General features: G+C 41.2%; 1 protein-coding gene across 1 annotated transcript; it reads right to left on the reverse strand.

The window, feature by feature from the left end:
• Nucleotides 1-11468: 11468 nt before the first annotated feature.
• LOC132888570 (NACHT and WD repeat domain-containing protein 2) lies at nucleotides 11469-113642 on the reverse strand. The gene is made up of 8 exons (XM_060924618.1): nucleotides 113628-113642; nucleotides 112911-113082; nucleotides 80873-80961; nucleotides 46971-47087; nucleotides 30538-30741; nucleotides 26677-26827; nucleotides 24154-24743; nucleotides 11469-15556 (listed from the first exon to the last, which is right to left on the reverse strand). Exons 1-8 carry the CDS (start codon nucleotides 113640-113642, stop codon nucleotides 11651-11653), a joined length of 5244 nt encoding a protein of 1747 aa, XP_060780601.1. The 3' UTR covers nucleotides 11469-11650.
• Between the last annotated feature and the right edge of the window lie 30537 nt (nucleotides 113643-144179).

Consider the following 144179-nt stretch of genomic DNA (forward strand, 5'->3'; position numbering starts at 1 on the left):
ATCTACATACAGGGGCAGCACGGTGGTGTAGTGGTTAGCACTGTTGCCTCATAGCAAGAAGGTTCTGGGTTCGAGCCCAGCGGCTGGCAAGGGCCTTTCTGTGTGGAGTTTGCATGTTCTCCCTGTGTCTGCGTGGGTTTCCTCCGGGTGCTCTGGTTTCCCCCAAAGACATGCAGACATTTCTCACTCTATATATAACTACATGTTTCCTATTAGTTTTACATGAGTTACTGAATAATTCATTGTTAACTGGTTAACTGGTGGCTCTAAATTGACTGTAGGTGTGAATGTGAGTGTGAATGGTTGTTTGTCTCTGTGTCAGCCCTGCGATAACCTGGCGACTTGTCCAGGGTGTACCCCACCTCTCGCCCATAGTCAGCTGGGATAGGCTCCAGCTTGCTTGTGGCCCTGTAGAACAGGATAAGCAGCTACAGAAAATGGATGGATGGATGGATGGATGGATCATCTACATACACTAGACAGCCAAATGTTTGTGGCCACACCTGACCCAAACTGTGTCCATAAAGAAGCACACAACTGTCTAGAATGTCTTTGTATGCTGTAACATGAATATTTTCTCTTTACTTGAGCTAAGGGCCCCAAACAAGTTCCATCAAGCCATATAGAGTACAATGATATGCTATATGATACTCTATATGAGTACAGCTAGATACAGCTCTTTGTAAGTGTACAATAACTACTGACTGTGGCCCATCTCTCTTTACTCTGAAAAGAAAAACAAAGATACTGTGCTTATTACAGTACATGCCACACATAATACTATGACACTAATGTGTCAGTGTCACTGCTGTGCTGAGATCAGTGTGGTATGTGTTCATTCATTCATTCATTCATTCATTCATTTTCTGTTCTGCTTATCCATTGTGGGTCATAGGTGGGCTAGAGCCAATCCCAGCTGACATTGGATGCAAGGTTGGATACACCCTGGACAGGTTTCCAGTCTATGGCAGGGCTAATACAGAGAAACAGACAGACACTCATATCTATGGGCAATTTATAGTCGCTAGTGGACCTCATCCACGTTTTTGGACTGTGGGAGGAAACTGAGCACCCAGCGGAAACCTGTGGAGGCACAGTGAAAATGTGTAAGCTCCAAACAGAAAGGCCCCAGTTGACCGGCAGGTTCAAACCCAGAACCTACTTGCTGTGAGGCAACAGTACTAACCACTGTACCGCCCCGTAGGTGTACATGTACCTGATAAAAAGCCTAATAAATTTAGTTATAACCTAAGTGTACCAATAAACTGGCAGGTGAGCGTATATGGGTCCATTATGTAGGTCCATATTGTCCTGAGCCAACCTCAAGGCAGTGATATATTAATATAAATACTTCTCTTGACAGGAAATATTCAATTATTCTGAGTATTCAGTTGAATTATTCAAGGTATTCTTTTGTCTAAAAACAAAAAGCAAACTAGCTAATAATTCACTAGGTCACAGTAATCAAATGTGAATAGCCATAGTAAGTATTCTGGATTTTTGGAAAATTAGAAAGATATCAGGAATAGGGTATCGTAATGAATTAACAATTAAAACAAATAACCCCACTATGTTGAGTTTAAAAAGGTCAAGTTTGAAATGAAAGTTTTTAATGGGTAATGAATAATTCAAGTGATATATAGTGTATGAGGTCTCTTCTTAGTGTACATGACTGCATGTTTTTGAAATATGACAATATATTTAAAAATGTAGCCATAATAAAAGTGAGCAATGATTTAAAAAGTTGCACATATAAGGATACTTAACTTGGGAAAAGTGAGAGCCACCTCCAAAGATATGTTTAAAAAAATACTGTGCAGTGTTCATATTTAGCTTCCTTGTCTATTACAGGCCCCTTTAAGCCAGGGCCCAGGGCAGAACCAACATTTTATTATTTTTGTCCTCTCAACCTGACCCTTGTTCATAGCTACATTTCTCACTCTATATATAACTACATGTTTCCTATTAGTTTTACATGAGTTACTGAATAATTCACTGTAGTTACTGAATAATAATATTTAAGATGCAAAGCTGAATCATAAGCTGTGACTTAACTAAATGGGTCAAAAAGGGGGACCACTTCTAAACAAGTGGAAATATTCAGGTGTTAATAAGTTAAAACTAAACTTGCCAGTTAGCTGTTGAGTCTACCAGGCGCAGCGCCTTAACAAATGGGGTTAGTTATATGTAAAACGTATATTTTAGCATAAAAATTCTTTATGTTCTGTCCCTTCTTTGTTTGTTTTTGTTCATCATGGCTTTTGTGTGTGTGTGTGTGTGTGTGTGTGTGTGTGTGTGTCCCAGTGTCAATTCAGTGTGAATCACTGGATGATGTATTGGAAAAGGATATTTGCATTCTTCTTAAGTATGCCAGCCTTAGTGGCCTTAGGCTAGCGTCATAGCAAAGTATCATACTTTATAAAAGGATTACAAAATGTTCACTCAGTACATGGCTTACAGGGCTGATTGTATATTATACCACAGTGCTAGCAAATTGTCAAATCTGATTAGTCACAAGATATTGATTAATTTTCAATAACAGTGATGCTCTGAGTGTAGTGTGACTGCAAGAGAACTCAGAGGTTTACATCAATGTGCTAATATGATCTACTGTACAGCTTTGTTTCAGGCCTCTGTTTCAGGCCTGCAACACATTCCAAAACAAGTTGGGACAAGGGAAATTTAGGGCTAGTAACAGTGGCGGCTGGTAGCCTTTCAAACAGGGGAGGCTGGTCAGTTACGATATTTCCAGATTTTAAAAGAAAAAAGAAAAAAACACATCAATTTTGCCCATACTCTTGCCTCTGATCTGGCTGATTGTTGGCAGGGTCACAAACTGTGAAATAACAGGTTCTTTTGGCCCATTAGCCTACTGTCCAATATACATGATGGTGGTGTTGGGGGGGAGGGGTATATGTTAACATTTTATATTTTAAAATTGTGGCATGTTGATCATTATTGAAAGCAGCTCTTTGTCAGGAACCTCAGCAGTAACAGCAGAGTGTTCTGGAATAGGCACAAGCACTGACCTTGGGGAGCCAAACATAGAGCTGAGTGCCACACATTTCATTCAGTGACAATTTCCCTATATTTTACTTATTTTGACTGAGAAATGTTTTATTGACAATTTTGATAACCCTTCACTTTTAATCCAGGTCTGTAGTGTGAAATGTTCTCGGCTGTGTTTTTGTTTAAAAATGTTTTCCAAATTGTAGCTGTGTTTAATTCATACCCAGAAAAATATATATTCCAATATAATATACTCAGCATAAACATTTTAAATAGATTCTATATTTTTGGTCCATCCATGACATATTACTAAAGTAGCCTATTTACTGTTGTTGATGTGGGTCACTTGCTGTTAGCCAATTCACTTTCTCGTACCAGGAGAGCTGAAAGGAACGAGTATTATTCCCTACCTTTTTCACCAAGTCAATTTGAGGCGTTGGTCTACCCTGCTCTTTAATTTTAATTTTTTCCTCGAAAGGAAGACTGGCAAATGGCTTCGCCAAAATTAAATCAGCAATGCTTGGCATCCGTACGCAGCTTTCTTGCTAGCTGACTAGCCCCCTCAAGTTCAAGTTCAGTCACTCAAATAAACGAAATTTCTGGAACTAAGATAGCAAACTTGACAACACTATATTTACACTTTATTTACAATGAAAATATATACAAACTAAAAAAGCTGGTAGAAACCATATGTAATGAATGAAATCGAAATGTAAGCTGATCTCTTACAATACACCACAGCACTTGCGAATCCGCATGGGACTGAACTGAAATTCACTGCTGCCTGTCTATATTTGAAACGAGCTGTCAATCAAAGAAAATATCCAGCTGCTTTCACCAATCACCAGTCTCCTCGTGGAAACTGCCATGTCCCTCCCACTGTGAGGCTGGGAGTCCGTGGGCGGGCATTTTCGCAGTATTTGTCCAATAACCGTCTTGCATTTTGATATTGAAAAGCGCATAGCTCCCAAATGCCATTGAAGTCCACTGAGGCTGGGCTGCATTGCGTTGTCATGAGGGGAAAAACTCACGCACACATTAGGCGAACTGGGGAAAGTTATAATGGAATGATTTCGCACTGTAGTTGGGTTGAGCACATATATTTCTATGATTCTGGATCTGAAATAGCAATGTTATAAGGTCAGCTATAACATAAGCCTAGCGCAATTCATCCTATACGATGTTCGTCATTTTTAGAGGAGGCTGAGCCTCCCTCGTTGTCTTAGAGCAATCGTCCATGGCTAGTAATGAGGTACAACCCCGATTCCAAAAAAGTTGGGACAAAGTCTCATCTCATCATCTCTAGCCGCTTTATCCTTCTACAGGGTCGCAGGCAAGCTGGAGCCTATCCCAGCTGACTACGGGCGAAAGGCGGGGTACACCCTGGACAAGTCGCCAGGTCATCACAGGGCTGACACATAGACACAGACAACCATTCACACTCACATTCACACCTACGGTCAATTTAGAGTCACCAGTTAACCTAACCTGCATGTCTTTGGACTGTGGGGGAAACCGGAGCACCCGGAGGAAACCCACGCGGACACGGGGAGAACATGCAAACTCCACACAGAAAGGCCCTCGCCGGCCCCGGGGCTCGAACCCAGGACCTTCTTGCTGTGAGGCGACAGCGCTAACCACTACACCACCGTGCCACCCTTGGGACAAAGTACAAATTGTAAATAAAAACGGAATGCAATGATGTGGAAGTTTCAAAATTCCATATTTTATTCAGAATAGAACATAGATGACATATCAAATGTTTAAACTGAGAAAATGTATCATTTAAAGAGAAAAATTAGGTGATTTTAAATTTCATGACAACAACACATCTCAAAAAAGTTGGGACAAGGCCATGTTTACCACTGTGAGACATCCCCTTTTCTCTTTACAACAGTCTGTAAACATCTGGGGGCTGAGGAGACAAGTTGCTCAAGTTTAGGGATAGGAATGTTAACCCATTCTTGTCTAATGTAGGATTCTAGTTGCTCAACTGTCTTAGGTCTTTTTTGTCGTATCTTCCGTTATGATGCGCCAAATGTTTTCTATGGGTGAAAGATATGGACTGCAGGCTGGCCAGTTCAGTACCCGGACCCTTCTTCTACGCAGCCATGATGCTGTAATTGATGCAGTATGTGGTTTGGCATTGTCATGTTGGAAAATGCAAGGTCTTCCCTGAAAGAGACGTCGTCTGGATGGGAGCATACAGTATGTTGCTCTAGAACCTGGATATACCTTTCAGCATTGATGGTGTCTTTCCAGATGTGTAAACTGCCCATGCCACATGCACTAATGCAACCCCATACCATCAGAGATGCAGGCTTCTGAACTGAGCGCTGATAACAACTTGGGTCATCCTTCTCCTCTTTAGTCCGAATGACACGGCGTCCCTGATTTCCATAAAGAACTTCAAATTTTGATTTGTCTGACCACAGAACAGTTTTCCACTTTGCCACAGTCCATTTTAAATGAGCCTTGGCCCAGAGAAGGCATCTGCGCTTCTGGATCATGTTTAGATATGGCTTCTTCTTTGAACTATAGAGTTTTAGTTGGCAACGGTGGATGGCATGGTGAATTGTGTTCACGGATAATGTTCTCTGGAAATATTCCTGAGCCCATTTTGTGATTTCCAATACAGAAGCATGCCTGTATGTGATGCAGTGCCGTCTAAGGGCCCGAAGATCACGGGCACCCAGTATGGTTTTCCGGCCTTGACCCTTACGCACAGAGATTCTTCCAGATTCTCTGAATCTTTTGATGATATTATGCACTGTAGATGATGATATGTTCAAACTCTTTGCAATTTTACACTGTCAAACTCCTTTCTGATATTGCTCCACTATTTGTCGGTGCAGAATTAGGGGGATTGGTGATCCTCTTCCCATCTTTACTTCTGAGAGCCGCTGCCACTCCAAGATGCTCTTTTTATACCCAGTCATGTTAATGACCTATTGCCAATTGACCTAATGAGTTGCAATTTGGTCCTCCAGCTGTTCCTTTTTTGTACCTTAACTTTTCCAGCCTCTTATTGCCTCTGTCCCAACTTTTTTGAGATGTGTTGCTGTCATGAAATTTCAAATGAGCCAATATTTGGCATGAAATTTCAAAATGTCTCACTTTTGACATTTGATATGTTGTCTATGTTCTATTGCGAATACAATATCAGTTTTTGAGATTTGTAAATTATTGCATTCCGTTTTTATTTACAATTTGTACTTTGTCTCAACCTTTTTGGAATTGGGGTTATAAAACAATTAAATAATGATGTGATTTGAAACAGGTGGTCATAATTTTGTACCAAATTATGATTTGGTACAAAATTTGTATCCAGGAAAGGCCTAGTCTTTGAGGAACAAAGATGGACTGAGAAGCTGCAGTTTGTTAACAAATGCCTGAGAAAATTATTGAAATGTTTAAAAACAGTGTTCCTCAAAGAAAGATAGGAAGGGATTTGGATATTTCACCCTCTATGGTGTATAATATCATTCAACAATTCAAGGTATCTGGAGGAATTTTGGTGCATAAAGGGCAAGGGCGCAAGCCTAAGCTGAATACCTGTGATCTCTGATCCCTGAGACAGCACTGCATCAAGAACAGTTATTCATCTATAGCTGATATAACCACATGGGCACAATACAGAATTACAGCCACAAATACCAGTTAAAACTTAACTGTGAAAAAATGAAGTTTTATGTTAACTGATTTCTCTGAGCTCAAAGGCATCTGGGATGGACCATCACACAGTGGAAATGTGTATTGTGACCAGACGAATCAGTATTCCAGGTCTTTTTTTTTTTGGAAGAAATGGGCACCGTGTGCGCCGGACCAAAGACGAAAAGGACCACCCAGACTATTACCAGCAACAAGTCCAAAAGCCAGGGTCTGTCATGGTATGGGTTTGTGTCAGTGCCCTTGGCAAAGGTAACTTACACTTCTGTGATGGCAGCATTAATGCAGAAAAGCACATTGAGATTTTGAAGAAACATATGCTGCCCACAAGATGACATCTTTTCCAGGAATATTTTGACAAGACAATGCAAAATCACATTCTGCACACATTACAAAGGCATGGCTGAGGAAGAAGAAGGTGTCTGTCCCCTCTGCCCCAATAGAGAATATGTGGATAATTTTGAAACAAAAAAATATAACAACGATGACTGCGTACTGTTGCACACCTTAAGACCTGTTTGCAGGAAGAATGGAACAAAATAACACCTGAAATGCTGAATCACTTGCTGCCTTTAGTCCCTAAACATCTTTTAGGTGTTGTGAGAAGGAATGGCAACATTACAAAGTGGTAAATGCTTTACTGTCCCAACTTTTGTTGAAATGGGTTGCAAGAATCAAAATTGAAATGTTTTTATTTTGAAAAACAACAACAACAACAACAAACAAACAAAAATAAAATTCACGAGGTACAGCAATCATCAAATAATGTGCTGTTCTATTGTTTTGAGTGCAATACTGGTCAAAGATTATTTAATCATTGTCTTCATTTTTTATTTCAATTTCAACATACGGTACCGTCCCAACTTTTTCTGATTTAGGGTGATATTTACCTATCACAGGATGCCCGGTCATGTTCTATTTCTGATTTAAAATGGAAAAAATATTTTTGATTAAATGTACAGATTAAATTTCTGAGATGTGTGTTCTCCTGGTCAATTGTTCTACAAAGAAATCCCCTAAACATGATTCCTTTTTAGTGGGTACCCATGGGGCATTGGTGGCACTATGGTTGATACCTGATTTGCCTTTGAGGCATCTTGAACTTGTAATCTGAGATTATTTTTTTCTATTCTTTTCTACAGTAATATGATCCATGTGACACTAAAGGATGATGACCAAAGAGCTGGCACAAAGCCAAGAAACAAGATACCTTAACCTTAGACTTAGACTATGGTAAGTGTATGTCTGGCGAGATAAATAATTTTGAAATAAAGCTGCTTTTTTATTTGCCTTCTGCATACCGTATGCATGCTAGAAAGAATGACATTTTCCTACATATGTAGCTATTCGTCTTTAAATCTCTCAGATCAGTCAACACCATTAATCAGAATCGAAACTGGTTAGGTTGCACTGGCACCAAGAACTAAGTAATATTCCAAAGGACACAGTTCCAGAGCAGATTGTGGTGGGAAAAACATGCTTTATTATTAAAACCAACAAACGCCTTAAAATGTTTGCTGTGGTCCTTCTCAAACTTAGTTTAAAAAAGGCTGGCTTGGTAAAACGCCATAGGTAAACACACCACACCTAAACAAACCTCAGTGTTTTACGGTAACTGTAACTCTAATACTACTGTGTTTGATGGTGTCAGCTCTTTCACTGGACTTTAGTAGTCTAAATATTGTATTACTGAAAATAATTATTTGAATCTTAACAAAATACAAGTAAAATAACTATATATTATACTAATATATAGTTAATATATACTATACAGTGTATATAATGTAAAACAAGTCAAGTCAAATCAAGTCAAGTTTATTTGTATAGCGCTTTTAACGATAAACATTGTCGCAAAGCAGCTTTACAGAATTTGAACGACTTAAAACATGAGCTAATTTTATCCCTAATCTATCCCCAATGACATAAATATATTATATTATACTAAAATCTATGTTTTTTAAAGTAATGCATTTAACAACTTGGAAGTGTATCCTTTCATCTATGATGGGTGTCTTTTTTTATGAAAAAAAAGATTAAAATGAAGGCATAATGCCTCTAAAACCTAAGAGGATGTTTGTCCTTCTACTGGTTATACCTTTATTATTTAGTGTATGTTTAGTCTTACTGACATTATTACAACTCTCTCAACCTTTCACACAAGATTCTTTGCCTCATACTGCATGGCATTTTTGGTCTTTTCAGCTGCCAAATAATTATAGTAAATTTTAACATAGTGGCTGAATGTATAACACTGGAATCAAGGTTGACATTGCTACACTAATGGGTTTTTTTTGCACTTGAAAGGAGCTGTCAAAGGTATCATTTCTCTTAAAGATTTATGCTTGTAACCTAAAATTAGTCACAGGTTTGTGACTCAATTATCAACAACTGTGTAAATAAGGAAATAAATGATAAGCCCACAGTATGATTTAATTACAAACGTATATGCCTATTCAGTATATAATGCCTATTAGGCCTAAATATTTACTATCAGTGTCTCCATGGAGAGTAAGGAGTATGTGTGTCATTATGATGACTTTGTGGAAAAGCCTTTTCATATAGTTGAGACATGGTTCTTATCATAATAATAGGCAGTGCTTATTGGACCTCTCCTATTATGTTTGCTATTAGTAATAAAAGGCAGATATTGTTGGGCCTCTTGCATTATGGTTGCTATTAATAGTAATAGGTGGGTCTTCTTAAGCATCGTCCATTATAGTTGCTGTTTTTAATGGGCAGGTCTTGTTGGGCCACTCCCAGGTCTATATTGACTATGGGGACTATAGACTGTCAGCAAAATGCTTTACTCCAAGCCCAGGTCTTGTTTACTTCACTGTGCTTATGAATTAGTGTGTGCATTAGTGTGACTGTGATGTAGGCAGGGAATCCAGGTGCTTTGCATATAGTTGTAAAATTGACGAAATGTAGCGCCTGCTCAGTATTCTGAAAATATTAATATGTTTTTAGGCTACTCATTGCACTATCAAATCCTATTATATCACAAGATGATTTGACAGTTATAAAGAAATTGGAATTGATGTATGTATGTATGTAGAGTATAAAGTAACTTGTGTTATAGCAAGAACAAATGAACCGAATTAAGAGGCAAAAAGAGAACCATTTTATTACATTAAAATTTTTCATACAAACAAGGCATACACACTATTTATATTGCTTCAGACATAAGTTTTCATTTTTTTTAAACAACTTTGTAACAAAATGTCAGTACAACATTTATGAAAATATATAAATCTCTAAACAGGGATTTCAGTGCTGACTATACAAACAATACAATAAAGACATTCATTGCCAGTATGCCACCATGTTCTGCAAACATGTCTGTAATTAAATCATTCATGTCACATAACATAATATACCACGTTCTGCTCTCATAGTGACACATTCAGAAATACTCTGGGATTTCAGTACAGCATGGGCTTGTTGATGGCTGTTCGCAAAGGTAATACATTTTGTCTTTTACAGGTAATGTAAGTCACACTGGGTGGGACCACAGACCCATAAGAAATAGTGTTGAATTATGTCACAAAGCACAATTCATTTGTAAAGAAATAAAGTAATACAAGAAAAGAACAACTTTGGCACACACTATATATATGTTTTGAAAATTTGTACTTCGAGGGGTAAGATGTGTCAACCCTGAATAATGCTACAGGTTATTACTTGTAAATGGGCATATTTCTCAACAGTTTCAGAAGTAAACATACAATTTGTCGGAATAGCCCTTAAGGTTATGGAGGAGATTGATGGGGCATGGCTGATCATTTTTGAGCATGCCAGAATACACCCTTAACCAAGGTAAAATTAAAATCTTGATTCGCCATACTCAACTCAACCAGCAGTTTGTTGATGAATATTTGTGTCATTGTGTTCTTGATATACTGTATGTCAGCTGCGATAAACAACTGTCCCAAATAAAGTGCAACCCCTTAAAACTGGCTTGTCACAACCTTGTTTTTAAATACACATATCTATACATTTCTATGCAAGTCATCTATTATGTGAAAATACTAAATATTCTTTTTTTCTACTATCACACTTTCCCACAATGCCTTACTAGTGACATGAAAAACAGCAACAAACAAAACTTGGCATAACTTATGACACCACTTTTTAAGGCGTTTATACTCCTTGTCAGATGCTACACACAATGTTAAATACTCAGTAACAGTTTATTCCAACTAACAATATGAGTTTCAGCTAGTGATATTTTCCATTCCATCCTTCTATTCAGTTTGATACAATAAATACAGTAACAGAATATAAACAGCCTTAATAATATATAATTTTCCTGAAATCATTCTGTTGTGATGACTAGCAATTCTGAATGAATCAATTTTTATATTCATTGTTTGTTTATTGTAGCATATTTATTGTATTTATGAATATCTATATCAAGGTTTTATTTTAGAAATTCCCTGCATTTTTTGAATCATTAGTTTTTATAAGAATATTTCTTAAAATCCAGGCACTCTCTTTGATTGCATTAAGCACAACATAACTTTGTTAAGGAGTTGCACAAATTGCAGCAGCCAAAATAGATATGTACACACATACACAAGTTGAATCTTTGATACAGTTCCAGAGGACATTAAGAAACTGAGATGACTAAACATTTATAAAAAAGCAAATATGTGTTATGGCTACAAATATATAACATTTCTATTTTTCTGTATAAAGTAATATTATGGCTTGATTTGAATAAAATGATGTACTTGAAATTTATCAAAGATGTATGTAACACATTAGTATGACAAGTCACTAAATGAGGGACAAAAGGATGAAAGTGACCTGACTAAATAAAACTGCAGCGTGCTAGTAATTGGCCAGTATCAACTGTGTAGTACCCAGAGGACTGATTTGTGCAACTGAATCACAAGGTTGCTGTAAACAAGAATCAACTGCATCCAAATCTGGTCCCATTCATTCATACCACTAACTTCCTGAAGAATTCTCATTGCAGTAATTCAGTCTTTTTTGTTGGTGTTGTTGTTTCAGGTTCCCCACTGTCAGAGACATTGATGGGACTATCTCGAGAGAAAACTTCAGTTGACTCCCTCCACATGCAATCAGCAATGGTCTTGAAGGCATTGGTGCTGCACTTGGGTCGTATTTTCTGTGAGGCATTGTTAACAATCTGCCGGCTGTTGGAGGTGGCAATCTTGATTTTGAGGGCTGCATCCACACGATCCACAACTGTGTAGGTCCCAATACTACCATCCTCAAAGCCAATAATAATGTTGAGTGCTCGTTGAGATAGGCACAAGTAGGTTGGTGTCTTGTAGAGAGAACAGGTACCAATACTCTTTCCATCAGCAAGTCTCATGACAATTAAACTAGAAACCACACCTGCATCATCGTCCTCATCACAATTTCGGAAACAAATGTAGACCAAATACCGTCCATCTCTTGATAACTTTTGCCTCCATATTATGCCTGCAGCATGGACTAAGCGCAGTTTCCCACTGTGTAGATCTAGAACATTAATGTTATCATCTCCTTTAGATACAATTCCCAACTTTCCATTTGGTGAGATTTGGAAGTCTTCCAAGTTTTTCAAGAAGTTGCTTGGCAGTTGCACTCTTCTGCAGACGGACTCATCAGCAACACTCCATATGAAAACAGTCTCTGTGGATGTGATGAACACAACATAGTCTGGACTGTCTGGAATTAACTTAAAAGTTATGATTGTGATCCCGTCATCACAGACAAACTTCTTGGATACACTGCCAGACCACAAGCTGACAGCCAACAGCTTGTTTTTAGTTGTACCAACTAGGAAAGTGTTGGCTGTGGTGATGAGAGCATGCTGGAGGGTTACCAGGATGTTGCACACTTTGTGCCCAGTAGCAAGCCTCCAGACACGTGAGGCATTTTGTTCACAGAGAGAAACCACAAATTGGTCATTATGGGTAATAAGAAGTTGGGATATTTTTTGGCCATTGATCCGAAAGATATTTTCACCTGTGGCAGTCTGCCAGATGTATTGGCTACATTTGTCATCAGATGTCACCATAAGGTCACCAGATGTGGTAAGAACACAATTTTCCACAAGACCTTCATGCTTAAACACCATCTCAATGAAACCTGTGCTGAAATTCCATTTATGGATGGCTTCAGACCCATCCATTGTGTAGACAAAGTCTTCTCTGGCTGACAGTTGTACACTTTGGATCTGTTTCCCTGTTTTGTCAATGTTTGACATTGCTGTTATAATGTCAATGTCCCAAATTGAGAGAACCCCACTGCTGGCTACGGACAAAAGCAAGTTATGGTGTGTTGACTTGATCAACTTGACGATGGCTCCTGATATCTCTATTAAACTCGCCATGCATTGCCCACTGTCTCTTCTCCATACAAATATGGACGAAGTATTTTCCATCGATGCTACAATACTTTGGCCATTCTTTGACAGAACAGCAGCCACAAATCTCTCACTACGTTTGGCCTTAAACTTCTCTGCCATCTTCCAAAGCTTGGTGTCAAGCACCTCAATGCTTCTAGCTTTGCAAATAAGTACTGATTTCTGATCCTCAGATAATTCAATACCTACAACCTCACTATCATCCCCTCGACAGTCATAGTCCTCCATAAGCCTGGGATTTGTGATATCTTTGGTGTTCCAGACAGAAAGACTACCTTCATTGTCAATCATCACCATTTGATGGATTGTGTCTAGAACCAGGATGGACTTCACAAATCCACCAGAAAACTCAGAAGTCACTGTTGCAAGCCTATCACCACTTCCTAGGTGGAATATAGTGGTCGTGTTTAAATATTGTCCACAGAAAGCATACATCCCATCTGGGGAGCATTCAACACAGGTTACTTCATACCAGCAATGGAACTGGTATAAGGGCCAGCCATACTGCAGGTCAATCACACTGACATCTTTACTGGCCTCCAGCCAAGCTAAGGCATGGGGGCTGGATAAGGTAAATCCATTAATGAATGCCACCCCACCTGTGATGCCACAGTGCTTTGAGCCTTTAACTTCCACCTCTGACAGCAAACAGGATTTATGGTTGTCATAAATTAGTAGTGTGTTTTTTGTCGTGGCAACCACAAGGTACTTCTCATCTGTGGTCAGCCTAACACCAAGAACAACTGACTTTGCTGTGTCAATCTGTCTCAGCAACTGTCTGCTCTCTACATCCCATGTACTAACTGAGCCATCCTCAAGAGCTACAATTACAATGTTGGGAGCCAAGGTAGGTAGAATCTCAACAATCTGCATGTAACTAGAGCACAGTGGTAGTCTCTCAGGACTGTATGTAACATCCATGGAGGAGTGCAGTGGCACTATGGAGCAGTATTTGGGTCCATCCTTGTCACACTCTAGTAAGAGATGTCGGAGTTTGGGGAGGGATGTGACCACAGGAAGAAGTCTTTGCTGAAGCTCAGCTGACAGTGAGGCAGGGTTCTTGATTACTTTGACCTTTATACTTCGTAGTGTGCTAGCAAGGAACTTGAGCTCCTTTTCCTGTGAGTAGCTGTAGGCCAAGTCAATGTCTGACAAGACCTTCTCAAATTGTCCAATCTTTATCATCGTATATAGCCAACTGAAGTTCATGATGACACCATACATGAGGTCATCTGTCCGCCCACTCCTCGTCAAATGAAATAACAGTTCTGTCATTTTTCGGTGATTAACAAAGAAGATGTCTGGCTCAAGTAAGTTGCATTGGAACACCCAGGGTTGTTCTGGTGTCTGCCGGTCATAAGAATGCTTGTCAGCAGATGCTTTGTCATGGCCATGAAGGCTTTGTTGGTGATGAGGGTTCCGATGCTGAGAGATGTTTAATGAGGCAAAGTGATTGTTGTCACAGTGGAAAATCTTCTTTCTACCACCTGCCCATACTCCAAGAAAATACTCAGCTAAAAGGCTGTGCATTTGATGCACATCTTCTTCATTACTGAGGTACAGTTTTTGTGCAATGAGATGCAGATGCCTGTTTGCCCACACCATCAGGGTTACATTCCGAACCTGACGCTCCACCAAGTAACCCTCCAGCTCTTCTCTTAATTGAGCAATGAGATCATAGGAGATTCGCAGTGGACTCTTTAGATTTGAGCTAACCATGATGTCTCCAAGTACGCTGTTGTCCAAAGATAGTATATCCTCCAGTTCCACCTCTGTCAACCCTACACGTGCCATTGTAATGTATCCCAATGCACGAAAAACAAAGTGGGACCCCAACTTATTTTCAATGGAAATGAACAGATGTTCTATGCTCTCATGTACTGTTGAGCAAAGAGACTTTTCATCAACATCTTTGTGTGAGCGCCAGTGTACCACCTCATGATAGATAAGGTTGACAAACATGGGCAATGTGCATTTAGCCAATGCTTCATTTACATATATTTGTTGACCTGAGGTTACTTTTCGTTTGACACTCAGAAGTTGATGTTTGAGTGTCTGGCTACATGCTTTACGGTCTCTTTGTGTTAATTCTACATAGCAATCCTCATTGTGAATCAGGCAACGTAATTTCTGTAGTATCCCATGTTTGTTAGGCAAGGTAGATACCAGAATGCGGACTGTACAAGGAAGGTGGATAGGCAACCACCACAGCTTACGTGCCTCATCTGCTTCTGACAGCTGTTCTAAGGAATCTAGTATGATCACTAGGGGTCGATGGAAGGATGACTCCCCCAGAAGGTTAATCAATAATTCTCTCATCTCTTCGACCTTGTTTGGTAGGTAGTGGATTAAGCAGCGATAGTTTATGGCAATTTGCTCACAAATACTTTGGAGGAGGTTGCGGAGGTCCGTAGAGAGGTCTGAGGAACCAATGAAGCGAACAATGATGACAGGATCTGTTTCTGGCCCCATTTCTTTCTGAAGCCATGAGTATGCCTGGGAGAAACAAAACAAAACAGGGAAATTACTGATAGGTTATTCTGTTTCTTAAACACAGCGAAATTATTTATGTTAAATATGATACATCTAGGGCGGCACGGTGGTATAGTGGTTAGCGCTGTCGCCTCACAGCAAGAAGGTCCGGGTTCGAGCCCCGTGGCCGGCAAAGGCCTTTCTGTGCGGAGTTTGCATGTTCTCCCCGTGTCCGCGTGGGTTTCCTCCGGGTGCTCCGGTTTCCCCCACAGTCCAAAGACATGCAGGTTAGGTTAACTGGCGACTCTAAATTGACCGTAGGTGTGAGTGTGAATGGTTGTCTGTGTCTATGTGTCAGCCCTGTGATGACCTGGCGACTTGTCCAGGGTGTACCCCGCCTTTCGCCCGTAGTCAGCTGGGATAGGCTCCAGCTTGCCTGCGACCCTGCAGAACAGGATAAAGCGGCTACAGATAATGAGATGAGATGAGATGAGATGATACATCTAGATTTTAAAACAATCTTTAAACAGTTAAACACATTGACCCATATTTTGAGTTGGTGACTGAAGTTGGGGACTGAGATCCAAAAGATCAATATTTATGTGGGGAAAGTTATGTGTTTTCAGAGATGGATTACATACATGCTTAAGTTTATTTTCTGAGTGAGGAATTATGCAACTAACGTGTATAGTTCATGCCTCAAAGGTTGGATTTAATACGACTCCTTAGGTAAGAATAATGGGCTTAACTCCTGAAGGTCTGAATTCTGCATAACTGAGACACACTTCTTTTTTCAGCAAACTCCAACTCCATGAATAACTCATAACAAATAACAATGAATAGTGCTAATAGTGATCACCATCTGTGTTTACATCCCTCTGTGGGCAGATGCAGCCGCTGCATGTGAGAGGATTCACTCTGTCACAGCAAGGCTGCAGACACAGCACCCTGAGGCATTTATCATTATTTCTGGGGACTTTAATCATGCTACTTTGGACTCTACTTTGGCTGCTTTTTACCAGGCTGTGGATTGTCCAACAAGGAACAACAGGACAATTGACTTGCTGTATGCTAATGTGAGGGATGCATACAGAGTCACACCCCTCCCCCCACTAGGGAAGTCTGACCACAACCTATTTCTTCTACAGCTGAAGTACACCCCCCTGGTTCAAAGGCAGCCTGCAACAACTAGCTCCATCAGGAGGTGGTTCCCTGAAATGGAAGATGCCCTCAGGGACTGTTATGACATCACGGACTGGGATGTGCTGCTTAGCCCACACTGTGAGGACATAGAGGGGCTGACACACTGTCTGATGGATTACCTGAACTTCTGTGCAGACTTGGTCTCTCCCGCTAAGACTGTACGGTGTTACCCTAATAACAAGCCATGGGTAATACAGGAAGTCAAAGCTGTCCTCAACAGGAAGAAGGCCGCCTTCAGGAGCAGGGATAGGGAGGCAATGAAAGCAGCACAGCAGGAGGTAAAACGCTGCGTGAGGGAAGCTAAGGACAACTACAGGAGAAAGGTGGAGCAGAAGCGGAAGGAGAACAGCATGAGGGAGGTCTGGGAAGGTGTGAAAACCATCACAGGCCACAATACAAAGAGCAGAGTCATTGAGGGGACAGTGGAGAGAGTGAATGAGGCCCTGTCCACACGGCAACGGATTCAGGTGAATCTGAGAAAATTGTTTATTGTTTCGGCCTGGCGTCCACACGGCACCGGCGTTTTGGGTGCCCCAAAACGAAATCTTTTGAGAACAGGTTCCAGAGTGAAAAAATCTGGCAACGGCACCATTGTGAAGTCGTCTGGATGAGTAGAACAGATTTGTTTACGATGACGTCACAACCACATGACTAGAACAAGCAGCACTCTCGCGCGCATCATTCGTAACAACAGAAATTGAAATTGTTTACACATTAACCTGACTGACCTGCCAGACAGACAATTTACACCTGCTTTGATGAACAGAAAGTACAGCCTTCCACACAAAGCAACAGTTACCTGACTATAATGAAGGCAGAGGGGAAAAGGGTCAGAAGACCCTTCAACAGACTGTTTTGTATGAACCACTGCATTGCATTCACTTTTGTATACAGCTTTTCTTTTAAATAAACAAGTAACTGAACCATTTCTTGAATTTCTTTTTTATTGGATAAGACTGCTTTTCAAAATGTTCACACACAATAAGAAAATTAAGTTATATAAAACTATGCACACTAATAAAACTAATTTGTACACACAGAAGGCACGATTTCCTCGCGGAGTCGCAGCCATCTTCTTCTTGTTGTTGTGTGTTTGTTCCTGTGAGTGCTTCACGCCGGGTAGAAGAAGGGGTTTGTGTGTGTAACAGACATTGCGTTGTGTTGTTCACCAGTCTTTTTATTCTGAAGAAATGAGACACAAATACACTGCTGAGGACGGGCTGCAAACGTCCAGTGGCATTGGCACTTACATTTCCAAAACGAACTGAAAGAGGCCAGCGCCTCGTTCCCATAACTACCTGCGCTCTTAAAGGGCCAGCACAGAATTTCCCCACCACTACACACAATGGCAAGTGGAAAAAAATAAACCCGTTACATGCGCATGCATCCTACTTCTTCTTCTATTGTTCTGGTGTCTCCGATGGGACCGTCTTACAGCGCACGTAGAGGTGTGGCATGTGTATTGCATCGTTTTCAGCAAGCGTTGCGTTGGCATATGAACCTGATATTTTACTGATCCGTTGCCCATGTGGACATGATACTTAAAAAAAAAATCTCGTTGCCGTTGTCGTGTGGATGTAGTCTGAGTTGAATGACTTTTGCAATCGGTTCAACCAGCCCATGTCCCCCCCACCCTCTCCCTCACTGCAGCCATCTCTCCTTCTTCCCTCAACACACCTCCCCCCAGTCATCACAGCACCCCCCTCCTCCCCCTCCTCAACACAGACTCCTCCATGCATTACTGCAGACCAGGTCAGAGGTCAACTGAGGAAGCTTCACCCCAGGAAAGCAGCAGGCCCGGACAAGGTGTGTCCCCAACTACTGAAGACCTGTGCTGCGGAACTGGGTGAACCACTCCAACGCATCTTCAGCCTTAGCCTGCAGCTGGGGAGAGTGCCCACCCTCTGGAAGACATCATGTATCGTTCCAGTTCCCAAAAAGAATCGGCCCAGCGAGCTGAATGACTTCCGACCGGTGGCACTCACTTCACATCTGATGAAGACGTTGGAGCGGCTCTTCCTCAGCCTCCTCAGACCCCAGGTACAACATGCCCAGGACTGTCTGCAGTTTGCGTATCGGGCAGGTGTCGGTGTGGAAGACGCCATCCTCTACCTGCTACACCGAGACCACTCGCATCTGGATAAGGGAAATGGCACAGTGAGGATACTCTTCTTGGACTTCTCGAGTGCCTTCAACACCATCCAGCCCCTATTGCTTCAGGACAAACTGAACAGGATGCGAGTGGACCCCTGCCTGGTCACCTGGATCTCCAGCTACCTCACTGACAGGCCGCAGTACGTCAGGCTGAAGGACATCACGTCTGACACTGTGATTAGCAGCACCGGAGTACCCCAGGGCACGGTGCTGGCCCTTCTTCTCTTCACCCTGTACACCACGGACTTCTGCTACAACTCGAAGCTGTGTCACATTCAGAAGTTTGCCGATGACACAGCCATCGTTGGGTGTATCAGTGACGACAGAGAGGAGGAGTATAGGAGCCTGGTGAGGGACTTTGCTGTGTGGTGCAACAGGAACCACCTGCAGCTCAACACCTCGAAGACCAAGGAGCTGGTCATTGACTTTGGGAGGTCCAGACCAAGGTCACGACCAGTTCTGATCGAGGGAGTCGAGGTGGAGGCTGTGGATTCCTACAAGTACCTCGGGCTGTGGCTGGACAGCAATCTGGACTGGACTTGCAACACCAAATACTTCCTTAGAGCAGGCTATACTTCCTTAGGAGGCTGCGGTCCTTTAAAATCTGCAGGAAACTCCTGTGGATGTTCTATCAGTCTGTGGTCGTCAGTGTTCTGTTTTACACCGTGGTGTGCTGGAGGGCAGCACATCCAAGGAGGACACATCCAGGCTGGACAAACTGATCAGGCGGGCCGGCTCTGTGGTCGGCATGAAGCTGGACTCTCTGGTGACGGTGGCAGAGAAGACGTCTATGGACAAACTATTGAACATCATGGACGATGCCAGTCACCCTCTGCACACCGTCATCAGCAACCAGAGGAGCCTGTTCAGTGACAGAATGCTCCTTCCCAAGTGCAGGACGAACAGACTTAAAAACTCCTTTGTCCCTCATGCCATCAGACTATACAACTCCTCTCTGGGGGGGGGAGGAGGGGTAACAGGAGGACAGAGGATGGGAAGGAGCAGTAGCCTAGCCTAACAATAAGCAATACCGGACAATGTGCAATATAAAGTGCAATATCTCTCCTGCCACCCCCCCCTCTGAACACCTTCCCCCTCTCCCCATTCCTCTCTTCCCCATATCTTATTCTTTTTATATTTGTATATGTAAATAATTTATTTTAATTTATCTAGAAGTTTTCTTGATTTCTTTTCTCTGTTTATCTGTAATGATGCTGCTGGAATATCAGTTTCCCTGAGGGAACCCGCCCAAAGGGATCAATAAAGTTTTATCTAATCTAATCTAATCTAATCTAATCTAATCTAATCTAATCTAATCTAATCTAATCTAATCTAATCTAATCTAATCTGTAGTTACACCTGATGTTTAAATATTAATGAGTGCAATTCTGATGCAGCCTCACAACATGTGCACAACTCGACTCTCAATACAGCCCATTTGAATAAAATAATTACAAAATTAGAATTAACAGAAAATTAGATAAACTTTGGATTGTTATCTAATGTTGAACAGGATCTTGTGATACCTGGTTGACAGATTATCTACATTTCCCCCCCACCTTTCTATGTAGGGTTGATGTTGGCCTTGCCTGATGGCCAAACAGTGGCAGCCTGGTGGCACTGGGGTTGAAACCCATGACCTTCCAAGCGGCAATTCAGTGCCTTAAAAGTTGAGCCACTTCTGACTATGGTAGAGAAGTACTTTAAGAAATTTAATTGATAGAAAAATCCTTGTGAGTTGCTGCACATTTTAATTGGAGAAGCTGTAATTCTGTGCAGAAAATGTGGATGTGCAAAGGGAGTGGTTCAGGTTTTTGTGTTCTGTTGCCCAGCATATATCTGGCTAATTTCAGATTGCTTAGCAACAAAATGGGTGAGTTACTGCTGCTCAAAAACTACCTATAAAGACATTTTACTCTCTAATGGTCTTTGTTTCACCAAAATGCCCCTCAGTGTCACCATACAAGACAGTGCACTGTGTTTACTGGGATTTCACCTCCAAGAGTAGTTTGTAACACTTAGCTGTCCTCAGGGCAGTGGAATCTGTTTCTATATTAATGAAGGTTGGTACCAGTGTCACAGTGTAGAAGAAGTATTGTTGCTAATATCTGGAATCCTTCTTCATTAACTGCAAACCATTTTATTCACTGCAGATTTTCATTCAGTTATTTTCGTTGGAGTGTGTATTACACCTCAGGCTACCTATGTGAGTCTCTGTGCTAACTAGCTGAAGAGATAACCATGATAACTGTTGAGCAAAAAAATACCCAGACTCTGTTGTCATTATTTTTGTGGATTTGAACAGAGCACATCTCAGTCGTAAACAGTCAACAACAACAACAACAACAACAAAGAATTGCACCACTGCTACACTACCAAAGGATGTCTATCAATTTGTTCCCTGTGCTGGTTCAGTACGCCTTTTTCCGGCATACAGAGAAAACTACAGCACTACAAAAATTTTTACCAGGAAAAGTAAAAACAGACTAATGGCCTGTTTTGTCTGCACCAACTGGAGTGCTTTTGAACATACAACTAGTCTTAGTGAGTTCACCAACACGTCATATTATTTTTGAGGGCACTACACATTCTCACCATCTCTCAGGGAATGAAATTAGAAGCCAACATTCACTAAAATTGTCAAAAAGGCCAAGCAGAGGCTGTATTTCCTGCAGCAGCTGAGATAGTTCAACCTACCACAGGACGGTTCCCTCAAGGACCTATTCCCCTCCAGAACCTGGAAGAGAGTATTAAAAGATAACCGCTGACCCTTTGTGATGAGGTCACCATATTTTATCTCCTTCCCTCCATTGTGTGTTTCAGATCAATCTATGTATTTCCATATGTGAACAGACGAAAGAATATTCCTCAACAAACATTACATTCCTGGCATTTAGCAGACAGACACTCTTATCCAGAGCAACATACAACATACCCAGAGCAGCCTGGGGAGCAGGTGCCTTGCTCAAGGGTGCTTCAGCCATTTCTGCTGGCCAATTGAATTGAACTAATGACCCTTTGGTCCCAAAGCTGCTTCTCTAACCATTTAGCCATAGCTTCCCGGTAATATAGACCATACCATATCTATGTTACTGTCAGAAATACATTTTGTGGCTATTTTGCAAATTTTTTTTGTGTAATATTTATCTATGATTTTTGCTGGACCACCTAGAAGGCTGACCTAAGAGATGCATTTTAGTTCACTGACCAAACTGACTCCCATTTTGAAATGTGCATGTGTGAAGAGTCAAGCTAGCTGAATTTCAATCTAGCTACCCTTAGCTATCAAGCAGTGATTGATACCAGGGAGATTCTATGATACATTCATCTTCTGTGTTTTATAAACTAGTTCACATCCATGAACTGTGGCATGAATGTGTTTGTAGCTACACTCTGCCCATATTTATCTCAACCATTATGTTGTTTATTTACAGAAACGCATGTTCTGTGCTTAGCTAGCTAGCCATCCAGTGTTAGTCACATTTCAATATAGATATGTAACATTAGCTAGCAAGCAGTAAATGATTAGTACTGGTATGTATCTCCTGCGTTTGTTCCTAATTAGCCAAATTCCATGCCACTTACCAATCGTTGCTGAGGGTAGAGGTAGGTTAGGTAAATTTGTGTTGTTTCTTATGACTGTCTCACCTTCGTTGATGCCATTGACCCTTGTGTGACAAATGCTATGAAGCCAAAATGGTCTGGGAAAACTAGGCTTGACTTGTTTTGTTTTGCTTAGTGACAAATTTTTGTTGGTGTCTGTGGAGGCTGGGGCGTGGTCGAGTGTCTGTTTGTGAATGGAGAGCAAAGCCAGGGGATGTGAGTGGCAAAATCGATCACACCTGAGTTTGTGTTAGACTGATGAGTGGGTATGTCTGTTTGTCTTCTCTTTTTCAGTGACGACGGGAGGAGAAAGAGGGGGACGTGACGAGCAGAGCAGAGCAGTGTGTGTGCGTATGTGCATGTCAGTGTGTTTGTGTGAATAAGCCGAAAAGCACAATAAGGAAAATTAAACATCAACTAAAGTATCCTGCCTGTCCCAGTCTCTCAATGTCTCAGCTTATCTCAGTCAAGTTCCACAGTGTTCTTGTCATTGTTATTTACTTTAATATCTACAAGCCTAGTGAGAACTCAGTAATCAAGTTCCTTCCTTTGAGAACTCAGCAACCAAAATCCTTGTATATACAAATGTACTTGGCCACTGAAGCATGACTTTGAAATTGCACAACTTGTGTGACCTTTCTTTCTGTCTGCAGGGGTTGACCATTCAAAACCTCATAACCATATATAGTGTGTACTGAGGAGAAAAAAAAAGACAAACTATTTTCCTCTGCCATTTTCTGTGCCAAGATCATTGTTTTTTGATATCTTGCAAGTTATCTTGTTAATATCACAGCTACATGCCAGGGGTTGAAAAAAGGCAACTGGGACATTGTAAATGTTTTGCAATATGAATGATGTAACAATAGCAAAGTCACTGCCTTTTTATTATTTAGATAGTCTCTCACCCACAATGCCCCCAGTCCACAAAGCAGAGCTGAGGAGAGAGAGAGAGGATTTTCCTAGGGAGCAAAAGGCAAATGAATACATAGTGCTACTTTTTTGGTTGTCTGCTAAGCAATCTCTTGTTGTGTTTAGACTGGCCAGGACTTTGAATTGCTTAGACCTGATTATTGCATTATTTTGGTCAGTCGTTAGTGTTTGTATTTGGTCTCGATGCCAATTGTAAATAGCAATAAATCACTTGTACACTATTATTAGAAAATCTAAGTACGAAACCGCAATGCATGAATTGAGAAATGTTTCTGACATAATATCATGGCTTGGAGCATGTCCATGTGGCATCAGTATTGCTGGTATTTTTCACAGGCATTAACCTGGCACAGCGAGTTAGGGCTAGAATTAATCAAGAGGTGTGGTTAGATGTGATATCCAGTTTAATCAACTCACCTCTTTCCTTTCTGAGTGTGTTTCCATGGTGACATCTTTATAATGACATATGATTAGATTTTACTTGGTGGCAGAAAAAAAAAAAAAAACCTGGCTACCTGGCACAATGTTCACAGCCGAAGCGCCACTCCCGTGCACATCACCAAGTATAACCTCTGTGTGTGCGCTTACACTACAATAAAACATCAGCTAATTCATCAACTCTAAGAAGGCAATAAATTAATTGCATAATGTTCTCTGCATAACGATACAACTGAGGCATTTAGTTTATGATCTCTCTCCATCATTCTTGCATACATACACAATTTTCTCACCTGTTTAGCCACCTCAGCAAGCAACAGCGTCTTTCCCGAACACGGCCCTCCATAAACAACAAGGGGCAAGATCCTCCTTCCTTTGGATGGGTACAGGTATTCCTGCACCATATCCAGGGCCTCACTTTTATACACATAAAATGAGGAAAATGTCTTGCACAACGAAATATGTTGTATGATCTCGTCATACAATGGATCTGTTTCTGTGTCAAAGTTTTGTTGAACGGTAGCTTGAATAATGTCCACCATGTCCTCATAGAACTGTTTACAGAGACCCTCCACATAGTGACTCTCTACCTCTTGGGAGTAGCCCAGCTTCATGTCGCAGTGGGTGACAGAAGAGTAAACACGGAGGTTGGATGCTGCAACTATTGTGGGGATGAACTCATCTCTGACTTTAAGAAGCCGCTCATAGGCCTCCTGGTTCCTCATTACGCGATCCCCACTCATAACAATGTCCATGTAGCGGGCCATGTCTGGGATCTTGGCAAAGCGGTCGAAGTTGGAGATTTTGCGAATGTAACATACACACTTCTTCAGGAAGGCTGGGGTCTGTTTTCCTAAAGCAAAGTCCAGTTCATCTTCCAATGCTATGAAAAAGAAAGAAGAAATATTACTCCTTATTCATGTTTCTGAAATATTTGATATTTTAATCATTATAAACTATAATACTGTACACCCAAACTGATGTCTTGATGCCATGAGGTGCCTGTGTTTCTGGCAGTCTTTAGCATGTGATTAGCTGTGCTTCCTTAAGCTGCCTTTAAGGCAAAACATATTTGATATGATCTCTTAATCCACCACTGCAACATCTTATCAAAGTCCTCCAAAGAAAGAGTTCCACTAAGAGCTTGCCAACCCTGTCAGCTTAGTATCGCAAGCTCAAAGCTTGCTTTGTTAATGAAGGGATGAGAGGATGAATATGACTGGAAAGGCACCATTTTGGAAGCTGCAATCTCAAGTCCTATATGTTTTACTTGCTGTGCAGTATTAGTGGTCATTCGAGGAAAAAAAATGTTGAATAAGAATTATAATTGGCCTACTAGATTTCCCTTGTGCATAGAGGTTAGTAGAACAATGTGCTGAAATGTACTGCTGTTGTAATCTTTATCAAGTTGTTCCTGTAGTCACCAACAATTATAGGTTAAAAAACAAAACAAAACAAAAAAACCCTCAAGACACAGGTCAGCACAGGGGATAGGCTGTGTTTACATCATCAGTTTTTGAAGACTGCACACTAGTGGGCTATTGGGAACAAATTGAAAAATATCTGTTCTGTCTTTACAAGCTGTTAGTGTGGCCACAAACATAGATTGAATATCAACTCAATAAGACGCTTAATTGGAAGTTTACTAGAGTTTATTTGAGTCCTTAACAGAAGGAGTATACTTTAAAATGTCATAGAGTTTAGCTTTTCTACAGTTTAAAGGCCACTGGTGAATGGTTACTATAAGAGCTGGGATTTGAGCTCAGCCAAAACTTAGCCAGACACCAAAAAAGCAACAGGGCAAAGGATTTTGCAAGGGATTAGCAGCAGTCTGCCAGGTCACTCTGTTGTGTTGTTGATTTTAAAAGTAACTAAATAAATTACATAGGGAAATGAATACTTAAATATGAGTGAAAAATACTGTGGTGAGTGTGCATGGAAGAAGAGTCTGGAGATAGAAATCTTAGATTCTCGGTCGTTAGCCTGTGCTACTTGCTCTCGATAGCACTGGCTTGACTGCTTTATTAGCATTCGCTAACACGACTGATGAACAACTCGTGGTTAAGCTTGCGTTGGCCTTTGAGAAGGCTGAGGGTGATACATTTTTGGTCCCTCCCACTATAAATCAAAATCTGATTGGTTAATTCATCTGTGACTTCCTACATAAACATACACTGCCATGGCCTTCTGTCCCGGCAATGAAGTCCTAACCGATGAGTGAGCAGCTCTAAACTCTTCTCAGCCTAGAGACAACAAACACAAAAATCTCATTGGATAACTCGATTTTAATGTTTTCAGGACAGTAACCCTTTCATTTCTGAAGCAAATTTGACAGAAAATGAGGCCAAATTAGAAATAGAAGAGAATAATTATCATGAAATTATGAAAGAATGAAATAAATTAAATATAATATTTGAAATGCTGATATGTTTGGGCCTTCTCTGAAGGCCTAGAAGGCCCTGACGGTTCCCCTCTGCTAAAGGCATCTGATGAATACATCTCTCTTCTTTTAATTTAAAGTATATTTATTTTAAGAGTTAACACATCAATTTTATTTTTTGGTAGTTATCACATTTATAACATGGCCTTTGTTGGATTAACTTTATCCAAGACAATGACTAATGTTAAGTAAATGGTGGATGAGCCCTAGATGGATGTAACACAGAGGTGCTCTCATCTACATACACCTGATTCACTAATTCATCAACTATGGGAATTATAACAGGAAAAGCACTAAATTATTGGCATCCAATCTACAGTGCCGAATCCCTACAAACTGTCACAGATTTCCACAGCGGTAGAATTCTGCCACATACCCGAACAAAGAAATTTTTTGGCCTGTGCACTTTTCATGGTTCCTTTCTCTTGTAGTTGTAGAACTGCAGTTCTGAAAATTTTCTTGATCTCTTCAGAGACTGCTCTCCAAGCCTTGGCATTCTTGGCTTTTGCAACACTGCTCGACTCCATCTGTGAGAGAGGGAAAGAATCATGGTCAATGATCTGCCAGTGTTCAAAGAAAATAGTTAAGCTTCTCTGATCAAAATTTAGCTTTACACTATGTTGGTCTTTGAATGTTTAAAATAGAGATTCTTGGTTCCTTTCTCTGTTTAAGAATAAATAAAGCTTTGAAGAATAAATAAAGCTTAATCCATTCTCAGTATAAAGCCTCAGTCAGGTATCACTGTAGATGGTCAGTCAGGGTTTGTTTTTTTTTTGTCATACTCTGTGTTTTAAATTCAGAAAGCTATCGTGTATCTGATATGAGTCATCTGTTTTTGGAAAGCATATAAAATGAGAGAAAGGGAGAAGAGAGTGATAGAAAGAAAAGGAGGGGACAGGTTGCATTGGGCCAGATCAAGGTTTATTTATTTATTTGCTGAATACAGGCAGAAATTCAAACCCTGCTGTTTTTTTCTCATTTTAGTCCAGCAGAACCCCAGCAGAACCCTTCTTAACACTAATTACACAGTACGGTGTGTGTTCAAACCTGTTTGATACATATGCCATGATATGAGCCTAGCTATGTGTGTTTGCAACAGATCATATGAGTATGAAAGAAATACAAAAAAAAGAGGGATACATAGAGACTGCAATTAAGTGTAGGTGAATGCATATTTAGGACAGAGAGAGAGAGAGAGAGAGAGAGAGAGAGAGAAATCTGAACATCCGAAAAAAGCAATCAAGTGCTGAATCCTGTGCTCTTATGAAGGTTTAATGAAAGACAAACTGAATTTATGAGCCTAATAAACTCTCCTGCAGGCAAGCAGCTTGCTCTCTTGGGTCAGACAATTTCTGAGAGGTCCTCAGCCACTGGTTTAGCACATTGTGACATTTACAGGACACGTCTCAGAGGCTGGGTTCAAATTTGCCTATATGGCCTCCCGAGGGAACACTAAATGTATAATTCACAAGGTTTCCCTTTGAATTAAAGCAAGATGAAGTAGTGCAAGTAAAATGAAGTCGTGCATAATGGTTTTCAAATTGCTTGAGATTATGGCTCTACATTCATAAGGTTCACAAGAAAGGCATGTAGAAGAGGAAATATTTTTTGAACCATAAATGGACATGAAGTTTCAAAGACATACTGTATACTGCGGAACCAGTTAATTAGTTACATCCCAGCATTACACAGATTGTACACTCCAGTGATGTCATGTAATGTCTCATGTCATGTAACATACAGTGTGTGGTATTAATCAGGCAGACCGGAGAGCTAAAGAGGAAAATGAAAGACAACAATACAAATGCAAAGCATTAATGGAAAGAAATCATTAAGAAAAGACTTTGTTTCTATGCTATAGCAAACTGGGAAAGAAAGCACTTTAGGTCTTGTCTTGGATGAGACCCAGGTGATTTCCAAAAGATTGATTGAAAGAGGCAGCAATGGTGAGAAGAGCATTATATAATATTTACTGTGAGTTTAAATCCTCCCCTCATAAATGTAATTAATTGTAAGATTTTTCCCAAGTAAAGGTTTAAAAATGTCACAAAATACAGTAAGCATCTGCACACAGCTTGTTTATTGCCTATCGCTTCCTTTATGAAGTGCTAGACTCTAATTACATTTCATTCATATTACTGCTGATTTACAGCAGGTTAAACACAATGCACTCGCTGCACATGCCGTGTTTTAAATTGAAGCACTTAAAACTTATTTAGCTGCATGCTACCATTCCATGAAAATCCTGGATCTCAATTCTACTGAGACTACAATGGTCCAATTTTCAGCAACAGTGTGAAGCAATAATGTCTGCATGGAACAACGTACTGGCACAATGCATTCAGTATTGAAGAATCTTTACCGAGGTGAATGTTTGCTTTTAAGGAGGCTGTATGTGTACCTAATAAACAGGCAACTCAATGTACACTATATATTATTATTATACACACAGGACACTTTTTCGATGGAATAAAAACATTTATTTTTTTGCGGTCCAGTTTCCATCAAATCCTGGGCTCTGACTGGCTGGTGAGCGGGTCCGTATCCTACGATATGGACCTCAGTTACAGACCCCAGTTACGGACCTCTGGCGACTCGCTCGTTCACAACAACAACAAACATAGTAGCATTTTTTGTCAACATTTATCTTTTTTTAAATAAGGTTTATTTATAAGATTATCAAAAATCTTATAAATTTTTGCCAGCATTTCTCAGGAAAATAGCATTAATTTTACAGCATGGATAGCGATAACGACAGTGTTCACAGTGAAAGCGAGTTTTACTACCCTGAGGAAGAAGAAATAAAAGAAAACATTTCAGGAGAAAGCTAAAACCTGTACTTTTGCTAACGCCGAGCAAAAACATGGCTGAATCCTGAATGACTCAATTTTGTATAAATAGGGGACGACATAGGCGGCAAAATGTAGTTTTATTCCTGCCATGGAAGTGCACTTGTATACCGAGGAGGAAGCCATTTGTATTACAGCCGTGAATGAGGATTCAAAATGGCGGCTCGGCTCGGTTTTCCCTTTCGGGTGCTCTCGTTTTCTGTTAGAATTTGGTAAAGAAAAAAATAAATATATTATTTCCCAGCTTAAGGTCGGTCCGTATGGTGAAATACCGTGACCTCGGCCTTGAATACTGACCTCGGCCCAGAGGGCCTCACTCAGTACTTTCAAGACCTCGGTCACGGTATTTCACCATACGGACCTCCCAGCTGGTAAATAACATATGTATTTTATTCCCTTCTAGCAGGTTTCATTCATTTGGTTCGATAGCATGCAATATTGTTAGCATATCACTTATCCTATGTGCATTACGTCACTCTATCCAATGGAGAATGAGCGTTGAATATGGTTTATGATATTGCACGGTTGTCAAGACAACATGACGTCACACGTTGGAGACATAAAACTTACCGGCTAGCAAGTGACTGACAATTTGTAAATAAACATGGCCGCCAGGTTTGCTTTGTTAAATATGAAAGATTTTGAAAGAATTTTGAAAGCGAAAAACGCATTGAACACCAGAAAGGAATGTATAATAATAATAATAATAATAATAATAATAATAATAATAATAATGACTGGCTTTTTTCATGGTATATCAGATATATTCAAGTCAAGTCAAATTTATTTGTATTGCGCTTTTAACAACAGACATTGTCACAAAGGAGCTTTACAGAAAATTAAAGATTTTAAACATGAGCTAATTTTATCCCTAATTTAAATTTTAATTTATCCCTATCCCTAAATTAGGGAAATTATGGACTGGATATATTCCATTCAGCTAGCATGACACTGAACTCATCTTTGACTTGTTCAATATCATGCTAGCTGAATGGAATATATCTGATATACCACTCAATGCCAGCCAATATTATTTAAATGTAGTATAATCTAGAGTAGACTAGAGAAGTTGTCCACTGTCAAGGTCTAAACTTGGTCTCAGATAATTTTACGATATACGTTATATCAGCTCTCCGGTCTGCCTGATTAATACCACACACTACATGCTACATGAGACATTACATGACATTACTGGAGTGTATAATCTGTGGTGTAACTAATAAACTGGTTACGCAGTATATATATCTTTTAAACTTCATGTCCATTTGCGGTTCAAATTTTTTTTCCTCTTCTACATGTCTTTCTGGTGAACCTGATGAATGTAAAGCCATAATCCCAAGGAACTTCCTTCATTTTACCTGCACTCTTACATTGTCTATCATCCTTACCGAGTTCTGATAGTTTTTCAGCATCTCAGCTTTGGGTTTGAGGTAGTATGCCGGTGGTACTGAGTTTTCATCCCGGCAGTACCACTCCTCCAGGAGCCGTGTATCCAGACCTGCTTCAACTGCCGCATCTAGAATCATTTCAAACTCAGCCGATTCCACCTCTCCTGGAACACGAATGCTGCCATACTTCTCCCCCACCAACCCCTAGAAGAACAGAAAGACACACAGAGAGGAAGACTACACTAGTAAACATTTTCCATGATCAGAAAACACTTCATTAAAAGGCATATGACAACCAATGCCACATCATTTTACCTCAGCTTTATTACATAGCCGCCCAATATTTTGCATTAAATCGAACCTCATTATGATCTGCATAATTCTCCATTCACCTATCACTATATTTAGCAACACTAGGGACATGACTTTCACATTTAGTACTAACACTGAACAGCTTCAGGATGAGGGTTAAACCATTAGAAAAGACAGAATTATGACTTGGGGATTCTCCTCATAATTAGCATGTCGTGATTGAGGCTTGGTCTCTGTAACCTACCAGCCTTCTTTACTGGCAACAAAGCAAATCCTGTGCACTGATGTGTCTGTACAATCAACTCCAGAATTACTAACATCCTTCATAAGAATTACAGTAACAAAATAATTTGAATTTCCCACTTAATTGAAAAACCCCCTAACAACAACCAAAAACCACAAACAGTGACGTAGACATGCTATTGCCAGTGTTATTACATTATATACATTACATTACATTATTACTCATGCCTTTTGAAATTAATATTAATAATATAGAGCTTTGACAGCTAGACTGAAGAAACAAGCTTAAAACTTTGGGAAGCAAAATCTCTCCATACTTTACGCTTTTATTATTTATAAGAGTAGAAGAAGAAACCTTTATTTATCACATTCAAGACTTAAGCACACAGTGAAATTCCTCCTCTGCATTTACAGTGGTGCTTGAAAGTTTGTGAACCCTTTAGAATTTTCTATATTTCTGCATAAATATGACCTAAAACATCATCAGATTTTCACACAACTCCTAAAAGTAGATAAAGAGAACCCGGTTAAACAAATGAGACAAAAATACTATACTTGGTCATTTGTTTATTGAGGAAAATGATCCAGTATTACATATCTGTGTGTGGCAAAAGTATGTGAACCTTTGCTTTCAGTATCTGGTGTGACCCCCTTGTGCAGCAATAACTGCAACTAAATGTTTCCGGTAACTGTTGATCAGTCCTGCACACCGGCTTGGAGGAATTTTAGCCCATTCCTCCGTACAGAACAGCTTCAACTCTGGGATGTTGGTGGGTTTCCTCACATGAACTGCTCGCTTCAGGTCCTTCCACAACATTTCCATTGGATTAAGGTCAGGACTTTGACTTGGCCATTCCAAAACATTAACCTTACTCTTCTTTAACCATTCTTTGGTAGAGTGACTTGTGTGCTTAGGGTCGTTGTCTTGCTGCATGACCCACCTTCTCTTGAGTTTCAGTTCATGGGCAGATGTCCTGACATTTTCCTTTACAATTGGCTGGTATAATTCAGAATTCATTGGTCCATCAATGATGGTAAGCCGTCCTGGCCCAGATGCAGCAAAACAGGCCCAAACCATGATACTACCACCACCTTGTTTCACAGATGAGATCAGGTTCTTATGCTGGAATGCAGTGTTTTCCTTTCTCCAAACATAACGCTTCTCATTTAAACCAAAAAGTTCTATTTTGGTCGCATCCGTCCACAAAACATTTTTCCAATAACCATCTGGCTTGTCTACGTGATCTTTAGCAAACTGCAGACAAGCAGCAATGTTCTTTTTGGAGAGCAGTGGCTTTCTCCTTGCAACCCTGCCATGCACACCACTGTTGTTCAGTGTTCTCCTGATGGTGGACTCATGAACATTAACATTAGCCAATGTGAGAGAGGCCTTCAGTTGCTGAGAAGTTACCCTGGGGTCCTTTGTGACCTGGCCGACTATTACACGCCTTGCTCTTGGAGTGATCTTTGTTGGTCGACCACTCCTGGGGAGGGGAACAATGGTCTTGAATTTCCTCCATTTGTACACAATCTGTCTGACTGTGGATTGGTGGAGTCCAAACTCTTTAGACATGGTTTTGTAACCTTTTCCAGCCTGATAAGCATCAACAACACTTTTTCTGAGGTCCTCAGAAATCTCCTTTGTTCGTGCCATGATACACTTCCACAAACATGTGTTGTGAAGATCAGACTTTTATAGATCCCTGTTCTTTAACTAAAACAGGGTGCCCACTCACACCTGATTGTCATCCCATTGATTGAAAACACCTGACTCTAATTTCACCTTCAAATTAACTGCTAATCCTAGAGGTTCACATACTTTTGCCACTCACAGATATGTAATATTGAATAATTTTCCTCAATAAATAAATGACCAAGTATAATATTTTTGTCTCATTTGTTTAACTGGGTTCTCTTTATCTACTTTTAGGACTTGTGTGAAAATCTGATGATGTTTTAGGTCATATTTATGCAGAAATATAGAAAATTCTAAAGGGTTCACAAACTTTCAAGCACCACTGTAACCCATCTGAAGCAGTGAACACACACATGCACACACAAGTGAGCAATGAACACACACACATACCCGGAGCAGTGGACAGCTATGCCTCAGTACCTGGGGAGCAATTGGGGGTTAGGTGCCTTGCTCAAGGGCACTTCAGCCCAACCTTCAGGCCATGGCTGCCCCATGTTAACCTAACCTGCATGTCTTTGGTCTGTAGGGGAAACTGGCGCACCCGGAGGAAACCCACGCAGACATGGGGAGAACATGCAAACTCCACACAGAAAGGCCCCTGTCGGCCACTGGGCTCGAACCCAGAACCTTCTTGCTGTGAGGCGACAGTAGTACACCACCACTACACCACCGTGCCCCTCAGGCAAGTATAGGAACAACTAAAGTTTTAAAAAGAATATTGCTTTAGGTACTTATGTAGCAATGTATACTGTGTCGTATCTCATACTTTGAAAAGGAAAACCTTGTATTTAGAGGTATTCTTTTCATTTGTACACACAAGTGTAAAAAAATCAACAAAATTAAAAGGAAAAAATCCCAGAGATTAATATTTTATGTATTTTAGGAACTGGGTTACATCCTCATCTTGAGATTTATCCATTTCAAAAGTTATAGTGTCACGTCCAACATGTGAACTACTCAGTGACTCTGTGTCTAAGAGGCAAACGGAGACATAGATCTCTCTCTCTCTCCTCACTGTGTGTTCATATGTGTGTGTGCCCGTGCACATGCACAATGCAGTGCCACCTGCCTTCTGACAAGATCCAACAATAATCAATATTGTCTGTGGTCGCAGGTGTGTGTATGGATGTTTAAAGGACTCGTGGCAGATTGTTGGCCTGTTATTTCTACTTCCCCTATTCACCTGTATAAATGAATAAGTCTCGTTGCATAATCTATCAAAGATGTAAACTTTAGTACAGCTTTTTAATGGAGCTTTTGTGACAAGCCCTAGCCTCATCTTGTTTGGGATATGACTCGTGTATGTGTGTAAGGAGGAGGAGCTTTGTCTTTACCAGTGAATATATTCATCTGAGTCTTCATGCCTTATAAAAGATGGATGATCTTCTTTACTTTCTTCCTTTCTTTTCTCCCCTTCTTTTAATTTTGTCATTTATGCTTTCACATTCTCCACACTGATGCAACTGCTGTTACTGACTTCTACATGCTTGTTTTACTTTTTAGATTAAGCTAATTCATTTGGGCCCAATAAACTCTATAAAGTTTCTTTCATGTGTGAGTCCTTCTTTGTTGTTGCTTAAGCTAGGATTGCTACCAATTGGAGCTCAACCATTCATATTACATTTACTTTATTTGGGTTTTCCTTTGGTTTAACCTGATTTTCAATAAAGAGTTTGCCTGGTTATACACATCGTAACTGCTTATCCTGTGCAGGGTCGCGGGCAAGCTGGAGCTTGCTGACTATGGGCGAAAGGCGGGGTATACCCTGGACAAGTCGCTAGATCATCACAGGGCTGACACATAGACACAGACAACCATTCACACTCACATTCACGATCAATTTAGAGTCACCAGTTAACCTAACCTGCATGTCTTTGGACTGTGGGGGAAACCGAAGCACCCGGAGGAAACCCACGCAGACACGGGGAGAACATGCAAACTCCATACAGTAAGGCCCTCATCGGCCGCTGGGCTCGAACCCAGAACCTTCTTGCTGTAAGGCTACAGTGCTAACCACTACACCACCGTGCCACCCTGGTTATATACAGTACTGTGCAAAAGTCTTAGGCACATGTAAAGAAATGCTGTAGATGAAAAATGGCTTAAAAATAATGAAATTAAATGTTTCAACATAAAAAAATACTATAAACAGCAGTAAGCTATAATAAATGAAACCAAATCAATATTTGGTGTAAGACGACCCTTTACTTAAAAAAAAAAAATAGTAGTCTCAGGTACAATGAGTGCAGTTTTATAAGGAAATGAGCTGTAGGTTTTACTGAGCATCTTGCTACAGTTCTTCTGGACACTTTCTCACACTTGCTTCTTAATTTTGCACCAAAACTCAGTAGCCTTCATTATGTTTTCTTTTTTAGTCTGAAAAGTGCTCTCATGTCATATGCTGCTCAGATATAAACATGTTTTTTTTTCTGTAACATTTAATTTTGTGCTGGAAAACGAACATTTGGACTCAAAAATGTTCTTGTTCTGACTCGATAATGTAGAAGTCATAAAATAGAAATCTATAACAAAGTTTGTATCGAGAAAAATAGGGGGCCTAAAAATTTTGCACAGTACTGTACATTTGGTTAAATAACCAAAGCTGATTACCAATAAGTATCACAAATAAGTAAAGCAGTAATCAATGAATTAAAACAAACAAACAAACAAACAAACAAACAAACAAACAAACAAACAAACCCAAATAACATTGATAATCACAATTACACATATGGGAGCTTCGAACTGAAATGTAGGTAACGGGGTTTAGTGTTAACATGCAATTTGTAAATGTGAATCAGAATGAGCAGATGGATATTTATCAGCTCATTAGCCTTTCAGTTGAGTAGTAGGGGCATTTGCATACAAGAGGCACCTTGAAGAGCTGACCTGATATAAAGTACTGTATATATAAATTTCTTATCAGCACTAAAACACACTAGAAACAATTTGATGTATTTTGGTAGTCTGCTTTTCAGTATTTGATTAACTTCTCTCTGTGTTCTGCTTATATGAAAATGTGTTTATTTGATCAGTACATGGCTCACCTAGTGTATGTATAAATGAAGCTTTTATTAAACCTGACTTCAGTTAAATCTGAAACGGTCAAGTTCGAAAATGATTAAAAACTTAGCTATGAATAAAATCCACTTAACTACAGGTGAGGTTGGACAATGGTTGAGTTTTCTGCCTCACTGTCACCTTAAATAGCTTTAGTTTTAACAACAACAACAGCAAAACAGAGCAGATATTCATCGCTGTCTTTTTTATTTGGAGCAATCTCAGACTCAGTGAACATTTTTTTCCTGCTCTTCATACTGTTTGTACTTCTTTCCTCATTTAATTGTTCTCTTGGCAGCATGGCTGCCCACTGCTCTGGGTGTGTGTGCTCATTGCTCACGTGTGTGTGCATGTGTGTGTTCACTGCTTCAGATGGGTTAAATGCAGAGAGGAAATTTCATAAGTGTGTGATGAATAAAGTTGTGCTTTCTTTCTTTATTTCACTGGATCTTCCTTACTTCTTTGAATGTCTGCTGATTTTTTTTTTTTTTGCTTTACATGGCCCACTACTGCTACATCTATATGAATGAGGTTGAAATTCTAGATAAATTCTTGTAAATTAGACGTATATGAGGGTAAATCTGGTCATGTTCTATGCATACGGAATATAAATATATATGCCATACGTAAGGGCAGGAGCATGCATCCATGAGCATTTCATGAAACACTGCTCAAATCTGTGCTCATGTCTACACTTTTACAATTATTGTGAATGCAGTGTTGCAGCAGAAGTGAGTAATAACTATTGCCTTAGGGCACATGTCTTTTGCCCCGTTGAGCTCTTTTGCATACATAGCCTTCACTGATAGCCACATTAAGACTAGATCGTGTTAGATGAGACAGTGTTATTAAATAAATACAGTGTCATCCTGGCATAGCCAGAAATTAATTTTGGAGCAAATATAAACTATAAAATCACCAGAAGAACTCAACAATTATATTGATATGTCGGATACACTCGTATTTTGGGGTGGATGGTGGTGGATGTCCTTTTTGCACAGTAGTTTTAACTGGCATTTGTGGATGTAACTCTGTATTGTAGTGCTTGGCAAAGGTTTGTCAAAGTAATCCCAAGCCCATGTGGTTATATTAGCTATAAGTGAATGATGGTTCTTTATGCAGTGCCATCTGAGGGATCAGAGATCACAGGTGTTCAGCTTAGGCTTGGGCCCTTTGCCTTTTACACACCGAAATTCCTCCAGATTCCTTGAATAGTTTAATGATATGATGCACCATAGAGTGTGAAATATCCACTTCCCTTCTTATCTTTCTTTGAGGAACATTGTTTTTTAAACATTTCAATAATTTTTTTCACACATTTATTGACAAACTGGAGATCCTTGGCTGATCTTTGCTCCTTTCTTGGATACTGATTTTGTACCAAATCATGATTACGGTCACCTGTTGATATCACCTGTTTCAAATCACATCATTATTTAATTGTTTTACCTCATTACTAGCTCTAAATTGTCCCCGTCCTAATTTTTTTTGGAATGTGTTACAGGCCTGAAATGCAGGAATGGATGTATATTAACAAATGAAATGAAGTTGACCTGACAAAACATGAACTATCTTGGGTTCATACTGTCTGCAATGAAATACAAGTCAAAATAAATTTAGAAATCACTGCTTTCTTTTTTTATTTGCATTTTTACATACCGTCCCAACTTTTTCTGATTTGGGATTGTACAGTAGATTAAATTTGACACATGGTACACAATTGTTTGTAAAGTGTTGGAAAATAACTGCTAGGTTGCAACTTTGCAGAATTTTCAGGTCTTTTTGACATACTGGCGTGTCTGAGTCAACTGGATAATTTTTTTCTGTTGGATCATTTTCATATGTTTCATCCAAAATCTCTGTAGGATGAAGAGTTATCATACTTGATTATTATTATTCTTTTAAATGGCTGTTTAAAATTAGTTGTTTGATTAAAAATTCTAGAGCCCTTGAGAAATTTAGACAGCTCTCTTAGTCATTGGCTTCATACCAAGTGCTCTGAGCTCAATGCACCAATTAAAAATTGCCCTGTTGGATTCGTGGACAGACTAATGGGAACAAGAGACTGATATGGTTGATGCAACCAAATATCATCTTGGTCATTGTTTCTAAAATCAGACTCAATTAGTATTGAGTATGTCAGAGAATTGGAGAATTCTCACTAGTAAGAATCCTGTCACGAGTCCTGTCATGTACTGCTTGTATAAAAACCTTCAGTATAATTTTTTTTGCTGTCGTATGCTCGAGGTAGTTTTGCAGGAAGAAAATAGGAATATAATGGTGTGCTCAGCTGAGATACTTTATTACAGGGATCCTCAAAGGAGCCACTGATTCATAGGAATGGGTATAATAATTGGTTGTTTTGTCTTGGTTTTAGGGTGTGAGGAGACTTTACACACTAAAAAGCCATTTTGGCTGACACAACTTCACTTATTTTAAATTTATGTCATTTTCGCTGTATTCTCTAAAGAGTATCTTGTGGTAAACTACATTACAGTGGTGCTTGAAAGTTTGTGAACCCTTTAGAATTTTCTATATTTCTGCATAAATATGACCTAAAACATCATCAGATTTTCACACAAGTCCTAAAAGTAGATAAAGAGAACCCCGTTAAACAAATGAGACAAAAATATTATACTTGGTCATTTATTTATTGAGGGAAATGATCCAATATTACATATCTGTGTGTGGCAAAAGTATGTGAACCTTTGCTTTCAGTATCTGGTGTGACCCCCTTGTGCAGCAATAACTGCAACTAAATGTTTCTGGTACCTGTTGATCAGTCCTGCACACTGGCTTGGAGGAATTTTAGCCCATTCCTCCATACAGAACAGCTTCAACTCTGGGATGTTGGCGGGTTTCCTCACATGAACTGCTCACTTCAGGTCCTTCCACAACATTTCGATTGGATTAAGGTCAGGACTTTGACTTGGCCATTCCAAAACATTAACTTTATTCTTCTTTAACCATTCTTTGGTAGAACGACTTGTGTGCTTAGGTTCATTATCTTGCTACATGACCCACCTTCTCTTGAGATTCAGTTCATGGACAGATGTCCTGACATTTTCATTTAGAATTCGCTGGTATAATTCAGAATTCATGGTTCCATCAATGATGGCAAGCCGTCCTGGCCCAGATGCAGCAAAATAGGCCCAAACAATGATACTACCACCACCATGTTTCACAGATGGGATAAGGTTCTTATGCTGGAATGCAGTGTTTTCCTTTCTCCAAACATAACGCTTCTCATTTAAACCAAAAAAAATTCTATTTTGGTCTCATCCATCCACAAAATATTTTTCTGATAGCCTTCTGGCTTGTCCACGTGATCTTTAGCAAACTGCAGATGAGCAGCAATGTTCTTTTTGGAGAGCAGTGACTTTCTCCTTGCAACCCTGCCATGCACACCATTGTTGTTCAGTGTTCTCCTGATGGTTGACTCATGAACATTAACATTAGCCAATGTGAGAGAGGCCTTCAGTTGCTTAGAAGTTACCCCCTTTGTGACCTTGCCGACTATTACACGCCTTGCTCTTGGAGTGATCTTTGTTGGTCGACCACTCCTGGGGAGGGTAACAATGGTCTTGAAGTTCCTCCATTTGTACACAATCTGTCTGACTGTGGATTGGTGGAGTCCAAACTCTTTAGAGATGGTTTTGTAACCTTTTCCAGCCTGATGAGCTTCAACAACGCTTTTTCTGAGGTCCTCAGAAATCTCCTTTGTTTGTGCCATGATCCACTTCCACAAACATGTGTTGTGAAGATCAGACTTTGATAGATCCCTGTTCTTTAAATAAAACATGGTGCCCACTCACACCTGATTGTCATCCCATTGATTGACAACACCTGACTCTCATTTCACCTTCTAATTTTAACTGCTAATCCTAGAGGTTCACATACTTTTGCCACTCACAAATATGTAATATTGGATTATTTTCCTCAATAAATAAATGACCAAGTATAATATTTTTGTCTCGTTTGTTTAACTGGGTTCTCTTTATCTACTTTTAGGACTTGTGTGAAAATCTGATGATGTTTTAAGTCATATTTACCGTATGCAGAAATATAGAAAATTCTAAAGAGTTCACAAACTTTCAAGCACCACTGTATGTCTTTCGAAACATTTCTGTCATTTCCTGTGTAGTGATACACAATTGGATATCCTAGCAGTCCTTTGAAGTGGTTTGAGGAGTGTGTCTGAATTGTACTTTCTTTTTCTTTGTGCTTTCCTCAGTCTATTTTCTCCTTTTCCATGTCTTCCACCACCTCGTTGTGCCTGAGGCTCTGTGACTGTGTGTCAGCTGCACTTCTCCTCTAACAAGAGCTTTGATGTTTCTGTCTCTTAACTGAAAGAAACCTCCGAATTGCTGTTTTTTCTTAAAGAGGTGTCAGAGGCTTAGTGAGAATTTAAGAGCATTTGGGTCATGTTTCCATTTCTTTACCTGAAATAGTGACTCATATTGAGAGTTTGGAAATCATATTAATAATATGTGCTTGAAATAAAACTAAAAACAAAAATAGACGTATGAAGAGTGGCTCGTGTAGGGCTTCAACATCACAAACTGCTGATCATAGCTCTGAAGCTCTGACTCAGAGCTTCAGAGCTATGACATTTTCTTTTCATTTGAATGAACTCACTTCTCTCTCTCTCTCTCTCTCTCTCTCTCAGACAGATTAAACAGCTCCAATCTGCACAGGGTCTGTCTCTGGGGACTCAAACTGACACATGCAACCCAGAACTGTCAACTGCAACCCCCTACTCTTGTCTTTTCTCTTTCTCTGATCAAACACTGGGTTCCCAGTTTACAATAAACAGTCCTGAAACATACATAACTCCCAGGAACAGCACATCACAACAACAGTGAGGGCACTGACTGTCACTGTTTTCAGACACCTCACATATCAAAGGTCTAAAAGCACACACTGCTTTTAGTAGCAGGGAATTTATTTCGTGGAGTGCTAAGAAAACATCTCAGTGCTCAGCCAGTGTTTTACATAGCTTGCAAATAGGTCAGAATTTGCTTTTTGGATATCCAAAGCTTGTAAGTCTGTATGGGTTTTCCTCGAACCTTTTACCTGTTTTGCATCACTTCCTCTGGGATTCACGTTTTGGAGAATCCGAACATCTGAACTCTCTCCCTAGAGAAACAGCAAAGCACATCTCACAGCTCTGAGCTCTGACCTCATTCTCTTAGGGAATAATAAAGCATATTTTTGCAAGACCAGGCTAGCCAGGGTGTCTCTAAACTCTGAACTCAAACAGAATGACTCAGAAAGAAACTCTGCCCAAAGTGTATGGTATAAAGCAATTGAGGAAAAATTAACAGAGCCATGTCTGATTATTTTAACTGTTTAACAAAAAAAAGAAAGAAGAAAAAGATGGTTAATCTTCCATGTCCAACTTCTAAGGACAGTTTGCCATTATGTTAGAAAGACAGAAGATGCTTAAATACTGTCTTGCGCTTAATTTAATTCCGCCATGGTGGAAACCAGAGCAGTTTGAACAGAGAGAGAGAGATTACATATTTCATCGAGCTGAGAGGGGTAGCCTTAAAGAGGGCAAGAGGTACTTGGGATTTGCTGGAGGACAGGAAGGATATAGATGTGTGAGAATAGGAGGAATAGAGTAGGAGAGAGTGACAGGAAAAGAGATAGAGAGAGAGAGACAACGATCTATTAAATGAGGCATGAGAGTGGGAGAAAGACAGATGACTGAAAACACAGATAAGATAATGGAAAAGGAGAGAAAATGAGAAACCCAGATTAAATTAGAAAAGGGATGTTTGAGTACCAGAGAGAGTTATGAAGGGGAAGGTAGCAAAATGAGGGATAGCTATTGAAGTGTTGAAAGAGAGAGACAGAGGATCCTGTGTGCCCTGTAAATGTCTGACCGAGACACAGACAGTCAACAGACATAGACAATGTGCAGAGGGAGAGGGGTATCACAATGAGAAGGAGGACAGTAGGAGAATGGGGGACCAATGGAATTCCTGGCTCTCTTTCTCTTCATTCACTCTGCTCATCATTCTCTGACTCCAATTATCTTCCTACCCCTCACCCACATCACTCATTTACATTTTAATCATTTAACATCAATCTCACCCACACGTGTGCACTGATCTCTCATCTACACTCGACCTGCCAGTGATCAGTACTATACCCCCCCCACACACACCAGAAGAGAGTGATCGTTACAAAAACGTGCCCTATTTTTTTCAGCCACATTTTCTGATTACAGTTGTTTAGTGCTTGTCATTGCACTTGTCTAAAGTTCATTAAGGTTGTATGGCATGTGGGATTTGTCCAGATGTTCAGTGGGAACAACTGAGATTATTCAGCACACTCCTGCTGTCGATGAACAGTCTCATTTCTAAGTAGACGATGTTCATTACAAGGTAGCAGACGACTCAAACGATGTGTCAATTGCAGAGACAGATGTTGATTAGCATCCAATTAACTGCATATCGTTCATGCATTGCACATAGCATAGTGGCAAATAGAAAAAACTGAGCGTCTGTGTTCAGGTAGAGGTGTGAACACACATTATAAAGATAATGGGAAACGGGAAGCATTTTTTTGTTTTCTAGTGTAACATACTTCCAAATTTGGAATTTTGTTATATTCAGAATAGCCAGTGTTGTGGGAGGAATGGGGAAATGAAACATGACAATGTTCATCTCATCTCATCTCACCTCATCTCATTATCTCTAGCCACTTTATCCTTCTACAGGGTCGCAGGCAAGCTGGAGCCTATCCCAGCTGACTATGGGCGAAAGGCGGGGTACACCCTGGACAAGTCGCCAGGTCATCACAGCTGACACATAGACATAGACAACCATTCACACTCACACCTACGGTCAATTTAGAGTCACCAGTTAACCTAACCTGCATGTCTTTGGACTGTGGGGGAAACCGGAGCACCTGGAGGAAACCCACGCGGACACGGGGAGAACATGCAAACTCCACACAGAAAGGCCCTCGCCGGCCCCGGGGCTCGAACCCAGGACCTTCTTGCTGTGAGGCGACAGCGCTAACCACTACACCACTGTGCCGCCCTACATGACAATGTTATTGGATAATATTATTTTTCCCTGCCAAGTGCATGGTGATGTAGTCAAAAAAATAAGGAAACATTTAGTGATCATTAAATTTTGATGCTATAGAAAGATAAAGATAAAACATTTAATCCTGTCTTTTTAAAGGATTTTTAAAGGATTAAGGCAGATTTAAGGGATTAAGGAATTATGCACACAATGACCATGAATATAAATGAAGAAAGTAGACAATGGTCATTTTTAGATGCTTTAATACTTGTCACATGTAATTTCTCCCCTGTCTTCTAACACTCCACATCACCTGTCTTAAAACACTCTGTCTCACTAGTCTTCTAACACTCTACCTTGGTGATCTTACAACACTCTGCCTCACAGGCTTTACAACAAGCTGCCTCATCGGTCTTCCACTAATCTTCTGACATGTTGTCTCACCACTCTTTCAGCACTCTGCCTTGCCAGTCTTCCAGCACTCCAAATTACTGGTCTTTAACATACTACCCCATTAGTCTTCCAACAGTCTACCTAGCTGGTCTTCCAACACTTTTCCTCAACATTTTCCCAACACTACCTCACCCACCTTTTAACGCTCTGCCTCACTAGTCTTCCTGTACTCTGCCTTGCTGGTCTTCCCACACTCTGCTTCGCCGGTTGTCCAACCCTCTTCATCTATAATCTTCCAATATTCTACCTTGCTGGTCTTCCATCACCCTGCCCCACTGGCCTTCCAACAATCTGCCTTGCCATTCTTCCAACACTGTGCTTCACTGGTTGGTCAACACTCTGTTTTGCAAGACTTCCAACACTATATCATCAGCCTTCTAACACTCTGCCTCCTTGGTCTTCCAACACACTGCCTTGCTGGTTTTCCAAGACTCTGTCTTGCCAATCATCCAACATTCTGCCTCACTGAGTGTCCAACATTCTGCCTCACTAGTTTTCTGAAGCTCTGCCTCCCTGGTCTTCCAAGACTTTGCCTTCCCAGTCATCCAACATAATATCTCACTGAGTGTCCAACATTCTGCCTTGCTGGGCATGCAACACTGCCTTGTCATTATCACCTGCCATAATACCTGCCATGATTAACGGTGTTTGAGAAGACAGAGATGTATAATACATTAGAATCATGCACTAGAATCATGAGCTGAAAACCTTCTCATGCTTTAACTACATTAGAAGTGGCATGCTCTGGACTGTTATACTTCATCTTCAGATGAGCAATCTGATCTGGTTTTTTCTGACATTAACAACTCCTGCATGCAACCCATCAAACCTTTTTAGCTACACACTTGTGGAGCACATCAAAATAATTCATGTCAAAACAATTTATATCCTTACCATTTTACCAATGTCAGTATGAGAATTACAGAGCCTTTCCTTCTTTGTATATCTCAATACCGTACTTCCATTCAGTTACCGTATTTCTTTCAGATTTGCTTTATACAGGGTAGATAATTGTATTGTAGACTTCGAAATTCAAAATAGATTTCAAAATAAAGGTCTCACCCAAGTGTCATGTAAGAATTTAACAAAATGAGTAAAAAGGTGGCAGGGTACACCCTGGACAAGTCATCACAGGGCTGACATAGAGACAAACAACCATTCACACCTATGGTCAATTTAGAGCCACCAATTAACTTAACCTGCATGTCTTTGGAGGAAACCCACGCAGACACGGGGAGAACATGCAAACTCCACACAGAAAGGCTGGGCTCGAACCCAGGACCTTCTTGCTGTGAGGTGACAGTGCTAACCACTATACCACCGTGCTGCCGTATGAGGCACACCTGTTAATTGAAAAGCATTCCAGGTGACTACCTCATGACGCTGGTTAAGATAATGCTAATAGCGTGTAAAGCGTCATCAAGGTAAACAGTGGCTACTTTGAAGAATCTAAAATATCAAAGTTAATTAGTTTTTTTAAAACATTTTTTGCTTACCACATAATTCCATCTATGTTCTATCTGTTATTTCATAGTTTTGATGTCTTCAATATTGTTCTACAATGTAGAAAATAGTAAAAATGCAGAAAAACCTATGAATGAGTAGGGGTTTACAAACTTTTGACTGTTACAGTACGTATACACACACACACATACATATATATATATATATATACAGTCATGTGAAAAGTATACCCTCTTTCAAGTCTAGGTTTTAAGTGTCAGGACATAATAAAAATCATCTGGTCCTTACCAGGTCTTAAAATTAAGCAAATACAACCTCAGAGGACCAATAACACATGACATATTCACCCTGTCATTATTTATTTAACACAAAGTAAGCCAAAAATGTAGTAGCAGTGTGTGAAAAATTAAGTACACCCTTACTGCTTACATAGAAATTATGAAGGCAATTAGCAGCCAGGTGTTGCTGATCAAATTAATTTGATTAATTGATTGTGTGGTCACCGCTTAAAAAGCAGAAGTTTTGGCAGTTTGCTGGTCTGGAGCACTCAGGTGTATGTTAACACAATGCCAAGGAGGAAAGACATCAGCAATGATCTTAGAGAAGCAATTGTTGCTGCATATCAGTCTGGGAAGGGTTATAAGGTAATTTCCATACAATTTGAAATCCATCATTCTACTGTGAGACAGATTATTCAGAAGTGGAAAACATTCAAGACAGTTGCCAATCTTCCCAGGAGTGGACGTCCCAGCAAATTTACTCCAAGGTCAGACTGTGGAATGTTCAGAGAAATTGCAAAAACCCAAGAACTGCATCTAGAACTCTACAGGCCACAGTTAGCATGTTAAATGTTAAAGTTCATGACAGTACAATTAGAAAAAGACTGCGCAAGTATGGCTTGTTTGGAAGGGTTGGCAGAAGAAAGCCTCTTCTATCTAAAAAGAACATGGCAGCACGGCTTAGGTTTGCAAAGATGCATCTGAACAAGCCACAAGCCTTCTGGAACAATGTCCTTTGGACAGATGAGACCAAATTGGAAATGTTTGGCCATAATGCACAGGCGAAAACCAAACACAGCATATCAGCACAAACACCTCATACCAACCATCAAGCACGATGGTGGAGGGGTGATGATTTGGGCTTGTTTTGTAGCCACAGGGCCTGGGCACCTTGCAGTCATTGAGTCAACCATGAACTCCTCTGTATACCAAAGTATTGTGGAGGCAAATGTGAGGCCATCTGCCCAACAGCTAAAGCTTGGCTGCAATTGGATCATGCAACAGAACAATGATCCCAAGCACACCAGCAAATCTACAGCAGAATGGCTGAAAAAGAAAAGAATCAAGGTGTTGAAATGGCCAAGTCAAAGTCCAGACCTCAACTCAATTGAAATGCTGTGGCGGGACCTTAAAAGAGCTGTGCATAAACAAATGCCCTCAAACATGAATGAACTGAAGCAATGTTGTAAAGAAGAGTGGGCCAAAATTCCTCCACAACAATGTGAGAGACTGATAAAATCATACAGAAAACGAATGCTTCAAGTTACTGCTGCAAAAGGTGGGTCTACAAGCTATTGAATCATGGGGTGTACTTACTTTTTCACACATGGATTCTGCATTTTCACTTAATTTTTGTTAAATAAATAATGACACGGCTCCGGTTTCCCCCACAGTCCAAAGACATGCAGGTTAGGTTAACTGGTGGCTCTAAATTGACCGTAGGTGTGAATGTGAGTGTGAATGGTTGTCTGTGTCTATGTGTCAGCCCTGTGATGACCTGGCGACTTGTCCAGGGTGTACCCCGCCTTTCGCCCGTAGTCAGCTGGGATAGGCTCCAGCTTGCCTGCGACCCTGTAGAACAGGATGAAGCGGCTAGAGATAATGAGATGAGATGGGAAATAATGACACGGTGGAATCTATTGTGTGTTGCTTTACACCTGAGGTTAGATTTGCATAATTTTAGGACCTGGTAAGGTTCAGATGATTTTTTTTGTTATGTCTTGATTGGTAAAACCATGTAACTGGAAGAGGGTGTACTTTCTTTTTCACATGACTATATATATGTAGATAAATAAATATGGATACAAGTGTTTTACTGGAGAATACGCCACTCTACAATGTCATTTTACTGTTAAGGGTTGACAGAAGGCCATATATACCCACAACAAAGCATGGACCTGCAGATGTCTTCAGGCATTCTTCTAGAAGCTTCATCCGCAGTCTTTGTAATTCTGGACTGTCCCACTCCTCTTTGTCCACACCCCAGTACATGTCCACCACCTGAAACACACACACACACACACACACACACACACACACACACACACACACACACACACACACACACAAGCTGTAAGTACATCAGTACAGCATATGTGACTTCAAATCTTTTATCAATTTTTTTTGTTATATATAATAACTTATGGATCCCTGATCATTTCTATAACCTTTATGCAATAATACAGCATACTACAGTTTTATTGCAATACACCATGCTTTAGTAATAATACAGTATAGTTTTAATACACTATGGGTTTTCCTATAGTACTTTAAGTCCATTATAGGCATCAAACTCTGAACAAATGGTACTAAAAGGATTATAATATGACACTTTAGGGAAACTGAAACCACAGCCACAGTTTCTGTATGTTTATGAAATTAAGGTGGTTTTTCATAGTTATACATAACTGAATAGCACAGTAACCATGGTTGTACTAAAACATAATTATTTTATCATATCACATTTATTTTTCATCTGCAAAAAATCAAAGAGCTAAAGAAAACCTTTTGCACAGGTCTAGAGGAGCACATATTAATTACTAGTTAATTATTGGTTTAAATTTCCCTTTCATTTCTCTTAATCCTGGAACATATTAATTGCCTTTTTATTTATTTATTTTTTCCACACTCTTACAGTACATAGTATGATTTTAAGGAACATAAAGGGTGCGAGAGAGAGAGAGAGAGAGAGAGAGAGAGAGAGATGAAAAGGAAGTCTACACGGATTGTCTCAATAGGGAGCTAAGTCTTGCTTTTACACAGCAAACAGGTTTGACAGCATACTGCGAGAAACAAACAGTGTTAAATGAGCACAGTGGAGGGAGACTGGTCTGTCTGTGAACACTTTCCTTCCCATCTCACATTTGTATGATTGTATTATTTGTTGTTTGTCATGTGCATGTTTCTGTACGTAGCACTGGATGGTGATGGGTCGAGTGTGGTAGAAATTGAAAAAAAACCCATGCATATTACTTAAAAACAATGTGACAATCAGTAACGCAGCCTGCGGAAGGTCTTAAACTCACCTTTCCCCAAAACACTGAGAGCCAGCTTGGCCATCTGGGTGTAATACAAGCTTCTGTTACCAAGATATGTGCAGCAGGTCTGATGGCAGTGTGATTTAAGACCTATTGTGTTGAGGTTTAATATCCGTTTTGTGTCAGTCAACATAACACATCACCACAGCGTGACATAGAAAATGTCAGTGGATTACAAATCTGATCCAATACTCATCCTGACTTCAGGCCCCTTACAGAGACATACACCATCAGACTGGTACATTTCTGTATTCCTGCCTACTAAAGTTCCAGTGCATTTTGTATGTCTGGATGAGAAACAGCATATGTGTATTGGGTGTGGTAAAAACAGCGTAATGAAGAGAGACAGGACACCAGAATTGCAAGGTGTAGGGATGTCCCTGGACACATTTGTCAAAATCAGTTTTGCTGACACACATAATCAACAGCAAAGTCACTGCAGGAGAGACGTCTGTCACTTTGTGTGTGTGTGTGTGTTTGTGCTACTCTCCAGGTTAACCTGCCTCACTCAGGTTTGATTCTTCTCATCTTCTATATCCCCTTAAAGTCCCAGCTTGTTATTCGGTAACACCAGTGTATATACGGTAGGAAATTGTGTAGTTATAAGAACGATAAATTCTGGGACTTTAAAGAGTTTTATTCAAGAATAAATGTCATGGGTCACACCCAAAATCACACTCTTGATTTCTGGGTTGATCTGTGTCCACATAAGAATACTGCTTTAAAAAAAAAAGTTTATTTCTGCACTTATCATTGTGGGCTGTTTTTGTGGTGATTGAAATTCTTTAACTGGCAGAAAAAAAAAAAACAAGAGAACAACACGTGTGCAAAGATTGTTAGTATTAATTCTGACTATTGCATGCAAATGAACTGTTTACAACTATGTGCCCTAAATGTTACGCTCTGTTAAAAACGTGAGTTCTGTCAGAATGTAATAAGTAGCTCGCATCAAGTCAGTGTTAGTTTGATGCCTGACTTACTTTTAAATGGTTTTAATAAGGCTTTTAACAACTTCCTCTAAATGGCTTACCTATCATATTTGAGCGTATAGAAATTTCATTCAGATTGTTGGTTGAGTCTATTCATATTTTAGCGCATTAATGATGATTGGATAAGATAAGATAAGATAAGATAAGATAAGATAAGATAAGATAAGATAAGATAAGATAAGATAAGATAAGATAAACTTTATTCATCCCTCAGTGGGGAAATTTACATGTTCCAGCAGCTCACAGATAGAAAGAGTCAGGAATAGACAGTAACAAAAAAAAAAAAATAGAGTGCAATAAAAATATATAAAAAATAAAATAAATAAAGTAAAAAGTAAAAACATGTATGTAATGTACACAGCAAAATAAGAAATGGAACTTAAGTAAGAGTAGTCTTTCACCCAAAGTAGCAATATTGCACAAATAAAATACAACCCCGATTCCAAAAAAGTTGGGACAAAGTACAAATTGTAAATAAGAACGGAATGCAATGATCTGGAAGTTTCAAAATTCCATATTTTATTCAGAATAGAACATAGATGACATATCAAATGTTTAAACTGAGAAAATGTATCATTTAAAGAGAAAAATTAGGTGATTTTAAATTTCATGACAACAACACATCTTAAAAAAGTTGGGACAAGGCCATGTTTCCCACTGTGAGACATCCCCTTTTCTCTTTACAACAGTCTGTAAACGTCTGGGGACTGAGGAGACAAGTTGCTCAAGTTTAGGGATAGGAATGTTAACCCATTCTTGTCTAATGTAGGATTCTAGTTGCTCAACTGTCTTAGGTCTTTTTTGTCGTATCTTCCGTTTTATGATGCACCAAATGTTTTCTATGGGTGAAAGATCTGGACTGCAGGCTGGCCAGTTCAGTACCCGGACCCTTCTTCTACGCAGCCATGATGCTGTAATTGATGCAGTATGTGGTTTGGCATTGTCATGTTGGAAAATGCAAGGTCTTCCCTGAAAGAGACGTCGTCTGGATGGGAGCATATGTTGCTCTAGAACCTGGATATACCTTTCAGCATTGATGGTGTCTTTCCAGATGTGTAAGCTGCCCATGCCACACACACTAATGCAACCCCATACCATCAGAGATGCAGGCTTCTGAACTGAGCGCTGATAACAACTTGGGTCGTCCTTCTCCTCTTTAGTCCGAATGACACGGCGTCCCTGATTTCCATAAAGAACTTCAAATTTTGATTCGTCTGACCACAGAACAGTTTTCCACTTTGCCACAGTCCATTTTAAATGAGCCTTGGCCCAGAGAAGACGTCTGCGCTTCTGGATCATGTTTAGATACGGCTTCTTCTTTGAACTATAGAGTTTTAGCTGGCAACGGCGGATGGCACGGTGAATTGTGTTCACAGATAATGTTCTCTGGAAATATTCCTGAGCCCATTTTGTGATTTCCAATACAGAAGCATGCCTGTATGTGATGCAGTGCCGTCTAAGGGCCCGAAGATCACAGGCACCCAGTATGGTTTTCCGGCCTTGACCCTTACGCACAGAGATTCTTCCAGATCCTCTGAATATTTTGATGATATCCTGCACTGTAGATGATGATATGTTCAAACTCTTTACAATTTTACACTGTCGAACTCCTTCCTGATATTGCTCCACTGATTGTCAGCGCAGAATTAGGGGGATTGGTGATCCTCTTCCCATCTTTACTTCTGAGAGCCGCTGCCACTCCACTTTTTATACCCAGTCATGTTAATGGCCTATTGCCAATTGACCTAATGAGTTGCAATTTGGTCCTCCAGCTGTTCCTTTTTTGTAGCATTAACTTTTCCAGCCTCTTATTGCCCCGTCCCAACTTTTTTGAGATGTGCTGCTGTCATGAAATTTCAAATGAGCCAATATTTGGCATGAAATTTCAAAACGTGGCGGCACGGTGGTGTAGTGGTTAGCGCTGTCGCCTCACAGCAAGAAGGTCCTGGGTTCGAGCCCCGGGGCCGGCGAGGGCCTTTCTGTGTGGAGTTTGCATGTTCTCCCTGTGTCCGTGTGGGTTTCCTCCGGGTGCTCCGGTTTCCCCCACAGTCCAAAGACATGCAGGTTAGGTTAACTGGTGACTCTAAATTGACCGTAGGTGTGAATGTGAGTGTGAATGGTTGTCTGTGTCTGTGTCAGCCCTGTGATGACCTGGCGACTTGTCCAGGGGGTACCCCGCCTTTCGCCCGCAGTCAGCTGGGATAGGCTCCAGCTTGACTGCGACCCTGTAGAAGGATAAAGCGGCTAGAGATAATGAGATGAGATGAGATTTCAAAATGTCTCACTTTCGACATTTGATATGTTGTCTATGTTCTATTGTGAATACAATATCAGTTTTTGAGATTTGTAAATTATTGCATTCCGTTTTTATTTACAATTTGTACTTTGTCCCAACATTTTTGGAATCGGGGTTGTACTAGCAACTGAAATAGAAATATGGCACCAGGTAGTGAATGTTATCGCACAGCATAACGTTACTAACGAGGATAGAATATGTGTGTGAAGTAACTAATAAATGACCAAAAAAGCAGAGGGTGTGAACATAATTGTACAGAACAATTATGAGAGTGAGACATGTATACTGATTGAAGTAAGCAATCTAGGATGTTGGTTTGATTCTGAGCTACGTTTAAGCTTCCACATACATAAATCAACTCTCTCAAGCTGTGTTCTACCATATTATGTAATATTAGAAGAAGAAGGATGTTTTTAAGTCAAGATAGTGCAAAGACCCTAGTGAATACATTGGTAACCAGCCGTTCAGACTACTGCAATAGTTTACTCTACAGACTACTTATGACTCAGCTCCAAAAGCTGTGAAGGGCTCAAAATACGACGGCTAGGCTTATTTGTAATATTTCGCGTTTTGACCACATTACGCCAGTGCTAGAAGATTTACACTGGTTGCCCATGAAATTTTGCATTGATTTTAAGATATTGTTAATAACTGTGGCAGCATGGTGGTGTAGTGGTTAGCACTGTTGCCTCACAGCAAGAAGGTTCGACAGGGGCCTTTCTGTGTGGAGTTTGCATGTTCTCCACATGTCTGCATGGGTTTGCCCCGGTTTCCTCCAAAGACATGCCGGTTAGGCTAATTGGTGATTCTAAATTGACCGTAGGTGTGAATGTGAGTGTGAATGGTTGTTTGTCTCTATGTGTCAGCCCTGCGATGATCTGGCGACTTGTCCAGGGTGTACCCCGCCTTTCGCCCGTAGTCAGCTGGAATAGGCTCCAGCTTGCCTGCGACCCTGTACAGGATAAGCGTTTACAGATAATGGATGGATGGGGCTAATAACTGAAAAAGCTATACATGGCTTAGCCCTGGACTATATACTAGAATTCATTGCTTTTAGTACTCCATCACATTATAGCCTAAGGTCTAATAGTGAACTATTATTACAGCCACCAAGAGTTAAAACACTCACTACATTGGGTGACCGCACTTTTATATCTGTGGCGCCCAAACTGTGGAACAAATAACCTAGGCAGCTTTGCAACGCAGGATCTGTAGATATTTTTTAAGAAATTACTTAAGACTTATCTTTTTAAAGAGGCTTTTCATCATTAATGTTTATATTTAGATGGTTTTATTAATTTATTATTATTATTATTATTATGTTTTTAAATAATTTTTGGTTATGTTTTAGGTTTTCCCTTGAAGCAATTTTGGGGCTAAATTTTGTGAAATGTTGTTATTGTGTATATATACTTAATTATTATAATACGCACGTGAACATATTTGTATGAAACCTGTGCAATATAAGTAATAATAAACAATTTTTTTCTGAGATAATTAGACACACACACACACACACACACACACACACACACACACACACACACACACACACACACACACACACACACACTTTTGAAGCATCTCTAGTAATTTAGGCTTTGAAGCAATGGAGCAGGTTTCTCCCTAAGGCAACTCTGACACAGTTTCTTATGACAAATGCTGACTTCAAAATCCAGTGAGCTATCCATACTTCACCATTAGAGAACAATACAACCAACCTTCATACCCAAAACCTCTGAGACTGTAGGCTTTGCATTTATTTCGAACCACATGCTTACACATATACTATAGTGCTTTCATCTAATATGGGTTGGCTAGAAGGATGGATTAACAGAATGAGTAATTAGGACATGACAGGAAGTCCCTAGATACTTACTGACAACACAATAAAGCAACATTTGAACATGAGTGCTAATGACCAGCCCATATGTTCCTTCTTTCATAGGTTTCCCAGCAAAAACTTTTCAATTTAATTCAATTTCATTTGTAGAGTGCCCTTCAACAATAGACACTGTCTTATAGCAGTTTTCCAGAGATCCAGATGTAAATGTAGATCTCTAATGGGCAAGCCAGAGGCGACAGTGGCAAAACAGAGAGCCCCCTGAGACAACATGAGCAGATGTGGCTGGTTTAAATGGACTAACAGGGCTAAGCTCTCCCTGTTTTTCAAAGGTAAATATACATCAGTATAAGGTTTATTTATTTAATCCACATCTCTAATGGGCATAAGAAAATTACACAGAATGGTTGGGCTAATTTCATTCTAGCCCAGACTGTAAATTCATGAACGTGATTACACAGACTGAAACACCACTCAGATTTTATCTCCATTTGGTCTGATACTCTATATGGTCAAAGGTTTATGGACACCTGACCATCACACCCATATGGGCATTGAGCATCTTCTGTAACAGATCCTTTGTTATGACTTATCCAATTATTTAGCTGACAGCATCTTCTCTGAACAGAGACTAGCTACAAGACTAGAGACGTTCTGCAAACACATCCAGCAAGCCCGGGATGTGGCTGCTAATCCAAGTTGAGGCTGAATGTAACAAGGTGGGACTTGACCTGAATGCCAACAAGACCAAGGTGATGGCTTACAACATTGAGGACCAAGACCCAATAACAACACTATCACTTAAAGAGATGTCAGATTTCAAGTACCTGGGATCCTGGGTGGAGTCTACTGAAGTAGGCATTCAGGCCCGCCGACAGGGGGGGGATAAACAGGTATGTTGTCCCGGGCCCAGGAATGGGGGGGCCCAGAACTGAGCTCTCATGAAGTTGCGATTATTTTATTTCATTTCAAAATGTGTTGATTTGGGGGAGAAATGTGCTATATTTGCATTCAATAAATGATTTCTAGATCTTTTGCCTTTATTGTCTTTGAAAAAGGCGTCAAGAACCCCCTACCACCCCTAATGCAAAAATGGTTTGGTCTGACTCTTTGATTAAGGGGAAAAAAACGACATCGTTCGATCATAGCGCTTCGACAATCAGCGTGCGTGCCATTTGCCAACATGCACAAGTCAGGAGCACAGAAAAGAAAAGAAAAGAAAAGAAAAGAAAAGAAAAGAGAAAAAGAGAGGAAGAAACCAAGAGACTCAGGGGCTCACTGCATAAATATTTTAAAAAAGATTCGGATGATGCAGCAGGTACTAGCAAAGGCAGTGGGGCAGCTGAGCCAGGTAAGACCAGTGTTGGGCACGTTACTTTCAAAAAGTAATTAGTTATAGTTACTAGTTACTTTTCCCAAAAAGTAACTGAGTTAGTAACGGAGTTACTATAACTAATTACTGGCCACTGACGAGGACAAACGCTTTGTTCCTCGACATAATGTGCATTGCACGTAAACACTCTTGCCTTTTATTTCAAGTAATGAAAAGTAATGGCTGTATTTCCAATGTGAAAACGCAGTGCTGGGCTGACCGCTCGCCATCGCTGTGTCTTCCGATTGAAAGAGCACGCAGTAGTGCAGTAGGCGTGGCCTACCTACGTATGTTGTCCAAATCTACTCTGATTGGCTTACTGTGCCGTTGTCTCGTGTCTCCCCGCCCCACACGAAAGCAGAGTAAAGAAAGGCTGAACGAGCAGCGTGCCAGATGAGAACAGCTTTAATAAAGTAACGCATAGCATTTTATTGTAAGTAACGGGAACGGCGTTATAACGATGTAAAAAGTAATTAGTTAGATTACTCATTACTAAAAAAAGTAACGCCATTAGTAACGCCGTTTATTTCAGAGCATTTTGTCCCGGGCCCAGCCAAAGCTGTCAGCGGCCCTGCGGGCATTAAATGTTGGAAAGCTCTAGCGTGGAAAGCACTAAACAGCATGAAGAGAACATGGGAGTCAAGAATGTCAAGGGAGGTCAAGTTGAGCTAGGCCACAGTAGAGTCTGTTCTACTGTATGGATATGGGGCTTGGACCCTAGCACCAGGGCTTGAAAGATCTCTCAATGGTTGCTACACATGCACGCTGCGTACACATGCTCCTTAACGTTAGCTGGAGGTAGCACATCACAAATGAAGTGCTATATGGCAAGCTACCAAAGATCACTGATAAGATAGTGGCTAGGAGGATGCAGCTGGCCGGACACTGCTTTAGACATCCAGAGCTGGCAGCTAGTCAGCTAATCACATGGGAACCGATGCATGGGCAAAAGAGATGGGTAAGACCAAGAGTAAGTTTTGTTGATGTATTGAAGAAGGATGCGGGAGCTGGGAGCTCAGAGGAACTGGATTCGTATTTAAGGGATCGCAGAGACTAAATGATCCGTACTAGGGCTCAGCTGAGGCCACTAGTTTTCACAGATTTGCACAGAATTTATTTTCTTTATCTTCTCTTCTTGTCTGATTTTTGAACTGATCACATGGCATATTGAAAAAAAATGAAATGGGAGCGGGTTGCTGGTGTAGTGGTTAGCACTGTTGCCTCACACCAAGAAGGTTCTGGGTTTGAGCCCAGTGGCCGATGAGGGTCTTTCTGTGTGGAGTTTGCATGTGCTCTGCACGGGTTTCCTTTGGGTGCTCCGGTTTCCCTCAGTCTAAAGACATGCAGGTTAGGCTAATTGGTGGCTCTAAATTGACCGTAGGTGTGAATGTGAGTGTGAATGGTTGTTTGTCTATGTGTCAGCCCTGCGATGATCTGGCGACTTGTCCAGGGTGTACCCCATCTCTCGCCCATAGTCAACTGGGATAGGCTCCAGCTTGCTTGTGACCCTGTACAGGATAAGCGGTTATGGATAATGGACAGATGAAATGAAATGTTTTTTATTCTCTCTGCATCAAATTCAGAATATGTGTCTCAACTGTTGAGTCTGTGATACTAATCAAAAGTGGTGACTTGAAGAACTGCTGTCATCATGGCCATGTTAGTCGCTCATCCAGACATTTGTAAGCAAGGAATTTTATGTCATTGGACCTGAATATCCAAGGTCTAGCATCTAGTGGTAGCCATATTTGTTCAGACCAGGGTTTACAATAGTCGTTATCCATGTAGAAATATTATTATTTTTGGTCAACCTTACTAATGAATCAATGTAAATATTTAATGCTTAATGTTAAATGTAATAGTGGATTAAAGCCAGGATTCACTACTTTAAACTCATCTAGAACACAAGAAAATGACCAATAGACACATATGAGAAAGGCAAATAGTTTTTCTTTTTTCTTTTAAAAATATGATAATTGGCCAGGGCTGTGTCATCATGAACAATAATCTATGGATTTGTGTACAGGACTTATTTCTATGTAAATCCCTCATGGGGACAGATAGAGGCTTTAACTGTGCCTGTCTTTGAAAAGGAGACAGAATGTGGTGATTATGGGTTGCGTAAAGTGTCACCATGTTGGTGTTGGGATTAAGAGACACTTAAAAGAACATTCTTGACAAAGTCTATCATTAAATATGTGATTCTGCTGCTGTTTATAGCAGACTGATATGCTTTAGGAATAAATTCACATTTCCAAAAGGTATAATCATTAGGCTTTATGGTTATGCTTAGGTATTTATGAGTATGCCTCAGAGAACTGGGGATGAAGCCAGGCAGGAAACAGAAAACGAAAACAGATCAGCCTTACTTGAGGGCTAATACGTACAATACATATAAAGTAATGCAAAGGCTAGAGTCACCAGATATATAAATACAGTTTTAAAAATCTTGTTCTACACAAAACATCTCTCTATGTACAGTGGTGCTTGAAAGTTTGTGAACCCTTTAGAATGTTCTATATTTCTGCATAAGTATGACTGAAAACATCATCAGATTTTCACACAAGTCCTAAAAGTAGATAAAGAGAACCCAGTTACGGCACGGTGGTGTAGTGGTTAGCACTGTCGCCTCACAGCAAGAAGGTTCCGGGTTCTAACCCAGCAGCCGGCGAGGGCCTTTCTGTGTGGAGTTTGCATGTTCTCCCTGTGTCTGCGTGGGTTTCCTCCGGGTGCTCCGGTTTCCCCCACAATCCAAATACGTGTGTGTCTAATTATCTCAGAAAAAAATTGTTTATTATTACTTATATTGCACAGGTTTCATACAAATATGTTCACGTGCGTATTATAATAATTAAGTATATATACATAATAACAACATTTCAGGGGCGGCACGGTGGTGTAGTGGTTAGCGCTGTTGCCTCACAGCAAGAAGGTCCGGGTTCGAGCCCCGTGGCCGGCGAGGGCCTTTCTGTGCGGAGTTTGCATGTTCTCCCCGTGTCCGCGTGGGTTTCCTCCGGGTGCTCCGGTTTCCCCCACAGTCCAAAGACATGCAGGTTAGGTTAACTGGTGACTCTAAATTGACCGTAGGTGTGAATGTGAGTGTGAATGGTTGTCTGTGTCTATGTGTCAGCCCTGTGATGACCTGGCGACTTGTCCAGGGTGTACCCCGCCTTTCGCCCGTAGTCAGCTGGGATAGGCTCCAGCTTGCCTGCGACCCTGTAGAAGGATAAAGCAGCTAGAGATAATGAGATGAGATGAGAACAACATTTCACAAAATTTAGCCCCAGTTAGGTTGACGTGGGGCGGCCTTGGGCTGAGGTGCCCTTGAGCAAGGTACCTGACCCCTGACTGCTCCCTGGGCGCTCTGGTGTGGCTGCCCACTGCTCTGGGTGTGTGTGCGCGTGTGTTCACTGCTTCAGATGGGTTAAATGCAGAGGATGAATTTCACTGTGCTTGAAGTGTGCATGTGACGAATAAAGGTTTCTTCTTCTTCTCAAAATGAGGCAAAAATATTATACTTGGTCATTTATTTATTGAGGAAAATCATCCAATATTACATATCTGTGAGTGGCAAAAGTATGTAAACCTCTAGGATTAGCAGTTAATTTGAAGGTGAAATTAGAGTCAGGTGTTGTCAATCAATGGGATGACAATCAGGTGTGAGTGGGCACCCTGTTTTATTTAAAGAACAGGGATCTATCAAAGTCTGATCTTCACAACACGTTTGTGGAAATGTATCATGGCACAAACAAAGGAGATTTCTGAGGACCTCAGAAAAAGCGTTGTTGATGCTCATCAGGCTGGAAAAGGTTACAAAACCATCTCTAAAGAGTTTGGACTCCACCAATCCACAGTCCCCTCTCGATGTGTTGCTACCTTGTCGTGGTGGGGGGGCTTGTGTGCCTCCATGACCCTGAGGGCTATACCGGCGGGGGCTAGACCCCTGGCAGGTGCAACCAAGCCGGGCAGGGCTCAGGGTAGAGGACAGATGAAGAGCAGCACCTGGTCCTCCAGGTTGGGGGTTGGGCGTGGGGTTAACAACCCCACCTTGGAAAAAACAAATTGTTACAGAATCGCAAACAAGAAACTCAAAAGTCACTAAAGTTCTGGGAGAAGATGGACCTATGGCTGGAGAACAAATGATGCCTAGTAGTGAAAGCCTTATGGAAGCTACTAGGCGGACAACCATCATCTCTACCAGGACCACAACTAACATGGGAACATGGAACATCAGAACCATGTTTGAAACTGGTAAAACAGCTCAAGTGGCGGCAGAGATGAGACGCTACAACCTAGATCTCCTGGGAATCTGCGAGTCTAGGTGGACAGGCTCTGGCCAGCACAAACTAGCCACAGGGGAGCTGCTGCTGTTCTCAGGTCACGAGGAAGCAAACGCACCCCACAGGCAGGGAGTGGCCCTGATGTTAACGAAGATGGCCCAAAGAGCTCTCATTGGATGGGAGGCACATGGCCCACGTATCATCACAGCCTACTTCCGCACAACCAACAGGAAAATCAACTTGGATGTCATCCAATGTTATGCCCCAACCAATGAGAGCGATGAGAACAGCAAAGAGGATTTCTATAACAGGCTACAGACCATAATCCAGGCGCGGCCAAGAAGAAACATCATTGTCGCCATGGGTGACTTCAACGCCAAGATCGGCAAAAACAACCAAGGGTTCGAAGGAATAATGGGAAAAGAAGGCTTGGGGGAAATGAATGAGAATGGGGAGAGATTTGCCAACTTGTGTGCCACTACAAACCTTGTCATTGGGGGGAGCTTCTTCCAACACAAGCGGATACACAAGGCTACCTGGGTATCACCAGACCTCAGGACCGAAAATCAGATTGACCATGTCTGCACTGGAAAAAGGTTCAGAAGATCACTGGAAGATGTACGGGTCAGAAGGGGAGCGGACGTTGCATCGGCCCACCATTTACTGAGCGCCCGCATAAAACTCAAGCTGAAGCGAAACTGGACAGGACAATCCAGTCAGTGCCAGAGGTACAACATCACCGCCCTGAAGGAAATAGACAGGCTAGAACAATTTAAAACTACACTTTCAAAAAAGGCCCAGATCCTACAACAACAGACTGAGGAAAAGACTATGGATGAAAAGTGGCAGAGCATTAAAGAGGCAGTAACATCGACATGCCAAGAAGTGCTGGGTTACAAGAAGCAGGGACATAAAGAATGGATCTCAGCGGAGACGTTAAAAAACATACAAGAGAGGAAAAGGAAGAAAGCAGATATGAACAACAGCCGCACGCGTGCTAGGAAAGTTAAGGCCAAAGAAGAATATACAAAAGCAAACAGAATAGTTAAGAAGGGTTTAAGAGCAGACAAGAGAAGATACATGGAAACCCTGGCATCCGAGGCAGAAGACGCAGCCCAAAAGGGCAACATGAGGGAGCTGTATGCCAACATCAAAAAGCTCTCAGGTAAATTTAACCAACCAGAGAAGCCAGTGAAGGACAGAGATGGGAAAAGTATTCCAGGGTTAGAACAACAAAAGCGGAGATGGGTAGAGCATTTTGAGGATCTCTTAAATAGGCCTTCTCCACCAAACCCATTAAATATCCAGCCAGCCAGCTGTGATCTCCCTATTGCTTGTGATGTTCCATCAAAGGAAGAAATGTACAGTATAAGGCCATCAAGCAACTGAGAAGCGGGAAGTCCGCTGGACCTGATGGTATTTGTTGCGTCCGTTAAGTTATTAGTGAGTAGGAGGAGTCAAGTTGGGCAATCAATTAAAGCAATTGGATGCAATGAGTGGAGAGGACTTTCTTACTTACCTTGTTAAAGTGTTTGGAGCTGGTAAATCCTCATAGGCTGGTTTGTATCCAATGAAATTTAGAATGTATAAAAGTTGGAGTGCGCACAAAGTCAGTATTGCCATCTTGTCAAGAGAGCTACACGGCACCGGTTTATAACCTGCCAAACGCTGGTGCTGTACTGCCACTAATGTACTGTACTGCCTAATACTGTAGCATGTACAGCTACTGAAGCAAATTGTGGACAAAATAAAATAAACCAAAGACGAGTTATAACCTTCCAGTGTGCTCTTTTGATGCCCCGTTCGGTGGGAAAATCAGGAAGAACCGAACAGTTATAAACCGACGCCCACTGCACCGGAGGAAGTGCAGCAAATTAATCCCTGGGACCGATTCAAAAAGGACTCAATTATTTGCTTGTGGAATAGCCAGCCTGTCACTCCTGTGCCTGCCTGCACCATTGTCCAGTCCTGCCACTGACTACATAGCCCATTGACGAGGATAAAGGAGTTCTAAAGGCCCATTGGTGGCAACAGTTAGTTCCCCGGTCAACATAAAAGGAGTTCAAGTAAAATGGCAGACTTGGATAAATTTAAAAGTGCACGTTCAAGAGCACAAGCAGTATTCACCAAGAGGGCCAACGCACTCACCAAGCCAGGACTATTGGAGTCAACTGAAATTATTAAAGAATGGAAAAGTTTCAAAGCTGACTTCTCAAAAGTCACTGACGTGGGGTATGAGTATGTAGAAGTTCTACGGGAAACCCCTGGTGAAGAGGCTGAAGCATGCGCAAATGAGATTGAGAAAAAGACCCAGGAGTGTGAAAATCGCTTCCTGGAAGTTAAAAGGACCACTCAAGAGACTTTCTGGAATAATTATGCTGAGGAGGCATTTTTTAAACAAGCCAGAATGGCTGAGTCTGCTGTCACACAAGCCGAGGAGGAGGAAATCAGTTCTCAAGACTCGTTCAAGGACCGCAGACTGAGGAACAGAGTCCTGGACCGTGAGATTGTGGAGCTTGGACACATGCTGATGGAGTGGGAAGAGCTGATTCCGGGACCAAAGTCCTTGGACCTGCAAATGTGTTATGGTGGACTGAAAAAGCGAGTCCTGGTATTGTGTGACAAGTTGGAGGAAGACGAAGCAGAAGAGCTGAGGAGTGGAGGAAGAAAAGGAGTGGATGGAGACATCGCTGCTGATCGAATAAAGGATCCTTCCTTCCTCTCCCTTCCTGACCTGTCGGTTGACACAAAGATAAAGCCCCGTATGAATGTCGGGGTGTCAATCATAAATACTCAGCCACCCTCCCGGCAAAGCAGCCCAAGACCAGCCCAAGTAGACAGTAATTCCAAGCCCCAAATCAGCCTTCAACGAGCACGATTGCCCACATTCTCTGGTGAGATGAGGGATTATTATCACTGGAAGTCTGAGTGGGAGGACTTGCAGGAATTGGGCAACCCAGAAGGTGTGGACTGCATTGCAAAATTCCACCTATTAAATAGTTTAGATGAGAAGGTCAAAAAGGAGCTTGTCCTAACCAGTTGTGGATCAACTAAAGATGTGTTTAAATTGCTGGATAATAAATATGGGAACAAGGCAAAGATAGTTTTGCTCATCATTAACGAGGTCCAGTCTCTGCCCCCCATCAAAGGAAACAACCCGAGGAAAACAATCGAGCTCATTCAGGCTGTGGAAAGAGCGCTGTGCAGCCTCCAGATCCTGGGCGAAGAGGATGCTGTAAAAAACCGCATTGTTGCTCAATCCCTAGAAAGCAAGCTGCCCAGTTCTCTTAAGAAGGAGTGGATAGTGTATAAAATTGACCCTGCAAATCATTTCTCTCCACTAAATCACTTTGATTCTCTCCTGGAATTCCTAAAAAAGCAGGAAGAAATTTTGGAAGAATTGGATCAGTTGGAGCAGAGTCCAGCAGAAAAAGGCCCTGGAGGTCTCAAAGGCCACTCAAACAAAACAGTCCAGAAGTCTTTCACCAAGTCTACGGCAGGTCAAAAGGATGATCAGCTAAGCTGTCCTGTCTGTGATGATAACTCCCATGCCGGCAAGCTGTTTTCTTGCAAAGTGTTCAGAGAACAAAACTTTTCAAGTAAAATGGCCCATGTGAAAAAAATTGGGTTGTGCACTGTGTTTACGGTCTCACCCCAAGGATGGGAAAGGATGTACGCCCAGATTTCTCTGCCCAAAGGTAGACTGTCGGAAGGAAGGGGGTTCGGACCACAACTACCTGCTGTGTTCTAAGCCACCAACTGCTAAAAGGGACGGTAGCAGTGAAGGGCAAAGTGGCACAAGAAACAGAGGGAAGGTACCCCTGGGCCTAACCACTCAACAGGAGGTGTTCCTAGCTGAGCTCACTCCGGACCTGCGGGAAAAGTACAAGAAGGCGTTCTCAAATAAGGTGTCATCAACTGCTTGCACAGAGTACAGAGATGGGGCAAAAGAACATCCAGTGGTGATGATGCTACTGGAGGTCACCACAAACTCCGACTGTTTAATCGGCACCTTGATTGACCTTGCCTCTGACACAAATTACATCACCCATGTGGCGGCTGATCGCCTTGGACTGTGTGGTGAAAACATTAAACTTATAGTCCATGGAGTTGGGGGCATGAAGAGGACTGTCCTGACCAAATGTTACTTCCTGCGGCTGAAAGTGAAAACTTCCAAAGGAAAAGTTGCAGTGCACAAGATCCTTTGCTATGGCCTTGAGAGCATTGCAGAGGTAACTTATGCTGTATCTCCTGAGCGGCTGCAAGAGTTCTTTCCAAATGTGTCAAGGGACGAATTGGTCCGTCCCACAAAGATAGACCTATTGATCAGTCACCGAGAAGGTCGACTTGTTCCCCAGCCAATCAACATTGTGGGGGACCTAGTACTTTGGGACGGTCCATTGGGTAAGACCGTCGGAGGAACCCATCCCAACCTTATTGAGAGGGTGGACTTGACTGTGCACCGCTCTGACACCCACCTTGCTAGGAGTATGAGGTCAGCCTCAGCTGTATACATAGAGACAATCATACCCCAGCAGGGAAATGCCCAAGCCTGGAGCACAGCAACGTCCAACAAGGAAGTCCTTGAATGGTTTAAGTGGGACAGCATAGGAGCAGCCTGCAGTCCTCAGTGTGGTGGCTGTAAGTGTGGCACGTGCCCCCCAGGAGGAAAAGAAATGACCCTTAAGGAAGAGCGGGATCTTGAAAAAATTAAAGACTGCCTTACTTACATGCTGGCAGACAAACACCGTAATTCTCCTCATTGGGATGCTGCATATCCCTGGAAAGGAGATCTTACAATGCTTCCAGACAATCGGCAAGCAGTGGAGGCAACATTTAAAAATATGGAGAAACGTTTGGAAAAGGAGCCTGCATGGAAGTCTGCATACCGGGACCAAATCAATGAGATGGTCTCCAGAGGAGCTGCTGTGAAACTTTCACAGGAAGAAATTAATGTTTGGAAGGGGCCCAAATGGTATATTAGCCATCTCGTCGCCCCTAACCCTCATTCTTCTTCAACCCCTGTAAGAATTGTTTGGAATAGCAGTCAGGAGTTCCATGGCATAAGTCTTAACGATCTCCTTCACAAAGGCCCTGATGTCCTCAACCCCATTAGGGGAGTCCTTTTGCGGTTCAGAAGTGGACGTTATGCTGCACTGGGTGATGTTAAGAAAATGTATAACTCAGTGTGGCTTAAAGACAATGAAGTCCCACCTCCATCGTTCTCTATGGAGAGACAACCCAGAAGATGACATTGAGGAGTATGCACTCGTTAGGGTCAATATTGGCGACAAACCTGCGGGTTGTATCGCCCAAGTTGCCATGAAGGAAACGGCCAGCCTTCCTCAGTTCGCTAACATGGCTGAAGAACGGCGAGTCCTAACTGAGGACAGTTATGTGGATGATATTCTAACCTCCCACAATAATCTTGAGACTTTGAAGAGGATCATTAAAGGAGTGGAGGAAATTCTGGAAGCAGGAGGCTTCTTTCTTAAGCCTTGGGTCCTGTCTCATCAAAGTGGGAGGAGTGAAGATCTTTCTGGTCCCAGTGAAGATGGTGCTGCACCCAAGACACTAGTACTGCCTAATCAAATGTCCGATAGTGAGAACAAAGCACTTGGTGTTGGCTACGAACCCGGAACAGACCAACTTCGGCTTCTCACATCTGTTAACTTTTCAAAGAAAAGGGGAAAAATGAGGACTGGACTCAATCTGCATATGGATGAAGTTAGGGAAGAAACGCCCAACCCCCTGACTCGACGTATACTCCTTAGTCAGATTGCTGGGTTCTATGACCCAATTGGTCTTTCCTCACCAGCAAAGCAGAAGGGAGTGATGTTGGTTAGGGAGTCATTCCAGGAGGCTGGTAAGAACAACCAGGACACGTGGGATGTCCCACTTTCGCCCAAGCTTCGAGATGCTGCAGTAAACCTTTTTGAAGAATATGTGAGACTGGGCCAGATTAGGTTTAATAGGAGCCTTACACCACCTGATGCCTTGGGCCCACCGATGGGAATAACATTCTCTGATGGAAGCGAGTCCTCATATGGAGCTGTACTCTATCTCCGGTGGGAGACTAATGGAGAAGTCATAGTGACCTTAGTAGAGTCAAAAGCAAAGCTGACACCCCTTGATCAAAAGGGAGATGTGATAAAGGCGGAACTGTGTGGTGCAGTTTTTGCTACTCGTCTTAAGAAGTACTTTGAAAAGCATTGCTATATAAAAGTCAGGTGCTGGATTCACTTTGTGGACAGCCAGACAATCCTGGCAGCCATACAGAAAGATAGCTATGGTTACCAGACCTTCTTCGCTAACCGAATTGGTGAGATCCAGAAGGATACTCAAGTGGAGGACTGGAGATGGATCGAAGGCAACCGAAATATCGCTGATATACTTACCAGAGGTGCAACTCCTGAGGAACTCGATGAAGGCTCAGAATGGCAACAAGGCCCCAAATTCTTGCAATTGCCTGAATCAGAATGGCCAATGAAGATGGTCAATGAAGTCATATCTTCTGCTGCTGAAGTTGTGGGAAAATTGCAGCGAAAGGCCTTTTCGGCAGTGGCTACTCGGGCCCAGTCAAAAGAGAAAACTGAGTCCAATACCACAGAACACCCTGACATCAAGGATGAAGGAGCCAAAGATGGATCACCTTCACAACATGTATCAAGTACAGTATCTGCAGACAGACAAAGACTCTGGGGAATTGGGCTGGTGCGCCTTGTCAATCCCGAGCGCTTCAGTTCTCTGTCCAGATTGTGCGCTGCAATAGCATGGACGCGACGAGCTGCAAAAGTTTGGCTGGGGAAATGCCAGGTCCCTGTGCATCCAAAGTGGGAGGTAATTTGCCCTGCATTGTCCGCTGAAGAAAGGGCACAAGCCTTCCAAGACCTGGTCCTTGCAGCCCAAAATGGCAGTCAGTTCCGGGACTCGACATTGAACCGCTTGGTTGTGTACAAGGACAAGAACTCAGGACTCCTCCTCTGTGGAGGCAGAATCCAGTCCTGGACTGTAGATGGAGCAGCTGTTCCTCTCCTCCCCTTTAAATCCTGGATCGCGACCCTGGTGGCAAGAGAAGCGCATGATGAGAATCATGAAGGTGTTGCTGCCACTCTATTACGCACCAGAAAAAGGACGTGGATTGTACAAGGGCGGAGAATAGTGAAGAAAACTGTTATTAACTGTGTCAAAAAAAAAAATGTTGTGATGTATAATGGGTTTGGCTGTGACCTCTTTGAATCATTTTTGATCAGTCGGTCAAGTGGGAGGTGTTGCGTCCGTTAAGTTATTAGTGAGTAGGAGGAGTCAAGTTGGGCAATCAATTAAAGCAATTGGATGCAATGAGTGGAGAGGACTTTCTTACTTACCTTGTTAAAGTGTTTGGAGCTGGTAAATCCTCATAGGCTGGTTTGTATCCAATGAAATTTAGAATGTATAAAAGTTGGAGTGCGCACAAAGTCAGTATTGCCATCTTGTCAAGAGAGCTACACGGCACCGGTTTATAACCTGCCAAACGCTGGTGCTGTACTGCCACTAATGTACTGTACTGCCTAATACTGTAGCATGTACAGCTACTGAAGCAAATTGTGGACAAAATAAAATAAACCAAAGACGAGTTATAACCTTCCAGTGTGCTCTTTTGATGCCCCGTTCGGTGGGAAAATCAGGAAGAACCGAACAGTATTCCTGCAGAAGTTTTGAAGGCAGACGAAGTGACCATTGTGGACATGCTCCATCCCCTTTTCCAAAACATATGGGAGGAGGAGGATATTCCATTAGAATGGAAGGAGGGCCACCTGATCAAGCTCCCAAAGAAGGGGGACCTTAGCTCATGTTCCAACTACACAGGGATAACATTGCTCTCAACCCCAGCTAAAATCTTCAACAGAGTCCTCCTAAACAGGATGAAAGACATGGTCGACCCACATCTCCGAGAACAACAAGCAGGATTTAGGAAGAACAGATCCTGCACAGACCAAATAACAACATTAAGGATTATCCTGGAGCAGTCATTGGAGTGGAACTCACCTCTGTATGTAAATTTTATTGATTACGAGAAGGCATTTGATAGTGTAGATAGACAGACTATCTGGAGACTACTGAGGCACTATGGAGTGCCAGAAAAGATAACCAACATCATCAGGAACTCGTATGAGATTATGTCCTGCAGAGTGGTTCATGGCCAACATCTCACAGAAGCCTTTCATGTAAGGACAGGAGTTAGACAAGGATGCCTACTATCACCCTTTCTTTTCCTGTTGGCAATAGACTGAGTAATGAAGACATCAACTGCCCAAAAGAGGAATGGCATCCAATGGACACCTTGGTCGCAACTGGAGGACCTTGACTTTGCTGACGACCTGGTACTTCTTTCTCACACCCATCAACAAATGCAGGAGAAAACCACAACCATAGCAACTTACTCAGCAAGTCTTGGCCTCATTATACACAAAGGGAAGAGCAAGATCCTTAAAGTAAACAATAACAACACAACCCCAATCAGGATAGAGGGAGAAGCAATAGAGGAAGTGGAGAGTTTCACCTATCTTGGAAGTGTAGTGGACAAAATGGGTGGGACCGATGCTGATGTAAAGGTACGGATTGGAAAGGCAAGGGCAGCTTTCCACCAGCTGAGGAATGTCTGGGGATCGTCGGAACTGCCACGCAACATCAAAATCAGGATGTTTAACTCCATGGTAAAGCCTATACTTATGTATGGTGCAGAGACCTGGAGGACAACGGCCAACATCATGAATAAAATACAGGCCTTCATCAATACCTGCCTCAGGCGGATCCTAAGAGTATACTGGCCGAATACCATCAATAACCTGGAGCTGTGGCGCCAAACAGGACAACGGCCTGTAGAAAAAGAGATCCTCCAAAGAAGATGGAAGTGGGTTGGCCATACCCTTCACAAACCTGCATCAAACATCGCAAGACAGGCCCTCTTCTGGAACCCACAAGGGAGAAGGAAGAGGGGCAGGCCAAGAAACAGCTGGCGTCGTGACCTAGATGCAGATGTGAAGAGGTCTGGCTATACATGGGGACAACTGGAAAAGATCGCCCAGGATCGCGATGACTGGAAAGCACTTGTTCGTGGCCTATGCCCAAAATTGGGCGGTAGGCGTAAGTAAGTAATCCACAGTCAGACAGATTGTGTACAAATGGAGGAACTTCAAGACCATTGTTACCCTCCCCAGGAGTGGTCGACCAACAAAGATCACTCCAAGAGCAAGGCATGTAATAGTCGGCGAGGTCACAAAGGACCCCAGGGTAACTTCTAAGCAACTGAAGGCCTCTCTCACATTGGCTAATGTTAATGTTCATGAGTCCACCATCAGGAGAACACTGAACAACAATGGTGTGCATGGCAGGGTTGCAAGGAGAAAGCCACTGCTCTCCAAAAAGGACATTGCTGCTTGTCTGCAGTTTGCTAAAGATCACATGGACAAGCCAGAAGGCTATTGGAAAAATGTTTTGTGGACAGATGAGACCAAAATAGAACTTTTTGGTTTAAATGAGAAGCATTATGTTTGGAGAAAGGAAAACACTGCATTCCAGCATAAGAACCTTATCCCATCTGTGAAACATGATGGTGGTAGTATCATGGTTTGGGCCTGTTTTGCTGCATCTGGGCCAGGACAGCTTGCCATCATTGATGGAACAATGAATTCTGAATTATACCAGCGAATTCTAAAGGAAAATGTCAGGACATCTGTCCATGAACTGAATCTCAAGAGAAGGTGGGTCATGCAGCAAGACAACGACCCTGAGCACACACGTCGTTCTACCAAAGAATGGTTAAAGAAGAATAAAGTTAATGTTTTGGAATGGCCAAGTCAAAGTCCTGACCTTAATCCAATCGAAATGTTGTGGAAGGACCTGAAGCGAGCAGTTCATGTGAGGAAACCCACCAACATCCCAGAGTTGAAGCTGTTCTGTATGGAGGAATGGGCTAAAATTCCTCCAAGCCGGTGTGCAGGACTGATCAACAGTTACCGGAAATGTTTAGTTGTAGTTATTGCTGCACAAGGGGGTCACACCAGATACTGAAAGCAAAGGTTCACATACTTTTGCCACTCACAGATATGTAATATTGGATCATTTTCCTCAATAAATAAATGACCAAGTATAATATTTTTGTCTCATTTGTTTAACTGAGTTCTTTTTTTTATCTACTTTTAGGACTTTTATGGAAATCTGATGATGTTTTAGGTCATATTTATGCAGAAATATAGAAAATTCTAAAGGTTTCACAAAATTTCAAGCACCACTGTAAAATTGTCATCCATGCAGCACTAAAGTCAAATTCTTTGCTCTAACAAATGATGTGATCTCTAACCAAATCATTTAGCGCTTAATAAATCATGAAACGCAATGTGGGTTTTACATTGTAGCTGGAAGCAGTGCATGTGCTTTATCAGTGCTTTCAGTTTTGTGGCTGATGCTATTCATTAACCTTCTGTAAAGAGATTTGAGTAAAATGCACAACAGTATGCACTGCAAGTTGCTTGCTCATCATTATATGGCAGCTCAAATGGTATCTGCAGTTTTAACTGATTTACTATACTACACTCTTTGCACTGCATACCACACATAATTCTTGCACTTGTAATTTAAGCTGATTTATATGTAATATAAATAACAATGGACAATTAAGTATTCTGATCTTAGAAAATAATGCACAAGGAGAAGAGGAGAAATTCTGGTCCCTCTGCCAAATTATTAAAATGATTACTTGACATCATAAACAACGCAAACTTGACAGAAATATAGCAAATTCGTTATTTCAACCTGCAAGCCACAGATGCCACCAACATTTTTTTTGAAGGAGAATGCCTTTATTGTCACTGCACAAAGGTACAATTAAATTTATTTCAACATAGGAGAGCAAAGCCGCTAAGTACTTGCATGCCGCCACTCTTGGACACTTCAACTCAAGGCTGTCCCATGTTAACCTAACTGCATATATTTGAACTGTGGGGGAAACTGGAGCAAACCCATGCAGACACAGGGAGAACAAGCAAACTCCACACAGAAAGGCCCCCATCAGCCACTGGGCTCGAACCTAGAACCTTCTTGCTGTGAGGCAACAGTGCTAACCACTTACACCACCATGCCGCCCATTTTTCATGGTTGTTATGATCATGTCCATGCACTGTGGTGGTCCTTTCTACCTGATTGGAATGATACTACAGCGCCTTTGAATTCTTGAATCTGATTGGTCAGCAGGTGTTGATTAATTTTGCATGGCTCAGATGGTCATGTTGGCTATACTTCAAATCACAGGTTTATTTTAATGTGCATGTTCTAATACGTTATCATTTCTATCGTAACAGCTCATTCAGGGGATGCTCTACATAATCTATCTATCCATCCATTATCTGTAGCCACTTATCCTGTGCAGGGTCACAGGCAACCTGGAGCCTATCCCAGCTGACTACGGGCGAAAGGCGGGGTACACCCTGGACAAGTCACCAGATCATCACAGGGCTGACACATAGACAAGCAACCATTCACACTCACATTCACACCTACAGTCAATTTAGAGCCACCAATTAGCCTAACCTGCACGTCTTTGGACTGTGGGGGAAACCGGAGCACCCGGAGGAAACCCACACAAACATGGGGAGAACATGCAAACTCCACACAGAAAGGCCCTCATCAGCCACCGTGCTCGAACACAGAACCTTCTTGCTGTGAGGTGACAGTGCTAACCACTACACCACCGTACTGCCCCCTACATAATCTACAGATTAATAAACAGATTAAATATTATGCTTTATTAATGCATTGACCTGATTTTTTATGGCTTTTTTGACCGTACAACATCCATCCATACAAATGACAAACGTGTTCCACCACAGGGAACCCGAGCGTAAGTGCAAGGCAACATATCTCATAAACACTTAACCACCAGACAATGAAATTTGTATCTTTATTTACATAAGGCAGGTGTGTTTTATCCAGTGCTTATTTTTAATCTGCTTTTTAAAAAATAACATGGGATTATTTGCTAACACATTTTACTGAAAATATTCACGACAGTTTCATACAAAACTAGTTAAAACAGTTTTATTAGTCCACTACCTTGTTGGACAATTGACAGTTGTCATTAGACAACTTTTTGACATATCGATTTTGAAATATCAGGATTGCAGCTCTAACCTTCGGAGCTCATGTGTTGTATTCAGTTGAGGAGGATGCTTTCCAGTAGTTTTTTTTATCCCCAAAGGTTTTTATCCTACTGTTTTTTTTCATAGCAGGCAACATCTCTTTGCATTGTATGCTTTTTTACTAACGATTTCTTACTCTGCACACTCATGTAAACATAATTATTGTATAGTTCAGTAGCAATTATGAACATCTTTCCTTAGTTATAGATCATCTAAAACTACCGCGGATCATTAGCGATCAGTTCTTATGTCCGATAATATTTGATCATAACTATATAGTAATGATGTAAAGCTAAAGTGCTGGTTCACTGCTGTCCACCAGGCACCCAGCAGAGTCACACCATAATAAATGCTGTGATGTTGTTTCTGGCGCATGACATACAGTGTCAAAGAAAGGAATAAATTGGTATTTGTAACTGCAATGTGTATCTCATTAGTGGTGTCACTGTCACAAGACAATGCACCAATTTACTGACGTGAAATACACTACACTACACAATTGAATGGTTTATATACTATAGTATCACTTAAATACACATCGTGGTGCTTTCTCCTTCAGTCACTTAGAAAGTGACTGTAGCTTTTGGCCAGGAGAAGATGTCATCAGGTGGTGTCCAACTTTCATCGGGCATTTGAACCCTAAACCACAACGCCCTCCAGATGGTGGGTTGGCAGTGATGGCCAGTCACTACCCAACTCCTCCCTCCTATTCCAAAGCCAGCAAGAGGCTCTCTCTGCTGCTTCCCCCAACCTATGGACAGCTATCTTCCTCTCCTTTCCTACTATTCCCAAAGCTGTGAGCGTGTTCCACACAGACTGTGCCGGGAAGCCCTTGCATCCAACCTCAACTGGGAATAGCCAGGCCTGCCATCCTTTGTCTGCTGGGCTCGAACCCAGGACCTTCTTGCTGTGAGGCAACAGTACTAACCACTACACTACCATCCCACCCCCCCCATACCACACCATCCTTGCATTTCCTTGTATTTACATTTTCAACACATGGTTCTATTGTGTTTATCCCTAACATACACCTCTGCATAAAATGAAGACAAATAACTGAGCAGAACAATGAGCTGATCTCTGCCATAGGTTATAATCAATACTGAATTTAGGTGTGATAGATATCTTTTTGTTAATATAAATTATCCTTTTGGTTGCACAATTGACTTGTCATTCATTTTTCTTCTTCTTCTTTTTTTTTTTGCGTAGACTTGCCATAGCAAAGACGATAGCAGAGAACATATGACTTACCTAAAGTACTATTTGTGCAATTGTTGTGGTTATATTCCAGTAGGCTTCCACAGTGGAGGACTGATTTACAAGTTTAAGTTTTTGAACAGATCTGAATGGAAGCTGTCCTGAAATAAGAAAATGTCCTGCATTTTCATTACCAAAGGGGAAGTGGGAGGTTTCCGATCTCTGAGTAGAGCAAATTAATTTATCCAATTCATTCAATTCGTAACTGGAATGTCTGACTTCTCCAAACTGAATTCTGTGAGATCATTTCAACATGGTAATGCCCATAATTCAAAGTAGAGCCACAATGGAAATAAGTGTTTTACATTTTGTTGTGCTACCCTTGGTTCAGTTTCATGTATTTAGTTCACTTGTATATTAGCATATTGTCCTACTTGCATGTAATTTTACCTTAATAAATCTATCTATCTATCTATCTATCTATCTATCTATCTATCTATCTATCTATCTATCTATCTATCTATCTATCTATCTATCTATCGTAAGAACAAAAGCAATTTTAACAAGATTTCATTTTTTTTCAGTGCTACTCAGAGTAAATTAACATATAGCCTAGAAGTAAACAAAACACTCAAAGAGCTGTTATTGGGTGTTTTTATAACTATTTTTGGGCTTTTATTAAATCCACATGGAGGTGGAAAATACAGAGATCCCAGTTGTGATTAACACATATCTTCTAAGCCAGCACACACTATCTTCTAACCAATCAGAAACAATGCATGTCTTTGGATATTATATCAACTTACTTAGTCTTCTCTGAAACATAAAAGGATTAACTAAATGTAACCGTTTTAACTATTTCTGAGGTTTTAATACCTGATAGTGTTATATTATAATACATGGAACCCAGGTTCAACAGAAGTATGTTTTATTTTACTTCACAAAATCCAAATACATCGCCTTGTTTCCTATCCATCCACAAACACATTGTGCCAGACTGTACGATACACTTACAGTGCTTTACTAATTCAATTATTTACTTTTTAAATCACAGAAATTCTGCAGAGTGAAGTGAAAGTGCTCACAAGTGTTTGTTTGGCAGCTTTCCAACCACTGACTATATGTGGAGGTGTTGTTTTAAGAACAGACAAATTACACTACTGATAGTCTCAATTTAGGGGAAATTAGAGAAGAAATATGACAGTTATGAGAGTGAGTGAGTGAGAGAGAGAGAGAGAGAGAGAGGCTTGTTTCAGTGTATAAAGCAATGTGTGGAGCTGAGCGAAGGTAAAATACAAGAGGGAGAGAGACACAGAGAAAGAAAAATTAAAAGCCCTGTCAAAGTTCTCCTGATTTACAATGCTACCCACAATGCCCTGCGCCTTGAGTGCTTCTGCAATTAGATGACTGCTATGGCAACCAGCCACCTTGACTGCACGCCTTCTCAATTTATGAGAAAGAGAGAAAGAGCAGGGAAGAGAAAGAGAGAGAGAGAGAGAGAGAGAGAGAGAGAGAGAGAGAATGCCTTAACACCTCCAATGTCTGCAAATAAAGTAGCTGATATGTAAAAACTAAACTCCACGAACAGCGCTGAATTATGTGGTGTAAAAAAAAAGAGTCGGTTTTGATTTATTTTTGATTCTAAAGACAGAAAGAGAGCAGCACAATGTGCAAAGCATTCACGATCCCCATCAATCATCCTCATGCCTGCATGAAAAGGTTAATTTCTTTTCTCCAAGAGACGAATGGATACACTTGAGTATGGTACAAACCATTTTAATTCCAATCAAGGAACTGAAGGAACAATGAGAGACACAACAAATGTCAAATTAAGCCAGTAAGCAGAGTATCTGACTTTGAGTTTTCATCTCTCTCTCTCTCTCTCTCTCTCCCTTCAGCTGATTTCCTTTCCTGTTCCAATCATCTTCTACGGGCAAGGATCCCTGAGGTGGAACTGGCAGAAAAACCAGCTTAGACAATCTAGCATAAATCGCAACCCTAACACATAAGAGGATATTCTCATTTAAAAAAAAAAAATAATAATAATAATATATATATATATATATATATATATATATATATATATATATATATATATACTGTATATATATATATATATATATATATATATATATATATATATATATACGCAGGTTAATTTTGAGAGGCATCCATGAAAGCTCTACCCTCTGCTTGTATCACCAAGCCTGTAATCATGGCACACTGTGGTTAGCGTTGTCATGGCAGCCTGTTTTCATTAATGCTGATGGGTTGCTCTCTTCCAGAGCTCCCTGGCTGGATTATTCAGTCCATCAGTAAAAGGTGTTGTTTGTATGAAAACAAGGTTTGATATGTATGTGTGTGTGTGTGCGTGCGTGCGTGTGCATGTGCATAATAAACTAGAAGATCACCAGCTAATTAAAAGCTTCTGCATGTGTGTTCGCTGTAAGCCTTTAGCCATGTTCAGACTTGAGAAAATGAGTACATGGTGGCAGATTTAAGGCAATATTACTGTGATATTTTCCTATTACTGGAAAATAATCATCAGCAGGGTGGTGTGATTTGGAACGATATGAAGCAGAGCATTTTTATCCCACCATTCTTGATTGTTTAACTTAGAATAGCACGTTCTTAAGTGTTTTATTCCTCGATTGCCATAACCATTTGCTAATGATTACAGTTTTTATCAATTAAAGTGCAACAAGGCACACTGTTTATTCATTTTAGAGTTATGTTTAATGTTGTATGAACAACTGCCAAACAAGTTATGTATTTTTATCCCTTAACTTATATCCGCTATAACCAGTCATTCTCTCGTTACTCATCTTTTTCCTTCTCTTGAAGTTAATATCTCATCTCATTATCTGTAGCCACTTTATCCTGTTCTACAGGGTCGCAGGCAAGCTGGAGCCCATCCCAGCTGACTACGGGCGAAAGGCGGGGTACACCCTGGACAAGTCGCCAGGTCATCACAGGGCTGACACATAGACACAGACAACCATTCACACTCACATTCACACCTACGCTCAATTTAGAGTCACCAGTTAACCTAACCTGCATGTCTTTGGACTGTGGGGGAAACCGGAGCACCCGGAGGAAACCCACGCGGACACGGGGAGAACATGCAAACTCCACACAGAAAGGCCCTCGCCGGCCACGGGGCTCGAACCCGGACCTTCTTGCTGTGAGGCGACAGCGCTAACCACTACGCCACCGTGCCGCCCGAAGTTAATATGATTAAAAAAAAACAAAACGTGTAACTTGTCAAGCCCTTCATCCTGACGTCTTTCCCATGTCAGAAAACATTAAGTTACCAGCTTTACTTCTGACTTTTACAAAGTGCTGAGTCTGGAGACTCCTTCCAAAAATGTGAAATAAACATACCCTCGAAGAAAGCCACACCATATTACCAATTCCACGGATTTTTAAGTGTACACCATACCTTTCCCTGTATACACTGTCCCTTTAGTAATGATTATGTATTAGAATGAGCGTATTAATATAAACCCTGCAAAAGGAAATGTCAAGGCCATGCTCTTACTGCAAAATTAATCCCAATCAGAATCGAGCATCCAACAGTGCTGGGACATATAATATACAGTATAGTATAACAACTACGTACATGTGGTACAGTATATTATCTGTACAGAGCCTGTGCTTAATCTTAAATAAATCATCAAATATCCATAGATTATTAACTCAATAGGAAGTCACACACACAACCCACATACACCAGCTGCTGTAATTCTCTCCATACCGTAACACTATTAGAGCTCCTCTGTCATCACATGTATGCGTGTGTGTGTGTGCGCACGCGTGTGTGTAAGTAAACAGTGACGACACCCAAGGCATCTTCGCTTTCTGTCTCTGCTCTCTCTCCACACACACACACACGCTCGCTCACAAATTTGCCGCAACATCCATTCCAGGAATGCCACAGGAAATAGACTCAAGTAACAGTGACCAGAAAGAATCACGATTTGCCACATCATATTTACCCATTGAGAGAATCTGCAGGCCTTTCATCCCCCTACTCATAAACAAACCTCTCAAACTATACTCTTCTCACTGGGGTGCTTCCATCAAGGAGACACCTTTTTCAATGTCAATATGTATCTTTCTCGCTGTAAAAATGTTTTCTGGCACATAATCAGACCTAAAGGACCACGAATGTACCTTTAAAGCTTTGCTCTGAAATCTAATTAAAGATACACCACATGCCCAGATATATTCTACAGCACGAGTCATAAATGAGGCCCAAGGGCCAAATCTGGCCTGCAGCCTTGTTTCATTTGGTTCGTGTGAACTTAAACAAAATAGGTTAACACCTGTGTGCTACGCTGAAGTGATTCACAGTCATGGCTAAAAACAGTTTGGACGCACATCATGTGCTGTGCTGGTGGTGGCGTAACCAGAAATGCATTTCAGTGGGATGACAACATATACAAAATAAAATCATGAATATCTTCCTGAGCTCTACAGTTAAATTGGGTGGTTGTCAGGTGGATGTCAGACAGCAGTAGGGGCAATGATGCCACACATTTGTTATATAATCATTTTTGCCACAATCTACTGCCAAACAATCTTTCCATATTAATAAAGGCATTTTAAAGCAATGTTATGACATTTCCAGTCAAAATTATTATAATAATGCTAATAATAGGGAAAGAATGTTCTGGGTTTGGGTGGCATGGTGGTGTAGTGGTTAGCACGGTTGCTTCACAGCAAGAAGGTCCTGGGTTTGAGCCCAGCGGCCGACGAGGGCCTTTCTGTGTGGAGTTTGCATATTCTCCCTGTGTCTGCGTGGGTTTCCTCCGGGTGCTCCGGTTTCCCCCACAGTCCAAAGACATGCAGGTTAGGCTAATTGGTGGCTCTAAATTGAGTGTAGGTGTGAATGGTTGTTTGTCTCCATGTGTCAGCCCTGCGATGACCTGGTGACTTGTCCAGGGTGTACCCCGCCTCTCACCCATAGTCAGCTGGGATAGGCTCCAGCTTGCCTGTGACCCTGCACAGGATAAGCGGCTACAGATAATGGATGGATTGGTTCTGGGTTCAAACCTGCTGCTCAACCAGGGCCTGTATGTGCGCAGTCTGCATGTTCTCCCCATGCCTGTGTGGGTTTCCTCTGGGTGGTCCAATCCAAAGACATGTGGATGAAGTCAACTGGCTACACTAAATTGCCTATAGGTGTGAATGTGAGTGAGAATGGTTGTTCATCTCTGTGTTAGATTGGCGACCTGTCCAGAATGTACCCCACCTCTTATGCAATGACAGCTGGGATTGGCTCCAACTTCCCTTGCAACCCTGATGAACAAGTGGTATAGATAATGGATGGAGGGATGGACGGACAATCTTTCCTTGAAACCTTTAATGTGTGTTTTCATGTCTGTGCTTGCAGTACCTTACGTGACTCATGCACTTCCAGGCCAGCAACTTGGGCCTCATAATCCAATCATACATATCTTTAGTATCTATTTTTTTTTAACCTCGATAGGAGCATGTAGTGTACCTTTTAAAGCTTTACTCTTAAAGATAATTACAGTTCAATTATATACCTTAAACCTTTTTTCTTTTAAATTGCACCATATCCATGTTTCCAGGTGAAAGATAAAGGTTAGGCAAGGAAAAGAACAATTTAGTACCCTTTTTTTCTGAGAGTTTATGAACAACAAGCTACGGATCATTTTGTTCAGAAAGATTTCTCCTCAGCATGGAACTCTGTAACATGTTAATACACCTGTAACCTTTTCGTGATAATATAGTACTGTCACATTAACCGGTGAAGCTTTTTAATGAAATGACTGAATAAATGCAGTGCTGGATAAAAGAGGAAAGGCAGGTGCTGCTGAGGCTGAATCTCATTTAGTCAGTGGAGCTAAAACAAGCTTATTTAAAAGCGTTCCCAAATGGCTCCTGCTCTAAGGTCTCACTTAAATTGTGTCTTTTTTTTAACCATAGTGAAATAATTAGACATTTTCAAGAAATATAATGGCTCAATTCTGAATATTGCACCATTTTTTTCATTAACTGGGGCATGACTTGTTTACATAAGGGTAAGATGTGCTGGAGGGAAAGCTTTCTAAAACAGGACAAGCCCCGAGCTTGTGTTGTTTTGGTCCAATCATGGGCATCTGCTTCAGCCGCCGGCCACCATCTCTCATGACCCTTCTGGATTTGTTTAACAAACAGCCATGATAGAGATCTGTCCACTCTCTCTTTTCTCCCTCAACACAATCAATTTGCATTGTAAACCATCCTCAGTGAGCATGGAAGGAGGGAAGGGATGATATCAAATCAGAACGAAGCAAAAGGTACAGTGCCTTGCAAAAATATTCACCCCCCCTTGGTGTTTTATCCTGTTTTGTCGCATTACAAGCTGGAATTAAAATGCATTTTTGGAGGGTAAGCACCATTTGATTTACACAACATGCCTACCACTTTAAAGGTGCACATTGTTGTTTTATTGTGAAACAAACAATAATTAAGATGAAAAAACAGAAATCTGGAGTGTGCATAGGTATTCACTCCCTTTCATATGAAACCCCTAAATAAGAGCTGGTCCAACAAATTCACTTCATAAGTCACATAATGGGCGGCACGGCGGTGTAGTGGTTAGCACTGTCGCCTCACAGCAAGAAGGTCCTGGGTTCAAGCCCAGCGGCCCGTGAGGGCCTTTCTGTGTGGAGTTTGCATGTTCTCCCCGTGTCCGCGTGGGTTTCCCCTGGGTGCTCCGGTTTCCCTCACAGTCCAAAGGCATTCAGGTTAGGCTAATTGGTGGCTCTAATTTGACTGTAGGTGTGAATGTGAGCATGAATGGTTGTCTGTGTCTATGTGTCAGCCCTGCGATGACCTGGCGACTTGTCCAGGGTGTACCCCGCCTCTCGCCCATAGTCAGCTGGGATAGGCTCCAGCTTGCCTGCGACCCTGTAGGACAGGATAAGCGGCTACGGGTAATGGATGGATGGATGGATGGAAGTCACATAATTAGTTGATTAAGATCCACCTGTGTGCAGTCAAGGTGTCAGATGATCTGTCACATGATGTCTGTATAAATCAACCTGTTCTGGAAGGACCCTGACTCTGCAACACTACTAAGCAAGCAACATGAAAGCCAATAAGCCTCCAAACAGGTCAGAGACAAAGTTGTGGAGAAGTATGGATCAGGGTTGGGTTATAAAAAACATCCCAAACTTTGAATATTCCAGGGAGCGCCATTAAATCCATTAAAACCAAATGGAAAGAATATGGCACCACTACAAACCTGACAAGAGAAGGCCGCCCACCAAAACTCACAGACTGGGCAAGGAGGGCATTAATCAGAGATGCAACAAAGACACCAAAGATAACACTGAAGGAGCTGCAAAGATCCACAGTGGAGATGGGAGTATCTGTCCATAGGACTACTTTAAGCCGTACACTCCACAGAGCGGGGCTTTATGGAAGAGTGGCCAGAAAAATGCCATTGCTGAAGAAAACACATTTGGAGTTTGCCCAGCAGCATGTGGCAGACTCCCTAAACACATGAAAGAAGATTCTCTGGTCAGATAAGACTAAAATTGAACTTTTTGGCCATCATGGGAAATGCCATGTGTGGCACAAACCCAACACCCTGAGAACACCATTCCTACAGTCAAGCATGGTGGTGGCAGCATCATGCTGTGGGGATGTTTTTCATCTGCAGGGACAGGAAAGCTGGTCAGGACTGAAGGAAGGATGGATGGCACTAAATACAGGGCAATTCTGGAGGAAAACCTGTTTGAGTCAGCCAGAGGTTTGAGACTGGGACGAAGGTTCACAGTCCAGCAGGACAATGACCCTAAACATATTGCTAAAGCTACAGTGGAGTGGTTTAAAGGGAAACATTTAAATGTCTTGGAATGGCCAAGTCAAAGCCCAGACCTCAATCCAACTGAGAATCTGTAGCATAACTTGAACACTACTGTACACCAACGCAACCCATCTAACTTGAAGGAGTTGGAGCAGTTTTGCCTTGAGGAATGGGCAAAAATTCCAGTGGCTAGATGTGCTAAGCTAATAGATACATACCTCAAGAGACTTGCAGCTGTAATTGTAGCAAAAGGTGGCTCTATAAAGTATTGACTTTGGGGGGGTGAATACCTATGCACACTCCAGATTTCTGTTTTTTCATCTTAATTATTGTTTGTGTCACAATAAAAAAAAAAAAAACAATGTGCACCTTTAAAGTGGTAGGCATGTTGCGTAAATCAAATGGTGCTAACCCTCCAAAAATCCATTTTAATTCCAGCTTGTAATGCGACAAAACAGGACAAACACCAAGGGGGATGAATACTTTTGCAAGGCACTGTATGTCTCATTCAGTGCGAAATCTGGTAGAGCTACTTTTTCAAACAGAAAGTTGAACGAGAGAGAGAGAGAGAGAGAGAGAGAGAGAGAGAGAGAGAGAGAGAGAGAATAACAGAGTAGGAAACAGACAGAAAGATTTAGTCACACCATTCCTCATACCCGTAACCCTGTTAAACTGAGAAAATCTCCGTGATATTATTTCTGGTGAACCAAAAAGTCTACCAACTCTGCTGGTACAAACATCATACACATCCATCAAACATCTTTTACCTGGAACTCAATGCCATAGTTTTCTCGACAGAAGTCCCTCAGCTTGGGGTAGATGTGTTCTTTTAGGGCGTTTCTCTCTGCTTCCGTATCTGTAACCAAACACACAGAATGTAGGAATAAAGGCTCTTTCATTTCAGCTGAAAAAAGGTTTTCTCAGGCAACATATTTTCACATCTTTTACATCATGAAGGCGACTTGTGATCTTGATCATGTGACAGACCGCAGTCATAAATGGCTGGTTTATCCTTGTATAATCCTGATCACACACACGTTATCATGTTCTGTTTAACAAATGTGTGGTTACATCATCAAAAATAGTGCACCGGCCTGTGGCTCTGATACAGCAGAGTCATGAGAGGCAGGAGAGGGGAGTAAGGTGTGGACATGCGAGGCATTGAAGATGAATGCCATCACATCACACCATGCTGCTGATTGCGATGTTTCTTTTAAGAATACTTTTATTTTGCAAATACTACAGTGTTCATTTAACATTTGAGACCTGAATCATGGAAAAGATAATATAGTAGGAAGTAAAAAGATAATGAAAAAACATGTTTCTCTGTACTGTAGATTAAATAATGTTAAATTTGTCATTTAGTAATGTTATAATGAGAAAGATTAAGTAATTTTCCTTTATTCATGATATTTGTATTTACTAAGATGTCTTCTTCTAGCAGTTACTATCTAAATATGGACTAATATGTACTAAATATGAATATGGTTTAAGTATTTTTGTCCTTCATTTTGATAAAAATGAACTTTACATTCAATATTTATATATAAATATATAGAGGTTATGATGGCGGCATGAAGATATGAAGTTTATCTTTGAGTGGTGAATGTATATCATCATGAGTGAGTGCACCAAATGAGTTTTTCAACACAAGAAGACAAACTTCATATCTTCACAGCACCATGTAATGTTCTTTATATTATATGGACACAGCCACAAAAAAAAAGAACATGTAAGTTAAAAAAATAAATTATTTTGATCTGGTTTGCCATTTTGACAACGTGCGTCTAGTCAGTGGGAAAACACTGGGAGTGACATCATTGGAATGACATTATCGGTAATTATTATACACACAGGACACTTTTTCGATGGAATAAAAATGTATTCTATTCCCTTCTAGCATGTTCCATTCATTTGGTTTGATAGCATGCAATATTGTTAGCATATCGCTTATCCTATGTGTATTACATCACTCTACCCCATGGAGAATGAGCATTCAATATGGTTTATGTTATTACACAGTTGTCAAGACAACATGACATCACATGTCGGAGCTGATATGAATATCCAATGAGAAAGTTTTCTGCTGCGCATGCACAGAAGCATTTCTTTGTTTGCCGGGAAAGAGAAAGACGCATTGAACACCTGAAAGGCTACCAAAACTTCATTATATATTCTTCACGCATATTTACAAGAGAAAAACATACCAATGGACATTGAAAAACTGGAAAAGAGACACGTCAGAGACGGAAAACTTCCACACTAGTGAGCAACTGTGACAATTTGTAAACAAACATGGCCACCAGGTTTGCTTCGTTAAATACAGAAGATTTTGAGAGAATTTTGAAAGAGAAAGATGCATTGAACACCCGAAAGGAATGTATTATAATAATAATAATAATAATAATAATAATAATAATAATAATAATAGCCCTGTGATGACCTGGCGACTTGTCCAGGGTGTACCCCGCCTTTCGCCCGTAGTCAGCTGGGATAGGCTCCAGCTTGCCTGCGACCCTGTAGGACAGGATAAAGCGGCTAATGAGATGAAATGAGATAATAATAATAATATTAATAATAATAATGGCTGGCTTTTTTTCATGGTATATCAGATATATTCCATTCAGCTCGCATGATACTGAACTCATCTTTGACTCGTTCAATATCATGCTAGCAGAATGGAATATATCTGATATCTTGCCAGCCAATATTATTTAAATATGTCACTCAGATCTGTGATGTGATAAACTTCATATCTTCAAGCCAGCGTGTGGTTTTCTTTTTATTATATCGACACATTCACAAACAAAAAGTACCCAAATTTATCAAAACAATTCATTGATATCCTCACGAGTGACATATTGAGAAATCTGTCATGATTGTCATCCGAATGTACAACCCCGATTCCAAAAAAGTTGGGACAAAGTACAAATTGTAAATAAAAACGGAATACAATGATGTGGAAGTTTCAAAATTCCATATTTTATTCAGAATAGAACATAGATGACATATCAAATGTTTAAAATGAGAAAATGTATCATTTAAAGAGAAAAATTAGGTGATTTTAAATTTCATGACAACAACACATCTCAAAAAAGTTGGGACAAGGCCATGTTTACCACTGTGAGACATCCCCTTTTCTCTTTACAACAGTCTGTAAACGTCTGGGGACTGAGGAGACAAGTTGCTCAAGTTTAGGGATAGGAATGTTAACCCATTCTTGTCTAATGTAGGATTCTAGTTGCTCAACTGTCTTAGGTCTTTTTTGTCATATCTTCCGCTTTATGATGCGCCAAATGTTTTCTATGGGTGAAAGATCTGGACTGCAGGCTGGCCAGTTCAGTACCCAGACCCTTCTTCTACGCAGCCATGATGCTGTTAAGTGATGCAGTATGTGATTTGGCATTGTCATGTTGGAAAATGCAAGGTCTTCCCTGAAAGAGACGTCGTCTGGATGGGAGCATATGTTGCTCTAGAACCTGGATATACCTTTCAGCATTGATGGTGTCTTTCCAGATGTGTAAGCTGCCCATGCCACACGCACTAATGCAACCCCATACCATCAGAGATGCAGGCTTCTGAACTGAGCGCTGATAACAACTTGGGTCGTCCTTCTCCTCCTTAGTCCGAATGACACGGCATTCCTGATTTCCATAAAGAACTTCAAATTTTGATTCATCTGACCACAGAACAGTTTTCCACTTTGCCACAGTCCATTTTAAATGAGCCTTGGCCCAGAGAAGACGTCTGCGCTTCTGGAGCATGTTTAGATACGGCTTCTTCTTTGAACTATAGAGTTTTAGCTGGCAACGGCGGATGGCACGGTGAATTGTGTTCACAGATAATGTTCTCTGGAATTATTCCTGAGCCCATTTTGTGATTTCCAATACAGAAGCATGCCTGTATGTGATGCAGTGCTGTCTAAGGGCCCAAAGATCACGGGCACCCAGTATGGTTTTCCGGCCTTGACCCTTACGCACAGAGATTCTTCCAGATTCTCTGAATCTTTTGATGATATTATGCACTGTAGATGATAATATGTTCAAACTCTTTGCAATTTTACACTGTCGAACTCCTTTCTGATATTGCTCCACTATTTGTCGGTGCAGAATTAGGGGGATTGGTGATCCTCTTCCCATCTTTACTTCTGAGAGCCGCTGCCACTCCAAGATGCTCTTTTTATACCCAGTCATGTTAATGACCTATTGCCAATTGACCTAATGAGTTGCAATTTGGTCCTCCAGCTGTTCCTTTTTTGTACCTTTAACTTTTCCAGCCTCTAATGGCCCTTTTCCACTACCCTTTTTCAGCTCACTTCAGCTCGCTTCAGCTCACTTCAGCCCGACATGGCTCGCGTTTCGACTACCAAAAACCAGCACGACTCAGCTCGCTTCAGCTCTGCTTAGCCCCTAAAACTCGCACGGTTTTGGAGTGGGGCTGAAGCGAGCCAAACCGAGCTGAGTGGGGCTGGGGGCGTGAGCAGACACTCCCCTGTGCACTGACTGGTGAGGAGGCGTGTCCTCACATGCCCACACATGCCCCGCGAGCGCGCTGGGATCTGTAAACACCACAAACCCGGAAGGAGAAGAATTACGAATTACGAGAATTTCTGAAGCCTTATGCGCCTCGCCTCATCTATACGCTCTTGCCAGTATCTGTCCGCGTTGTCGGTGACAACAAGCCACAGAACCAAGACCAGCAACACTAACGACTCCATGTCCTCCATGTTTATTGTTTACTATTCGGGTCGTGAGACTACCGCTTAAAAGCTCACTGATGTCACTGTTTGCGCTGCTTAACGACATCACCTGACGTCCACCCACTTTCGTTAACTCCACCCAATGTGTCCACCCACTTCCAGCCAGCACGGTTCAGCGCGGTTGTAGTCGAAATGCAACTCCAACAGCCCCGCTCAGCCCAACTCAGCACGGCACGGCTCAGCCCGACTCAGCCGTGTTTGTAGTGGAAAAGCGGCATTATTGTCCCTGTCCCAACTTTTTTGAGATGTGTTGCTGTCATGAAATTTCAAATGAGCCAATATTTGGCATGAAATTTCAAAATGTCTCTTTTGACATTTGATATGTTGTCTATGTTCTATTGTGAATACAATATCAGTTTTTGAGATTTGTAAATTATTGCATTCTGTTTTTATTTACAATTTGTACTTTGTCCCAACATTTTTGGAATCGGGGTTGTAGTTCATATGAAAAATACGAGCGGCATATTTCCCAGTTTAAAAAAGAATAATCAGTCTAAACTAACTAGGTCACTCGGATGTGACCTAGTCAGATAAGAGATGCAAATCCTTACATTTGAGCTAAGTTTGATAGTAAGCAAACGATAATGAATCTAGCTAATTGTGTTCGTTTAATTGCATGTATACTGTATACTGAACAACTGATGAAATTATTTTTTTATCCTGACATTGAATTGCTTCAGGTTATAAACCACTTACTTTTTTGTTGACATCGTTTCGCTTTGACAGTATTTCACTGTTTTCAAGACTTCTTGCATCCTTCACCTCACTTTTTTTTTGTCATGTCCCATTCAAGAAACAGGTAGACAGCTCAAGGTCAGAAGTTTCCAATGTTAAACAGATTTCACCAGTCTTTTGAAACATATTTTTCCCTGTTTGCTCAGGTGTGCTATTGTGAAAACAACAGGTCCAATGACAAATAGTGTTGCCCAAAGCACACGATGCAGCCTTAGTCAAGATATTCCACAAAAGGATCCTGTTCAGTATACCATACATTCTGTGAGTAACTGAACAAAGATGGATTTTTTTTTTTGTTCTTTTAGGTAAATGAAATGAAGCAATAAATCTGAGTTTAAAATGTGGATGAATTTAAATATATGGGGGAAGCTATTTGGTGAGGTTGATGCATTATAGTCTTCAGGCCAATAATTTAAATTGCAAATGCTTTGTTTAACATGACAGTTATTTTTCATTTATTGTTAATTTACCCATTGTTTGTATAAAACGACCATGATTTTTTTTTAATCCACACAATACAAACCTAAGTGAAAGCTTACATCCTGCATTTTATCCTCATCCTCACAGTTACATCATATGCACTGTGCTGAAGTGCAGAGCGAAAACAGAAAAAATCTTATTGATTTCGATTCAACCAAACAGAGTCTACATTTCAGTCATTATTTATCCAGTTTTTCTCTTCAGGCTTTAATCTCATACTTTATTGATAATACATGAGGAGGTCTGCTTCTATTTCCTGTGGATATTAATCACAATGTTCTTGTTCTGCCTATAAAAAGATACAAATTACAAAGCTAAAATCTGACTTGACATTTCAGTAACAAGATGGATTTTAACAAATGGAGTTTAGCATTTTTATTTGATAAAAAAAATGGCTCACCATTTCCCCCACTCATGATTTCCAGTATATCTTTATAGACATTTTAGAGTCAGTACAGTATTTATGTGTCCTGTACATTCTGTCCCCTCTCACTCAATGACTCAATAAACTGGAGTGGCTGAAACCTGTATTGACTTATTCCTACCTAATTATCTTGAAATCTTTGTCTTGACAAGTTACTTCTCTGTCAATTGCATTAACACATAGCCTCTCTACAAAACCCTTGGCAGCACCAGGGCCATGTTCAGCAGACCATTGTAATGTGCTGTTATAGAAGGCAGGATGCAAGTGCATAAACAAATCCAACTGTCATAATCAAAGTCCATAGCATGTGTCAAAAACAGGCAGACAGCATTAAACTACAACCCCAATTCCAAAAAGGTTGGGATGCTGTGTAAAATGTAAATAGAAACAGAATGCAATAATTTGCAAATCCTTTTTGACCTATATTCAACTGAAAACAATACAAAGACAAGATTTTAATGTTCAAACTGATCAACTTTTTTTTTTAAAATAAATATGCACTCTTTTGAATTTGATGCCTGTAACATGTTCCAAAAAAGTTGGGACAGGGGTAACTGTGTTACAGCACATTTTCTTTTAACATCACTCAGTATGGGTGGCACGGTGGTGTAGTGGTTAGCGCTGTCGCCTCACAGCAAGAAGGTCCGGGTTTGAGCCCCGTGACCGGCGAGGGCCTTTCTGTGCGGAGTTTGCATGTTGTCCGCATGGGTTTGCTCCGGTTTCCCCCAAAGACATGTAGGTTAGGTTAACTGGTGACTCTAAATTGACTGTGAGTGTGAATGGTTGTCTGTGTGTCAGCCCTGTAATGACCTGGCGACTTGTCCAGGGTGTACCCCACTTTTTGCCCATAGTCAGCTGGGATAGGCTCCAGCTTGCCTGCGACCCTGTAGAATAGGATAAAGCAGCTACAGATAATGAGATGAGATCACTCAGTATGCATTTGGGGACTGAGGACACATTGCTGAAATTTTGAAAGTAAAATTATTGCCCTTATTCCTTCAGAATGAGTGTATGTTTACAAACAGCAATAAAGTTTATCAGTTTGAACATTAAATATCTTGTCTTTTTCGTATTCAGTTGAATAAATCACAAACGATTGGCAAATCATTGTATTCTGTTTTTATTTATGTTTTATCCAGTGCCAACTTTTTTGGTATCAGGGTTGTAGGATTAAAAAGAAAAAAAGGGACAAAAATCGGAACTACCACTTGAAACAAAGCACAGGGACCATGGGAAAATAAATCCTGGACTCAACAAGACAAGTGCATGGTAAGACTTTGCAAAGGAACAATGGCACAACTGGATTTAAATTGACAAACTAATGAAATGTGAGACACAGAACAGGTGAACAACATTAGGTTACCAACCAATGACAAGACAGGGTCAGAAACAGGACTAGAACAGAAAAAAAATATCATATAGCAATGTAAACAAGGTAACATGATCCATCACCACTCATCCTGTACAGGGTTGCGAGCAAGCTGGAGCCTATCCCAGCTGACTATGGGTGAGAGGCGGGGTACACCCTGGACAAGTCACCACATCATCGCGAGGCTGACACATAGAGACAAACAACCATTCACACATACAGTCAATTTAGAGCCACCAATTAGCCTAACCTGCATGTCTTTGGGGGAAACCGGAGCACCCAGAGGAAAACCATGCAGACACGGGGAGAACATGCAAACTCCACGCAGAAAGGCCCCCATCGGCCACTGGGCTTGACCCCAGGACCTTCTTGCTCTGAGGCAATAATGCTAACCACTACACCACCGTGCCACCTTAGGTAACATGATGTGAACCCAAAACAGGATGAAAGCAACACTCATCATGTTTGGAACCCTGAAGAGTGTTAATAATCTCATCTCATCTCATTATCTCTAGCTGCTTTATCCTGTTCTACAGGGTCGCAGGCAAGCTGGAGCCTATCCCAGCTGACTACGGGCGAAAGGCGGGGTACACCCTGGACAAGTCGCCAGGTCATCACAGGGCTGACACATAGACAACCATTCACACTCACATTCACACCTACGGTCAATTTAGAGTCACCAGTTAACCTAACCTGCATGTCTTTGGACTGTGGGGGAAACCGGAGCACCTGGAGGAATCCCACGCGGACACGGGGAGAACATGCAAACTCTGCACAGAAAGGCCCTCGCCGGCCACAGGGCTCGAACCCGGACCTTCTTGCTGTGAGGCAACAGCGCTAACCACTATACCACCGTGCTGCCCCGTGTTAATAATCAAACTCAGTATTTCTAAAGATGAAGAAGTAGTTATTAAAAGTAATACATAATAAAATATAAATGAAACCATTCAATATTTTTCAATGTCAGGCTTTCCCAAGGAGCTTAGTGAAGTTTAAATAGTTGTTCTTTTGTGACATAGGACTTGGGAGTTTGATGCTCATTCTGGCAAAAAACCCACTGTACCAAGAACAGCACATGAATAACAGAATTAGATGATATGCCACTCTGGGTAAATAATGGTATGTCAAATTGTTAAGTGCAATAAATGGACAGCTGCCAAAGGCCAGATCAGCGCTGTAGACTGCTGATGCTTCTAGCTAGGTTATAATATAAACTAGACTGCATTTCCGCTGAGAAAATGCAAAGTGTGCTTGCTGAGCTGTAGCAGAACAGCTATCATGCTAAAAGCTAGCATGCCACCATGCTAATGCCAACATGCTAACAACTAGCATGCTAACAGTTAGCATACTAACATGCTAAACAGTTATCATACTAACATGCTAACAGCATACTAACATGCTAACAGCATACTAACATGCTAAATGCTAGCATGTTAACATGTTAATGCTAACATGCTAATAGATAACATGCTAACAGCTAGCATTCTAACATGTTAATGATTAACATGCTATTTGTTAAAATTCTAACACTTTAATGCTAATATGCTGACAGCTATCATGTTAACAGCTAACAGGCTAACATGCTAATGGCTAGTATGTTAACTTTTAGCATGCTAACACGCTGAGGGTGACATGCTAACAGCTAACATGCTAACAGTTAGCATGCTAACATGCTCAGGCGAACTCGCTAACAGCAAACATGCGAACTCTGCATGCTACCATGCTAATCCTAACATGTTAACAGCTCTCATGATAACATGCTAATGGTGAACATGCTAACAACTCGCGAGCTAACAGCAGGCATGATATCATAATGGGTAACATGATAACAGTTAGCATGGTAACACGTGAATGCTTATATGCTAATTGCTATCGTGTGTACGTGTAAGTATTCCTAATAAAGTGGCCATTGAGTTGAAGTTGATTTGCTGTCAAAGTCTCAAATGAGCAGATCCTTGCCAAATGCATCATCACCTATGGGGGAAGGGAGGAATGACTCAGTCAAGCTTCCATTGATTAGCGGCAAAATGGAGAAAAAATGGATGGATGAAAGGCAAGACAAAGACGAGTGCGGGTCAGAACTGATATCGTGTGTGATGGGTGATTTGGCCTGAGGTGCCGTATGAAGTTTGGTGGATGTGTGGTGAAGTGTTACTGAGCAAAACTCCATTCATTTGAATGGGGCCAAAAATCAATGGAAGCCTATGGAGGTAAAAAGAGATGCGTGAAAACCAAGGAAAAGATGAGTGCAGGTCTCAGATGAGGGGATGGATCTGTGCGGGGACTTGGCCTGAGGCATTGAGTGAAGTTTCTTGAGGTTTGGTCACTTGGTTAAAAAAATTGATGGAGAGTCAAAGTTTTTCTCCTGAAACACCATTCATTTTCAATGGGGCCAAAAATCAATGCAAGCCTATGGAGGAAAAAGGGATGAGCAAAAAGAAAGGAAAAATATGAGCGCGGGTCAGAACCGATTGCATGTATGTGTCGGGGGAGTTGGCCTGAAGTATCACATGAGGTTTGGTGCATCTGCGATGGAGCGTGTCCGAGTAGGACGATTCAATTCATGAGCCCTATTCATTCTCTATGGGAAAAAAACAAAAGAAAAATGACAAGAACAAGAGAACGGGCACGTTGATCCAAAAGCTGTATACAAGCGCACTACACCACTTCGGGCCAGACGTCTCAGAGTTGGAACGGTGTCTCTATCTCAAACGCCCTAGGAGGAGTAGTGGATCCAAAAAACGTGTCGGAATAAGGCAGAATAAGCCTTCGGCTGCTGTGTGCTTGAGCAAGCACACTAACTAATCAGTCCCCCCAGGATTCCGCGGGCCTTTTTTGTGATTGTTGCGGGCTAAAATGTCTGATGTTGCGGGCGTTTTTCCAAAAAATTGCGATGAAAGTTGCGGTGTTTTTTAGGTTTTTGTTGCGATTACATTGCGGGAGGAAGTGAAAGTTGCGAGAAATTGTTGCGATTTTCTCTTTTTGTGATTAAAATTGAGTGATAGTTAAATATTAAGTTATTACTGAAAAACTATTTTTTAAAAAAACAAAGACACTGAGAAATGGTCCTATAAACAACTTTACCAATATAAAAGATTACCAGGACTACAAAAATGCAGAAAAATAGGCTTTACTTATCCAAATGCACCTGTTGGTTCAAAAGTTAAAGTGCATAGAACCTCACAGCACAACATGAAGTTACCTTAAAATATAATATAAATGCCTCAGCTTTCATGTAAGAAAAAAAAAAAACTATTAATACTAGTACTGTGTGCAGGCAGTCTCTCCTGAAGACTAAATTAAACAATAATTATAAACTAATAAAATAAATGGCTCAGGCTTCATAGAAGAAAAAAAAACAATTTGAACAGAATCTCACAGTATGATGCTGAAGCTGCCTAAACAATGGAAAATAAAATACCATTTTGGCAAAAATGTTGGCATCCATTAATTTCTTGTATTAAGTAAAAAAAATAATGTAAAGTGCACACAGTCCTTCACTGTAAACATAACACACTTTCAGTAACAGAATTTAAGCCTACATAAACACTGACTCGCACATGCAGTGTTGCCAGATACTGCTGACGTTTTCCAGCCCAAAATATGTTCAAAACCCGTCAAAATGCACTTAAAACCGCCCAATCTGGCAACACTGCGCACATGCTGCTTCTCTTGAACGTATACACAGAAGTAAGGCGGAAGGTAGTTTGTCGACGTCACCTCAAGACGACGCCAACGATTGGTCAAATTTGTGGGAAAGTTGCGGTGATTGGATATAATTGCAACACCGCCCTGAATTCGCGGGGATTGGTTGAATTTGCGTTGAAGTTGCAAATCGCAACATCGCGAAATCCTGGAGGGTCTGACTAATAACATCGCAACTTCGCGAAATCCTGGAGGGTCTGACTAATAACATAACTCTGATATTGAGATGTGGGTTACTTGGAGTATTTGGGACTCCTATTAAGCGATGTTATTATAGTGCTAGCTACTGTAGGTATTTTCTACTTGTGAGGCAATGATATCTCTCATAATGCAGTACAGTAACCATTAGGTAGTTCTATCTTCTATATCTTAGTAATGACGTAAGCACTGAATAAATATAGCCTACCTCATAATTTGAAAGTGATCTAATGCCAATCTTTGGTAATGCTAACTCTAATAGAACTCTGCTGACCACTCCACATTCTGGGGCCATGGTGTAATGTACATGGGCATGAAATGGAGGCAGGTTCCAGTAATCAATAAAATCTTTCCAATGTTGTTGTACTTCACCTATTTGCCCTCCAGAGCTCCTATGTTGACGAAACTTGACTTTAATTTATTGCTTTCCTTAAAGAAATCCATTTTCACAGAAACATTTAATTATCTTTAAGAAAATGACCATTTGAGAAAGTAACTTTGCCCTTTCCTACTGAAACAGTGATACTGAAAACATAAAATAAATATCTAAAATACTGGTGCCAGACTTTTGCACAGCACTGGATGTAATAAATTATTCAACATCACATGCTGAGGGACTCTTACAGCACTGACAGTTCATTCGTCATTCATAAAGCATGAAAATGTCTTGAATGTGTTGATCTATCAGAAAATACCAATTTCTAGCCATATTTCTATATATTTAATGTAATGTGCAAGCTTGGCTGGAATTTCGAAATGCAAATGAATATAAAGCCAAATTATGATTAAAATCATCCAATCAACAAGAAAGAAAGAGAGCAAGATAAACTCCAAAATGCCTTAAATGAAGATGCAGATGCTTAGATTTTCTTTAAACAGAAATATAGTGCATTAAAGGTTAGAATCCTGCTTTATTCCCACTTTAGTCTTATTTTTCATCACTACAAAAGAAGCAAACAAGCAACAAACAAACAAATAACTGAACAGCACTTTTTCCAGTCACAGTGAACCTACCTTTTCCTATGTCAGGTAAAGTATTTGTGAGAAGCTAATTTTGGTTGTGCACAGACATGGTCCAATGCACACATACAGTACTATAGCATGCATCTCACTTCTGACTGTGTTTATGATTTATTTCATTGCTTCTTGCATTTTGAAAGTAAAGTATTTAGAGAATGTCTAACTCTGTACATACACACAAGCTAAACGCTTGCCATATCTGCTATTATCCAGTCTTTCACATTTACAAACTCAAGTCCCAAAAAATTGGGACACTGTGTAAAACATAAACAACTAGAAAAGCACTCGGAGAGCGCAGACCTCCGCCAAGAATCCTTTAAAAAAATCCGGGATCCAGAAGGTGATCTAGACCACCGCCAAAATGTAATGGATTGTTACTTGTGGATTGTTACAGTCACACCTCTGGGAAAAATTTCAGAGCAATCCGTTCATTACTTTTTCCATAATGTTGCTAACAAACAAACCAACAAACAAAACAACAAACAAACAAACAAACAAACAAACAAACAAACAAACACTCCTGAAAACATAACCTCCTTGGCGGAGGTAAAAACAGAATGTGATGATTTGCAAATCATGGAAACCCTATATTTCATTGAAAATAGGACAAAGACAACATATCAAATGTTGAAACTGAGAAATTTTTATTGTTTTATGAAAAATACAGTACGCTCATTTTGAATTTGATACCAGCAACACATTTACCACTGGGTTGTATCACCTCTACTTTTAACAGCACTCTATAAATGTTTGGGAACTGAGGAGACCAGTTGCTATAGTTTTGAAAGAGAAATATTGTCCCATTCTTGTCTGATATACAATTTCAGTTGCTCAACAGTTCAGGGTCTCCTTTGTCATATCTTGCACTTCATAATGCGCCACATGTTCTAAATGGGTCACAGGTCTGGACTGCAGGCAGGCCAGTTTAGCACCTGGACTCTTTTACTATGGAGCCATACAGGTGTGATATGTGCATAATGCAGTTTAGCATCATATAGCTGAAATAAGCAAACCCTTCCCTGAAAAAGATGCCGTCTATCGACCAGTATGTTGCTCCAAAACCTGAATATATCTTTCAGCAATAATGGTTCCTTCCCAGATGTACAAGCTACCCATGTCATGTGCACTAATGCACCCTCATACCATCACTGATGCTGGCTTTTGAACTGTGCCAGATGGCCCCTCTCCTCTTTAGCCTGGAGGACGTGGTGTCCATGATTTCTAAAAAGAATTTCTACTTTTGATTCATCAGACCTCGGGACAATTTTCACTTTGCCTCAGTCCATCATAAAAGAGCTTGGGCCCAGAGAAGGTGGCGGTGTTTCTGGATATTGTTTGTATCTGGTTTTAACTTGCATTTGTGGATGCAGTAATGAACTTTTTTCACAGATGATCATTTTCTGAAGCATTCTTGAGCCCATGCGGTGATTTCCACTACAGACACGTGTCTGCTTTTAACGCAGTGTCTCCTGAGGGCCTGAAGATCACAGGCATCCAATGTCAGTTTTCAGCCTTGTCTCTTGCATACAGAGATTTCTCCAGATTCTCTGAATCTTTTCATGATATTATGGACCACTGATGATGTGATCCCCAAATTCTTTGCAATTTAACATTGAGGAACGTTATTCTTAAATTGTTGCACTGTTTGCCCACGCCATCTTTCACAGAGCGGTGAACCCCTCCCCATCTTTACTTCTGAGAGACTCCGCCTCTCTGGGATGCTCTTTTTATACCCAATCATGTTATTGACCTGTTGCCAATTAACCTAATAATTATTATTTTTTAAACATTACACAAATTTTCCAGTCTTTTGCTGCCCCTGTCCCAACTTTTTAAAAGATGTTGCTGACACTAAATTCAAAATGAGCATATCTTTTTCAAAAAAACCCCCCCCAAAACCCCTATAAAATTTCTCAGTTTTAATATTTGATATATTCTCTTGATACTATTTTCAGTGAGATATAGGGTTTCCATAATTTGCAAATTATCGCATTTTGTTTTTATTTACATTTTACACAGTGTCCCAACTTTTTTAGAATTGGGGTTGTACTATTGCTCTCTCTCTCTCTCTCTCTCTCTCTGACAATATACATACCTACCAACTACAACATATTTTAACCAAAATCTGTCTTTCTCTCATGCACAGACAAACACACAGTCTCTTGCAGCAGACTGGCCAGGACTGTAGCTTTCACTCATGCTTTATGGATCTCACAGCTTAAACGTTTGCTGTGATTGATGACAATAGGTTGTAAACCAGGAGCAAGAGAAACGGAGTGAAAACTGGTGAGATCATTTCTGTGAAGAGAGAGGGGGAGAGAGAACAGTGCCAATAAAGCATTATTGAACTAGATTGTATTGAATGGGGGAGGGTGAGCCAGAGCAAAAAGCAGCGAGAAAGGGAAGGGCAGGGGAGAAATAAAATAAATAAATGAGACTTTCAGTTTCTCCCATAAAGCCCTGTGGCCTCATTCAAAGCTCCAAAAGACTGCCATTAAACATCTTTTCAGTCTTGGGAGATGGAGCCGAATTGAATGAAATAAAACAGTCCTTTATTGAACACTTTTAGGGACCACTTTCTGAGATTCTCTGCTCTCCATTAAACATGAAGCTAACCATCGTACAATCCCCCAGTGTAAAGTCGAGGCATTTTAATTTGTTCATTTGTCTACCAAGGCACTAAGCTTTTCACCAGGTCATATAAAACAAAACATTTTTACAATTATTTATTTCAATTCTATGCCTTATATTCTCAGAAGAAAATAGTATGTATGTATTTAACTATAATTAAAGGCATACATACTATTTATGTGTTAAATTACTTGAAAAAGGACAGAGCCAGGATGTCAGAACCTAAAAAAAGAGCAAGAAATAAAATTAAGAAATTAGATCTTAGATAGAAATAGAATAGATAAATTTGATTTCTTGCTTTTGTTTTTAGGTCATGAGATCCTGGCTCTGTCCTTTTTCAAGTATTTAATGCACAACCTGAACGCTTGACGAGAAATGTATTTTTCATCATTACACCATGCCTGTTGCTTTGAGTAAACCTTAAATACTCTCTCCTTGTGGAACACGCACTGATGCTGGTCTGTGCATGTAGATGAGATTTGTATTGACAATTTCTAATCTTGGAGCTTAGGACCTTCTTTCCATGAAATACAGAAACAGAGAATAAAAAGGGTAGTCCGATGAAAGGATTGGACTGTTTATTTTACATTGTGCTGTCTGGCACTTGTACAAAAGATGATCAAATCCCAAATGCCTAATTGTTTAAACCCCGTCTCGCTCTCTCTTTCTTTTGGGATTCTGTTTAAAATTTACCTCAAAGATGGTACATTTACTTGTAATAAGAAGAGGAAAGAAATGTGTAATATACCCCAGTTCCAAAAAATTTGGGACACTGTGTAAAACATAACTAAAAACAGAATGTGAAGCTTTGCCAATGATGGAAACCCGATACTTCATTGAAAATAGTACAAAAATAACATATCAAATGTTGAAACTGAGAAATTTTACTGTTTTTTGAAAAATATATGCTCATTTTGAATTTGATGTCAGCAATACATTTCAAAAAAGTTGGGACAGGGGCATGTTTACCACTGTGCTGCATCACCTCTACTTTTAACAACACTCTGTAAATGTTTGGGAATTGAGAAGACCAATTGCTGTAGTTTTGAAAGAGAAATGTTGTCCCATTCTTGCCTGATATACAATTTCAGTCGCGCAACAGTTCAGGGTCTCCTTTGTCATATTTTGCGTTTCATAATGCAACAAATGTTTTAAATGGGAGACAGGTCTGGACTGCAGGCAGGCCAGTTTAGCACCCAGACTCTTTTACTATGAAGCCATGCAGTTTTAATATGTGCAGAAAGCAGTTTGGCATTGTCTTGCTGAAAGAACGAAGATCTTCCCTGAAAAAGATTTTGTCTGGATAGCAGCATATTGCTCTGAAACATGTATATATCATTCAATATTAATGATGCCTTCCCAGGTGTACAAGCTACCCATGTCATGTGCACTAATGCAACCTCAGACCATCACAGATGCTGGCTTTTGAACTGTGCACTGATAACAAGCCAGATGGTCCCTCTCCTCTTTAGCCTGGAGGTCATGGTGTCCATGATTTCTAAAAAGAATTTCAAATTTTGATTCGTCATACCTCAGGACAATTTTCCACTTCGCCTCAGTCCATTGTAAAAGAGCTCAGGCCCAGAGAAGGTGGTGGTGTTTCTGGATATTGTTTATATCTGGTTTTAACTTGTATTTGTGGATGCAGTAATGAAATGTTTTCACAGACGATGGCTTTCTGAAGTGTTCCTGAGCCCATACAGTGATTTCTACTATAGACACGTGTCTGCTTTTAATGTAGAGTCGCCTGAGGGTCTGAAGATCCCAGGCATCCAGTGTCAGTTTTCATGCTTGTCTCTTGCATACAGAGATTTCTCCAGATTCTCTGAATGTTTTAATGATATTATGTATCATAGAAGATGTGATCTACAAATTATTTGCAATTTTACATTGAGGAACGTTATTCTTAAACTGTTGCACTGTTTGCCCACGCAGTCTTTCACAGAGCGGTGAACCCCTCCCCATCTTTACTTCTGAGAGACTCCGCCTCTCTGGGATGCTCTTTTTATACCCAGTCATGTTACTGACCTGTTGCCAGTTAACCAAATTAGTTTTTTTTTTAGCATTACACAAATTTTTCAGTCTTTTGTTGCCTTGTCCCAACTTTTCTGAAATGTGTTGCTGACATCAAATTCAAGATGAGCATATATATATATATATATATATATATATATATATATATATATATATATATATATATATATATATAACATTTTCTCAGTTTCAACATTTCATATGTTGTCTTTGTACTATATTCAATGAAATATAGGGTTTCCATAATTTGCAAATCTTCACATTGTGTTCTTATGTTTTACACAGTGTCCCAACTTTTTTGGTACTGGGGTTTTGTATATATATATATATATATATATATATATATATATATATATATATATATATATAAACAAAGAAAAGACTATGGTTTCTAAATATTTATGTTATGTAGACTCTGAAAACTGATAGATTCATTGGTAATGTTTTACATTAAGGTTCCTTTAACTGACATTATTTAATGCATTACCATGAACGTCATTATAAAGATACCACAAGTAATATTAACAAAGTAACTTGTATAACACTTGTACTAATTATTTTGAAAAAATAATAAACCAAATAAGACAAACACTTGCATAATCCAATGTTCATACCATCCATAATAGTACAAATATTAATCAAATATGAATCAACACCTTCATAAACATGCTGTGAGGGTTAACTATAAAAATTTAGTGAGGTTGAATAACATGTGTCTCGCATGTTCTTTGCATATTCATGTTGGTTTCTTCTCGGTTTTCTGCTTTCATCTTACCTCCCAAAGACTTATGAATAGGTCAGGGTGTCCACTCTTATCCACAAGGGCCAGTGTGGGTGCAAGTCTTCATTCCAATTAAGCAGCAGCCATACCTGATTCCACCTGTTTAATCAGTCGATCATGACTTTCAATAGACTATCAGATGCTACTTCTGCTTTGTTGAAATAAAAACATTCCCTTGCATAGGCCCTTTGCCGGTAAAATTGGACACCCCTGCAGTAGTTGGAGGAGACTCTCTCTCTCTCTCTCTCTCTCTATATATATATATATATATATATAGGGGTGGCACGGTGGTGTAGTAGTTAGCACTGTCATCTCACAGCAAGAAGGTCCTGGGTTCAAGCCCAGCAGTTGGCGAGAGCCTTTCTGTGTGGAGTTTGCATGTTCTCCCCGTGTCTGCGTGGGATTCCTCCGGGTGCTCCGGTTTCCCCCACAGTCCAAAGACATGCAGGTTAGGTTAACTGGTGACTTTAAATTGACCATAGGTGTGAATGGTTGTTTGTCTCTATGTGTCAGCCCTGCAATAACCTGGCGACTTGTCCAGGGTGTACCCCGCCTCTCACCCATAGTCAGCTGGGATAGACTCCAGCTTGCTTGCGACCCTGTAGAACAGGATAAGTGGCTACAGATAATGGTTGGATGGATATATTGGCATATCACTACAGTGACGCGGCCACTCTGATGGCTTTTTCTTCCAGCCATCAAAGTTTTCCCAGGTAAGATTACAGTAGTGGTTTCCTGTTGCCTTCTATTGGATTATTATGGAGGTTTTCTCCTCTCAACCATTCCCCCACATTCACACCTATGGACAATTTTGAATAGCCAGTTAACCTAACTGCATGTCTTTGGACTGTGGAGGAAACCAGAGCCCCCGGAGGAAAGTCGGTGGACTGGCTACTCTAAATTATCCCTAGGTGTGCCCTGTGATCCAGGTTTAGTGTTCACATAGTGTTCTCAGGATAGACTCCAGATTCCCTGTGACCCTGACCAGGATAAAGCGCTTACTGAAGATGAATGAATGAAGATATAGCATGTTTTAATATTTACACCTGGAGGGCAGAGTTCAGTAATTTATCAACAGTTAGTAACATGCTGTAATGTAATTTGTGCTAATTTACGTGGACTTATTTTTATTCATGTATTAAATAAACATCCGACAATGCAGGTTTATTTAGTTAGCATTTGAACAAATGTCAATTAAAACATTGTTAACATTACTTAATTTATTAATGCCAGTTTTAAACATTTGTTAATGTGAATTAATGGAGCAAATAATTTTAGTTAATGAAGGGAGCACTAATGTCACTCTTGGGAACCTTAATGTAAAACATTATCCACTCAATTTGTGAAATCTTCATGATTTGCAAGTATGCACTGTCATTAAATTAATCTTGAAAACGGAGTGCACAATGGTCCATATTTTCCATTGCTACACAATAGGAGTGGCTTTCCAAATGCAAATAAACATATTTAATGTGATCAATACTGTATGATTAGTGGTAAACTGAGCCCAGATTTGCAGTTTTGATGAGCAATCAGTGACAAAAAAGTCACTGCAGTAAGTGAGTAAGGTCACAGTCATTACTGACTAATGTGATTAAAATAATGAACTAAATAATAAACCAGGGCGGCACGGTGGTGTAGTGGTTAGCGCTGTCGCCTCACAGCAAGAAGGTCCTGGGTTCGAGCCCCGGGGCCGGTAAGGGCCTTTCTGTGTGGAGTTTGCATGTTCTCCCCGTGTCCGTGTGGGTTTCCTCCGGGTGCTCCGGTTTCCCCCACAGTCCAAAGACATGCAGGTTAGGTTAACTGGTGACTCTAAATTGACCGTAGGTGTGAATGTGAGTGTGAATGGTTGTCTGTGTCTATGTGTCAGCCCTGTGATGACCTGGCGACTTGTCCAGGGTGTACCCCGCCTTTCGCCCGTAGTCAGCTGGGATAGGCTCCAGCTTGCCTGCGACCCTGTAGAAGGATAAAGCGGCTAGAGATAATGAGATGAGATGAGATAATAAACCAAGAATGTAAGGTGTTAAAGAAGCTCCTATATGGTTCAGGTAAATGACTGTGAAAGGAGACTGTGAAAATCAGATCCCTTTCTCTGTTAAAAAAAAAGAAAAAGAAAAAAAAAGAGCAGTGCTCATAAAATCTTAAGCACCCTGGATTTGCCCTAGAGAGAGACAGGAGAGCCAAACAAGCGTATAAATGTTATTCCCCCTGTTTCCTCAAAGCTGCCGTTTCAACTTCTAGTGTAACTCTGCAGCTGCTCCCCTTCCTTCATGCAGCAGTGCCTTTAAATCATAGAGAAGCATTGAACCATGGCATCAGTAGGGATCATAACACAAAAAGAGTGTTTCAGGGTTAAGGATAATTAAGGAGGAAGATTTTAAGACACTTGTTACGAGGAGTGTGGGAGTGTTGGTGAATTTCCAGTGAATTAATTGCACCCTCTAGTGCTCATGTAAGATGAGCATCACACAAACAGCAGGAGACATAACCAAATTCCTAAGCCACAGTCATTTTCACACTTGTGTATATGGTATATGTGGTATATATTTATACCCTGCAGAAAGCCTCCTTCTGCTCTCACACCTCACTGTTCTCTTCAGGTCTTTAATCCCTGAGCTTTTTCCTAGAGCTAAAGCTGTCCACTCTCTGCGGCTGTAGAAGAGAAGAGTGACAGGTTTTCCACTGCTTAGCTGGAGGTTAGTTAGTCTTATTGCAGGCTATATGTGTTTTTTTTCCCCCAGTGTGCAAGCACATAAAGCTTTATCATGGAATAAAGATGTGGTGGCTGTAAGTGTGCTTAATAAGTGTGTCACGCTCTATGACAGAAGCGTTCATGTTCACTCAGTTTTTTTCTTACTACATCCCATGGTACTGCCCTCAAAAGCTTTTTGTCATTTACTAACTTAAAAAAATATATCTCTTTTGCCGATGTATTTTTGTTGCAACTCTTGCTATTTTGATCAAAGACCGATCTCAGCATTTTTGTTTTCTGCACACCCAAATGTATTAAAGGAACAGTCAGTGATACTGGAGGTTAACTTAGGGTGTACTCACACAAGGACCAATTGCCTTGTACTGCTCCTGAGAGTCATTAGCCCCCCTTCCCACTCCCCTACTGGCCTGCACTCACATTGCACTTTATGTTCTAGTCCCAAGTGTGCTTACATCATCAGCATGCAGTTTTACTCGCCGACTATAATTCGCATTCGTTAATAAGGTGAGGGATGACATGGTGGTGTAGTGGTTAGCACTGTTGCCTCACAGCAAGAAGGTCCTGGGTTCGAGTCCAGCGGCTGACGAGGGCCTTTCTGTGTGGAGTTTGCATGTTCTCCCCGTGTCTGCGTGGGTTTCCTCCGGGTGCTCCGGTTTCTCCCACAGTCCAAAGACATGCAGGTTAGGTTAATTGGTGGCTCTAAATTGACCGTAGGTGTGAATGTGAGTGTAAATGGTTGTTTGTCTCTGTGTCAGCCCTGTGATGACCTGATGACTTGTCCAGGGTGTACCCCGCCTCTCACCCATAGTCAGCTGGGATAGGCTCCAGCTTGCCCGTGACCCTGCACAAGATAAGTGGCTACAGATAGTGGATGGATAGATAATAAGGTGAGAACCAGACCTGTTATTAACCCAAATGTTCTCCAATTAATTGAAAAATGTATGCTATAGTGTTCACGTTCTGTGCAGTTAGTGATCACACTGTGCACGAGCCCAACTGAATCGCACCCAAGCGCATCTCTTCCAAGTGGTCCAAGTGAACCGCACCCAAGCGTGATATGCAACAATCACACTCGTCAAATGAAACAGAAGTTGGGGGTCAAGTGTGCTTCAGGTGTGGTACACCTAGTGTGAGGACACCCCAAAGCTAGTTTGTTTTAACTCAAATTTCAGACAAATATAGTCACTTGTTTGAGTGTTTCCTCCAACGCCGCCAGGTTTTAATTTAAGTAGCAATGTGATTGGCAGGTAAGTAGAGATACTTCCTTGTCCTGATTAATTAGATGTAGTTGGTCCACATCATTCAATTTTGCTCCTGTTTATAGAGTCTGAGTTGCCTCAGAGACTGTGTTCCTATTATTAGATGTGTTATTGACAGCTATCAAAATGTAAGGGAAACTTTGCCAAATTTTAGAAAAGTTGTATTGAAGTAGAAAAACGACAATGGCCATCCATCCATCCATTATGTGTAACTGCTTATCCTGTGCAGGGTCGCAGGCAAGCTGGAGCCTATCCCAGCTGACTATAGGCAAGAGGCGGGGTACACCCTGGACAAGTCGCCAGGTCATCGCAGGTGAAAATAACCACTGAACCCATTTTAAGTCTAAAAGCCAATCTCAGATGTGAAGATAAGTTAAGGTTGTTTGACCACTGACATGTAGCACTAATGCTGGTGGACAACCCCCCCCCAAAAAAAAAATTATGTGTCATATTTATAGGTTTATTATTAGTTACAGTGTAAGGCTATCCCATACTCCTTTTTGTTTTACTCTCATCTCACGACCCCTGTCTATTTCTCTTGATGTCTCTCTCCCTTCTCACCTAACCTGCCCTTTCTTTGCCTTGTTTACTCTCAGATTAGAAGCCCTATTTTAAGGTCTTCCCACAGCTCCGAGTCAAATCTACTGCTGCAGGCTTTTTGCATTGCTTATACCTATGAGTGACATACTGCTCCTGAGCATCACTCACACACACTTTGCTTTTATACAACCCCAAATCAGAAAAAGCTGGGATGGTATAGAAAATGCAAATAAGAAAAAGAAAGCAGTGACTTCTAAATTTATTTGTATTTGTACTGACTTGTATTTCATTGCAGACAGTATGAACCCAAGATATTTCATGTTTTGTCTGGTCAGCTTCATTTCATTTGTTAATATACATCCATTCCTGAGTTTCAGGCCTGTAACACATTCCAAAACAAGTTGTGATGTGGAAATTTAGGGCTAGTGATGAGGTAAAACAATTAAATGATGCGATTTGAAACAGGTGATGTCAACAGATGATTGTAATCATGATTTGGTACAAAATCAATATCCAAGAAAGGCCTAGACTTTGAGGTGCAAAGATAGGCTGAGGATCTGCAGTTTGTCACCAAATATGTTAGAAAACTATTGAAATGTTTTAAAACAATGTTCCTCAAAGAAAGATAGGAAGGGATTTGGATATTTTACCTTCTACAGTGCATAATATCATTAAACAATTCAAGGAATCTGAAGGAATTTTGGTGCATAAAGGGTAAGGGCACAAGCCTAAGCTGAATACCCGTGATCTCTGATCCCTCACACAGCACTGAATCAAGAACCAACATTCATCTATAGCTGATATAACCACATGAGTACAATACAAAGTTACATCCACAAATACCAGTTAAAACTTAACTGTGCAAAACTGAAGCTTTATGTTAACTGACTTCTCTGGGCTCAGAGGCATCTGGGATGGACCATCACACAGTGGAAATGTGTATTGTGGTCAGACGAACCAGTATCCCAGGTCTTTTTTGTAAGAAATGGACGCCGTGTGCTCTGGACCAAAGATGAAAAGGACCACCCAGACTATTACCAGCAACAAGTCCAAAAGCCAAGGTCTGTCATGGTATGGGGTTGTGTCAGTGCCCTTGGCAAAGGTACCTTAGACTTCTGTGATGGCAGCATTAATGCAGAAACGTACACTGAGATTTTGGAACAACATATGCTGCCTTCAAGACGACATCTTTACCAGGGATATTTCGACAAGACAATGCAAAACTACATTCTGCACACATTACAAAGGCATGGCTGTGGAAGAAGAGGGTGTCTGTCCCCTCTGTCCCCAATAGAGAATGTGTGGTGAATTTTGAAACGAAAAATATGACAATGACGACCCTGTACTGTTGCACACCTTAAGACCTGCTTGCAGGAAGAATGGAACAAAATAACATCTGAAACGCTGAATCACTTGGTCCCTTCAGTCTCTAAACATCTTTTAAGTGTTGTGAGAAGGAATGGCAAAGTTACAAAGTGGTAAATGCATTACTGTCCCACCTTTTTTGAAATGTGTTGCAAGAATCAAAATTGAAATGTGTTCATTAAAAAACCAAAAAAACCCCCCAAAAAACAAACCAAAAAAAAAAACCCACTATAAAATTCATGAGGTAAAACATCAAATAATGTGCTGTTGTATTGTTTTGAGTGCAAGACAGGCCAAAAAATTATTTACAAATAATTCTTTTCGGTTTTAATTTCAATACATGTCCCAACTTTTTCTGGTTTGCGGTTGTAGAAAAATTGCATGTAATCTACAGAAATAAGTGAATGCCTTATATGCTTGTGTTGCCAAATCTCTATTGTAATCACAAGCTGAAAAATTAGCTTTGTGCTGTTGGTTATTTTGTCATATATGCCTTGTTACTGTAATCATTTATGGCTCAACATTAGTATAACAAAGTTGCAGTGTATGAGCTGGTTTATAGTAAATTTGATCTGTTTTAACCCTTTGATGCAAAACATGGGTCAAAAGTGACCCGGCTGAGTTTTTATCTTCTATATCTTTGCAATAAATTAAGTCCATCATTCAGTATTCAAGGTATTCCTCAATTAACTTGTTTTTGATCATCATACATCCTTATTTTATTTTTTCCTTTCTTACTTTTTGAATAAAACCCCTTTTTGTATCACTACCCTTCTAATGCACAACATGGGTCAAAAACGACCTGCGTTCATTTTCCAGGTTATTTCATGTATGGCTGAGTGTTTCTATGATATACTTTTGAAATAAATTCATTTTGTCATTTACTTTTCCAAATATGCAGTAAATATCTTGTTTTTGTTTAGCACAAATCATCATTTTTATTTTTCCTTTCTTGCTCTGAACAAGCACAGCTTTTGTAATTCTACATCAAGTTTACACACATGGGTCAGAAACGACCCGCATGCATTTACTCCAGCGTTTGGTGGGAACTGTGAATTGTGCTTGTGTCCGACATTTCACAGCTCAGCACAGCACAGCGCCCTTTGCCCATCTAATACATGGAAGTAACGTTTTTCAATTGTTCTAACATTACCTTAGAAAAAAAATTATGTTTAGGTTACCTTGAGAGTGAGTAGATTACTTGTCAGAAAGTTACAAGTAATTACTATTAGCTACCGAGCTGCTGACATATTCTACTTTAGTTAGCTAATTTTATTGTAGTTGGCTTAGCTAACTACATAGTTAATAAATAAATAACTGGCCCCATTCACTGCTAAAGTAATTACTTGAAACAAATTATTATTATTATTATTATTATTATTATAGTATTAAGACATTTAATTTTAAATCACACTTGGATGACCCATGTGTAGTAATATAAAAAGTATTTTGTTCATAAAGTAGGAAAGAAAAAATTAAATTAATGATTTGTGGTAATTAAAAACAAGATATTTAAAGAATACTTGGAATATTCAATCATAAAATAAATTGATTTCAAAAGATAGAGCAAAGAAAAACTCAGTCAGCATGAAATAACCTGGAAAATGAATGCGGGTCATTTTTGACCCATGTTGTGCATTAGAAGGGGTGTGCATATGTTTTGCATCAAAGGGGTTAAATAGTAAAAAAAAAAATGCAGGTTCTCATAACTCTGCTGCTAAGTCATCATTTTGAGTTTTCACACTACCAACACCTTTTCCCTAATGGCCCTAATGATTTTTCGCAAACCAGTGCAGGGTTATTTTAGGATTGCCCTTGCTTTATGTCCTAACAGCTTTGGCTCTTCTTACAGTGCCATATTTATTGCTTTTTTTCCCCAGCATGACTGCACTGACAGCTATCACAGTAGTTCAGTCATCATCATAGTGATGACACACAGCTGGCTGTCCAATGTACTGTTCAGGCTGCACGTAATGAAACACAATGCAGTGGTATTCTCAGCGTCATCTGAAATCATTACTAATTATTTGTCCAGTGATACATTTAATAAGGGTTTTGCACTTTACTTGTGCAAGTGAGTCACATTGATCTGACCAACAAGAGTGAGAGTTGCTGGGTGGGGTTTCCTGTTTTTCTCCAACCTCTTCTGAACTATTTTGCAAATATTTGGGGTGAGAATGTTTGATCGGAAGTGTAACCCACCTAAGCACCTCAATCCATAACATCCCAACATCATGTCATTTTTTAAAAATAGGTCATTATAATATTCTGTTACTAAAACCTGCTACACAAACTGAAGGCTTTTCCTGGATTATAAAGGAAATGCTGCAACCTTGCTAACAGACGTACCAATCAACACTCTCAGGAAAAGGTTTTACAAGTGTTATTTGGATAATTAAATAGTTGGAACCTTCCCTCATAGACGAGCACTCTGTTGTAGGCTTCTGAATAGAACTTAAAAGGGTTCCCCCAAAGGGTAAGAGGGAAAACAACAAAAACAAAACCTTTAGGGTTTCTGATTCCATGTTTCATGTCTAGCATAGACTATGTTCATATAGTTAGTGTTGGGGATTGACAAAACTTGGAATAGTATGAAGAGGTAAACAGATTCGGTGTCCTAGTTGCTCAGTTGTTTGTTTTTTTAAATAAATCTTGAACACTTGCACCAGAGTGCAGACTTGAAAGACAGAGTTTAGGGTTCCATTTGGGACAGGGCCGGATAGAATCACATTGCTTCTGGTGAACCTCAGCACAGCTTATTGGTACTTCTGGAGTTCTGTGCTTGCAGAACAAAAGCAACTTTGCTTTAATTTTGAAGATATGATGTCAAAAACTCAATATTTTCTTTTATCAAAGTCCCTCTCACACCAGAATCTGGTCTTCCCAGGCAGTCTCCTGTCCCAGTACGAACCAGCTCTTTAAGGTATATGGGTGCGGCGCCAATCTCCGTTTCTATAGCCCTTGGCCTCTCACCTATACAGCTAGGGTTACAGTGGGGGGCTAGTCCTCTGGTAACCGTGAGAGTTTGACTTCCCCGCTTGTATCTGTATTGCAGGTTACCTTGTCAGATGGTAGTAGGTACCATTTTTATGATGGTCTTTGGTATGACCCAACCATGAGTAGAACTCATGATCTCCCGGTTGAGAGATAGACACACTAACCACTAGGCCAACTCATGGTCATTTTATTTTATAATTGTGAATATTTGTCTTCAGAGGTGGAAAGATGATGTAACACACTTATTTACATTATTGCTAGATTAATATAAGATGTTTATACAGTCAGTGTTGAGGACTGACAAAACTTGGAATAGTATGAAGAGGTAAACAGATGCTGTGTCCTAGTTGCTCTATCTATCTATCTATCTATCTATCTATCTATCTATCTATCTATCTATCTATCTATCTATCTATCTATCTATCTATCTATCTATCTATTCGTGAACACTTGCACCAGAGTGCAGACTTGAAAGCCAGGGTTTAGGGTGCTGTTTGGGACAGGGCCAAATAGAATCATGTTGCTTCTGGTGAACCTCAGCACAGTTTATTGGTACTTCTGGAGTTCTGTGCTTGCAGAACAAAAGCAACATTGCTTTCATTTTTAAGATATGATGTCAAAAACTCAGCGGTTTCTTTTATAATTGTGAATATTTGTCTTAAAACATATATGCAGAGCCATGGCCTCACTTTCGTTTATAAATGCCTTGAGACCTCAAGAATGGCACAGGAATAGTTTTAAGCATTAACAATAAATCTAATATAGTAATTTTTATGATTTAAAGTGATTTATATAGGTAGCGGTCTGAGTGAATGACCTTGATGTCCGTAACGTCACAGCAGGAAGTCTATCGGTCTCATCGCCATTTCCGCTATACTAAAACACAGAGCTGACTGCAACTCTGATCCTCCATTTTGAGCTAATTTATCACCATGCCACGTAGATGTGTTTTTGGCCGGTGCAGCAACATGACAGAAGGTGGATTTATGTTGCATTCATGGCTCAAGAATGTTCAAACTGCAAAGATTTGGATGCGTTTTGTGAGAAGTTCACGGGCACATTGGACGGCTATGAATTGTTCTCTCCTCTGCTCTGCACGTTTTGCTGAAGACTCGTACGAGACTTCTGATCTGTTGAGGAGTGTTGGCTACAAGCCCGTATTGAAAGAGGGTGCAGTATCAACAATTAAATAAAACTACAAGAAAAGGAAATTATTTATTTTATTTTATTTTTTAAAAGGAAAGTGAGTTTAGTTGCACCAGTTCTACCGGAGTGAGACGAGGGTTGTTGGTAAAACCCGGGACAGAACGAGACGGGACATATCGCTCGGGCAGTGACCCCCCCGCAGTTGTTGCTAAAATTGGTGACATCCCGTTCTGTCCTGGGTTTTAGTAATTGCCTGAGCCAAGCAATAATGGCGGCGTACTCCGTATGGAGAGAATGGAGAATGAGTGGAGCAGCCGTCTGATTTCTAAACTGAATATCGCTGCCATCTCTCCCTTACATGGAAGAAGTGAATGAACGGAGAACTGAACGAACAACTGAAAGTCAGATTGTTTCAAAACAGTCGGCCACAAGATCGGCCTTCAAGAAGCGAGAACACAGACGGGTAAGCTCCGACTCTCATTTGGATAAAAAACAACAAAAACAACACGTTGTTTACCTGCATTTAGATTAATACATGTAACTTGCATTGTGTGTTTAAGTTACCGGTATCAGATTATTTAATTTGCTTCAGAATGCGATTGTCTCAGTTCATCTGATTATTTAATTAGTCTTTTAGGTTTTATCAGTGAAAATGCATGCATGTACATGTATGCTGCATAAGTTATAACACCTATCCTGTTTTAATGAGAGTCAACCCACAATCAGTGAAGTCAGTCTTAGTTGAGCAAGTCGGTAACGGGATTTCTTACTTTCACCAGAAAATTTTATTTATATGACTTTGGTCTATAGCTGTAAAAGGCCTCGGCCTTAAAACCGGTTACCGCTGTGACGTCATGCACTCAGGGCTGGCTGGATCAGCGGGGCAGCTTGAATGCCAACTTTGCGGTCGATTTTAACGCTCAGAAATATATATTTTAAAATTCCCATTTATACAGCATACAAGAGTCAAGGATGGAGATACTATCCACTCAGAAATTTATTTAAAAATAAAGGTTCTGCGTATCTCCTTTAAGAGGTGGAAAGACGATGCAACACGCTTTTCTACAATATGAGATGTTTGTTAATGTTAAAGTTAAAGTAAAATATCTTGCAGATTAAAATTACTGGCATATTCTTTGAGCAATATGTCTGAATGTCAGTTAAATTTATATCTATCCATCCATTATCTCTAGCCGCTTTATCCTGTTCTACAGGGTCGCAGGCAAGCTGGAGCCTATCCTAGCTGACTATGGGTGAGAGGCGGGGTACACCCTGGACAAGTCGCCAGGTCATCACAGGGCTGACACATAGACACAGACAACCATTCACAGTCAATTTAGAGCCACCAATTAGCCTAACCTGCATGCCTTTGGGGGAAACCAGAGCACCCGGAGGAAACCCACGCAGACAACATGCAAACTCCATATAAAAAGGCCCTTGCCGACTGCTGGGCTTGAACCCAGAACCTTCTTGCTGTAAGGCGACAGTGCTAACCACTACACCACCCATATATATATAAAAGCAGGGGCGTCACTAGGCCTTTTTTACTGGGGCACGTGCCCAGTAAAAATCAGCTGTGCCCCAGTAAGAAAATGTTGAAAGATTTTCGTAACAAACTAGTTTTTTTGGCAGATCATTTATCTACTGTAAGCTGTAGGACAGAGTGTGTTTCAAACTTCTATAGCCTCTTCTTTCTAACTAATTTTCTGATTGGTCTGGGAGATTCTCACTGTAAACATAGCGTGCGTGCGGCGTGCCATGAGTCCATTTAGCCTACTGGAGAGATGAGTCTACTCTTTCGTTCTCTTTAGTCAGAGAACGGGCTCTGGATGAGTTAAGGTAGCACGAAGTTTTTGCAACAAAACTAAGCAAACCATATTCTAACAAACCCATTAAACTACATCGAATTAAACGATATTAAATTACTTTTCCAGATGGATATCAGACAATTCTTCTCACGAAGCAGAGACGGGGCAGGGAAACAGTGACAGATAAGGAGGAGGGTGAGAGAGGTAAGATTAAGGTTGTAGGCTATATGCTAGTCAGTCATAACTAACCAGCTAAGTTCGTGAATCGTGAGAGTTGAGGTGACACGTTTAGCATCAACATGCATTAAAAGCCCAAATGCCAACAATACATTTTTTGGGGACTGGGATGTGTTTTCTGTCTCGTTGACCTATTCCTCACATAACTTCGTCCACGAAAGCATGAGAATTATCCACTTTGCATAGGTTGGGGACAGGAACGTTAAGGTGCATTGTGAGTGCGGGGGGGGGCATTTTGTGTGTGTGTGTGTGTGTGTGTGTGTGTGTGTGTGTGTGTGTGTGTGTCGGGGGGGGGCAGTGCCCCAGTAAAGCTAAAGGGTTGTTTTACAATCAGGGTACAAAGTTTGTGTCACAGGGGTCCAAAATTCAAATAAAAAAAAAACAAACTATCAAATCTGCACTTTTGGAAATTAATACACATATGAACATAGGCATGTGGAATAGTTTGTATTATAACAAGATTAAGTGTAGCTTTAAGCAGGGCAAATGAAGTGATTCTCGGAGAGGACATTTTTTTTTTGACAATTCAGAATCCACTACTTCCATAGTGCTTTTAAATATAAGGCTGTAAGCTTTGTGTTAGTTGTCTCTAATATTTATGTCCCAATATCTTGACCACATTTTAGGATGAAAATAATCATTTTAGATATGTTATTTTATATTGAAAAATGAGCTGTCTCGGAGAGGACATTTTTTTGACACAATTACATACTAATTTGATCAAAATAGTCTGAAAACTTACTGGCATTCAACATTAAAACTTAACTATGTTTCCAATGATATGGAACCAAATATTTGTTTTATGGTATAAAGAACGATTTAAGTGCATCCCTTTTGGAGCTACCTGTGGTCAAAAAAGCACTTTTTCTAAATGACACAAGTAATTTTGCTAAATATGACATATATTGCCATACATTCACCAAAAATAACGTTATCACCAATTTTTTTTTGCATGGTAAATAGAGCTATCACAGGGCTACAATAAACAACCAAGTTTATTTAGTCAAGCCTTTTGATATTGAAGATAATAAGTGTTAAATGTGATTTTTAGCTTGCGTACCCTGATTGTAAAGCAACCCGTAATTCCTAGTGACGGCCCTGTATAAAAGCTTTAGTCATCCAGTAGATGCAGTGTAGCAAGTTGAAATAAAACTGCTGCTGATCCACACTCTTATTTTGCCAGCTGCTGATGGATATTAAAACCATAAAAATAAAACTAATGAAAAAGCAACAAGGGGCAGCACGGTGGTGTAGTGGTTAGCGCTGTCGCCTCACAGCAAGAAGGTCCGGGTTTGAGCCCCGTGGCCGGCGAGGGCCTTTCTGTGCGGAGTTTGCATGTGTCTGTGTGGGTTTCCTCCGGGTGCTCCGGTTTCCCCCACAGTCCAAAGACATGCAGGTTAGGTTAACTGGTGACTCTAAATTGACCGTAGGTGTGAATGTGAGTGTGAATGGTTGTCTGTGTCTATGTGTCAGCCCTGTGATGACCTGGCGACTTGTCCAGGGTGTACCCCGCCTCTCGCCCGTAGTCAACTGGGATAGGCTCCAGCTTGCCTGCGACCCTGTAGAACAGGATAAAGCGGCTATGAGATAATGAGATGAGATGGTATAAAGAATGATGTAAGTGCATCCCTTTTGGAGCTACCTGTGGTCAAAAAAGCACTTTTTCTAAATGACACGAGTAATTTTGCTAAATATGACATACATTGCCATACATTCACCAAAAATAACGTTATCACCAAATTTTTTTTGCATGGTAAATAGAGCTATCACAGGGCTACAATAAACAACCGAGTTTATTTAGTCAAGCCTTTTGATATTGAAGATAATAAGTGTTAAATGTGATTTTTAGCTTGCATACCCTGATTGTAAAACAACCTGTAATTCCTAGTGACGGCCCTGTATAAAAGCTTTAGTCATCCAGTAGATGCAGTGTAGCAAGTTGAAATGAAACTGCTGCTGATCCACACTCTTATTTTGCCAGCTGCTGATGGATATTAAAACCATAAAAATAAAACTAATGAAAAAGCAACAAGGGGCCGCACGGTGGTGTAGTGGTTAGCGCTGTCGCCTCACAGCAAGAAGGTCCGGGTTTGAGCCCCGTGGCCGGCGAGGGCCTTTCTGTGCGGAGTTTGCATGTGTCTGTGTGGGTTTCCTCCGGGTGCTCCGGTTTCCCCCACAGTCCAAAGACATGCAGGTTAGATTAACTGGTGACTCTAAATTGACCGTAGGTGTGAATGTGAGTGTGAATGGTTGTCTGTGTCTATGTGTCAGCCCTGTGATGACCTGGCGACTTGTCCAGGGTGTACCCCGCCTTTTACCCGTAGTCAGCTGGGATAGGCTCCAGCTTGCCTGCGACCCTGTAGAACAGGATAAAGTGGCTATGAGATAATGAGATGAGATGAGAAAAAGCAACAAAATGGGGGGTGGGACACAGCCCAATCAGACGGGACAGCACTCAGTCTGGCAACAAATCGAAAAGATCTAAGGCCAAGCTCGACTCACGATTCGGGGGGGGGGGGGGGGGGGGGGGGTTCTACACACGGGCGCGCACACACGCACACCAGGGCTCGTGAGTCATTGGTTAGAGCGAGCTTTGCTCTTTACCGTCTGGGTTGGCGCAGATGAAGACGCGCACGCTCCGGCCCGTGGGCACGTGATACGGCGGCAGCGCGAGCACGTTTCCGCTGATGGCAGCTCTGCGCAGCGCCGACTCGCGAGGACACGGCAGTCTGCTGCCCACTCCGGACGGCCACATCGGGGAAGACTTCCAGCGAGGCTGCACACAGAAAAGAAAAGCCAAGAAAAATTGCAGTCGTTTCCACACTTTTGCGTGCATTTTAAAGAAATTGCGCGTGCGCACGTGCTTTAAACATTAAAATGCCTCTCTTCTGTTTGAAACTGACTTTTAGTACATCTTCACTTCAGACACTCACTGGGGGATGCTGTGCACCAAATACAATGACATGACATTCTTACTTTCCACAATCAGTTTTAAAGCATCCCTATAGGACTGGGCTATGAGACAAAATGCTAAATAACAAATCAGAACAAAACCTTCAGAGCATTTGAGTGATTTTTTTTTTTTTTTGGACCTCTATCAGTCTACACACACACCATGCACAGCGCGCGCTAAGACGCAAAGTTGCATTTGGATTTTCGAACCTATAACATCCTGTTTGTGTCCGCTAATATGCGTGTCCACGCGCGCAAACCTCAGCTCGTGCGTCTTCGACCCAGCGGTTATTAAGAAGCAGCAGCAGCAGCAGCGCAAAAACACCAGCACACACACACACACACACACACACACTCCGAAGCGCTTACGTTCATTCTCTTCATTTCCGAGCTTGTGACAGCAGCAGAGCGCGGATCCGCAGGAATCAGCAGCACCCCGGGTATGTGCCTGAGGAAGATGCTGCTGATGCTGATGCTGCTGTGGGAGAGCCGGCAGTGAGAGGCAGCATTGTGCCCGCGCTCTGTCTCGCTTTCCTCCGATCAAATAACGGCGAGGGAGACAGACTCGTCCTGTTCGACGCGTTGTCTAATGGGGATCGCTGTGGGTGCTGTCTCTCTTTATCATGGCAGACCCACTCTCCTGCACGAGAGATGTTTTTGCGAAGAGGAGGAGGAAGAATAGGAGGAGGGGTCAGGATTCATCACCCTATCGATAAATGCAGCTGCTCTCTTCCACGAGCTGGAAGTTTTAAGTGCTCCTAAATACAGCCCTTTCTACTCTCCAGAGAAAACGCACAGAACCAAACTAATAGAACATAATCGGACTGTTACTCCGTTTGTGTCTTGGGGATGTCCCCAAGACACATGTCCAGGCTGTGATGTGTTGAAGTGATTTAATCATGGGAAAAAAAAAGAAGGTATGGCAAGACACAAACTGCTAAACATGAGCAACGACCATGTCAAAATGTATGCAACATGAATTAGGCATTTCCTTCATCATGCAATTGTCATCCATCCATCAACTGTAGCCGCTTATCCTGTCCTACAGGGTTGCAGGCAAGCTGGAGCCTATCCCAGCTGACTATGGGTGAGAGACGGGGTACACCCTGGACAAGTCGCCAGATCATCACAGGGCTGACACATAGAGACAAGCAACCATTCACACCTACAGTCAATTTAGAGTCACCAGTTAACCTAACCTGCATGTCTTTGGACTGTGGGGGAAACCGGAGCACCCGGAGGAAACCCACGCAGACATCCATGCAAACTCCATACAGAAAGGCCCCCATCAGCCACCGGGCTCAAACGCAGGACTACACCACCGTGCTGCCTAATTGTCATACATTCTCAAAAAAAAAAAGATGGTGTGCAGAAACATTTTTCCATCCATCCATCCATAGCCGCTTAGTCTGTTCTACAGGGTCGCAGGCAAGTTGGAGCCTATCCCAGTTGACTATGGGTGAGAGGCGGGGTACACCCTGGACAAGTCGCCAGATCATCACAGGGCTGATACACAGAGACAAACAACCATTCACACTCACATTCACACCTACGGTTAATTTAGAGCCACCAATTAGCCTAACCTGCATGTCTTTGGACTGTGGGGGAAACCAGAGCACCCGGAGGAAACCCACACAGACATGGGGAGAACATGCAAACTCCGCACAGAAAGGCCCCCATCAGCCACCGGGCTCGAACCTGGACCTTCTTGCTGTGAGGTAACAGTGCTACCCACTACACCACCGTGCCGCCCAATTGTCATACATTCTCAAAAAAAAAAAAAAAGATGGTGTGCAAAAACATTTTTGTTCTCCAAAAAGCACAATTGTACAATCAAAGGCAAGGCAAGTTTATTTATATAGCACATTTCATACACAATGGCAGTTCAATGTGCAGTTCAATTTAAACAAAGATTCAATAATGGTCTGTAAAGTCAAATTATGTACCTTAGATATATCTTTAAAATGCACTGTACCCTCAAGGTCCACTTAAAGATACAAAATACATCCAGCGTAGCCCACCTATAAGCCACTCGATTGTATGTGAAAACCCCAGGTGAGCACCTTTTCTTCAGAGAGGGTATAATCTGCCATGCAAACAGAAATAGCATGACTGGAAACATTCTGATCAGCATTTAAGTCAGCATGCTCTTAAGTTTCCGTTCTGACAGGATACAAAGTCAAGTCACTTTTCTACAGCTTACCTCAGTTCAAGCACCCACATTCAACAAACACATAACATTAAATTCTATACTGAAATATTTTAATTTTAATTAAGGTTAGGAAATTTAAATATAAATAAGTAAATCGTTTAGGTTAGTAAAGCTTAAGAGGTTCACTAGCTAACTTACTGCTGCAGAGGATTGCTGGGTCGTAGGCTGTCTAACCAATTTGTCACCTGGTGCCCAATATAAATACCTAAGCAATAAGTATGGGGGTGGGGGTTGCACACACACACACACACACACACACACACACACACACACACACTAAAGCACCCCCACAAAGGTGCTTAAGAGGCACACAAATGGGTTTCCAATGGAGGCTTAACCTTTCTTCTTTTCTGTTCATCCGCAAACATGGTGATCCCCAATTCCACCCACAGAAAACCCCTTATGGTCTACATTTTGCTCTGTATCAGTGCCAAACACAGCTGGACCAAATATTCAGTGTTCCTGATTACTTCCTCTGTGTGTGTTGGGAGCAAGAATAGAGCAAAAATTGTTGACTGAATTGGATTCCCCAAAGACTTGATTAGGAAATACATTGCTAGAGTTGTAGTCATGCTCTGTTAGGGTTACTCACAGATGAGGCTAGACATCTTAGACCTTCTGAGACCAGTCATCACTGAGCCTTTCACGCCACTCCGACAGTTCCTGCATTAAGTCATACATTCAGATTTTTTTTTGTGTGTGTGTGTGAAAGATTCGAGACTTGCTTACACTAACACTGGAGTAACTCTATTGCAGGAGTGCAAACTTCGAGTTATCAAATGGCAGAATTGAGTACAGTATTGTTAATTTCTGACTCAACATGCCTGATTAATTAATTAGATAATTAAATCAGTAACTACTTTATCCTGGTCAGGCTGGTTTTGGATCTGGAGAACAGTGGACATGAGGCTGCAATGGGATATCAGTGCATCACAAGGCACCTTGCACACACACATTCACACACTCATTCACTCCTATGGGGAATTTAGTGTAGCCACATCCACCTCCATGTATATTCTGAGGAGGTTGGAGGGAATCAGATAACCTGGAGGAAACCTATGCAGACACAGAGAAAACATGCAAAACTCCACACACTAATCCAAGCTGAGGAATAAACAAAGGATCCTAGAGCTGTAATGTGGCAACCTGCACTTCCTATTGTACCACCATGCCATCTTTCATCTTATTTAATTTTAGGGAAATCTCCAAGCCGGGCACTCCTGGACTGTAATGAGAACTATTTGCTGTATTGCAGTGTTGGCAGGTTTCACTTCTAATATCATGATATTGGATGCACAAGTTCCACTTTGGGTCATATTCTCATGCAAACAGGGATTTTATCCGAATGACACACTGCAGACCCATACCATTACTAGTTGTTGAGAATGAAGAGGGCAAGCAGTATGGAGGATGTAGAAGCACATGAACATTGTATTTATTTACATACTGCTGCATTGTGCCTCTACTGAAATCTGTGTTTGTTGAAATGGAGATATGTTATCATGCATCATTACCTGGGCAGCTATGTGAGAGCAGCACTATAGGTATCATATAAGATGGGTTGTCTAACTGGGTTAAAACACTCATATATATATATATATATATATATATATATATATATATATATATATATATATATATACAATGAGACTTTTTTTCCACGAGTGTTGCTGTTAATCACTAATCTTTTTTCATCTTCATTCAATTAGAATGTTTTACTCCCCTTAGAGAAATAGAACTAACTTTATTCATCTCCACATCAAAATCTTCAACTTGTCTACGAGATCCCTTACCTACACGTCTATTCAAACAGATAATACCAGAAGTAATTGAACCGCTTCTACAAAGAATAAATTATTACCTTAGAATTGGCTATGTACCCAAATCCTTTAAATTAACAGTCATCAAACCCCTGATTAAAAAACCTGACGTCAACCCTTGTCAGCTGTCCAATTATTGGCCAATATCAAATCTCCCCTTTATCTCCAAGATCCTAGAAAAAGCTGTGGCACAGCAGTTATGCTCATATCTACATAGGAATAACATCCATGAAATGTATCAATCAGGATTTAGACCTCATCATAGCACAGAGACAGCACTGGGTAAAGTAGTAAACGACCTACTGTTGGCGTCTGATCAGGGCTGTGTCTCCCTGCTTGTATTGCTTGGCCTTAGTGCAGCATTTGCTACCATTGATCATTCCATTCTTCTGGATAGACTAGAAAATGTTGTGGGAGTTAAGGGAATGGCCCTCTCCTGGCTCAGCTCTTACAACCCCGATTCCAAAAAAGTTGGGACAAAGTACAAATTGTAAATAAAAACGGAATGCAATAATTTACAAATCTCAAAAACTGATATTGTATTCACAATAGAACACAGACAACATATCAAATGTCAAAAGTGAGACATTTTGAAATTTCATGCCAAATATTGGCTCATTTGAAATTTCATGACAGCAACACATCTCAGAAAAGTTGGGACAGGGGCAATAAGAGGCTGGAAAAGTTAAAGGTACAAAAAAGGAACAGCTAGAGGACCAAATTGCAACTCATTAGGTCAATTGGCAATAGGTCATTAACATGACTGGGTATAAAAAGAGCATCTTGGAGTGGCAGCGGCTCTCAGAAGTAAAGATGGGAAGAGGATCACCAATCCCCCTAATTCTGCGCTGACAAATAGTGGAGCAATATCAGAAAGGAGTTCGACAGTGTAAAATTGCAAAGAGTTTGAACATATCATCATCTACAGTGCATAATATCATCAAAAGATTCAGAGAACCTGGAAGAATCTCTGTGCGTAAGGGTCAAGGCCGGAATACCATACTGGGTGCCCGTGATCTTCGGGCCCTTAGATGGCACTGCATCACATACAGGCATGCTTCTGTATTGGAAATCACAAAATGGACTCAGGAATATTTCCAGAGAACATTATCTGTGAACACAATTCACCGTGCCATCCGCCGTTGCCAGCTAAAACTCTATAGTTCAAAGAAGAAGCCATATCTAAACATGATCCAGAAGCGCAGACGTCTTCTCTGGGCCAAGGCTCATTTAAAATGGACTGTGGCAAAGTGGAAAACTGTTCTGTGGTCAGACGAATCAAAATTTGAAGTTCTTTATGGAAATCAGGGACGCCGTGTCATTCGGACTAAAGAGGAGAAGGACGACCCAAGTTGCTATCAGCGCTCAGTTCAGAAGCCTGCATCTCTGATGGTATGGGGTTGCATTAGTGTGTGTGGCATGGGCAGCTTACACATCTGGAAAGACACCATCAATGCTGAAAGGTATATCCAGGTTCTAGAGCAACATATGCTCCCATCCAGACGACGTCTCTTTCAGGGAAGACCTTGCATTTTCCAACATGACAATGCCAAACCACATACTGCATCAATTACAGCATCATGGCTGCGTAGAAGAAGGGTCCAGGTACTGAACTAGCCAGCCTGCAGTCCAGATCTTTCACCCATAGAAAACATTTGGCGCATCATAAAACGGAAGATACGACAAAAAAGACCTAAGACAGTTGAGCAACTAGAATCCTACATTAGACAAGAATGGGTTAACATTCCTATCCCTAAACTTGAGCAACTTGTCTCCTCAGTCCCCAGATGTTTACAGACTGTTGTAAAGAGAAAAGGGGATGTCTCACAGTGGTAAACATGGCCTTGTCCCAACTTTTTTGAGATGTGTTGTTGTCATGAAATTTAAAATCACCTATTTTTTCTCTTTAAATGATACATTTTCTCAGTTTAAACATTTGATATGTCATCTATGTTCTATTCTGAATAAAATATGGAATTTTGAAACTTCCACATCATTGCATTCCATTTTTATTTACAATTTGTACTTTGTCCCAACTTTTTTGGAATCGGGGTTGTACATTCGGATGACAATCATGAGGAACGGCCCTCTCCTGGCTCAGGTCTTATTTAACTGATCACTATCAGTATGTTGACGTAAATGGTGATTTTTCTAGACATACTGAGGTAAAGTTTGGTGTTCCACAAGGTTCTGTCTTAGGCCCACTGCTTTTTTCTTTATATATGTTACCTCTGGGTGATATTATTCATAAGCATGGTATTAGTTTTCACTGTTATGCTGATGACACACAGTTGTATGTTTCTGCAAAGCCAGATGAGAGACACCAGCTTAATAGAATCGATGAATGTATAAAGGACATCAGACACTGGATGCTTATTAACTTCCTTCTGCTTAATTCTAACAAGACAGAAGTACTTGTACTAGGACCACATGCAGCTAGAAATTGGTTTTCTGATTACACAGTAACTCTGGATGGCCTTATTGTTTCTTCACGTCCAGCAGTAAAAGACCTCAGGGTGATCATTGACTCCAGTCTTTCATTTGAAACTCATATTGATAACATTATCCAGATACCTTTCTTTCATCTCAGGAATATTGCTAAGATAAGAAATATAATGTCACTACGTGACATGGAAAAACTAGTTCATGCTTTCGTTACCTCTAGGTTGGATTATTGTAATGCCTTACTGTCTGGATGCTCCAATAAGTGCATAAACAAGCTCCAGTTAGTTCAAAATGCAGCAGCAAGAGTCCTTACTAGAGCTAGAAGATATGACCACATCACCCCTGTCTTATCCACACTGCATTGGCTCCCAATCAAATTTTGTATTGATTATAAAATACTACTATTGACCTTTAAAGCACTGAATGGTCTCGCACCACAGTACCTGAGCGAACTTCTGGTCCTTTATGACCTGCCATGCCTATTTAGAAAGGTGCAGGCCATCTGCTGGTACCTCATATAGTGAAGGCTACATCAGGGGGCAGAGCCTTTTCTTACAAAGCCCCACAGTTATGGAACAGCCTTTCAAGTAGTTTTTGGGACTCAGACACAGTCTCAGTGTTTAAGTCTAGGCTAAAAATGCATCTGTTTAGTCAAGCTTTTTGTTAATAGTTTTATTAGGTAAAGGAGTAGACCTGGAGGGCCCTCAGGCATAGAGTGTTTTGGTAAACTGGGATGTATGGATGCTGTCAGCCCCCCACTCACTTGCTCACTTGAGTTTGTTGATGGTGTAGTGGCTGCTGTTTTATGTCCCGGGGCTCCCTCATGCCTGTGTTACCTTCTGGCTCTCCCTTTTAGTTATGCTGTCATACTTAGTTTTGCCGGAGTCCCTGCTTGCACTCAGTGCAAAATGTATACTGTTCTTACTCATTAGGTGACATTGGGCATACCTAACAACCTGTGTTTTCTCTCTCTCTCTCTCCCCCCTTCACTCTGTCTGTCCCTCTGAGTTACCGTACATGTCGAGCCTGAGATCGAGATGCTGACCTCTTCTGTTACTCTGACCTGCCTGATCCATCCTGATGCCTTACATCTGGCTAGAGTCTCATCACATCGCTCCTGTGGAGGACGGCCCCATATGGACAGTCAAAAGTCACACTTGGAAGATGGCTCTGGACACTTACAGTAATGCTTTTATAGCTGAGGACTACAGTAAACTTGCTAATCTTAGGACTGTAGTTGTCATGAACAGTTTTGCACTCAAGTTTCCATAAATGAACAGTTTATAACTTCAACAAAACAGACTTCATGTTAAAACTAAAATGAATTTCCAGGTTACACACTTATACTTTGTGATTATATAGGACACTGTTATAGAAGAGAGTTATTTATAATCACGTTGTCTGTTATCATTCAAGTGAGGATGGGTTCCCTTTCGAGTCTAGTTCCTCTTGAGTTTTCTTCCTCATGTCATTTGAGGGAGTTTTTCCTTGTCACCGTCGCCACAGGCTTGCTCATTGGGGATAGATTAGGGATTAAATTAGCTCATGCTTAAAGTCATTAATTTTCTGTAAAGCTGCTTTGTGACAATGTCTATTGTTAAAAGCCGTATAAAAATAAACTCGACTTGAAACTTTATATATATATATATATATAAAGTGAAAATTACTTACTTACTTTATATATATATATATATATATATATATATATATATATATATATATATATATGAAGAACAACAACAACAATTTTATTCATCACACATACACTTGTGAAATTCCTCTCTGCATTTAATCCATCTGAAGCAGTGAACATACATGCACACACACGTGAGCAATGAACACACACACACACACACACACACATACCCAGAGCAGTGGGCAGGCACATATCTCGGTGTGGTGGGGTGCAATCCACTGGGCTAGGGGGTGCTCGTCATTTCCTCATCCTTCAGATAGTGGGCAGTTGCTTTGGGAATCCAGGCCAGTTTTGCCCTGGAAAGAGAGGGACAGGGAGGTCAGGAACCACACAAACAGTCAATTTTCACTTACCTTGTTCCTCTCCAATTCTGATGTGGGCAGTGGTCACCTCTCATGCATCTTTGTGCATACAGGTGACCTTGACTGTACCATGGCACCCCACAGCCACAAGCAGGCTTGAGGGCAGGATCAGGGTGATGGTACTTCCTGAGTCTCGGAGGGCTTCCACTGGCCAGCTCTCTACCCACCCAGGGGCACTTTGGAGATGAGGGCTGGTTGGTGAGTGGATGACACAGCCAGTGAGCCATAGTTTCCAGGCTGGATCATTGGGAGGTTGCTCGGATGTGGTGGGCATGGGCTCACTAACAGGCGAAAGAGGGTGAGCAGAGTGTGGCGGGCACCTTTGGGGCCCTGTGTTGGCCCAGGAGGTGGAGGGAGAAGCACCAGCAACTCCCAGCCTTGGCCTTCCAGTGTCCTGTTCACGAATGTCCAGGGTCACCAGGATGCAGTGACAGCTCCCATCAGTTCAGTGGGGGTCTTGGGTGCCCTCATCCCAACAGCCATGCACTCTTCTGGGGGAAGTGCCCTGAGGAACTGGTCTGTGGTGACCTGCTCTACAACCCACATCTCTGAGTGCTGCTTGGGCTGTATCCAGTGCATAGTGGTCCTTAGCAGTATGTCCATCTGACTAAGGGGGTTAACATCAGCCCAGTACACAGTACACCCAGTGGTGGAACTCTGTTGTGGCTTGGCAGACAGATAACCCACTGCACCCCAGGATCTGTCCTTTCAGGAGTGGGCAATCCTCTTCTGAGGCTGGCGGGAGGCTGAAGTAAGCTAGGTGGGCTTCTCCAGTGAGGAGAAGAGCCAGACCCTGAGTCTATTCTTCTTTGGACCAATCCTCCCTATACGCTGTGTGCTCGAACGTGTTTTTGCATGCCTACACATTGTCCACAGAGGTGAGCTTGTGGTGCAGATGGAGAGCCTCTAGGTGGGGGTCTGGAAGGTGGCCCAGGAGAGAACAGGCTCTGGCTTGTTGCTGCAGCAGCTCCTGGGTAGCACCTCGGACGTCCTTTGCAAAGTCTTACATCACCTGTTGCTGCTGGAGACTAGTCTTGAGGAGATGCTGCAGGAGTGGTTCCATGCGGGGAGTGAGGGTGTCGTGCTCATGCCCATGTTCTCCACCAGTGTGGCACTTGCTGCAATGGGGACGCACACAGACACACAACCCAAGTGCAAAGAAGTGTGGATTGAATGAAAAATCAGGGAAAGGGAAGTGTAAGGAGTGTGAATTGTGTGACAAGTGCAGTCTGTGCAGGCGGCAGACAGCCCAAACTGGCCTAAGGCGAGGTCACAGGTGGGGGCTGGCTGCGCCAGAGTCTTTTGGTGATCCAGGGGCTTTGTGAGTGGGGTCGTTCACCAGCAATCTGTGCTCCAACTCTTTGTAGTCATCCTTGGAATCCACAAGACTGCCTGATCAGAGAGGGAGAGAGAGTATGAGCATTCATGCACATAAGGGAGCTGACTAACCTCTGTGAATCACAGCACCTTTTTTTTTTTTACTCCCCTGGCTGCTTGAGGAGGGTGACTTAAGGTGTCGATTTTGCTGCTCCAGCCATGTGTGAGCAGTTTCTGGGTGTCCAGGACAATGGTGCTGAAGTTCTGCTGTTTCTTTGGTACCACAGGAGTGATTGTCTGAGGAGCGGTGTGCTGCTTTGGCAGTATATATATATATATATAATTTCTACTTCTAATGTATTTCTAACACAATAATTTCCTTTGGGATTAATAATGTTTTATCTTATCTTGTCTTATCTTATTTCATTTCAGCTGGTGTGGATAATTTTCCACAAGATGTATAATGTGGCTGTGGACATTTTTGCTTGAAGATTCACATTTATCATAGGCACGTAAACGCCCCAATGCTCAATTCCTATTTCCCTGATACCCTTTTCTATTTCCTTAAATGCCCATTTATTAACTTACAAAGCCTTTAACTGCACCTAAGCAGTGCCCTCAGAGATAACCCCATTCAAGGATCAATATGTCCAGTCTCTGGACAATTGCATGCACCCTTTTGTAGCAAGGAAGACAGGTGACTTTTCTCTCATGCTTAATGCACAGATCAGAGCAAAGAGTGACATGTTGGGCCAAGGTGAAGGATGAGGATCAACAACAGTGTTATGAGCTTAGGTTTGGGCCTGATTGCATTGAAAGATGATTCTGTAAGTTGAAACAACCTGAAGGGATTGTTCAGAAGAAATGATGTTCAATTATGAGGAGTATTAAAGTACTGGTTGATTTGAATTTAACTGTGACTATGGGATGAAATACTCATTGGAAGGATTCCAGCACAGGATAGCCATTCACCATGCTTGAAAATTGTCTGAGTTAGCACTTGCATTTGGAGAAAAGAGGATTGAGAGGATTTTACTGAATGGCATCCAAATGACAGCCTCTATTTCTCTGACATACATATCTCTACGTACACTCACCAGACACTTTTTTAGGAACACCCATATACCTGCAGTTTTATGCAGTTATCTATTCAGCCAATCCCTTGACAGCAGCACAATGTATAAAATCATGCAGATACAAATCAAGAACTTCAGTTAATATTCACTTCAAACAGAATGGGGAAACATTATGATCTGTTTCACTTTCATTGTGGCATGGGTGTTGGTGCCAGATGGACTGGCTTGAGTATTTAAGAAATTGCTGATCTCCTGGGGTTTTCACACACAACAGTCTCTAGAGTTTACACAGAATGGTGTGAAAAACTAGCCTAGTAAACTAGACCCACCCGCCTAACGGCCAAAAATATTTTTGCCTAGCGAATGGGTCTAGCCTCGCACCATATAAACAAAAACACCCCGGGAATCAAATCGTGCCCGCCAATCACAACGCAAGGTTTTTGTTTGGATTCTTTGGGCGGGCTTTTGCAGGAGTGACGACAAAGCTGCGCGACGCTGGAGAAAGTGCAGCAGGAAAGATGGCTACGGCTAGTGAACAGCGCGCGTTTGACTCCGCTTTGGAATCAGTTTTAGAAGAATTAGACTTGGAGTTTTCGTTGAAACATGAGCAGGAAGAGGCTCTCCGCTCATTCCTTTTCAAGAAGGACGTTTTCGCTGTTTTGCCGACCGGCTATGGCAAAAGTCTGATCTACCAGCTAGCTCAGCTGGTAGCCAAAAAGATGGGGCTAGTTTGTGCAGTACGAAGAATTAATAAACAGCTTTGAAACATTACTTTTTGATTGTTTCTTATTTTCCCGTTATTTTAAATTTAAGGGAAATTATTTCACCAAACACCACTAAATAAAAACTCTCAAAAACAGTTTAAGCAAACCCTTGAAAAACACTTGGAAAAAAAATGAGTGTATGTGGTACAGACTCCAAACTTGTGGTCATTATCTCCAAACTTCTTAATATCTAGAACCTGTTTATTAATTAATACGCATTTTGAAAAATTATTTATTTCAAGGTCTCCCCCACTGCTTTCTGTCGCTCTGACTACGTCACAGTCACTGTTGCGCTGATTGGTCAGAGCGTTGGCCTATACGCACAGAGACAGTTTGAAAGACAGCGGTTTGTTCCTCCCACCCCTGTCGGAAATGTCTACGGATCGAGGCCAGACTAAATATTCACATTTAGTCTGGCTTACCAGGCTAGTGAAAAACAAAAAACACTGAGTGAGTGGCAGTTCTATGGGTAGAAATGCCTTGTTGATAAGAGAGGTCAGAAGAAAATGGCCAGATTGGTCTGAGCTGCCAGGAAGGCTATAGCAACTCATAGCAACTCTTTACAACTGTGGTGAGCAGAAAAGCATCTCAGCATGTAATATCAGAAGACTACATTGAGTTCTACTCCTACCAGCCAAGAACAGGAATCTTAGAATCAAGAACAAGTTCCTATTAAAGTGGCCAGTGAGTGTATGTGAATGCACTTATGTGGATACCATAAAGATTTCACTTTCCAAGACTGACGCTTGCTTTAGTGGGTAATCTGAACACCCCTCAACACATTTTGTATTGTGTGACATGATAGTATAGAATTGTAGAAAAGTAATGAGTTATAGTCCCACTATATGGTACAACCTCAATTCCAAAAAAAGTTGGAAACTGTGTAAAATGTAAATAAAAACAGAATGCAATGATTTGCAAATCATTTTAGACTTATATTCAATTGAGTACAATACAAATGCAAGATATTTAATGTTCAAACTGATAAACCTTACTATTTTTGTCAATATATACTCATTCTGAATTTCATGCCTGCTACACATTTCAAAAAAGTTGGGACAGGGCAACAAAATACTGGGAAATTTGTGGAATACTAAAAAAAACCCCAACACCTGTTTGGAACATTGTAAGGTTAATTGGTAATTGGAAATGCTTAGTCGTTCACAAGCAAGAATGGTGTGAGGTTCACCACTTTGTGAACATCTGTGTGGGCAAATAGTCAAACAATTTTAGAACAACATTTCTCAACATACTATAGAGATCTTGCAGTCACGTGACCGGAAAGTACACAACCGCCATCTTGTCGGTCAAAAACACCGCTGAATACTGCTGCACTCGTGTACAGAATGGATCAATTTCAACCGACGGACTACACGGCTCATTTTCCTAATGAACAGATAACTAGATATATGTCTAAAATAAATGATCTACAGATTTGTGACCCTTATGGCTTTCCGGACGGAGTTTTCACGACTGGATTTTGAACTGCCAGCGGAATACCCGGACGTGTATGATTACCTCATCAACTTTCCCTCGCTGTTCAGTGGTGAAGCACTGCGTGCTTATAAATCTCTGGACAGTTATCTTTACAGAAATTCAGGATTTGTCAGCGACTCAGATGTGGCATCTTGTAAACAAGAATCCTCATTGGATGGGTAAGTCACTTAAGTATTGAGTATAGCACTGACCAGCCGATTATAGAATAAGGTAATTCCAGCTGTAATTCCAAATCGTCCGTCTTGTTTACATGGATCTGGCGTTGGAGAGATAGAGGCTTGACAGTGGAGATTTGAGTAGCTGTTTTCTGAGCTTAGTCAACAGGCCGGCTCTGCAGCCTCGCTTTTGCTTCTGCTCCCGGCGCCACCTCCTTCGCTTTGCTTCCGATAACAATCCACGGAGACCCCGCTGGTCTCGCTATCTCGTCCGGAATGTTTTTTTTTTTTCTCGTCCGGAATGTTGTGCATGCGATGGAAATCGCTACAAACCGTCATTTTCTGCTGGAAACCAATGTCCAGTAAGTCCATACAGTTGTAGTGGATATTGAAGTCCGGTACAGACGAACAACACGCAAAAATACACACAAAAAACATAAAAAACGTGCACAGGTAGGGAGAGCTTGTAGCCGCAGCCGTTGTAGTAGAATTGTATATAGTAGGGTTTTCCAGAAGAAAAGGTATAAGTAAAAGCAGAAGTAGAACCAGAAGTAGAAGGCGGAATATGGCGTTTGACTGACAAGATGGCGTCTGTCACAATCTGGATCGGCTGTGACGTCACATGCAAGTGCTCCATTGCAAGGGATTTAGGGATTTCATCATGGACGATCCATAACATCATCAAAAGATTCAGAGAATCTAGAAACATCTCTGCATGTAAGGGGCAAGACCAAAAAACCAACACTAAATGCCTGTGACCTTTGATCCCTCATGTGGCACTGAATTAAAAACTGACAAGATTGTATAAAGGATATTACTACATAGCTGTGATGACCTGGCAACTTGTTCAGGGTGTACCTCGCCTCTTGCCCATAATCATCTGGGATAGGCTCCAGCTTGCCTGCAACCCTGTATAGGATAAGTGGCTCTAGATAGTGGATGGATGGATGGATGGATATTACTACATGGGCTCAGGAAGACTCTAGAAAACCATTGCCGGTAAACACAGTTTGTCCCTGCATCTACGGTGCAAAGCAAAAGCCAACTATCAACAACATCCACAAACACTGCTGAATTCTCTGGACCTGAGCACGTCTGAGATAGACTGACACAAAGAGGAAAAGTGTACTGTGGTTTGACAAATCCACATTTCAAACTGTTTTTGGAAATCATGGATGTTATATTCTCCAGGCTAAAGAAGAAAAGGACCATCCAAATTGTTAACAGTACAAAGATGAAAAGCCAGCATCTGTGATGGTATGGGGGTGTGTTAGTATCCATGGCTTGGGTAACTTGCACATTTGTGCAAGCTCCATTAATGCTGGAAGGTACATGCAGGCTTTGGAGCAAAAATGCTACCAGCTAGATGATGTCTTTTTCAGGGATGTCCCTGCTTATTCCAGCAAGACAATGCCATGTCACATTCTGCCTATGTTACAATAGGCTGCTGCTGCAGTAAAAGAGTGCAGGTACTAAACTGGCCCACCTGCTTCCCATTAAAAATGTGTTGCGCATTATAAAGTGCAAAATACGACAACGGTGTCCCCAGATTGTTGAAAAACCAAAGCTGTAGATCAAGCATGAACAGGAAAGACGTTCACTTTCAAAACTTTAATAGTTGTTCTCAATTCCCAAATGCTTTCTGAGTGTTGTTAAAAGACAAGGCGATGTAACACAGTGTTAAACATGCCCTGTCCCAATTTTTTTGGAACATGTTCAAATTCAGAATGAGTGTATATTTATAAAACACAATTAAGTTGATCAGTTTGAACATTAAATATCTTGTCTTTACATTGTATTCAATTGATTATAGGTTGAAAAGGGATTGCAAATCATTGTATTCTGTTTTTATTTATGTTTTACACAGTGTCCCAACTTTTTTGGAATCAGGATTGTGTAACCCAGAAAAGGATGGGTCTGGTTCATCTAAGTGTTCCTTCCTTACATTGTTTCAAGGGGTTTTCTTTGCCACTGTTACCTCTGGCTTGTTCATTGGATTTCTGCTTTGTGGCAATCTCAAATGTTTATCTATATAATAGTTTGAAATGGTCGATATACAGAATTGCAGAATCATTTGATATAGAGCAGCACTATGGACAGCACCCTTACTTCGCAAACTGAATTTACAAAGCTGCTCTTATGAAAAATTCATATTAATTTAATTGAGTAAAGGGGATGTGGTTGGATTCCTCTTAATTTAATATGAACTAATTATAGGAAAAGGGAGGGACATTTAATTTTCTCCTTATCCTAACCTTAATCCTTATAACTTTTTGAATCAAGTTATGTTAATGCAGATTGTTAAAAAGTATGAGTTAAAGTGAGGACTATCAAGTTCTTCCACACAAACTTTGGCAAATCATGCCAATATGGACCTTGCTTTGTGCATAGGCAAATGGTGGAACACGTTTAAGCTAGGCCCATTAGTTCCACTGAAGGGAAAGCTTAATGCTACAACATTCAAGACAGTTGTGTGCTTCCAATTTTGAGGCAATAGAGTGGGGAAGACCCACATATTGGTGTGATGGTCATGTGTCAACATAGTGTAGATTTTAAAGGTCTGTTGAATGTTAATGGAGCAATGAACAGTATCCTTCCAGAGGATCCATCCATAACCACTTATCCTGTGCAGGGTTGTGGGCAATCTGGAGCCTATCCCAGTTGACTATGGGTGGGGCACACCCTGGGCAAGTCGCCAGGTCATTGCAGGGCTGACACAGATACAAATAACCATTCACGCTCACACCTACAGTCAATTTAGAGCCACCAGTTAACCTAATCACATGTCTTTGGATTCTAGGGGAAACCAGAGCACCCAGAGGAAACCCATGCAGACACAGGGAGAACATGCAAACTCCACAAAGAAAGGCCCCCGTCAGCCACTGGGCTTGAACCCAGAACCTTCTTGCTGTGAGGTGACAGTGCTATCCACTATACCACCATACCACCCTTCCAAAAGATAGTCCCACAATTGGGGGTTTTGATAATGGTGGTGGAACATACTGTCTAACACATCAGTTGAAAATATCTCAAGTGTTCAGCTGGATTGAGATCTGATGAATGAAGGTCATACCATATGATTTATATCACTTTTATGCTCATAAAGTCATTTAGTGAGTCCTCATGCCCTGTGGATAAAAATATATTGCTTCACTTGGTTTTAATGCTGGTGATGGAGAGTGCTGTCTAAGACATCAATCAGAAATTTCCAAAATGTGTTGACCTGGTCTGAGATACTCCTCAAAACATACTCATCAAACCATTCAGTGAGCCCTCATGTCCTGTGGACAGGGGTTGAGTCATCCTGGAAGGGACCACTCAGATCAGAATAGAAACGTTTCATCATAGGATAAAGGTGATTACTCAGAATAAGTTTGTATTTATTTGCAGTAACTCTTTTTTAATGCAGGCAAGTCAAGCCAACCCCCAACCCCTCATCATGAACAGTTAGTCCATCATCAAAGGACCCAATTCAGTTTAAAATTAACCCTGGATCTGTTACTCTCTCCTGCTAAACACAGCTGTAGATTCTGCCACCATCTTTAACACATGCATTTCTTTCTTATTTACAATATAGTTTTCCTCTTGTAGATCAAAATCCACAAAAATATAATCTTTCCAGGAAGCGCTGAAGAAATTTTCCTATTAACTCTGACAGGAAAATGAGGCACTAGGCATCCTCTGTGCAGCCAAGCCAGCTTAAATGCAATCAGTCAGATACCACAGTCAAAAGTGACAACTATGGTGTCACACTAATGATGCAATTGAAATGTGCCATCATGACTGTTATGGACGAATGTTGTTTTAGTGTTAGGATACATTTTTTAATTTCTCTGTGGAGAAACTGGTTTATTATAAAAGGCAGTTTGATAGACAGTGGTGGGTAGTAAGAAAATCTTGCCATGATGTGTTGTCATGACAATAAGTTGCTTTACAGCTGTATGTCAGGGCAGGGGTGCCTTTCAACACCAGCCAATTAGTGTGTGCGTGTGTGTGTGTGAGAGAGAGAGAGAGAGAGAGAGAGAGCATGACCTTTGAATATGTTTGCTTTAGAATTCATACTTTATGTAAGAGAGCTACACACATACATGCACAAACAGGAATTATGCGTACTCTATATGCTGCCCTTGTGTGCTTTGATACTGGCTTAAAAAATTGCAAACACTTTCTATTCCACTTCAAAGCCAGCATCAATAGTTGTTGTTGTTGTTGGTATTTTAAAGTCTAATAAGCATTCAAATGCTCTTTGACACCTGTCATGAAATCTACTTTGAAATACTATGTATTAATGTCACCAAACATAAATATGTAGTTTTAGGACAGTATTATCTTCTCTTAATCCCAAATTAAAAAGGGATGGAGCCTGTGTTTACAGCAAAGTTAAAGAGATCCATTTAAGCTCTTTGGGTAAACTGAAACTTTTTAGGATGGAAAACATTCCTTTTTCAAAAAAACCCCAAAGCATATTCTTATTAACTGCACTTCAAGTGTGTTCAAGTATTGACGGCGGATACACTAACCTCATTTTCTACCTGTTGAATAAAAACCTTTTACATAAACAGTCTTGACTGTTTACTTTACAGTCATTTAGCAGACACGCAATATACCCAGAGCAGCCTGGGGAGCAGTTACAGTACAGGTTAGGTGCCTTCAGCCAGTCCTGTTGCTCCAGGGAATCAAACCAGCAACCTTTTGGTCCCAAAGCTGCTTCTCTAACCTTTAGGCCATGGCTTCTCATGTGTTTTCATAAATACTTTCAAAACCATGGTAGGACAAAATTTAGGACAAAATAAACACAATTAAAAGATGTTCTGTTTATAGATCGACACTGTGATCTATTGATAGAGCTGAACACCACTGTGCAAAGGCACACTGTAGGTAGCTGAAATTTTAGACTAAAAGGTCAAATAATCCCTATGACTGATACAAAAATGGATCCTGTAAACTAGAATTCTCCTTACTATGGACTGCCCTCTAATTATATAAAATATTCAGATGAAAACATGCAATAAATAGAGTGCACTCTGATGCTCTACTTCATCTTTCTGCTGCTGTGCATGGACCTTCCCAAAAAATAGTTTATGCCCATGTCTCACCCTTACATCAGAGAATAATCTCATCTAGATTCTGTAGATATGTGCCTCAGAACTGCCATTGTAATCAAAACACTGTCATGTGCTCATCCCAGAACTGTCATTAAACATCCTTTAAACACATATAGCACTGCCTTTTCGCAAATGTCTGCAGTCATTAAATGTAAACTTTCCCCCTGCAAACTAAATGAGAACACTTTGTTATTATCTCAGCATGTGTTTTCTAAGAGCTGAGTGATCACTCACATTGTCTCTCACTCTCTGGGTTCCATTGCAGAGGAAGTCAAATGTAACTGTAGGGCAGATGACGTCAGCTTGTTTTGGCTCATCATGATGGAAACTCTAACTCAACACACTCCAGACCCTGCTAGTCTTTTACAAGCTTTCTGCCAAGTACAGAAAACACTCCACCTTTCAAAAAAGATTTTCATGCACTTGGTTAAAGACTCTTTAATGTCATATCCCAGGTTTTTTCCTTGTTACTGTTCCTGTTGAGCATTTGGGTGTCAAGCTGTAGTAAACACTCAATACTGATTCTTCTAAGATCCAGAAACCGTAAGCTATATTCAGTTTTATTCGTTGAATGTATTATTCATACTCTTGATATGATTTAGATTTGATTTACTGGCTGGAAAACGAAACAAAAATAAAATGAAAAACAACAACGACAACAGGGGGACGAAGAAAACAACTTACAACTGCTGTAAATGGAATTGAACCTGAGACTCGGATTGCAGTTAAGCATCAAGGGACTCTGCAAGCAAGCAGTTTGTAACAGAGGAGAACAGATGAGAGTGCTCTCTTTTACTTTACTACACTCTCCAGTGCATACTATAAAATGCTATTTTAAGCCAGTTCACTATAGTGCAGGTTAGAGCTACATGTAGGGCTAATTAAGGCACTCAGCCTCAGGGATCTGCATGTCTCAGAGACTTTCTCTTTATATTTATTTTATCTTTTTTTTTTTGTAGGAAGACATAATAAGACACAGCCTTTGCTATAACCCAGGGGTGTTATACTCAAATCCTACCAGGCCACATCAGCATTTATGTGACCTCTTGAAGGGCCATAATGCAAGGCTTAATAATAATAATAATAATAATAATAATAATAATCTCATTATCTCTAGCCGCTTTATCCTTCTACAGGGTCGCAGGCAAGCTGGAGCCTATCCCAGCTGACTACGGGCGAAAGGCGGGGTACACCCTGGACAAGTCACCAGGTCATCACAGGGCTGACACATAGACACAGACAACCATTCACACTCACATTCACACCTACGCTCAATTTAGAGTCACCAGTTAACCTAACCTGCATGTCTTTGGACTGTGGGGGAAACCGGAGCACCCGGAGGAAACCCACGCGGACACGGGGAGAACATGCAAACTCCGCACAGAAAGGCCCTCGCCGGCCCCGGGGCTCGAACCCAGGACCTTCTTGCTGTGAGGCAACAGCGCTAACCACTACACCACCGTGCCGCCTAATAATAATAATAATTACTAGATTGCATTTCCTCTGCAGAAACTGCTGGAGTGTGCTTGCTCAAATGTTGCCAGCAAAAGTAAAGGGTTAAGATATGAGAATGTGTTTTCGCACTCTGAAATCCTTGTTTTAAATGACTTTGGTCAACAGCTCTCACTCCTTCTCTGGCTCAAAGTCTCTTTCACATCATTTTGAAGGGAGATTTCACTGCACTTCACGCAGTGAAATCTCCTCTCCACCCTTTCATATGTTTTTCAATTTAATCCAGAGGTTTTACAGGGTTTTAAACATGGATTTTGGTTGTAAAATCACAGTTTTATTTATGTTTTTTTCTGCTGCTCCCACTCTAACGTCTAGAGTGGAGGAGCTCCTTATGACATCATCACTCCAAAGTTCTACCCATTCATTTCAATGGCATGGAATTTTGCCAAAAAACGGGAATACCGAACGAACAACAAGGGGTAGTGCAACCATTTTAACAAGCACGCCATTCCAGATCGGGCCCTACGTTTCAGCATTGGAACGGTGTCTCTATCTCGAAAGCCCTAGGAGGAGTAGTGGATCCAAAAAATGGGTGAAATGGAATAATAATAATAATACAAATAAAACTTAAGAAGAACAATAGTGTGCTTTTGCAAGCACACTAATAATAATGGCATGGGGGCGGCACGGTGGTGTAGTGGTTAGCGCTGTCGCCTCACAGCAAGAAGGTCCGGGTTTGAGCCCCGTGGCCAGTGGGGGTCTTTCTGTGCGGAGTTTACATGTTCTCCCCGTGTCTGCGTGGGTTTCCTCTGGGTGCTCCAGTTTCCCCCACAGTCCAAAGACATGCAGATTAGGCTAATTGTTGGGTCTAAATTGACCGTAGGTGTGAATGGTTGTCTGTGTCTATGTGTTAGCCCTGTGATAACCTGGTGACTTTTCCAGGGTGTACCCCGCCTTTCGCCCGTAGTCAGCTGGGATAGGCTCCAGCTTGCCTGCGACCCTGTAGAACAGGATAAAGCGGCTAGAGATTATGAGATGAGGTGAGATGAATAGTGGCATGATGGTGTAGTGGTTAGCACTGTCACCTCACGGCAAGAAGGTCCTGGATTCAAGCCTAGTGGCCGGCAAGAGTCTTTCTGTGTGGAGTTTGCATGTTGTCTGCGTGGGTTTCCTCTGGGTGCTCTGGTTTTCCCCACAGTCCAAAGACATGCAGGTTAGGCTAATTGGTGACTCTAAATTGACCGTAGGTGTGAGTGTGAATGGTTGTCTGTGTCTATCAGTGCGTTTACATGCACATAGAGAAAATCGAATTTCTGCCGTTGCTCGTCTGAAATCAAAGCTCTAAATGGCATGTAAACACCTTAGCTAGGCTGAAATTGAACCAAACTTCTCATCTCATCTCATTATCTCTAGCCGCTTTATCCTTCTACAGGGTCGCAGGCAAGCTGGAGCCTATCCCAGCTGACTATGGGCGAAAGGCGGGGTACACCCTGGACAAGTCGCCAGGTAATCACAGGGCTGACACATAGACACAGACAACCATTCACACTCACATTCACACCTACGGTCAATTTAGAGTCACCAGTTAACCTAACCTGCATGTCTTTGGACTGTGGGGGAAACCGGAGCACCCGGAGGAAACCCACGCGGACACGGGGAGAACATGCAAACTCTGCACAGAAAGGCCCTCGCCGGCCACGGGGCTCGAACCCAGACCTTCTTGCTGTGAGGCGACACCGCTAACCACTACACCACCGTGCCACCCTGAACAGAACTTGATTTCTCACAATCAAGCTACGCGACCTAGATTATGCGATTTTTGCCGAGCTACTTAGTGCATGTAAACCCTATCGAGCTACGTAGTCGAGCTACTTACTTCAGCACTGCCCCTTCCGGAAGTGACGAGTGACGAGACCCCAAGCGGGAAACACAACAGCTTCAGTCGAAAAAACAAAAACAAAAAACAGCCTCGGTCGGCATGACGCTTCACCTTAGCCCCCCACTTTATTAGGAACACTTCTGTTCATACATACAAACTACAAACACTCTTCTTAGAGTTTAGAGTTTATTTTATTTTTAAAAGGGACAGTGTACAAATTAAACATTATCCTTGTGGTAAGGACAGATGTCTGTACCAGGTTATAGCAGTACATGCTAATTTCCGCCTGTAGTCCCTTTGTTTATACTCTTGAATAGCTCTTCTTCATGACGACAACCGGAAGTGTACCAACATGATGGGGCGTGTAGCGCCACCTGTGGCTCGGATGCACAATGCACCTCACTCAATAGCTCGATTTCAGTGTGCATGTAGGATTGGATTTCTCTGGCACCCCTGCTGGGACCCTTTGCTTGATTACCAACAGTAGCTCGATTTGGATGTGCATGTAAACGTACTGTATGTGTCAGCCCTGTGAAGATCTGGTGACTTGTCCAGGGTGTACCCCACCTCTCGCCCATAGTCAGCTGGGATAGGCTCCAGCTTGCCTGCAACCCTGTAGAACAGGATAAGCAGCTACAGATAATGAATGGATGGAGCTATTTTCAAAGCTTTTTTAAAATGAAAGATATTTATAGTGGTGCTTGAAAGTTTGTGAACCCTTTAGAATTTTCTATATTTCTGCATAAATATGACCCAAAACATCATCAGATTTTCACACAAGTCCTAAAAGTAGATAAAGAGAACCCAATTAAACAAATGAGACAAAAATATTATACTTGGTCATTTATTTATTGAGGAAAATTATCCAATATTACATATCTGTGAGTGGCAAAAGTATGTGAACCTCTAGGATTAGCAGTTAATTTGAAGGTGAAATTAGATTCAGGTGTTTTCAATCAACTGGATGACAATCAGGTGTGAGTGGGCAACCTGTTTTATTTAAAGAACAGGGATCTATCAAAGTCTGATCTTCACAACACATGTTTGTGGAAGTGTATCATGGAACGAACAAAGGAGGTTTCTGAGGACCTCAGAAAAAGTGTTGTTGATGCTCATCAGGCTGGAAAAGGTTACAAAACCATCTCTAAAGAGTTTGGACTCCATCAATCCACAGTCAGACAGATTTTGTACAAATGGAGGAAATTCAAGACCATTGTTACCCTCACCAGGAGTGGTCAACCAACAAAGATCACTCCAAGAGCAAGGCGTGTGATAGTCGGCAAGGTCACAAAGGACCCCAGGGTAACTTCTAAGCAACTGAAGGCCTCTCTCACATTGGCCAATGTTAATGTTCATGAGTCCACCATCAGGAGAACACTGAACAACAATGGTGTGCATGGCAGGGTTGCAAGGAGAAAGCCACTGCTCTCCAAAAAGAACATTGCTGCTCATCTGCAGTTTGCTAAAGTTCACGTGGACAAGCCAGAAGGCTGTTGGAAAAATGTTTTGCGGACAGATGTAGGTGCAATTGGTAATTAAGTGATCAATCTCATTAAATCAGTCTCATTAAATATTAAATCAGTCTCGTTAATTAATCTCATTAAATCAGTCTCATTGGATCAGTCTCATTAATTAATACCATTAATTTTGGTGCTTAATAATAAATTACCAAACAGCTAAATTATGGTATATTCCAAATTATTATGATCACTTACCGTATTACACAACTCATATGCACCTTGGAATTCTTTGAGGTTGGGTACTTCAAAAATATCGGAACACAAATAAACACACAGTTTCAATAATTAATTGAATTTATTATAACAAAGATAAAATGAATAATGGCAGTTGAAATCTTTATATACAAATATGATATATACTTGATGAGTGTGTGTGTGTGTGCGTGTGTGTGTGTGTGTGTTTTATCTGAGGTACAGTATGTGTGTCACCACGTGGAAAAGAATTAGCTCTGAGTTGCTAGCTAAGATGTGTTTGTGTGTGTGTGTGTGTGTGTGTGTCCACGTGGTGTAGGCCCTGTGGCCTAAGCAAAAGGTTAGCCTAGCTTGCTAACGAGACAAAAGAATGCTAGCTAAGGTGTGTTTGTGTGGGTGTGTGGGTGTGTCCGTCCACATGGTGGAGACCTTGTGGTCCCTTGAGACAATACAATAAGCCTGGATGCTAACGAGACAAAAGAATTAGCCGTGTGGCTAGCTAAGGCCCGAGAATCCTACCTCGTGGAGTTAAGAACAAAGGAATGTTATCTAAGGTGTGGGGGAGGATGACCACGTGTTGGAGACAAAAGATTAGCTCTGTGTAGCTACCCACGTGTGTGTGAGAGGCCTGTAGCCTACAGCAAAAGAATTAGCTCTGATTGCTAATTCACTAGCTTATACATTACTAAATCCACTGAAATCTTGATGCGGTCAAAATGTGTAATAAGGAAATTAGGATGTTAGTAAGGAATAGAGAAGCACGCACAGCCTATCTATTAAACAATTGAGAGATTAAAAAAATAGAACAATCATCCATTCGACATGCTGCGTGTCTACAGTGTAAACAATTAAACCGTTCCTGAGTTTAAATTCACACTACTTCAATAAAGCTAATTCCTAAGACTAGTTTTATGCCCCAAATTTGCCAGTCTTACTTCAGTATCTCGCCTCTACGCGAGAGTATGAGAAGATGTTCCGAGACCTTTGGAGTTTCACTGTGGTGGAGCATGTGAGTTGCTTCCCGTGGTCGCTCGTGATGAAAAGAAAGTCTCTGATCAAAATAATGTGCACAGCACTTTAATTAGGAGGAATTCCGGTCGCTCCTAACTTTTAATTAAAACTGCTTTGGGTGGCAGTTTGTACGTACTTGATAATAAACAAACAAACTCGGCTGTAGCTCAACCGAGTTTAAAATTGCGCGATTCCAGAATCTACCATGGCCAAAGGTGAAAGAAAAGCGTGAAACTCTGATTCTTGAGGAAAAGAAAAGACGTCTTTATCTGGTTTTCTGGTGCGGGGTATCTCTTTGTGTCCAGATGGCTTGAAGTCCAGATGAGAGACAGAGAGACAGAAGCGTTGTTCCGTTTCTTATGCCTTCCTGGAGGATGTGACGTTGGTGATCCCGCCCAGGCGTGACGTAGGTCAACACGGAAGTTGGCTGATGGGAAATGTAGTTTCTTAAAGGGACTGTGTGTACCTACACAGATGAGACCAAAATAGAACTTTTCGGTTTAAATGAGAAGCATTATGTTTGGAGAAAGGAAAACACTGCATTCCAGCATAAGAACCTTATCCCATCTGTGAAACATGGTGGTGGTAGTATCATGGTTTGGGCCTGTTTTGTTGCATCTGGGCCAGGACGGCTTGCCATCATTGATGGAACAATGAATTGTGAATTATACCAGCAAATTCTAAAGGAAAACGTCAGGACATCTGTCCATGAACTGAATCTCAAGAGAAGGTGGGTCATGCAGCAAGACAACGACCCTAAACACACAAGTCGTTCTACCAAAGAATGGTTAAAGAAGAATAAAGTTAATGTTTTGGAATGGCCAAGTCAAAGTCCTGACCTTAATCCAATCAAAATGTTGTGGAAGGACCTGAAGCAAGCAGTTCATGTGAGGAAACCCACCAATAGAGAGCTTGCAGTCACGTGACCGGAAAGTACACAACCGCCATCTTGTCGGTCAAAAACACCGCTGAATACTGCTGCACTCGTGTACAGAATGGATCAATTTCAACCGACGGACTACACGGCTCATTTTTCTAATGAACAGATAACTAGATATATGTCTAAAATAAACGATCTACAGATTTGTGACCCTTATGGCTTTCCGGACGGAGTTTTCACGACCGGATTTTGAACTGCCGGCGGAATACCCGGACGTGTATGATTACCTCATTAACTTTCCCTCGCTGTTCAGTGGTGAAGCACTGCGTGCTTATAAATCTCTGGACAGTTTTCTTTACAGAAATTCAGGATTTGTCAGCGACTCAGATGTGGCATCTTGTAAACAAGAAAATAATCCTCATTGGATGGGTAAGTCACTTAAGTATTGAGTATAGCACTGACCAGCCGATTATAGAATAAGGTCATTCCAAATCGTCCGTCTTGTTTACATGGATCTGGCGTTGGAGAGGTAGAGGCTTGGCAGTGGAGATTTGAGTAGCTGTTTTCTGAGCTTAGTCAACAGGCCGGCTCTGCCTGTAGCCTCGCTTTTGCTTCTGCTCCCGGCACCGCCTCCTTCGCTTTGCTTCCAATAACAATCCACGGAGACCTCGCTGTCTCGTCCTGAATGTTATTTTTTTTTCTCCCGTCCGGAATGTTGTGCATGCGATGGAAATCACTACAAACCGTCGTTTTCTGCTGGAAACCAATGTCCAGTAAGTCCATACGGTTGTAGTGGATATTGAAGTCCGGTACAGACGAACAACACGCAAAAATACACACAAAAAACATAAACGTGCACAGGTAGGGGAGCTTGTAGCCGCAGCCGTTGTAGTAGAATTGTATATAGTAGGGTTTTCCAGAAGAAAAGGTAGAAGTAAAAGCAGAAGTAGAACCAGAAGTAGAAGGCAGAATATGGCGTTTGACCGACACTATGGCGTCTGTCACAATCTGGATCGGCTGTGACGTCACATGCAAGTGCTCCATATCCCAGAGTTGAAGCTGTTCTGTATGGAGGAATGGGCTAAAATTCCTCCAAGCCGGTGTGCAGGACTGATCAACAGTTACCGGAAACGTTTAGTTGCAGTTATTGCTGCACAAGGGGGTCACACCAGATATTGAAAGCACAACTTTTGTCACTCACAGATATGTAATATTGGATAATTTTCCTCAATAAATAAATGACCAAGTATAATATTTTTTCTCATTTGTTTAACTGGGTTCTCTTTATCTACTTTTAGGACTTCTGTGAAAATCTGATGATGTTTTGGGTCATATTTATGCAGAAATATAGAAAATTCTAAAGGGTTCACAAACTTTAAAGCACCACTGTAAGAAGAATTCACATGGGATTACTTCATATCCTTCCTTAGTCTTTGACCACTTCTTCACTCTTTATCAACTGGTCGATACTGAATCACCCAAAAGTCCCAAACTCTTCACGTTTCTGAATTTTTTAAAAATAAAACCTGTATCTAATTTGCATCAAACACAACAGATAGATGGTGATTTTAACCACTGTCATGCTATTGAGGTTTTTCACCCACGTGACCAAGTCATGTGATGCATCGTTAGGCTGCCATTTTGGACGTCACGGCTCGAATCAGTTTGAATGCGAGGAAGGCGACAAACGAAACACATAAAAGAAAAAGGAGCGAGATGCAGAAAACACCTTCACTATCCAGCGACGTAGGGCATTTACAGGGTGAGCAGAGGGAGAGGTATTTGCAAAAATTGAGGTTAGCAGGCTTAGAGAACGACGTTTACCTGCTTCCACCAGGATTGTTCACTGACGTACGGAAGTACACGAAGCCCTCGTCTTTACCTGACTTCGGCCCACATGATCTGTATACCTATATCGTTAAAAACCCATCGCCATACACAGGTATTGATCTGAAAGCGTATAAGAGTTTGGATGCCTACAAATATTTTGTGTCAGGCTGGGTAACATGCCTACATTAGTGGGTCGTCCCTGGAGCCGGTGGTCGCCATCTTATTACAGCTAAGGTTTGTTCACATTTTCATTTACTTTCGGTCCTCAGGATAAACAAAATGTTATTAAATGTCATTGAAATAACTTCTTAGTCTGTTGAGACATGGCCCGTTATAAATTTGCTGTTGCCAGGCAATGACCAAGAACTGTATTATTAGGGTCGGTGTCTGTGTTGTAGCAGTGTACTAGCAGCTAGCTGTTAGCACTAGCTAATGTCAACAACATCGTAGCTAGTATGTTACTGTAGCAATGTTTACGTTCAGTCATTTGGATGACTGTTAAAACCTTTCAGTCTCAAGTTTTTCCTTTACTGTATTTACTAGTTTACTGTAATTATGATCCGGCAGCTATTTACACTGGATCCAGTGTAAATAGCTGCCGGAGCGCGCTCCGGCTTGCTCCCCCTCAAATTAAGCAGCGCGCTCCGGCTTGCTCCCAGAGCACTCCGGGAGCAAGCCGGAGCGCGCTGCTTAATTTGAGGGGGAGCAAGCTGGAGCGCGCTCCGGAACCTCAGCCGGAGCACTCCGGGAGCAAGCCGGAGCGCGCTGCTTAATTTGAGGGGGAGCAAGCCGGAGCGCGCTCCGGCAGCTATTTACACTGGATCTGGTGTAAATAGCTGCCGGATCATAATTACAGTAAACTAGTAAATACCAGGGCTTTGAACCGGAATTTTTTTCCTATTGGTTCGTTCCGAACAGAAACGGAATTTTAACGTTTCCGGTTTTGGGTTCCACCATTAAATAGACGTTCCCGAACCGGTTAGAACAAAAAAATTTCGTTCCCGGAACGGTTAATTACGTTCCCTGTCAGCTGTTTAACAAATGGCTATAAAATTATGTCTCTGTCTCATCCAGCTTAAGCCAAATGTAGGCTAATTCTATTACAACCTTCATTAAATAAGACAAGAAATAATTCAAAACAATTATTATTTCAAATGTTGGCGATTTGGATTCTCAGTATGTCTTCCCATCTACACAAACAGAAAAAGTGCCAAAAATGAAAGATAATTCGTTTAGTGTGTTACCAAAGGCTAGTCAGGCCCTATAGAGGGCTACCGCATGACGTCACCGCGCCGCGAGATTTTGTTAGGCGCCATATTGGAAGACCAAGTACACATCTATGCAAATACATACATTCATAAACTACAGCTGAAATGTAGCCAGGGCCGGTTCTGCCCTAATCTGGACCCGGGTGCAACATCGTGCAACCCCCCCCCCCAAAAAAAACAAAAAAAACCAGTCTAAATCAGGACAACCATCACATAACTATAACTATAAACATTTTATATCAACTATTTTAACTAAATGGGCTATAATAAATAAGCCTGCAGGCAGCCACGGCGGGCTGCCTCTGAAAAGTAACCATTCAATGACAGCTGAAAGCCTGCAGCCACGGCGGGCTGCCTCAGAAAAGTAACCATTTGTCCTACCTTAAAACTCGTTTTGCATTTTCTGCCTCCTTTTTTGTATTTTCGACCCTCCGTTTATTTTCTTTCCTTTTCTGAAAACCCGATTTGTGTCCAGACATTTTGTTCTGCTACCAACGAACTAACTCGTCAGGTCTCGTCTCTCGAGCCCGCGATGATTCCCGTGGGAGGGGCAACAATTGATACATTTTTACAAACAGCCAATAGGGAGGTTGCATCGTTCAGGCTCTTCTTTGCTCAGACACTCTAATGCACTTACTCACTAGCAGTCCACCTTCCCGCTCTCTCCATTCAATCAGCGAACGTCACACAGGAAGTGAACCCCAGCGGGTCATAGAAACTTGCGCAGGAGAAGAATGACTATTTGTAGGCTACATAAACTTTGAGGAACGAAATAAAAACCGGTATTAACCGGTTACCATTATTTTTAATAAGCGTTTCTGTTCCGGAACATAAAAAATAATAAAGTTTCTGGTTTCGTTTCTGTTCCATGTGAAATAGAAAAAGTTCCCGGTTTTCGTTTTCGTTCCTTGAACCGGTTCAAAGCCCTGGTAAATACAGGGTGTCACGGTGGTGTAGTGGTTAGCGCTGTCGCCTCACAGCAAGAAGGTCCTGGGTTCGAGCCCTTTCTGTGTGGAGTTTGCATGTTCTCCCCGTGTCTGCGTGGGTTTCCTCCGGGTGCTCCGGTTTCCCCCACAGTCCAAAGACATGCAGGTTAGGTTAACTGGCGACTCTAAATTGACCGTAGGTGTGAATGTGAGTGTGAATGTGAGTGTGAATGGGTGTCTGTGTGTCAGCCCTGTGATGACCTGGCGACTTGTCCAGGGTGTACCCCGCCTCTCGCCCGTAGTCAGCTGGGATAGGCTCCAGCTTGCCTGCGACCCTGTAGAAGGATAAAGCGGCTTGAGATAATGAGATGAGATGAGACTAGTAAATACAGTAAAGGAAAAACTTGAGACTGAAAGGTTTTAACAGTCATCCAAATGACTGAATGTAAACATTGCTACAGTAACATACTAGCTACTATGTTGTTGACATTAGCTAGCTTGACCTTCAAAATGGCGGACACCGGGGCGTCACGTGACCCTGTGACGTCAGGTGAAATACCTCAATACAGTGGCGATGGAACATGTGCAGTCATTACGCTATGGGTGAATTCTAGTTTGTGTGAAAATGTTGAGTATTAGAGTGCCATGGCTATTTGAATGTTAGTTTTTACACACGCTGAACAAAACAGCACCCTGGCATGCAGGCATTGTTTTTGACACATGCTCTAAAGCTTTATAACTTTGTTACTTTAAAGTTCTAACATTTCTTTCAAAAAAAAAAGTCAATCTCATTTGATGATGAACAAAGAAGTAAAGCCCAGAATAGATCTGTTATTGTTTGGTAGATAAGGTCATAATACATGCTTTCTGTCCTTGCCTGTCACAGATCATCGAAATGAGACATATGAAAGCTATAGGGATGGTGACATTGCTCTTCACTCGGCTGCTCTTCTCCTAATGAAGTGACATTCAGAGTGATTTGTGGTGAAAAGCTCAGTGATGAATGTCCACACTTCACTTATTCACTTTGGGAGGTTGCTTTGATGTTTTGTATGTGTGGGTTGATGTGTTTGTTTAGATGTTAAACATTTGTTGTAATAGAACACACTGAAGCATTGTCTACTACGTACTATGATACACCAAACTAGTGGACAGCTTCACTGTGATGAATAAAATCAATTTGGGTGTGTTTTGACTGGTTAAAAAAAGAATAAAACAACAACACATACTATTTATGAGAAAAGCTCTTAAGATAAGAGGGAACATTGCTTTAAATAAATATTTCACACATCCAGAAATAATCAATATCAAGATCAATAATCAAGAAACTGATGCTCAGATCTCCTGATGTGTTTTAAACATATGAAGTGAAAGCTTGTGTCAGAGGAATTGTGTCAAAAACATATTTCCAACATATGTATTTTCCCTCTTAGTTAATATACAGTGTCATGATTTTCTCAACAAATACAACAGTGTCTTGTATCATGCCTCGTATAAATGTATAAAAGAGCACC

The sequence above is a fragment of the Neoarius graeffei genome, chromosome 1, assembly GCF_027579695.1.
Source record: "Neoarius graeffei isolate fNeoGra1 chromosome 1, fNeoGra1.pri, whole genome shotgun sequence".
In the NCBI taxonomy this organism is placed as follows: domain Eukaryota; kingdom Metazoa; phylum Chordata; class Actinopteri; order Siluriformes; family Ariidae; genus Neoarius; species Neoarius graeffei.

What these genes read in the sequence shown, in the direction of transcription:
- LOC132888570 (XM_060924618.1), bottom strand. An exon ending in CATCTGCGCCAACCCAGACG is followed by an intron (nt 80,962 to 112,910) that starts GTAAAGAGCAAA and finishes GTTTGGTTACAG; the next exon opens with ATACGGAAGCAGAGAGAAAC. An exon ending in CAAAAAATTTCTTTGTTCGG is followed by an intron (nt 24,744 to 26,676) that starts GTATGTGGCAGA and finishes TCTTTTTCATAG; the next exon opens with CATTGGAAGATGAACTGGAC.